This window comes from Ursus arctos, unplaced genomic scaffold (genome assembly GCF_023065955.2).
Source record: "Ursus arctos isolate Adak ecotype North America unplaced genomic scaffold, UrsArc2.0 scaffold_12, whole genome shotgun sequence".
Lineage (NCBI taxonomy): Eukaryota > Metazoa > Chordata > Mammalia > Carnivora > Ursidae > Ursus > Ursus arctos.
The window spans coordinates 10,632,788-10,736,700 of NW_026622786.1; the positions used below are offsets into that span (position 1 = coordinate 10,632,788).

Sequence of the window (103,913 nt, forward strand, 5' to 3'; positions counted from 1 at the left end):
AAAGCTTCTCCCCACTGCCAACTGCTCCCCTCTGGCCAAACAGTTGCTCTTTTACGCCTTTTATTTTTACTCTTTAGGGCTCTCCATTTATTCATTTAGATAAGAATGTGTGAACAGATGGGTAAAGGGTGGGACTGGGGAACATGAGACAGAGTACATGGTGCTGTCTTCAGTCTTAGGTCATTTCTCCCCTTTCTCTCCCAAGCCAATTTCCAAGTTTTAGATCTACCATGAGAAATATGATTATTAAGTAGGCTGGATTCTCAGGTCTGCTGACCACCACGTCTCCTGTGGTGAGCCTATAAGGTAAAGAATTATAATCGGAGGCATTCTTGGTGACTATGGAATAAAAGCAAAGAAAGCTGGAGAGTGCAGCAGAACAGACCTCTTTCATGCACAGAGAAAAACTGTGCAATGATAAACACCCCTTAGGCCCCATGGAGCACCTTAGGTGTTAGCTCTCTAGGAAAGTTGCCCATCAAAGGCTAATTAAATAAAACAGTGATAATCTCCTATGGAGGCTGGCCAAGGACAAAGTAATAAAGTGGTATATTTTGCATTTCCACCCCAACCACGAGAGCAGAGTGTAGACACAGTCAGTATATGGACAGTCAGGTCTCAAATCCTCCATTCCCAAATCCTATGTGATGGAAAACACCCCCAGATGTGGCTTTCCTGATACTTGCCATTGGGGATTACCATATACTTACTCCAGGAAAATAAGCTATGTTTGTGAACATTAGACTGGAATAGGGAAGCTGTTGGTCTGCGCACTGGGACAATTACTAAAGACAAGGTGACGTAAGGCGACTCAGGTATGTGAGGAAGAAGGAGAAAGAAGTAACAAGAGAGGGCCAGCAATAAGAAAAGAGAAGTTCTGTGTCTGAGAGGGTACTGTGACAGAGTGAGCTGGACACACGTGTTCCTTTGCCCCAAGGCTTACCCTGTCTTGCTTCCATTTTCTTGAGTCTCTGAGGCAGTGCAGCCCATGGAATTGTGGAGTCAGTTAATCTTTAAACCGTCTCTACTCAGATGAAGTCCACATCTTCTCTGAAGAGCAGACTACCTTCCTGGGACGACTGACTGCCGAGTTATCTGTGGTGCCTGGAAGCCCAGCAGGGTCGCCCTGACAAGCTTCCCTGGCATACTGCCCTCACGCACCTTCTCTCATTCAACTCCAGCAACCTTTCCTGCAGCTCTGTTTCACACGCCTGCTCTACCCTGCCCACGTATTTTCTATTGCTGGGTGCCAACATCTCCCATAGTCAACAATTCAGCCAACATTTGTTTGTACTGTGGGTTTATTCTCTAGCTGAATGGAGGTAAAAAAAATCTGGTAACAGAATTAACTAATACAAACATCGGGCCAGAAGGAGTAGAGTGGAAATATAAATTAAACCCTATGGGAGACCAAGAGAAAAGATGATTAATTACAACAAAGTGAATCAGGAAATGCTTCATGGAAATTGTATCTGCACTGGGCCTCAGTGGGCAGGTTTCAACAGACAAAATCGGAAGAAAAGGTATTCCAGAGGGCAGAAGCGAGTAAAAAAAGGACAAAGGTGGAAAAGGTTAGGGTAGGTGGAGCTCTGATCACTGAGGGCCTTGAATGCTGTGCTCAGGAATTTGGACCGCATTCTGTAAACAGTGGGGAACCAGTGAGGTTTTACGCAGTTATCAGATCTAACAGTGACTACAGAGTACTCACCGTGACCCAGGCATCCTACTAAACACTTCACAGGCGTTCACTTACTTTGCCTTCGTAATGACCCCTTGAGCACGGTGAACTGGGACAGCAGTTTGGGGATTGGTCAGAGAAAGAATGGTCAGGAGAGAGGCAGAAGACATGATTTCAGTGGGCTAGGGTTCAGGGATAAGGGCCTAAGCTCGAGCCTACTGGCAGCAGCAATGAGAATTGGCATTAGAATTCTGAGAGAGTCAAATCAGAATGGCTAATGGTGGCCAATTAGCTCCTGGAGTCAAGGGTGCCAGTGACTAGGAGATCTAGAAGGAAAACAAAGGTAAACAATGTCAGGAGTCTTGGGACTTTGCTCCCCTACCCCCCCCCCCCCACACCAAATTCCCAGTCTCAAGAGAATGAGGCACTTTCCCATCAGCCAATTATGAGACTTGGAGATTCAAGAAAGTTATAGCAATGAGGGTTCTTCCAGTTGGTCCAGGTGGAAGACCAGCTAGGATGCAGAGGCAAATGAACTGGGAGCAATAAAAGCCCGCCCTATATGAACTAAGAGCTATGCGTTGACAGACCTCACGTGATTTAATATTCAAAATATTACTATACTGCTTTACTATAATGAAACCAAGATTCAGAGAGATTAGGTAACCGACGTGAGCTCACACAGCTACTAAGGGGCAGCACTGAGACACACACATGGCGCCAAGTCAATGCTTCTGGCCAGTGCATGAAACTGTCTACAGGGAAGAGGACTTCTCACAAAGCCATGTGTGGCTCAAGCTGGGCTCATTCTCACATCTGTTCATTCAGATATTAGTCTATTCATTTATTCATATATTGTGCAATTACTGATCACTTACTATGTGGCAGGCACTGTGCTGGGTATTTAGGATAACGAACTACTAAGATGCCGTCTCTGCCCTCAATGAGAACAGTTCAGAAGGGGAGGCAGGCAAGCGAACAGAGCAGGGCAGCTAATCTGGCTTGTGGAGGTGAAGAGGAAACTGAAGAAGACTTTCAGAGGTGTTGCCTGGGCTCAGTCAGGAAGGAGTAGAGGATGGCTAGGCTAAGGTGAGGAAGTGAGAAGAGAGCAATGTTCCAGCCAGTAGGGCTGCTGCAAGTGCACAGGCCAGCCTGAGAAATGACGAACTCTGTACTAAAGATGAGAAGCAACTTGGGTTGCCAAAGGCAGAGATGAGAGGCAGAGGAGGCAGGAGGCTGGAGTGGGGGCAAGAGAATGCACCATTCAGAGTCATGGGGATTGAATTTCACCCTGCAAGCCAGGGGCAGCCACTGAAGGGCAGACTTCCATTGAATAAAGCTCCCTCAGGCTGCAGTGGGGAAGAGACAGGAGGCCAGGAGGTGAGGCAGGAGGCTGCTGCAATGGTACAGGTGTGGGACAACAGAGATGCCGAGCAGAGGGAAGAAGATCTGAAGAATGTTCATGGGTAACATAGGGGCTCCTAATAAGTGATCCTGGAAGGGAACAAAGGGCTGAGGCCCCCTGAGGATGACTCATGTGCTCAACTGCCTCCACTGGCTGGTCCACTCTCAATGGCCATCTGTAGGTAGTGTGGATACCAGTCAATCCTTATGCTCAGTGAAGACAGCCTACTTGGATGCCTGTGGGTCCCAAGCCACTACTTTTGTGGGGTGTTAAGTCACCATGGAGTGAGGCTTCAGTCTAGGGGTCACCAGCCAAGGGAGGGTGTACCCCTCTCCCCACCTGGGAAAAACTTAGTTCAGTAAGTCTGAGTCTCTTGAACTCTGCATGTTCTCAAGAAAGACCTGACTTCAGGAATGACCCTTGGATAGCTCCTGGGAGATGAGCTCTGAGTCTCTGGAATATTCTGCCTGATGAGAGTGTTTTTGTATGCCTGAAGCCTTGGGCCATATGTTACCGGTTTGATCAGACAGTTTATGCTAACAACGTGATTTGTGGTGAACACCTGTTTTGCTCTGGGGGCTGAGGTCTTAGTCGCTGAGGTCAGCCACACAGCATAGCATACCTGCATGACAGATCCCACCAATAAAAAGCCTGGACACTAAGGCTTGGGTGAACTTCCTTGGCTGGCAACACTTTGCATGTGTTCTCACATACTGCCACCAGAAGAATTAAGCATATCCTCATCAGCTCTACTGGGAGGGGACACCTGGAAGCTTGCACCTGGTTTCTCCTAGACTTCACCACATATGCTTTTTTCCTTTGCTGATTTTTAATCTATATCCTTTTAATGTAATAAACCCTAACCATAAGTAAAACAGCTTTCCTGAATCCTGTGAGTTCCTCTAACAAATCACAGAGACTGAGGGTAGTCTTGGGTACCCCAACACATTCTACCTTGGCGTGACAGAAGAGACAGCTGGGAAAAGCACACAGCCCAAACCCACTATTTCACCCCAGAGTAGGCAACTTTAGAGTCAGGTCCTGCAAAAACAAGCTAAGTGGGACACTTCGTGTACTTCAGAGAGTGGGCAAGAATGCCTGAAACACGGCATGGATATTTTTCAGCCTCTCCGCAATCCAAGGTCACCCTGCTGTTCTCCCTGTGGCCTCTAGGAACTTGCTTTGATTCTGACCTCTATTACCCAACAAAGCACTTCACCTTTTCGTTTTCAGCCTTTGCAAAAAACCTAATTTCCTCCATCCACCCTTCCAGTTTGTTTCTTTTGCCAGATAGTTGTGTCAAAATTGGACCCATAACTGCAGGCAATTTCCAGATTCTGTAAAACAGAATTTGCCCTGAATAACAGATGTGAGAATCTACAGTATGCCCTAGAAATGTAATACATCACTGTGGTGTAAATTTATAGGTTATTTAAATAACGTGCTGTGATACAACAGGGAAATTAAGCTTCTCAGCAATGGGTATGATCTACAGCCAGGAAATCTGAGGTTCAATTTTATGTGAATAGAAGCTATTTGTGTGCAATCTTCCGCTCCACTTTACCACTCGGTCAGTTTGTTTACAGAACACGAGATGTCACTAATGAGTGGTATCCACCTCCTCGGCACATTTATGTAGAGAAGGATATAGATTAACAGGTGTTTCTGCTCAACTTGCAGTCCAAACCCATTCTTGGTATCAACTCGAAGCCTAGCCACCAGGAACTTTTTACAAATTTCAGTTAAACTAATGACTTTTCAGAACACATCCTTGTACATATTTGTAAAGCCAGGTCTGAGTCTCCCCAGGCCCTGGCACGTCCTGGCTTTGCTTTCCCTTCATTATCTCCCTCTCTCCAGTACACTGGGGCCCTCAGTTCTGCACCTGGATCAAGACAGGAGGCTCTTCACCAGTTTATGACCTCGTATGAGGCAGGGCTCCGTGTGGAAAACAGAAGTCTGGGTACTGTAAGCAGAAAGGAATTTAATACAGGAAATGAGGTGGTAGCAAGTTACTGGAAGGGCTGGAGATGCAGATGCTAGGCTGGGTTCCAGAAAGCCAGCACCAGAAGTGTACAGTTCGTGTCTGCACTGCCATGCCTGCTAACCAAGGACCCACATCCTCTGCTACCTCCTCCACAGCCACCTCCATATGCCAGGAAGCTAGAGAGTGACACTGCTGGACTCCCCTCCGTCCTTGACCTTGCTCAACGACGACAACCAATGGAGGAAGAAGATGGCCCCTCCCTCACAATTCAAATCCCGCTTGTGCATTGTAAGTATATGCATGACCCTAGCCGTGAGGGAAGCTTGGGAACTTTCCAGCATTCTCAGCAGAAAACATACTAGGAGATGAGGGTGGAGGTGAGTCAGGAGATAGGCTGCACCCACTGCAGGCCATTAAGGCCCCTTCGGGATCTAACCTTACATGTATGACCAGGATCCTGAATGGGAAAAGACAACCATCTGCAGAGAAGGACATAAAAGAGGCAAGTATGCCTTCTGCTACCGTCTCCCTCTCCACTGCCTTCTGCTTAGCAAGCAGTTATTTCCAGCTTGTCCTGCCCTCTTAGCTGGTATCTCTTCTATTTTCAGTGTAGCCCCCTGTTCCTAAGAGTGGACACTGACTCCAGGTCTGAAGCTGGAAGGGATCCTGAAAACAACCCTTTATTTAAAGGAAAAGAGCTAGAACTTGAGAGGTTCCATAACTCTCTGACTTTATCACTTGGGTTTTCTGCTACGTAGCTTCATCAAAATATTTAAGGTAACTCAGTGATGGTAGAGATGGCGTAGCTTTTTGCTTTCCAATTCGGTAAAGGTTAAAATGTCCTAGCTGTTCCTGTCAGACATGAATCTCTTAATTTTGGATGCCGGTGGCCCCCAAAAGGGCCCTGATTAACTGGACCTTAAAGGGACCTCCCTTAACTCTGACATAGGGAATGTAGGGACTATTCAGAAAGAGTAGGTATTTTAGCCAGAGATTTTCATTTGTTTCATTTGTTGCTCTATATAATTGTTCTCTATTTCCTAAAACAATATGAGGTATGAAAAGCAGAGTTTAAAAAACAACATAAAAGAGAATACGGTACTCCAAGGTGGGACTGGAGGGGGGGGTGCAGAGATTTTAGCTAGTAAAAGAGACACACATTTGGGACCTCTAATTTTGAAGATGCCAGAACTATTCATTGAATAACTTTGAAGAAAGAGTCCAAGGAATTTGAGAGTGGGATTTAAGGAATTTAGTTGGAAGACATTATACTTAAGAGTCTGAGAGTTTGTACTGAACATGACATGTACTGAACATGACAACTGGTGAATAGATAAAAGATTGTTTTAAGGCAGCATTTCTTAACCTCAGAACTATTGACATTTTGGACCAGATAATACTTTGCTGTGGGGCTGTCCTGTGCCTGGTAGAACAGTTAGTGGTGTCCCCAGACTATAGTCTTCAGATGCAAAGTAGCAACTCCACAGTCCTGATCACCAAAAATGTTACAATAGGTTACAGTAGACCATTCAAGTTAACATCATCTGAACCCAGTGGTCAATCCTAACATCTTGAAAAGTGATACAATCCATCATATGTTCCTCCCAATGTGATGGAGTAGAAAGCACACAGCACCACCCATGGAGTACTACTGGAGAAAAAAAAAAAGAGTACTAAATCTAATTAAGTCTCTAGATTTTAACTACCCAATAACAGGAAATACATGGGGTTAAAGGAACAGGTTAAATGACACCAAGACAACGCATTCAGACAAATTCAGAACGAGGGAAATTCTACAGGGCAAATAATCTAGTTTCTTCAACAAATAAATGGGATGAAACAGCAAAATAATAACTATTAATAAGAGCTGTTAGAGATTAAAAGAAATTTAAGATACAAACCAACCAAATGTAATTTGTAGATCTGAATTAGATCTTGATTCAAACCAACCAACCATAAAAAAGGATTTGTGTGTGTGGGGGGGGGATTATCTGAAATTAAACATGAACTAGATATTGTAAAGAATTATTAACAACTTCTTGAGAAAAATAATGGTATTGTGCCTGTTAAAAAGAGTTTTAAAAGAGTCCTTATGTTAGAAACATACAAGGAAGCAGTCACAGATTAAATGATGATATTTGAGTTGGCTAAAATATTCCAGATATATTCATGTATTACTTGTATAATTAAAATATAAATGAAAAGTATAAGAAAAAATAAAGTGCAGAGATCAGGTCTTTCTTCTTTACCATTAACATACAAGAGAGACCTCATTTAATCTAAGGAGTTGGGTAGAAGGCAAGTCTATAGAAACCATATTCCAATGACATAGATTATTGCAGAAGAGGTGTTCTGAAGAGGAGAGAAGCTGGTAAGATGTGTTCTAAGACCTAGCTACTCAAACAGTGGTCCATGACCCAGCAGCACCAGCATCTCTTGGGTTTTATAAATGTAGAATCTCAAGCCCACCTCAGACCCACTGAATCAGAAACTGCATTTTAACAAGATACCCAGGTGATTCATTTGCACATTAAAGTTTGAGACTCACTCTCTAAGTGCATGCTCATCTTTTAATGAAATTGTTTCATTATCTACCTCTGAAAGCTCCTAGTGACCAAATCTAAGATTTCATGCAAGATCCCCTGGGAGCAAGGATTTGTGTATTAATCTGTTGCAACACCTACACTGGTTCCCTTACTAATGGCTGATCCACCATCTATTCCTGGCCCCAAGCCACACAACATCCTCCCTGCCATGCTTCCTAATTGGTAATCTGCCACCCATGACCTTGACCAGATGGTGTACTGCCTTGGGACCCCTGGCCTCATCAGCTGATTCCACACTTAGGCAGAACCACATTACAAAGGGAGGTTAGTGCCTGGAGCATCCATAGAGATGGATGGGCCCCCAAAGATTGTGGCATGCAATTAAAGGGAAAGAACTCTATTAAGTATTTTTATGAGAGGCCAAGGCCCTTTACAGATAGGGGTCACCAGCCCTGCTATTAATCTAGTCTTGCTCTGTCCTCCAAATAGAAAATACTTTACATATGAAGAGATATGAGAAGGGCACTGGGGCAGATGTGGAGTGCTTCACATCCATTCGGATAAGTGGAACTCTCTTCTACCTTCTCTTTCCCCAAGATAGGAAGGAAGGTTTGTCTCCATTAGTGTTATCTTTCCGTTTGGGCAGAGCCAACTTGGGCGCAGCGTCTATGCCTTCTTTGTGATTAACTTTTGTTCATGCACATGGCTGTTTAATGAATACTGATTCTGGTGATTGCTTTGATTAATAGGGTCTGAGGAATTTCACACTTAATATCTGAATTGAGATGAGGCATGTGGCATCATTTCAATTCTCAGGGAACTGGCAACTACATCACAGCCTCTTTTATGAGGTGTCTTAAAAGAAATCCTTTCCATGTTTCTGAATATTTGCCATCAGATAAGCCCAACATCTTCAAGTCTGACTCTTCTAGTTCTGTGTCAGCTGCCTGAGGGTGAAGAAAACAGAGTTGAGAGGTGGGACTGTGTGAGGTGAGTGGTTTGGGATGTGGGCTCTGAAGCCAAATTGCTTGGGTTTATTTCCCAATTTTGCCTACTTACCACCTCCATGCCTCAGTTTCCTACATGTAAAATGGGGATGACAATGTCTTCTGTCTCACAATTTCGTTGTGAGGGTTAGATGAGGTAATATATGTAAAGCACTCAGAACAGTGCCTGGAACAGAGTAAGTGCTCATTAATGTCATTATTATCACCTGTGCAAATACTGTGTTCAATACCAATTCTCTGACACTAACTGGGTGTCCTACAATTCCATTCGGTTCTGATACTAACTACTCAGACTTAGCACAGAGCCCAGAAGTTAAGGGCAAAGTCCTTTTATTCTGACCCTATCAATCTGAAACTAGTACCAGATCCCACAAGATAAAGGGCAAGGTTCCCAAGACTGCCTTTACTTCAGGTATGAGTTACAAGTGGTAGCCCCAGGATACCTGCACTTCTGTGTGAGTTGGCTACAAATTCAGGGGTTTCTATGACCCCCCCCACCTTCAGGTTTGATAATTCACTAGAATGACTAAAGGCTACAGTTCTGAAAATGGCCAAACGTTAAAGGCACATAGGGTAAGTTCTCGGGGGAAAGGCACAGAGCTTCTTTGCCGTCTCTGGGGGTGTGAGCCTCTTGGCACATCCATTTCTTCACCAACCAGGAAACTCTTCTGAACACTGGTTTTCAGTTTTTATCCCGGCTTTTATTACATTGACACGACTGATTAAATCACTGGTCACATGCTGAAACTCAATCTCCGGCCCCTCTGCTCTCCCCAGAGGTCAGGGGTAGAGTTGAAAGTTCTAGTATTCGAAACATAAAAGTCTTGGTTTTTCTGATATGGCCAGTCCCTCCCTTGAAACTATTTAATAAGGCCCATCAAGAGTCACCTCATTAGCATAAACTCAGGTATGGTCAAGGGGAGCTTGTGATAATAAAAGACTCTACTATCACACAGGAAATTCCAAGGATTTTTGAAACTCTGTGCCAGGAACCAAGGACAAAAACCTGCTGTGTTTTTTATTATATCACACTCAACAAATATTCTAGCACTTATGTTGGGCCAGGTACTACGTGAGGCACTGGGGAATAATCTATACTTTCAATGGTTTTCATTAAGCCATAAGGCTCCAGGACAGTGCCGTATCGCGACCAGGAATCGGGATCACCACCCTTACTTCACATCATGACCACCCACACAGAATCCTATCTCAGGGGTTTTGAGAACCACATTTTTGAGCTGCAGGGTACCTGAGAACCAAAACAATTCTACCCTTTTACAGATGAGGAAACCAAGAATTAATTGGCCCAAAGTCTTCTTCAGTGACACGTGTTATAACTGATAATCTGTAGGTATTTCCATTCCCCATGAGCTATGGGAGCAAAGACATCATCAGTACCTGTACCAGAGGTACAACGCAGATATTACAATCCTTTGGATTAAGGGCCTCGCCATCTTCCTCGGCCTACTTAGTATTATGGCTCTCGAATCAGCTTGGAAGACATATATGACATGAAAGTGAGAGCTGCTGGTCAGAGGAACAGGCATCAGAGCATGCTCCCTTCCCCCTCTCCTCCTCCTAAGCTAATCGGCTCTCCTGCCACCACCTTCCTCCCCTGGAGGAAAGGCCCTAAAACTATGGCAAGTCCATTCTACTCAATAGTTAGGGAGGGGGGACCCACTATGTACAAAGCATCCTACTAGCTGCAGAGTATACAGAGCTGAGTAAGACATGGTTTAATATGGTATCCACATACATAACTCGAATGAGAAAAAAATGTAAGAAATGTAATACCAAAGGCATAATATGCTATCAGAATGTAGGGGAAAGAGAGATTAATTCAGGTGAGGAGTACTGGTAATACTGCTTTTACAAGGTATTGATCTCCCTGCTAATCTAAAGGCCAATGAGGAAGAACCAAAAAGCTAAAATTATGTTGCATGCCTGCCATGGTATGCAAATACATTGTTTTATTTGCCCTCAGTTATCTAAACTAGAGATTTTCAAATAATTTTTCTCACATGCCCTAATTCATAAAACATTCTGACAATTTTATAAATATATACATATCTAGCTATGGGTAAAATGTGAACATATACCGATGCATTGTGTAAAACCTATAAAACATAGCAAGATAACAAAAATGATACGTTGTGAAAATTGTATTTCCCATAGATGTCTATGTCAACATAATTTGTTCCCACCTATTCTTTTTGCAACATGACACTGACACTCCTTGATTGAGGAGGGGTGATGTCTGTGTTCCCTCCTTTTGAACCTCGACAGAAGTTTGTGACTACCCAACTACAATAGGTCATAAAAGGAGATACTGCTTTGCTTGCCTCTTTCTCTCTTGGCATGTGTGCCTTAGGGGCCCTGAGCTGACACAGAAGAGTAGATGGCCGAGGTGGGGGAGAGTCGACAGTCGGCATCAACTCCCTGACAGGGTGATTAGGGTCCAAGCCTTTGAGCTGACTCAGGTGACACCATGTGGAACAGAGACAAGCTATCTCTGCTGAGCACCGCCCAAATTGGAAAATAGTGAGCAAAGTCAGTATTGTTGTTGTTCGAAACTACTAAGTTTGGGGATGATCTGTTTTACAGCCATAGTAACTGGAAAAAGAAAAAGATGAAATAAAAAATATTTCTAAAATTATTTTACTTTTTAGGGATACACAAACTCTTTTTTTTTTTTTTAAAGATTTTATTTATTTATTTGACAGAGATAGAGACAGCCAGAGAGAGAGGGAACACAAGCAGGGGGAGTGGGAGAGGAAGAAGCAGGCTCATAGCGGAGGAGCCCGATGTGGGACTCGATCCCAGAACGCTGGGATCACGCCCTGAGCTGAAGGCAGACACTTAACCGCTGTGCCACCTAGGCGCCCCAGGATACACAAACTCTAATACTCGTCTAATATTATAATTCATAATGACATTTTTAGTGAGAGCAACGTGGCTGGATAGACTTCATTAAAAATCAAACAAACTTCATTTAAAAATTTACAATGCAATAATTCAAAGTTGTGGTTCTATGCCCAGTTTATTTTCCCACTAAATTTTTTTTAAATGAGGTATAACTGACATATAACATTATATTAGTTTCAGGTGTACAACATGATTCAATATTCATATATATTTTGAAGTGATCAATACAATAAGTCTAGTTTAAATATCCATCACCACACATACATTTTTTTTTTTTTTGGCAATAGGAACTTTTAAGGTCTCTCTTAGCAACTTTTAAATATACAATGCACTATTATTAACTATAGTCACCATGCTGCTGTATATCACATTCCCAGGACTTATTTATTTTATAACTGGAAGTTTGTACCTTTTGACCCCCCTCCCCATTAGATTTTCATGACAGACTTGGCCAAAAAGATACCTCATTATCTTTTATATATATTTTACAATATATACCTATGGCTCATACCCTGTAGTTAATGTTACTAATCCATATTTCAAAGAGTCCTGATAAATTGTAATTTTTTGTCTGACTTTTCGTCGGAGCTAAGTATGTTCACTTTGCTTCTACCCCATACTGCCGCTGACAGCTCATGCCAAGAGTAGAGGGCTGGCCCTACCATTCTCCTGTTTGCTCATCTGCTGCTTCTTTCCAGGAATCTCCTAATGCCACACATTCCTTTAGGGAGGAAGAGTTCAGTTAAACCAGATATAGAATATAAGCACTACTGCTGCGGTGATCTGCTCCTACCCTGTTTACCACCTCCAGGGCCTCCTCACCACCCTCAGGATAAATAAATATCCAAGCCTCAAACCTGGCAGACTATGTCATCTGCTCCCTCACATGCACCTGGGTGCCAGCCTTTCCAAATCACTTGCAGCCTCCGTTCGGTTTCTCACAATGAATGATTATGGGATAAATCGATGTATCCAAATTTAAGTCAAATGCACAGAAGACAGCCACTCTTTCAAATGCATATATGCTTTGTCAAGAATGGCACAGAGAAGGGGTCCCACTTACTTTATCATGACATTCTTACACAAAACGATGGCAAACACTAACCAAACATTCCTTAAAGGTGCCTGAAACTGTAGGGTTGGGGGCAGGGACAGAGGAGTCCTCGTCCTAAGGAGTCTGTACCAACCATAGCGTAATTTGTCTCTTCTGACTCAGCGTGGATAGTATGACAGTCACCTAACAATTAGCCTTGACCACCTTTCCTTCAAATATATGATCTTTAAAGCCTTATTATTTTTTTTTTAAAGATTTTATTTATTTATTTGACAGAGATAGAGACAGCCAGCAAGAGAGGGAACACAAGCAGGGGGAGTGGGAGAGGAAGAAGCAGGCTCATAGCGGAGGAGCCTGATGTGGGGCTCGATCCCATAACGCCGGGATCACGCCCTGAGCCGAAGGCAGACGCTTAACCGCTGTGCCACCCAGGCGCCCCTAAAGCCTTATTATCTTTTAAGTATGGTTCCTATTATCCCCTAGAACGAGACTGTTTATCTAGTACACAACTTTACTTTCCAGATGAACATCTCTGGCAAAATACAGTTCTGTTACCTAAACATTTCTTTTGTAGCCAAACCTTTAAAAACTCATCTATTCTATAAAGTAGGTATATTTATATTCCTCTTTTCCTAAAGGGATGGAGGAGGTAAATGGAGTAGGCAAATGCATTCGGCTCACCAGTTATTAATGTTGTGGATTACATTCTCTGTGGATTATAAGGGGTGTGTTTTTCATTCTGGGCCAACACTGACCGAAGTACCTGGGGAATAAAAACTCATTTTAAAATTAGCCCAAGCAAAAATAAATAATGAGGGAAGAAAATGCAGTGTAAAAAAGAATAATATGAAGCAGGTGAAGGCCAGATAATACGGTTTTGATCAATCACTGCTTTGGACTGTCTTTTCCCTGCATTCTCTGCCATTTGCATGCATAATTGAATGTTGCCTACTCGATGAAAAGGAACACTTATGAGAAAATATTGCTGTCAAGATGACCAAGAGGGGCTAAATATGTGCTTTACTAAAACTTCGAGGCCCCCTCATAGAAATTTCTGTTTTCACAGTCTGTGCCCCTTTAGAATTTAGGTCTGGTTTGCCTTTCATTGAGAGCTGATGGACCTTCTAGGGAACTCCATACCTCGGTGTGTCCCTATTAGGGATTCCTAATAGTATTTCCTTATGAAATTTCCTCAGCCACTCACAATTCCCAGGGGATCTGAAAATGGCACTTCTTAACATTCATATTTGCTTTTTATTTTCTCTTCCTTTCTCTTATTCATTCTTTGGAAAGTTTTTTGAAGATGTGGTCTCTTTCCTTTCCCAAATACATAGTGAGCTAAACCTCTTAACTCCTTGGCAATCTCTGTTTGTGACTCTCTTCAGCTTTTATCTTCTTTGTCACTGGAGTGATAGCATCTGAATTAACTCAAGCAAAGAAGATAGCATTAATTTTATACACTTCCAAAAGAATGAGAAGACTGTCTGTATGTGATAGCAACGCAGCTACTGTGATGACTGATTTATTAAAATGTAAGGTTTATAGTTTAGATAAAAGAAAATTAATCATTTGATGGCAACTTCACTTTCCCCTCTGTGGTAGGAGCGTCCAATAGCTCAGCCCTGTATTCAGTGGAGTAATACCCCAAAAGCCTTTTCTTCTGCCTTGCTAAGTAGCACAATGTCTCAGAACATCAACAGACCTTGTAAAATAATACCTCGAGGTACCCCACTGGTATTCTAGAAGCCATATTTAGGAGCCAGTCAAGCTCAATGAACTGCTCCAGGGAAAGTTCCAACCTTCCAGTAAGTTCCTTGATGGGCTTCTGTTGACAAACCATTGACCTGAGGGGCAGAGGGCATCCTGTTTTCTTGTTAACCACTGGAAATTACAGTGTTTTCATAGACTTTCCTTAGGAAGAGCAGAAAGTGCCCTCTTTTACTCCTTTTGTAATAATGTTAATTACTAGGACCTTGAACTTCACGCAAAGTAAGGGAAAATTGGTCTTCTACACCTCCCTATACAGGTAGGTTACTCAGCAGATTTCACTACAACCAGATTGCTTTCTCCTCCCTTACATGTTTTCCATTTTTTAATCTAGACTTATAAATGCAGTCATTGGGAAAAAAACCAACAACTAGCCTTTGGGCCTAATGTATTTTTTTTAATAATGATTTTTTTTTTCAATGGAACCTACATTGGCCTGACTTCCTTTTGTCTGAGTAAAAGCTTTAGCACAATATAAAAGGGCTGCATGTGCTGAAATGTTGCCCAAGGATATGTGTTATTATTCCTCCCCCCTTGACCAGCAGGGTCTCCGTTCTCTTTCCCTTTCAGCCTTTTGTTTGAACAGATGGGATTGGGGAAGCAGGGAAAGAAAGCCATTCTGTTCTCATTAACTCTCCCCATACACAAACACAAACCTGGGCTTCAGGGACTCTGAAACGGGACAGCTCCCACTCTATTGCCATTGAGACCTGATGTACTGAGATACAAAGAGAGCCAGCCCGAGGACCCACATCACCATTTCAATGAGGCAGCTAACCAGTGAAATTACATTTATATATGTTTTTATAAATACATTCACAAAAATATGTGCCTATATAACATACAACACAAGCAAACATATGTATAGAAAAATCAATCTATTATATATACTATATATAGTACATTACTTTCAGAAATTTCTTTATCATGTATGGTGATATCTTGGGTACAAATATATTTCTGATGAAAGATAATGGTATTCTGTGAATTATAAAATCCTTTTCCCCTTTTATCACATCTTCTCTCTATACAATAGAGTTTAAATATATTGAGAATTGTGGGGTTCCTATTATTTCCCTCTCTCGTGTTCAGTTTTAATGTAAAAATTATTACTAGGGTTTCTAGTTTGTACGGCCTTGTTTGTTAAAGCTCCTGACCATGAACAATGTACAAAAAATTAAAAAATATGGTCCAAATATTGAAGGCTCTCTCTTTAGGGGCTCCTATAAAAGACTTAAAAATATATATGTATCTTAAGAGAAAGGGAAAGGCTTTACAGAACTAGATGAGGGTGTTTCCCCCTGGTGAGCTAATTCTGGAAAGTGCTATCTTTTGTTCTGGATGCTGGATTAGAGAGTGGTCTGGCCTATTTGTTAGATCATATTTGCTTTTAAATCTCCGTCCATCCTCATTACTATGATGAGGGTACTGAGGCAAAGATAAACAGAGCCTGAAAAGATGTCTTCTCATGGCCAGATGCTACCACCTGAGCTTTTGCCTCCATGAGCCCCAAGTCTCAGGAGAGCGAGGAAAAAAGGAACACTGCCCAGGAACAGATGCATTTATATTTCATAGCACATTCATACATTCAGAGCGCAGTCCCAGAGGAGTGGGATGTTACTTTTATTCTTCTAGGACTTCCAACGGTGTCGAATATGCAGAATAAAAACGAAATGGATAAAACTAAGGAGATAGTTAAAAGGTCAGTGGGTTGCTGGGGGTTGGGAGAAACGGGAGATGAGTAGGTGGAGCACAGAGGAGTTTTAGGGGAGTGAAAATATTCTGCAAGATAACATAATGATGGATACATGTCATTATAAATTTGTCAAACCCCACAGAATGTACACCACTAAGAGTAAACCCTGATGTAAACTACAGGCTTTGGGTGATAATGACGTGTCAATGTGGATTCTCAACTATAACAAATGTACCACTCTGGTGGGGGATGCTGAGAGGGGGGAAGACTGTGCATGTGTGAGGGCAGAAGGTATGTGGGAAACCTCTGCACCTTCCTCTCAATTTTGCTGTGAACCTAAAACTGCTCTAAAAAATAAAGTCGATTTTTTAAAAAAGAAAAAAGTCTACTTTTTGAAAAGATGAAATGGATTTTGTGGCATCTCTCTTGGAGGGATTCCCCCAAACACAGGGGAATATTTGCATCCAAAAACAAGCATTTCTAGGTGATAAACGATCCTTTATAGTTCTATGAAATATTTCCTTGGAGTCTGTTATGAACACAAATTAGCCAGTTTACTTTTTTTATACCCAAAGAAACTGAAGCACAAAATGCTCCAAGCCTGAGTTTGTGATCAAAAAGAGAAACCAGGTAGAATTTATATTCTTTACTAGTAATTGGTAACTCATGAATACAGGATTCAAAAGAACCTGTTGAAAATAAAACATTTTGTCAACTATCCAGATCACATCAAAATATGCTCATATTTAATATCCTGTTAGAAAAAAATGAACTCTGTTGTATACCATAATTGTCTCCCGCTGTATACAGAAAACACAGATTTGGACTCTAACTAGAAAATCTTGGAATATCTTTCAGCATTTTTATTTTCAAAATCGGTTCAGATTGACTAGGCTGAGGGCAGATCCGGGAGAGGACTATAAATTGGCCAAACAACTGCAGGGAAAAAAGGCCAGTGATAAAAGGCAGCCAATCCCAAGGGGGGTTGTCTAGCAGGGCGCTGCGGGGGTCAGCACTGGCTTTAGTCCTATTTAATATTTTTATTACCAATCTGAAGGGGGAGGGGAGACTGAATAAAAATGAAATCTGCAGATGGCTACTCATTACGGAGGATTTGCAGACCCCAGGAAGAGCAGGAATGAAATTCAGAGGTTCATTTGGAAAGGTGGTCAGGAAAGGACAAAGAAGGCTGGAAAGCAGCAAGATGGGGAATCACGGGGCAATAGCTCCATTGTGGCAGGTGAAAGGCATCTCAGGCTGCAGGAATTCTGAGAGCATCCTGGCAGCTGTCAAGTCTCACCCCACACATTTTAGGTGTTTGGACTGGCAAGGTAAAGGTCTGTGAGACTGTCTTTAGATTGCTGAATTTAGTTACAAGACGACAACGGGAATTTAAGTTAGGATCTCATCTCTGCCTTCATAATTGCAGGTGCTCCTGCCGAGGGGTGATTTACGGAGTATGGATGATTGAAAGACCAGTATGCAACCAGGTCCCTGCCATTCTTTGATGTGTACCGGCAGCCCTCTGTCCTCAGAGCCTGTCATTCTGTGCAGCTTGGCTCCTCAGATGCACAGTTAGCACAAAGCCTTTCCTCAGGACGAGCTACCACCAACCTGGCCTCCCTTTGCCAGTACCCCTTTCACTGTCTGAAGTGCTGCCCTGAAAGTTCTGCAAGCCTTCTGTATTTGCTCACCAGAGAAGTCATCAACTGATGAGATCTCCCCTTTGCTCTGAACCCTCCGTGGCTCCCCAGTGCCTGCAGAAAATTGGTACTCCTTTGCCTGGGATTCTGGCTGTCTCCCAAAGAGCATACAGGTTTCTGCCCCAGCCCTGGAGTCAGCCTGATTGGCTTCAAACTGCATGACTCACCAAATGCCCATTGTTCCAAATACTAACTACCAGGCACTTTCAACTACCAAACAGGGATGATAACAATAGCTGCCTCATAGTGTCCTAAGGGTCAAATGACGTAAACATACATAAAATGCCTATATCATGTCTGGTACACCATAACTGCTCAAGAGATGCCAACCACAGCTTTCCGTTTGACAATTATTCACCATCTATCCCTAATAACCACTTTATAAAATGATCTTTTAAAAACAATCTTCGTTGGTTTATTTATGGCATGTTGTTTCATCTTCCAGAAATTGGTATTTCTGGGAAAAATATTTAATCTGCCATGTAAAAGTGGTATTTTCCTGTAGAAGCTTGATGTCCTGGTCCATGCTTGAACAGGGGCTGACGTCTGTAGCTCTGACTGCCTCACTGTGGACTAGTCTGTCACATAGTGTCCTTCGTTCTCTGATCTCAGGCCTTCTAGCCGCCCTTCTTTCCCCCTCTTCCCCAGGCCCCTCACAGTGCATCTGCCAAGCACATCCCGCCTTGGTCCAACCCCCCACAGACTGGTGACCCATGCTGTTTATCCCCCCCACCTCACACAGCGGGGGTTTTCATGCCTCTGTGTGTTACCTGCAATGCTCTTCCCGTCCTGCCGTGCCGTTACTTCCTCACTTGGAAACAAAATCTCAAGTGTTCTCTTTAAGGCTCAATCAAGATGGTACCTCTCCTGTGAAGCCTTCCCAGAACTACTCTGCTCCATTCCTTCTCTGAGGAAAGGGGTTTCTTCTTCTGGGTTCCCACTATTTTAACTCCCAACATGCTGCGTATCTGTCTCCATCTCTATTGTGAGGGCTCCCTGGGTCAGAACTGTCTTACTCAATCTATACCTCAAGTTCCTGGCACAGAAATCCTCAATAAATACTTGCCAAGTGTTTTCATTAAACTTGTTAAATTAATGAATGGAAGTTGTTCTTGCTAGAGAAAGGAAATAAGCCCCAGAAAATCCAAGGAACACCTAGGAAAGGGGCAGACAGGTCTAGCGAGAGGAGAGCCTGCTCTATCCACCGGGACGCCCTCCTGGACAGAGAAAGTGAGCACAAGTAGCTTTGAAATTAACCTTGGGACCGGGAGCCCTTTCCCATGGGACCTGGGTCTGGGTTAGCCACAGAGAAGTGCTGGAAGTGAGACTCCAAAATGCAATTTCACAGTTGGAGCCCCCTCCCTCCTCCAGCGTGGCAGCAGCAGGTCTGTCCTGGGACAGGCACACAGCCTGTGTAATCAGGCTCAGCTGGTAATCAGGGAGCTGCCAAACAGACGCGAGACTAAATTACCTCCCTGTCCCAGACAAAGTGGCCTTCTCGATGAGGGTTAAAACCAGTGATGGTGGAAAAAACAAAGGAAGGAAAGTGGCAGCTGCTACCAAACACCTGGCCAGTGGACGGCTCCCAATCCGTCCTTATTCACCCGCAGACCCTCTAAAGCCAGGGTTGCTTAACAAGAACGGGCATTTCAGACCAAAGGTATTTGGCGCCAAAGTCATCTTTAGAGGAGGAAAAAAATGTATGCCCACAGTGACAACGAAAGGGGCAGAACAAATTTCCCGTCAACAGCTTGTCAATGGCGGGCCAAGTAAACGTGAATGAAACAATGTGCCTCGGTTTCCCTCTTTTGTAATTGAGAGGAATGTGCCCTCACATCTGAGATTCAGATGATAAGCTCTTTCTGGGAAAGAAGATTCTATTTCTGTTCCTGCATGTGTGTGTCCTTGGGGAGCTGGAAGGGACCTTGCCATTACAGTCAGAATGTGTAAGCTGTTCATGAGCTGTAAGATAAAAAGTGCTAGAGAAAGGAAGGAAAGCCCAGAAATCAAATAATGACCAAGGAAAGGGGTGCTTCTGAGGCTTGGAGAGAGAATGAGGCTGCTCTACTCGATCTGGAGTGACTAAAGGCTTGGTGTGCCAGGTACCTGCTGTGCCCTGCGTATGCAATGGCAGGCAAAAACAACCAGAAGTTTGCCCCTGCCTTCATGAAGCTTACAGTCTGCGGGGCAAATTGCCGTTAAACAAATCTTCCCATGACTGAATGTAAAACTGCATCTCTAAGTGCTATGAAGAAGCAAAGAGCTATGGGAGTGGCCACGGGGCACGTGATCCAGGTGGGGAAGGCCCCTGAGAAAGTGACACCAGAGCTGAGAGATCAAGTGGGGTTCACACCATGTGGAAGGGAAGGATGGCATTCCAAGCAGCTTGGATGGATGAGAAAAAAAGGCTTCTGCAATCGCAGGGAGGTCTTATTATTCCCTGCATCAATTACTGTCTGATTCAAACATTTTATACCTATACTAGCATGGGACCAGGCTAGCTGCAAGGCAAGGCTGCTTTCTACTACGGAGGTGGGTGACGAGGCAGAGGTTCCTCCTGAGTAGGACGGTAAACCTCACCCTCTACAGGGGCTGGAGGCAGCTCTCATGCTTCCCTCAGCTGTCTAGCTAACAGGAACAAGGTCAAGATGCTCTACTACAGCTCGTGGGTAGCAGACAGTGAGATGGGCAGGAGTTGCTCTCAGGGAAGGGATTTTAGACAGGGCCTGTGACATTGCATCATCTGTATCAGTCAGCTATTGTCATAATGATGCTGAAAAACAAGTCAGCCCAGCGCTCAGTGCATTACCACACCAGATTTATACCCATGTTCATGGTGTACAGTTTTTCTGCAATTCAGTTGATGTAGAAGGGGCTACCTGGGAGGCTCTGTTTCAGGCTGTGGGTCAGCTAGGCAGGGTTCCTGGCCTCCTGTTGGGTTCTGGCCCATTCCATGTGTCATTCTAGGATCCAGGCTGAACAGTCAGTGCTACCCAAGGCACGTTCTTGTCATGGCAGATCGCTGGATACAAAAGCAAACCACGCAAGCACATTTAAGGCCTCTGTTCATGTTGTGTCCATGAACATTCCAGTAGCCAAAGAAAGTCATATGGCCAAAGCCAACATTAATGTGACAAGGATGTATATTCCACCCACAGTGGGAAAGGGTAGGAAGGAATATTTGCTGAACAATAATGCAAATTATTACACCATCCTTAAGACCAGCATGTGGTTATCTTAGGATCAGGAACTGGTGCTCTGGAAACCCGCTATTTGTATTGTCTGCTATTATTTCCTTTTTGTTCTCCCTTACTATTTAGTTAAATTCTTTTTGAAAATGTCAGCTTGTCTCAGCTGTCTTATGAAGAACCAGGGGAAACACTTTTGTCTACCCTCGAGCCTGAGTTTTAAATGGAAACCGATGTACCCGAGGGTGAGAATCCCAAGTGGGAGATGAAACTCAGGGGAAGTTTCCAAGAATTCTTGTTCAGTAATCACCCTCCTCCCCCAAATGGGTTCTCCTTCCAGCTTTCTTCTCTGCTCACTCCTCGGAGGATTCTGGGGTTTGATTTCCTAAGAAAACAGTTTCAGTGTGCGTCCGTGTCAGTATAGAGCATAGTAGATACAACTGCTAGCCATCCTAAACCAAGATGCTTCCAGCCGTCTTGCCATCAGCAAGACAAGCCTCCAGAGCCACTGCCAGTTGCTCTCACCATCAAGGCAGGACTCTACACACCAGACCTCAGACATGTCTTCATTTCCAGCCAGGGCAAGCGCAGTTTACCAACACTCTTATTTTAGAAAGTGACGCTTTGGAAAGTTATAAACACTTCCATGCTGTTCCTAAGAGACAGTGCTGGAGGTGGTCAGGATCTGTCACTAAAACTCAAAATGCAGGTCAACCTCTGTGTCACAGAGGGTAGCCAGACCCTCTTCCCATTCTTTCTTATCGCCAGTGGCTCCAACCTGCAAGAGTGCCCCTCAAACTTTAATGGGCTAAGGAATCACGTGGGGGTTTTGTTAAAATGCAGATTCTGATTCAGTGGGCCTGGGGTGGGCTAAGAGTCTGCATTTCAAACAAGTTCCCAGGTTCTGACACTGCTGCTCCATCAATCACACTTCGAGTAGCAAGGGATATGGAAACCAAGGCTGTTCCTTCTAGGAAATGAAGGGAATGAAACTGCCACCTTAGCTAGATCAGAATGTCGAAGTATGGGGTAACCTTTGTCAGACCTTGGTGGGGATCAGGACCGGCTACATACGGTTTCCAGGGAAAAAGGGAAAAGGTCTATAGAAACTGATTTTTAGGCTTAATCCCAATTGATTGAGTCAGTCAACTGATTTAGCCTGGATCTGGTTATAAAGAACCTATAACCAAAGTTGTCTGCCAATGAAATGGCTACTTCTGAAGTACAACACTCCTGCTCCTGAAAGTGCTGGAAAAGGGGTGAAGGGACTACTGATAAGAGAGGGTGGGGAGGACTCCAGCTGGGTGCAAAATGTGATCAGAAGACCACGAACCTTCAAGCTCTTGGTCTATACTTAGACTGCATATGTGGTTTCTATACAATTTGTGACTTATCATTTTTTGCTGTGAAATGCTCAGAAATGAAAGATGCTATGAAGCAGTGCAGTCAAAGGGGATGAATTCTAACCCCCTCTTCCCTCACAGACTTTGTATTCCTAGGCAATCACACGTTTTTTAGAAATAGGGGGCAGATGTGAAAGTTCGCACACTGACCTCAAGGTACTGGCTTTGCAAGAATTTACGGGGAGTAATGTGGAGACAAGTAGGAGAGACTCAGCAAGTCAGAAGGAGAGAGTGCCCACCTGGAAACTGAGCCTGTGGGCCTGCTGCTGCGCCTGCTGCCTGGATAGCCGTATGCCTTGGATAGGCCACCACCCTCGCTATGCCTATAAGGGAAGGAGAGAACTAGACTCGATCTCTTTGTTTTCCTGTCTTCTAAGTCATGGAACACATTTGTCCAATAAAGTCTAAAGAGGAACCTAACATAAAAAGCAAAGCTGCTCTTATTGGCAGGGAGCCTAGAACTTCTCTACAGGCCCCTTAATACTCCATGAAGCACTTCTGTGGAAGCGAAAAGCTGTACAGACACAGTCTGTAAGCCAAAGCCAATCTCTGCCCTAGATGCCCTCAAAGGTCCCTCCCGTTCCAAGGCTGCGGGGATCACCTCATCGGCAAGAGTGCCCTCGGAGACTGTGTAAAAGGTTGGAACTAAACCTCTCCCAGCAGGACACCTGTCTGCGAAAGGCTTGGGCCTTCCCTTTTTGCTCTTATACGCACAAATTTAGGTTTTCAGGGATAAAGAATACATGATAAAATCCTGAGCATGGGGTACTGCTCATTAATCTTTGGTTGCAAGGAACAAAAAACAAGTTTGATCCAGGTCAGGCAAGAAAAGGAAAATGTATTGGCTCACACACTCAACTTCAAGAAGGACAGGAGGAGCTCATCTCAAGTCAACTAGAACTGAAGACTCAAAATTTCTCTTTCTCTTCCTTCTATCTCTGTTTCTGTTATATATTGATTCCATTATCACCTCCCAAAGTGAGCAGCATCAGCTCCGGACAGTTATTCTTCAAGCTTAGTAACTAGAAAAGGGTGAAATATCCATTGATATATCATGTCCAGTTAAAAAAATATCAAAGGGAGGCTCTGCCTGGACCATCCTGGGCTGGGCATCCCTCCTGGGACCCACTGCTATGGACCAGAGCAGCGTATGCTCCGTGGTGGGCAGAATCCACTGGAGCCATGTGGCTGGTTCCAGTGCGACTGTTATGAAAAGGAGGGGAAAGAGGAAGGGAAAAGAAAAACAGATGTCCACTGTACCTGCCATTCCTAGGCTTCCTCGGTGTGGGTCCAATGTGTGTTCAAGCAGTACTGCTCATTAAGGCTGCACACAGCCTCACTGCAGCCTGACCAGACTGTCTCTTGCCTTTTGCTTTGTCTCCCTTGCCTCACATGCCCTTTTCTCCCTTCTCAGCTGGTCTCCAGTCTCTCCATTCTTCAAGGGTTAGTTCAAATCCAAACTCCCCCAGAAATGCCTCTTCTTCCATCCTGTATATTCCTTCCTTTCCAGGAGAAGGGATCTCCTGCCTGTACCTTCAGTGGTGTGTTGGCAAATGTTTAAAAACCACTCTCCTGAAAAACAAAGAATCAAAAAAACCCTGATTTTTCACTTGTCAATTTCCATGGTGTAAATACTCCTACCATGGTCGATTTCCTGCTCTCAGCATGACAGTCGCTGAATGCAGAATTGGAAAGAAGTGTGCAATACAGCACCATTACACAGAATTCCCACCATACAGATACAACAGATCTAAAGACTCTCGAGAGCATATCCATCAGTAAACTGTCATAAATTAATTATAAAGTTTATGAGTTTTGAGTATTTATTTGCTTTGTCTTTAATGTAATTAATTTAATTATAGACTCATATATAATTTTTTAATATTGGCAGTGTTTAATAATCATTTCACAAAATTCTTAGAAAATTAACAGCTACAGTTTTGACTTTTCTAGAATTTCATTTCAATAGAATCATATGGGGGGGGGCCTGGGTGGCTCAGTCGGTAAGTGTCTGCCTTTGGCTCAGGTCATCATCTCAGGGTCCTGGGATCAAGCCCTGCGTCAGGCTCCCTGCTTAGCAGGGAGTCTGCTTCTCCCTTTCCCTCTGCTCCTCCCCAATGCTCATTCTCTCTCTCTCTCCCCCTCTCAAATATATTTAAAAAATAGAATCATATAGGGGCGCCTGGGTAGCGCAGTCGTTAAGCGTCTGCCTTCGGCTCAGGGCGTGATCCTGGCGTTTCGGGATCGAGTCCCACATCGGGCTCCTCGGCTGGGAGCCTGCTTCTTCCTCTCCCTCTCCCCTGCTGTGTTCCCTCTCTCACTGGCTGTCTCTCTGTCACATAAATAAATAAAATCTTAAAAAAAAAAAAAAAAGAATCATACAGTAGGTAGTCTTTTGTTATCTGGCTTCCTTTGCTAAGTATGCTTTTTAGAAGTATTCATGTTATAGCATGCCTCAGGAGTTTGTAATTCTTTCCTGATGAAGGATAGTCCATCATATGAATAATACCACAAAGTTGTAGTCATTCATGATTTTGGTTTGTTTCTGGGTTTTGACTATTAAGCATAAAGCTGCTGTAAAGATCTGTATACAGGTCTTTTTACAGACATGAGTTTTGACCTGTCTTGGATAAATATCTAGGACATTGTTGTGTTGTATGCTAAGTGTACATTTAACTTTAAAAGGAACCACATAAATGTTTTTCTAAGTGAGCTTATTATTTTGCATGCATACCAGAAATGTAGAGTTCCACTTGCTCCCCACGCTCTCGAACACTTAGTATGATCAGTCTTTTAAATTTTAGACATTCTAGCAGGTAGTGTAGTGATATCTTACTCTGATCTTGATATGCACTTCTCTAATGACTAGTGATGTTCAGATCTTTTCATGTGTTTACTTGCCACTCATCTATCTTCTTTGGTGGAGTGTCAATTCAAATCTTTTGCTCAATTATCAATTGGGTTGTTATTGTCAAGCTGTTTCATTATTGAGTTGTAAGAGTTATTTATACATTGTGGATGCAAGTTATTTATCAGATGTATGTTTTGTAAAAATGTTCTAAAGAGTCTGTGGCTCTTCTTTTTTTTTCCTTTGCCGATTATCTAACCATTGTTTTATTTTATTTTATTTAAATTCAATTAATTAACATATAGCGTATTATTAGTTTCTGAGGTAGAGTTCGGTGATTCATTAGTTGCATGTAACACCCAGTGCTCATCACCTCACGTGCCCATCACTCAGTTACCCCATTCCCCCCGCTTCTAGCAACCCTCCGTTTGTTTCCTAGAGTTAAGAGTCTCTTATGGTTTGTCTCCCTCTCTGATTTTGGGCTCTTATTTTCTTAATAGTATCTTTGCCCAACCCACAGTCACAAATATTTTCTCCCACATAACTAAAACTATTATTTTTTTTAGCTCTTATATTTAAGTCTATTTAATCTTTGCGCATGGTATGAAGTGAGGTTTGAACTCCATTTCTTGCGTACGAATATCCAAACACTGTATTTTTAAAAAGCCTTCACTTTTTAAAATAGTTTTAGGTTCACAGCAAAATTGAGAGGAAGGTACAGAGATTTTCCACATACCCCCTGCCCCAGCACATGCGTAACCTCTCCAGTTATCAACATTCCCCACTAGAGTGGTGCATTTGTTATAATTGACAAACTTACACTGACACGTCATAATCACCTCAAGTCCATAGTTTACACTGGAGTTCACCCTTGGTGTGGTACATTCTATGGGTTTGGACCGGTGTACAATAACATGTATCCATCATTACGACAGCATACAGAGTATTTTCACTGCCCTAAAAATCCTCTGCTCTGCCTATTCATCCCTCCCCTCATTCTAACTCTTGATCTTTCTACTATCTTTTCCAATGTCTGATCTGCTTTTAATCTCTCTAGTGTATTTTTTATTTCAGATATTTTATTTTTCATGTCTAAAAGTTCCATTTAAGTTTTTCAGTGGGACCTACTCTTGTCACTTAGACACTTAAATAATTTGACTGGTCCTACCCAGTATTTAGTAAGGCCATGGAATTTCTTAGAATAACCTACCAAAGAGTAGGGAGTTTGAAATATATAAATGGGGATCATCTAGCTTATTAGTTGTATCACCTCAGGAAAGTCACTTAATTTCTCTGAGTTTAAGAATGATCATCTAGGGGAAAAAAAAAGAATGATCATCTATAAAATTGAACTGAGTGATAATGTTAACTGAACGGGCAGGAATTTGTTGAAGCAGCAAACAGGTGGAAGAGGTATTTGTGGCCATGTGGCCCCTCCCTGAAGATCTACAACCTCACTGCTTTGGAAGCTGTTTTTAGTTATGAGTCAGAAGGTGGATTAGCAGTCCCTTTGCCCTCAGAAGGAGTGGCAGAGGAATGCTTCTGGATGCTACAAGCCCAGACCGTACGCTGCAAGGTACAGTAGCTGTTCCCAGAACATTGCTGAGATGATGATCTCGAGGATGTCATTCCTGCTCTTAAGAGCACACAAGTCTCAGGGTGCCGCTGCACCAACACTGCAACGATCTGCCCCATGTTCCACTTTGGTCATGTGTCCACACCCTCCTTAGCACTTGAGAACTCTCCACAGGACAACGCTTCACACATGCTCCAGCATCTCCTTCTAGCAGGCTGGTTGTTTGCTGATGAAGGATAATCAGGGAGATTCAGAGAATGGGTGGTTACTACCACAGGACCCAGCAAACAGGACGGGCAGAAAGACTAATCCAATGCGCTCAAAGGACCATATTACAGCATGACCCCAGGAAAGGTAAAAGAACAAGGCAGGCTGTGACGACTTGTCTTGGAACAGTTAAGGACAGAGTGTCTCTCCCAATCTAAACTTATCCTGCAGGCAAGGAGACAGAGCTATAAAGAGCAACGAGCTATACAGCTGAGGCTGGAGACACAGGCAGAGCCAGTGCTCACGTACCAAACGAGGAACGAATTCTTCGGGTTCCGTGAGCAGGCTTAAGATCACTGCTACTTAAGTCACAAAGACCAAAACGCTGGGTAACGTCCAGAAGAGAGGGAGTCTCAGTCAGCACATCGGCAGCTACCTTTTGGTCTAGCCCAGGTTTTTTCAGTTTCAGCACTAGTGACATTTTGGGATGAGACAATTCCTTGTTGTGGGGAGCTATCTTGTGCATTGTAGAAAGTTTCGTGCATCACTGGCTTCTATCCACTAGGTGCCAGTAACACCCCAATCCCCTCCCCTTGACTTGTGACAACTGAGAATGTTTTCAGGCATTGCCAAACCTCTCCTGGGTTGTCAGATCGCCCTCAAATGAGAACTACTGATCTGGCCTTCTGGACTTACACCTTAGAAGAACTGATGGCACTAGCAGTATCTCCTGATACCAAAGCTTAGTGTGAAATACAGGGACCTCTGCTCAAAACCCAGTATTTATGTTGTTTACTTATAGCTGTGAAGCAAAAAGCCATTATTTATATAAAAATTTGCCCCAAGACTTAACAGAGGGAGTGGTTAATTACACACACTCAAGGACATGAATCCCAGCTACCTGGATTCCAGCTTCACCACTTATTACTGTGTGGCACTGGGCAAGGGAATTTCATCTCTTTGTGCCTCAGTTTCTTTATCTGTGGATAATCACAGGCTCTACTTCACTAGGTATCTGAGGATATATATTTGTTGTTATATGTAAGGCACTCAGAATAGTGTTTGGCAAATGGTGAGCCCTAAAGATGATCTATTCTAGCACTTCTCAGCTGGGGGTTGTGACAGTGTGCCAAGTGTTCAAGCGTTCATGACATTAATGGCACTAAGACTTCTTTTTCTTTTTATAAGTCCCCAAAATACTAACTTAAATATCTTGCCACTTAAAATAAAACTGTTTGAGAGCCTGCAATTAAATATCAGTGCACATGGCCCTTAGTTGGGTCAGATAGGCCAGCTCCTGACTCAGACACTCAGATTATCACTCAGCTGCCACAGTGCTTTTGGCTATTGCAGAGCTTTCAATTATCTTTATTCTCAGTCATCACTTTTTCTAACCTGTGCCTATAACACACTATTGTACAAAAACAAAAAATATAAGAACACTGGTGCTGAAACACAAGAGGATGCATATGAAATTAACTAATTCTACAACTGCATCTGGAAATGATCTTCCTAAATCCATGAGTTTACTTTATCCAACCCAAATCCTAATTCACATATCCAGATCCAGCCAACATTTCTAAAGTCAGAGTCCAAAATATGCTATTATAGTGAATTTAGCCTTTCATTTATTAGGAACAAAGAGATTTTGCACACCTGCTGTGTTATTTATCCCAAAGAGCTTACAAACAGCCTGATCCCCATTCAGCTGTACACTGTGACTGCTTCCTCCCATTCCCCTGACTTTTGACAATGACTCCTTCCTGGCAGTCCAGGGTTTTGGCGGAAGCTGACCCCATCAGAGTCTCAGTGATTCGGTGTAAGTGCATCCCCTGGACTCTGATTTTCAGAAGTGGGGACATGACCTAATTTTAGCTGAGGAGATTGGAGAAGAAGGTGGTTTCTGGGGGGGGAAGTCACCCACATTGTCTTCCTCGAAGTGGAAGAGAAAGCCTGGAGCCAGGAGTTGTTTGTAGTCATCTATCAACAACGAGGCATAAGCCAATAATATGATGAGGGTTTAAGACAAGAGAAGGTAGAACAGAGAGATGAAATCAGAAGAAATCCTGATAACACTGTCGGGCAGATGAATTATACCGACACTATAGCCCTCCCCGCTTCCAGTAAAACTAGCTAAGCCAGCTTGCATCGGGTTTTTGTTACTTGCATCCTAACATAATTTCATTGCTATACCTTTAGCTTTCCCATTTAGAAATAAACTTTAAAAATTATAAAAACTAAATTAGCGGAGATAAATGCAATCTATGAGAATGATCAACATTAGATCATAAAAGCAGCTTTTGTCTCTTCTGCTTATATAGTCCATAGCTAAATTTCACTTTTCCAAGACTTTTGCTTCCAGCCAAAATGGAGTAACAACAGCCAATTTACACTTGTATCTGAAACAACAACAACAAAAACAAATCCAGAAAAACACTTGAAATAACAGTTTTTGAGACACTACACATTAGGTAATGAAAGTGTGATTCCTGAGAGACAGGAAACCCAATGATGTAAGCCCTACAATTGCCCCAACATACAGCCTGCAGAGAGCTTCTAGGTGGTAGACAGGGAGGGATAACCACAGCAGAGTCCCTGTGTTGAGGAGAAGGAGCTGAGGGCCCAGGGAGTGCAAAGAGGCTAAAGCTCCCAGGCAATAGGAGCAGAGAAGAGAGCTGCACAAAGAGACAACCATGAAGATCAAGACCACAGAGGGCCCTCCTCCAGTACTGAGCAGAACAACGATGAGTGCATGTGAGTCAGGAAACTCCATGAGATGAGGCAAAAGAATAACCCGAAAGGATCAGACGAGGGGGAATGGTACTCAGGGCTCACATGGCCTAAGAAGGCCTGTTTCCACTAGCCGAACTGAAAAAACATCATAATTTGTGAGACAATGGGTGGACTGCTCAGAAGAGCCCTGCCTTGAAAATAGAGAATAATTAGTCTTAGGTCAATTACTGCTCTGGTCCTGCAAAAAATCTCTTAACATTGAGACCAGAATGGAGACTAAACTCTTCCCCCCAAAATTAACTTCATCACAGAACAAAGTTCAGAAGATTTATAAAAATTTTAAGAAACACAGCACCCAATTAGATAAAATTCACAAGGTCTGGCATCCAGTTAAATATTATCAGACATTCAAAAAAGCAGAAAAACAAGACCCATAATGATGACAATAACAATAATTGAAACAGACCCAAAACTGACACAGATGTCAGAATTAGCAGACAGGGACATTAAGATAATTATTATTCCATCTGTTCAAAAAATTAATTCGAGGAAGGTATAAAAAGACCTAAATCAGACTTTTAGAAATAAAAGCTATAATATCTAAGATGAAAAATACACTGGCTGGGAATAACAAATCCTATATGTTGAAAAAGAAAAGACTAGTGAACTTGAAGACATAGCAAGAGAAACGATCCAAAATGAAAGAGAGAAAAAAAGAATCTTGGAAAATGGAAGCAGCATCAGGGAGCTATGAGCCCAAGTGGCTCTGTCTGTATAAGTGGAGTCCTTATGCAAACAATGAATCGTGGAACACTACATCAAAAACTAATGATATACTGTATGGTGACCAACATAATAATAAAAAAAAAAAACTATGGATTTTGAGTGATTAGGATGTGTCAGTGTAGGTTTATACTTGGTGATGAACGTACCATTCTGGTGAGTCGTGTCGATAATGAGGGAGGCGGTGCATCAATGAGTGTCAGGGGGTAGTCAGGAAATCTCTGTACCTGCCTCTCAATTTTCCTGTGAACTTAAAACTGCTATAAAAAATAAAGCCTTTTAAAAAAACTAAGTGGCGTTCCTCAGAGGGGAGGAGACAGGGAAAATATCTGAAGAAATTGTGGTATAACATGTAACAAATGAGATGGAAACTACAAACCCGAAGTTCCAAGGAGCTCAACAAACCCCAAGCACAGGGAACATGAAGAAAACTCTATCACCAAATCACTAAACCAAGGCATCTCAGAATCAAATTGCATAAAACTAAAGATTAAAAGATCATCTTAAGGACAGCCCAAGGAAAAAGGAAAACTGTGTACAATGGAACAAAGATAAGGATGACAGCAACTTCTTGTAGGGCACAAGGCAAGCAAGAGGACGGCAGAAAAACTTTGAGGTGCTAAAAACAATAAAAGCCCTGTTAGCCTAGAACTTTTATCCACAGAAAATATCTTTCAAAAACAAAAGCAAAATGAAAACGTTTTAAGACCAACAAAAGCTAAAACAATTGTTATCAACCGAACTGTACCACAAAAAATGATAGAGAAGTCCTTTGGGCAGAAGGAAAATACCAAATGGGCAATCTGGGTGTTCACAGAGCAGTACAGAGCAATATCTCTCATGAACAAAGGTGCAAAAATTTTAAACAAAATTTTAGTATATTTAATCCAATATTTATTAAAAAGGACCGTATATCATGACTAAATGGGGTTTATCTTAGAAATCCAAAGTTGATTTAACTTTGAAAAATCAATCAATAAACTTGGTAATTCACCAAATCAACAAAGTAAAAAAGAAAAACTGTATGGTCATTTCAATAGATGCAGAAAAAGTATATCCAACATCCATTCCAAAAAGTAAATTCAACATCCATTTCTGATGAAAATTCTCAGCCAACCAAGAAAAAAAACGAACTTCCTCAACCTAAGAAAGGGCATCTATAAAAAATTACAGCTAATGTCATACCTAGTAGTGAAAAAGACTGAATTCTTTTCTCAGAGGATGAGAGACAAGGCAAGGATATCCATCTCACCACGTCTATCAACACTGTACTGAAGGTTACAGTCAGTGCAATAAAGCAAGCAAAAGAAACAGACAGCACCTAAATTCAAATAAAGAAATGGTCTCTTTTTGCAGATGACGTGACTATATAGGAAATGCAGAGGAATCCACAAAAAAGCTTCTAGAAACTCATAATTGAGTTTAGCAAGTTTAGAGGATATAAGACCAATATATAAAAATCAAGTGTATATATTCTATCAACAAAAAATGGAAATCAAAATTTTATCATTTTAATTATCAAAAATATAAAATAGTTCCAGATAAATCTGACAAAAGATGAGAGGTATGTATATTGAAAACTACAAAAGACTGCTGAAAGAAATTAAAGACCTGAATCTGTGGAGAGATAAACCTTGCTCATGTTCCAGAAAACTCAGTATTGTAAAGATGTCAATTCTCCCCAAATAGACTTATACATTCAACACAGTGAATATGTAATACAATTTGATGAGCTCATTCTAAAGTTTACCTGGAAATGAAAAGGCCTTAGGAAAGACAAAACAACTTGAAAGAGAAGAAAGTTGGAAGGTAAACATTACCTGATTTCAAGACTTTCAAAGTTACAACAATCAAGCCTATGTGGTACTGACATTTAAGAAGATAAACAGATCAAAGGAACAAAGTACAGAGCCCAGAAATAGACTTACAGGTATATAAAGAACTAATTTTTGACAAAGGTACAATGGCAATTGAGTGGAGGACAGTTTTTTCAAGAAGTGGTGCAAAACCAATTGGATATCCTTACACACGCATACACACATCACCAAATTTGATCCATACTTCCCACCATATTAAAAAATTAACTCAAATCACAGACCTAAATTTAATATTACAGGAGCTTTATGTGTAAAAACCACCCAAATGTCTACCAGTAGGGACTGGATAAACACATTGTTTATATTGATACGATGTAATTCTAGTTGGCAATAAAAATGAACAAACTATTAATATATGCAATAACATGACTGAGTCTCAAAAAAATAATTATGCTGAGTGGTAGAAGCCAAACTAAAAAAAAAAAGAAGAGAAGATAATATATGATTCCATACATTCTTGTAAGAGACTGGTGCAGTCTTGAAGCTGGACAGATGAGAGTTTCAATCCCCACTCTGCCTTTTAAATGGCTGAATAAACTTTGGGGGATATCTCACTCTCTCTGATTCTCAGTTCCCCCCTTGTCAAATGGGCATAATTATGCCTATAGTTAGTTAACCTCCCAGTGCCTCAATCTACCCATCTGTTCAACAGGGATACTAAAATTACCAACTTCATAGGGTTGTTAAAAAGAATAAATGAGTTAAATTTGTAAAGTACTTTAGAATAAGGCATAGCACAAATTAAGTGCTTCAGATTTATTTAATAAATATTTAATGAGAATTAGGATAGGCCAGGCTGATTTTGAGGATTACTGTGAACAGATGCTGTCCTTGCTCCTATAAGGCTCAGTCTAGCTGGCCGGGGGTGGGGGGCGGAAATCCCCAGGGTAGAAATGTTTTCAGGAAGAAATATTATGTAAGGGGAATGAGTCAGTCTATAGGCTACACTGAGAGCTTCCCTGAGGCAGTGACATTAGTTAAAACCTGGACTTGTTATTGGTAGAGCTTTGGGGCCTTCTTCTACTAACACTGGTCTTTTTCTGCTTGGTTCTGTTTGGGGATTCCCGGTGCTGGGGAGCAAGCTCCTGGGGCTGCTTGATATTCAGAGGCAAAAGAAAAGGAGGGTCTTGGGGTTGCTAACAGGCCTGTTCTGATCTACTACAGGAAGGCCTGAAGCCCGGGAGAGCAGGGCTCTAGACACAAGCACTTCTGGGACTCTCCACCAAGCCAGCAGGCTGACTTCTCGGCCAGTGGCCCAGTGGGAGGGAGGAACAGGATCCAGGAAAGAAAGATGCCATACTCGGCTTTGTCCACGGGGTGGAGTATTTTAGCCAAATAAGGGACCTTTGGAGGCAGGGAAGTCCTAGTTGCTGGACATGTCCAGAGTCACGCCCATCGAACCCTCCTGCCGCAGGTACGTCACCATACTTCTTTAACCTGTGGGCTGTGCCAAGGTCTATCCTGGTAAAAGAAAATCCTCTATAGGCGTTAATAAAGTTAAACATTTTAGAGCCAGTCAGGGCCCAAGGGAGACCAAGGAGCCTGGTTCTTTTCCCCACAAATAAGAACTTTGAGGGCCAAGAGGTGAGTGAGCAGTGTTGACCAAGGTTGCACAGCCAGGGCTGCGTCAGACCCGCTCAGAACCCAGGTCCCTCGACTGCCTGTCACAGCCCTCTCGCTGAGTTGCCTCCGGGTCCTTCAGGCAGGGCCCCTGCCCTGTAGACCTTCCAGTGCAGGTGTGACCCAATCCAGGAGATACGGTCTCTGCAAGAAAACTAATGCAGCGAGGAGGCGGCGGATACACCTCGCTGGTGGTGGAGTTCCCTGGGTCTCCAGCGCGGAGGCTCACGCCTCTTCTCCCTGGGACTCGCTTTCCTCAGCAGCCTGCTCCCTGCCTCGCCCCTCTCCTCCCTTCTGCACCCACGTTCCCTCCTGAAGACGCTTTCCTCGACCACCTTTCCAAAGTGTTCGCCACTTACCCATGCTCACAGGCGGTCCCTTATTCCCAGTTGTTCTTCAGAGCACACGCCTCTACTTGGCGTTGTTACGCACACGTGAATGCGCGCATGCGCACGCATACCCACATGCGCGTACGTACATACTCATGTGCGTGCGCATGCGCACCTGCACCCCACGTTTACATTTTGCTTTTTGGATTATTGTCTAGCTCCCCCCGAAGATATAAACTCAAGTGAGTTCAGATTAGCAAAGAATCCCCGGTACCCAGAAGAGTGTCTGGTACAGAGAAGATGCCCAGTAAAAATACAATTAACAAAAAAAGGAAAGACCATGGCTTCAAATCCTGATTGATCTGTAAAATGAATTATTGTGAAGATTAAGAGTAAATTAATAAAAATTAAATAATATATGCAAAATCACTCTGCCGACTATGAAGAACAAAAAAAAATGAAAGAGGTTAGGTTAAAGGACTGTTTTCAGTGCCCACTCACAGAGTGGAGGACTAGATATTGATAGCAAAAACAAGGGGCCTGCATCGTAACGATAATTAGCATCTATTTGTATCGATTTGTTTATTTTGTTTTATCCCTTCCTGTTCAAACAAAACAAAACAAAAATACCTGCTACAGGCACATAAGAATACACTTATTTCAACAGGATCCCATAAACTAGGAGTGTGTGTGTGATACACAGACTAGGGCAGCAGCTGAAACCAGAATGAGACAGCTGATCTGTAGATACAAAGTTGGCTCAGAAATGTCCGAAGCATTCCCCGTTTACCAAATGAATAAATTAGAGCTGGTGAGCAAGAGAGCAAAGGAAAAAGAAAAAGAAAAAGAAAAACAGCTGGAGAAATGGCTGTTACCTAAAAAGTAGACCATGGACGAAGAAAAGCCTGATTTCTACAGCATGTGTCCTCAGGGCTGGACCGTGAAGCCCCCAGTAGAGTCCAGGATCTGGGGACAGGAACTTTCCACACTGGAGCTTTTTTCTGTTAATATATAGTTGGTCAGAAGCCAGACTTGAAGGCTAAACTAAATTTTAAAAATTTCTTTCTTTCTCTTGGTACTTTGCATCTGTTTCAAGTCAGGAAATTCAAAGACTCTGACTTTAAATATCTCCCAGTTTTTCAGTAAAATTTTAAAAAACATATTAAGAAAAGTGGGGCACATTCTAAATAAAGGTAACCCCATGAGATTGAGACAATGGGAACAGTTTTGGGAAACTGACCTCGAAAAGACAACACATATATTGTTTCACTCAGAAATCTTGTTCCCCTTAAATTTTCTAAAGAAAGCAGAGATCTCTCATGCTTGCCAATAACCTAGAAAGTTAACCACGCCTTAGAATGGCTATTTTTGGCTCTATCTTTAAAAGCATACGGAATTCACCATTAGAAAGAGCTAAAGGCTTTCACGGTTTCAGTAATGGGTTCTCCAAGGTCCTGGCTTTCTGGACATGAAAGTGTCCTAACAGACAGCTCCTTGTCACCCTGCCTCTCAGCATAAGGCCCTCTGGATGCATCCCTCGAGTAGGATGACAAACTTCTCTTTTCCTTCAGTCCTCTATAAATGTCATGCACGAAGAAGTCCTCGCTCTTTCCAAAGCTGATTTCCAACCAAAGGAAGACAAAATTTGGTCCAAATTATAAGAGCCATAAACCACTCTACAGAGTGAAAAGACATGACTGAACTGTTGTTTGACCACAAGAGATGGTTGAGGAACCACTTAAGAAAAGGGGTATTTGCAGAGAATAGCCCTGAGTCAGAGTTAAAGCACCCAGGAGCACCAGACTCCTGAATCCTCATGTTGGCAGTTAGGAAGGCAATCTCAGATAAGTTGCTGATCTCTCTGAATCTCAGTTAGCTCACCTGTGAAATAAGCACTAATCACTTCTTCCCCAATTGCCTGCTGGATTCAAGGAGAAAATGGACAAGAAAGGATTCACAAACCGTATTATCAGAAATTGACAAGTATTATAATAACCCATATTCCACCATCTCCAGCAAGAATGAAGGAAGTACGATAACTACCATGTTTGGGCACCTGCTTCCTATAATGCTTTTCCATCTCTATGTCCCAAACCTTACAATATAGTCATAATTTCTCCCGTTTGACAAGGGGAGAACTGAAAACCAGAGAGAGTGAGTGACCCCCTCCAAAGTGCATTCAGCCATTAAAAGGCAGATGGGGACTGGAACTCTCTGTCCAAATTCTAGTTCTGTGTACCAGTCTGTATTTGATGAAGAGGAAAGGGGCAAAAATGATATATTCGGGGTTAAGGTAAAAAAAAAAATATGACAGAGGTGGTAGCAAAAAATCTAAGAGGGTTTCTGAGGAAGACTGTTGAACTTTTATTTAAAATATTTTAAAATTTATTTTAAGATTGTATTTATTTATTTTAGACAGAGTGCATGAGCAAGGGGAGGGGCAGAGGGAGAGAGAGAGAGAATCTCAAGCAGATTCACCACTGAGCATGGAGGACGTGGGGCTCAATCCCACGACCCCCGAGATCACAACCTAAGCCAAAATCAAGAGGAACTGTGGCCCTGGGTGGGCTGGCAGGAAGGGTGCCCCTATATCCCTCGCCTAGTGCCTGGCAGAGCCATGTGAGCATTCATGACACGGCGGCCAGCCAGGGCCCAGTTCCCAAGAAGAGAAGATGGGAGGTAGGGAAAGGCAGGTGCAGAACGTGAAGCTCACCTTGGGGCTGCACTTGGCTTCTGTGTGAGCAGTGAATAGGTAGGGGACAAGCAGCTTGCCAGGAGGGGACAGGTTGAATTCTCTCCCTGTAGTACTTGAATGAATCTGAGGTCTGGGTGGCCCTGTGTGTGTGCAAACATCTTCTTTGGCTTGTCCCACTACTGTCCCATCTCTTTCCCGTCTCATCTTCTCTCCCTCCTTTTTGAGTTTCTTTCTCTTCCTTGACCTTGCTGGCCTCCTTATTTCTTGTGCACTCGTTCTCCTCTTCTCCTCCTGCCTCCTCCCTTTCCACCACTCTGACAGACTGTATCAGCGAATCCCTCAACAGAGTCATATCTAACTTTTTTATTCATTGCATGATTTATTTTTAGCCTGAAACAACTGCATCCTAAAAATGGAGTTCCTGATGAGACAGAGGCTGGGCCGAGCTATGCGAGGTATCTGGGGCTTGGCCGCCCAGCCTGGCCCTCAGTCTCTGCACGCGTATGTCCTGAGCCCACGAGTATTGCTAGGTGGAGCCCAGGCAGTGGGGAGTCGGTCCTCGGGCCCAGGAGGGACAGAGGGGAGGGACCAAATCCGCCTCTCTGCTCCCCACTTCTCTCAACCAGTCCTCTGAGAGTCTTCCGGCCGCTTTCCCGCACTCAGTCTTTCTGGGAAAGTAAAACGAAACTTTTCCCAGATGAAGAGAACGCACCTGTTCATCGTGGGGGTCTACCTGCTGTCCTCCTGCTGGGCAGAAGAGGGGCTCAACTTCCCCACCTATGACGGCAAGGACCGCGTGGTCAGTCTCACGGAGAAGAACTTCAAGCAGGTGTTGAAGAAATACAACGTGCTCTGCCTCTACTACCACGAGTCCGTGTCTTCAGACAAAGTCGCGCAGAAACAGTTCCAGCTGAAAGAAATTGTGCTCGAGGTAAGCAGGGGGGCCTGCTGACCACATTGTCCCAGTGAGCACCGGCTGGCCAGCGGCGGGGATGTGGGAACACGGGTGCGTTCAGGACTCTGTCCTGACGTCCGGCTGCATTTTAGTCTGGTTTGAATCTGAAGATATTCTTGTTGCAAAGCTGGGGTGTGGGAATAGCAAAGGGTGGGTCCCGGCTCCTAAAATGGGGACCATTAGACATGTTGCACAATGCATAGTTCTGATTTAAACTCTGTCACATGATGGTCCTCTTGACTTTTCAAGGGCAATAGTCCCAAGCAACTATTTTTCTGAGATAATGTTAAAGCTATCATTGAAAAGCCTGGCTGAAATGCAATTCAGAGATTATTTGTGGGTTTCATCCGGTGTACAAACTCCCCCCTCTCTGCTCCCTGAAGTTTCCCCACAATCCTGGAGAGACAGGAGGCATTTGACCTTGCTTCTCTCCATGGGTCAATGAGGAATATCACAAAGTGATCTTTGCCTCTCGTGATCTGGGTTCAGTCAACGTTGCACGGTGTACATGTATGAAGATGTGCAGCTGCACATTCATTAACGGGAATTTTTTTCCCCCAGAAAGTTCTTGGTGTGTGTTCAGGGCAGATGCTGAAGTCAGTTCTTATTTTATCCTGTTTGTAAGCCTGGCACAGGGGCCCCATTCTCTAATCCTTGGTGAGTGCCCCAGGGCCAATTCCTGCAGCGCCTCCTGGACAGTGTAAGGTTGCTTACACTTTAGGAGCACCTGTGAATGCCAGGCATTCTGGTAGTCACCAAGATCCCTTCTCAGCCCCATGCGCAGCCCAGGCACAAAACTGGGGACAGGGCTATTTGAGAATTACAGCAGCCTATTAACTAGCACGCCAGAAAGCTCAGCGTAATCAAATACTTTAACAGAGTTACCATGTATCAAACACATGTAGATTTGAATCCCCCCAAAATAGAGTCTAATAAATTCCATGAAAACCATCTCAGATACAGTAAAATATCTTCGATAATTAAAAAAGTGCTTCAGATTCTTAAGTCTCCTGATCATTATACAAACACCTATTTTCAGAGCTCTTATGTATGGTGGCGTGGTTATTACAGAGAGATTGGGTTGACAAAAACCTAAGCATTTAAAAAATATCACCACTACCATCATGTTTTTCCTCAGGCTTATCCTGGGGACTGAAAGTGGAAATTTAGTTCCCTCTGTGGGTTGCAAGCAAAGAGAAGGCAGAGACAGTTTTTAGATCTTTGTACTATATATGGCAACATCAGAGGCTGGAAAAAATCAGGACATATAACATAGCTGCTGCTTAGCCCCTGAAATCCTCACTCACATCATCAACTCTGTTTCAATCTGCCCGACTCAGGTATTGCGAGACATTTTTCTGAAAAAGTTCATTGAAGGCATAAGGATTCTACCCTATATCCTCATCACTGTCCAGTAGCCTAGAACTCGAAGAGAATGCCAATACAAGTAATGACCTCTCAGTGTTGATTCCCCAGCATATTAAAATACATGTGCGTGCACACACACACACACACACACACACACACACACACACACACTTGCACATGCATACATACATACTTCCCCAAAAACGTGTCTCTCCCAAAGACCTAGGGCCAAGTAGACCTGGGACTTTCCCCTGGGCTCACCATCCCTCAGACACCTTTGATCTAAGAGTTCCCAGCAGAGACCATTGGGACATTAGTGATGTCCCACAGGCTGCTAAAGCTGAGGTGGGCCTCATTAGGGGGAGAAGGACATAAAACGTGGAGTCAGGAGATCTAGATTTATATTCTGGCTTTGCCTTTCCTGGGCAAGTGATATAGTGCCGGTTACTTAACTTCTCTGAATCTCCTTTTCTTATGTATAAATACGGAAAAAACAATCATCATACACATGTAAGAAATAAACAACAATACTATTTATTGGATGCTTACTGTGTACGGAGACTGTTCTAAGCGTTTTGAATGTGTTAGCTTGTTGAATCCTTGCAGTATTTCTATGGCATCGGCGCAGTTCCTATCCCCATTTTACAGAGGGGGACACTGAGGCACAGAAAGGGTAAGCGGCCCTGGGTCACTCAACTAGTGCAGGTGAAGGCAGCCTTAGCCCTGGCATCGCACTACTGCTGTAACCAAGAGAGATGATGTTTAGTTAGCGGCTAGATACCCTGTTCAAGATCCTTTCGAGTCTGCCTTAAATAGAGTGGCTTTGCCCCTGGGCCTGAGCCTGGGGAGGCCAGCTATATCAGCAACAGGGTGCGTTGCTGCCCAAACCAGGACACTAGTCACGTAGATATCCCACCAGGGAGGAGCCTGGGCTTCCTTAGTGAGGACAGGGGAGGGGAGGGAGGGCTTGTTGGGGTACCTGTCAGGGGCAAGCTCTTTCTCAGTCTAGGACAGAAATGGTTCCAGGAATCCCATGGGTAGAAAGAAAAGGATATAAGCCTTTCTTTCCTCATCAAAACAATTATTTTGTCCTCTTAATTCCTTGGTCCCCAAACCTGCGTTAGGGGAAGTACTCTGCCAGTTCCAGGGCTGTGGCTGTTGGGGGCTAAGAGAAGAGGCAACTCCTAGTGAATGTGTACCAGAAGTGAGGTCTCAGGCATGGGCGGGCAGCGCAGGCACCGTCGGCTTCTTTCCTCCAGCTAGTTCCGGAAGGTGGCTTCCGACATCTTAATCGTAACTCACTGTGCCCTAGTGCACACACACATACATACCCACACAGAGGAAACACAGATTTCACGGGACACTTCTTATTGTTGGGGGAATACTTGGATTTTTAACAAATTTTTTTGTCTTCTGTTTTGTTCTTCTTCACTTAAAAAAATATTGATTCCCGCCCATTAAACTGATTTCATTCTACAACGATGAGCTGTCACCCCCCAGTTGAAACACCTGAGAGATTTTTAAGGATTAGGAGCTCATATCTTGTCATGTAAGGGCCACCCCATTCTGTTAAAAACCCAGAAGAGCTGACCATAGCTCCTGCCACTCTAAGGGATTTTGCCTGCCACTCTCGGGATGACCATGAAAAGACTCAGCAACAGCCCTGTCTGCAGGGTGAGGAGCTCACTCCCCGACTCGGGGTCTTGAAATGCTGATCAGTCACACTTACATCTGTCACTTGCAGGTTAGGTCTTGGGGTAGATGCTGTGGATACAGGGAAATGAGACACTCGGGTGGCTTATGGCCCATTATGGAAGAAGACCATACAAAAAGCCACAGTGCGAGGGTGTCATTGGAATAGTAGAGCAACTTATAAGGTTCTCTGAGAGCACAAGGTGCAAGAGCCCCGTTCTCCAGGAGAGATGTGGAAGGCATCAAGGAAGAACTGGTTCGTGACAGTGAGTAGAATTTACCAGGCAATAAGCAAGAGCTGGGGAAGGAACTGCAAGAGCAAGAATTTTGACAGCACTCAAGTATTTCCCCACCAACTTCTCCTAAAATTTGGCCTGAGGGCCTCATTCCTTTAGGGTAGGATTTTTTTTCCATACTTGGTTAAGGCCCTCTGGGCAAGTCCTTTAAAATGTTACCAATCACTTATACCTGCATCTGACCAAGTTTGAGTTCTGAGTGAGAACAAGGTTTGATAAGGGGAAGGGGAGTAGGGAAAGAATGTAAGGTCACGAAAAGCTTAGGCAGAAAAAGGGCAAATAAAATGATACCAGGAGGCACCAAGCTCAAACTGCTGTCCAGTTTGGCTGAGTCTAGCTCTGGAAGGCACCAGGGGTGGTGCGGGGTACGTAGTTCATTAGAGGTGTTGTGTAGAGGCTTGCTGAATGAATGACATGTCAGATGAAATGTTGTCTTTGAGAACCATCTAGAATGTTCTGAACACTTTACTTCAGAGCTGTGACTTTCTAGTGATGGGACTCATACAGCTGGTAATCCCGATACCCAGTTGGCCATTTCATCCACAAAATAGCACATACTCACTTACAAATGTCAGAATACATGGAAAAGAAAAAGGAAGGCAATAGAAATAACCACCCAGAAAGAAACACAGTTCAGTTCACGTTCTGAGAGATTTCTCTCCCATATTTTCTGTCTGTATATAAACATTACATTTTTTCAAAGGGTTTGTACCATATATATAGTTTTGTTTCCTGCTTTTTTCATTTCAGTGTATTGTGAGTATTCTTGTGTCATTACAGAGTTTTATATTCTTGGCAAACATAATGTTAATGCTGGCCTAATATTCCATTGTACGACCAAGCATATTTTTAAGATAATTGGTCTATTTTAGGATGTTGACACAATTTTCAGAGTTTTAGAAATCTTTGTCTGTTTAGATTTTCATTGTCTAGTTTTAACAGAAATTCTTTGATTTTTTTTTCTAGCTAGATGGAATTTTTCCATAAAATTATCTGCCATTTACATTTTTTCCTCCCATGAATTATTTTTCTGTGCCTTTCCCCCAGTTTTCTATTGAGGTGTCAATGCCATTACAAAGGGAGTTGCAATTTTATATGCTGTTTCCTTCAGCCTCAGCCAAGACAGTATGCGGAGTTACACCACAGTGGCCAAATTCTATTAGCATCACAGAACTGAGACCCACGAGGAGGATCTGCCCAATGATTTCAATTTCTTCTTGCTCTTTTGTTTCTTGCTTCTACTTCCCCCTTGAAACTGCAATGCAAGCCACTGCTGCTATCATGTACCCCACAAACGTTGCCAGAGAAAGTCCTCCAATGTCACCAATCTCTCTTGGGTTGGAATGTTTGAGAGGTGGTGTGCTCTAAAACATGGGCTTCCGAATCAAACAGACTTGGGTCCAGTTCCCAAGAAGTCTGTCTGTGTTCGTTCAGGCTCCTTGTTGGTAAAGTGGAGACAGTGGTGGTGTGACGATGAGTTAGCATGGCAAGAGCGTGGCTTCAGGCACACGGAAAGTACTCGACAAATATTGACAACTTGCAGCCCATGCCCCCCTTTCCAGTCATGATTTTAGACACCACCCAGCCTAACCCCGTCACTTTACAGACTGAGGACACCAGGCCACTCTCAGAGAGCTCAGGACTGGTAACACAGTGCCGTGTTGCTTATTCACAGCCAGCTGAGCCCCAGAGAGCAGAAGGCACTTGCCCGTGCTCACAGATTCTTGATGCCCGCCCCCCATGTACAGCTCTCCCTCTGATCACCAAGGCTTTGCCAGGTCTGTCCCTGATACACTCAGCCACTCCGCCCATGCCATTTATGAACTAGGCCCCTTCCACATTCTCAGTCACGGTGAAGTCTGTCTTTGAGGGGTGCTTCTGGTTTCCTTTTAGCTCCTAAACTTTTTTCTCCACGGAGACATATGTTGAAGTTCTCCCTCTGGATTGGAAGCCTCCTGAGGGCAACCTGATTCAAAGCAAACTTGGGAATAGAGGAGGTAGAAAAAGCAATTGGAATCAAATTCATAAGGACAAGGACCAAAATCTGCTTGTGAGTCAAAAACACAACTGGATGAATGATCTAAGGGTGTGACAATGTGGCGGAAGGGTACCTGGATGGCAGAAGGAGTCTGAGTGGTCTGTGTATAAGCAATATGGCATCCATATTAGGAGTTCCTAAGCTCCCTGGAAATGGCATTCTAAACATCCAAGCCAGGTGTGGTAACTGTTTACTTCTTCCTGTCCCCACCTGCCTTCACACGGATATTATCCCCAAGTCCAAGGCCCACTTCCTTTCCTCTACACCACTCCACTTCCAGGAAAACAGCATTCCAGCCTGAACAAGAAGAAAGGAAAAGGACCAAAACTTTTTCCTAGGGAGCTTCATGCTCATATAGAAACAATGTCATGGCTACCTCAACATCTCTAGAAGGAAAGGAGAAAGGAAACATGCATGCACCTCAGTGTTAGGATCTCTGGGCATTCTATATCACATCTCATGTTCAAAGTTGATACTATTAACTGTGTACATGTGTTTTGTGGGAGTGACTAAATAGACCAACCTGTAACCAATACACATTGTATTGGATTAGGAGAAACCACGGGGGATCTTCTCAGGCAAGTTACGGAATGGTTTAGAACATGAAGATAAGTAATGTGAATCCCTGAACAGAAAGATCAGTTCATCAAATATGCATTGCTCTTAGCAGACTCTGAGTCACGTTAGCATGAATGCATGAATGACCGAGTCCAAGGACAGATGATGAACATGCCGTGCTTTCTTCATCGTGCATGGTGACAACCGCGTCGGTTGTTTAGGGTAAGCTAGGTCGCTTACACGGGCAGGCAGCCTGGGGTCTTGCAGGAATAGCCACGCCACCCGGGGAGTGGCATGCCAGGTTAACCCGGTGTTCCTGGTATTTTTCAACAGACCTCAACTAGGGTGTGAGGTCCGAGGCTGCTCCTCAGCGTCCCCCTTCCTGCTGAAGGAGATCCCACTTCCACTCACCACATACAAGCTGCTGCCATCCACATACAACCTGCCTGGCGGCTTTCTCCTAGGCCCTCTTAGTTGCTGAATGCAGCATCATCACATAAAATGATTGGAAATGGCCCGTCTACCAAGAGGGAGACAGCTTGTTGTTATGACCAGTTTTCCAATGCTGGTAAGCAGATTATTTTCCAGTACTTTTTGATGGTGATTCTGGCACAGACTACTCATTAGGCCCTGTGGGGGGTGGGGGAGGCTGGTTCCACCATGTTTGGCAGAATCAAGAATTAAAATCCTAGTCAATGTAGGGCTCCGGGTTCTGTTGCTATTTAAGGAAGTCTCTTGATACTGCTGCTCCCAGTCTACCAAGCTCCCTAACAGACTGAGCTCCCTTCTCTATTCAGAACTGAGTCTCCTAATCAATTTGCATATCAGTGAAATCTCTTTGGCTGGGAGTGAGTGACACAACCTCTTCAGACCCTACAGTATGCCCAGTGTCACTGACATGACTCATGTGCACTTTCTGAGTATGGAACTTCAGAGCCCTCGTATCCAACTTCAGAGGAGGGAGCCATGCTCAGGAAAAGCAGACAATGGGAGCTCGGAGTGCCCGAAATTCTCTTACACTTGCTTTTTGATCCAGAGCAAGTCACAAATCGGGACCTCATTTCGCTCAGGTATTAAATACTAATTGTGTACTTTCTCTCGGTGAGTTAAAAGACTTAAATGAAAGCAGATGAATAAAAATTTCTGATAAAATTATAAGAAGCTGTACAAGAATCAGATGTTATTTTGTTATGCGATTGCTATTTAGGAGATTAATCTATGTAGAATGCCTAAATGAGTGCCTGAAGTATACCCAGTGTTATCAAATGCTAATTCTCTTCACCTGTTGCTTGAAATCCAGCCCATGTTCTTGGCCCCTTGCATTAGTGCTCAACCTTGTCTGCATACTGGAATTACCGAAGAGTGTTTTAAAAATACTGGCACCGGGGGGCGCCTATGTGGCTCCGTTGGTTGAGCGTCCAGTTCTTGGTTTCCGCTCAGGTCATGATCTCAGGGTCACGCTCTCAGGGTCACGCTCTCAGGGTCATGAGATAGAGCTCTGCATCAGACTCTGTGCTCAGTGGGGGGGTCTGCTTGAGATTCTCTTTCTCCCACTTCCTCTGCTCCCCTACCCCCTGCCACTCGCATGTGCGCTCTTCCTCTCTCTCTCTCTCTTTCTCTCAAATAAATCTTTAAAAAAACAATACTGATGCCTAGGTCTCCTCCCCCCAGTTACTGATTTAATTGGTGATGGGGTAAGGGATGAATCCAGGTGCTACAGTTTTTAAAAGCTCCGTGGGTGAGTCTCATGGGCAGTCAAGCTTGTAGACACTTGAGACTTGATGCCCAAAATGCAGACCCCAGGACAGCGGCAAAGGTGTCACCTGGGGGCTTGTTGCATTTAAATGGGATTCTCCAAGTGAATCATAGGCTGCAAAGCACAGAAGTGGTCTCTTGGGCTAGAAAAATTTTCCAGACGACCAGAATCGTGTTGTAACTACTTGATCTTTGGTCTGTTGACTCTCTCAAATGGTGTTGGATCTGTAGCGTACCTTTGATTTGAACCGCTGGCATGAATTGGTTCTGGGGCTGTCGGGGTTCAGGTCTGCTCTAGGACTCAAACAAGCCTCTCAGTATTCTCCCACTGTCCCCTCTCACAGTCAGTGACTAACATTTTGGACCTCCTTAAAAGGGCATGCTTGGGCCCATGGGAAGCCTTACCCTGCTTGAGAAGTTTCCAGTTGAATTATGGGGTTTTCTAAGGCCAAATCAGAGGGTAATCTTTGGTCAGGATACAGGATTTACCTTCAGAAAGGAAAAAAAAAAAACATTTATCTGGTTGCTGTGTCACATTGCCCTTTTCCACAAAGAAATGACAAATCTGAGAACCCTGGAGCATATGGGATACTAAGGTGTTAACGTGTTTGAAAGGAAACTATGGGGGAGCAGCTTAGAGAAAACTAGGGAGTATTCTACAATGTGAAACAGCCCTGTGACCACCCAAAGAGAACTATTCCTTCTTTATTTATCCATCACACATTCACACCTGCTTCCTTACAAGATGCAGATGAGCAGCGCCTGGGTGGCTCAGTCAGTTTAGCAGCTGATTCTTGATTTCGGCTCAGGTCATGATCTCAGGGTTCTGGGATCAAGCCCTGGGTCAGGCTCCGAGCTCAGTGGGGAGTCTGCTTGAAGATTCTCTCTCTTCCTCTCCTCCAGCTCCCTCTGCCCCTCCCCCCAGCTCATGTGCTCTCTCTCTCTCTCTCAAATAAATAAATAAATCTTTTAAAAAATCCTTAAAAAAACCCAAAATGCAGATGACATGGCTCCCTATAGCTAAAGAGATGTTCTTTTATTAATGCTAAGAACTCACTTCCTTCAGTTCTTTGCTTAAATGGCACCTTATGAAAGAAATTATTCCCCTGACCACCTACATAGCTCACTCTCCAAGCACTCCTTTTTTTTCATAATAATATTTTTATTATATTATGTTAGTCACCATACAGTACATCCCTGGTTTTTGATGTAAAGTTTGATGATTCATTAGTTGTGTATAAACACCCAGTGCACCATGCAATACGTGCCCTCCTTACTGCCCATCACCAGCCTATCCCATTCCCCCACCCCCCTCCCCTCCGAAGCCCTCAGTTTGTTTTTCAGAGTCCATAGTCTCTCATGCTTCATTCCCCCTTCTGATTACCCCCCTTTCTTTATCCCTTTCTTCTCCTACCGATCTTCCTAGTTCTTATGTTCCATAAATGAGAGAAACAATATGATAATTGTCTTTCTCTGTCCAAGCACTCCTTTTAACCTCTCTTCCCTACTCAGTCTTTCTCCATAGCACTCAGCTGACGTGTTGCCTGTTGCCTGACACCCTTACAGAATGTAAAATCCACAAAGGCAAAGGCAAAATGTTCTCTTCATTGCTGTATGCCAGCACCTACATCAGTGTCTGACTTATGTTGGGCACTCAGCGGTGTTTGTTGAGTGAATATTAAACGAACAGAAGAGAAGGAGGAGAAGGGAGATAGCACTTATTATCAATTTACCATAAACCATACCCAATATGGGTGCTTTATATATGTTATTTTACTTAATTCTTACAGCATTTTTTTCACAATGCGTGCAAAGAAATGATCCCAAAAGTTCAGTAGAAATTGCCCAAAGTCACAAACCTATAAAACGGCAGAGCAGGAATCAGGATTTGAACTCATATCTATTTGGTTCCAAGTGACATGTTCCTTCCATGACACCAAGGAACAGCTGAAAGTGATTGCTTCGTGTTTGTAAGCAGTGCTAAATTACAAAGGGACAAGCGTCTTTAGTTTGTGTTCTGGATTTTCACCCACACTTGAGCAACATTTAATTGTACAGTTGGACTATGTTGAACTGAGATGACCAGTGTGAGCAAATGGGCTAATGCTTCACACCTACTTGGGACTTAATAAAAATCCAGCAAACACTGGATGGATGGATGGATGGATGGATGGATGGATGGATGGATGAAAAGAGAGAGAAGGAAAGGCAAGTAATTATAAATCTATTACCTATATTAAAAATATATTTCTCATTGATCTCTTTTTCAAGTTAAATTAATTCAATAAAAGCATTGAGTGGAAAAGTATAAAATTAGGTTGACTCTGTCAGATTCAGGGACGTTTTTGTTATCCTTGCTTAATCCCACTGAAAAATGGGTAAAACTGATGTGTTTTTTTAAATCACAGGACACTCAGTCCCAAGTATATATCCAGCATGGGCAGAAACCTCTGGGCTCTGTAAGGCTGACCCTGCCTTCAGACCTATTTAGCACTGGCAAATGTCCCCACGATTGCATTTCTAAACCCCAAGAGAGGAAGGCAAAATGAAGTTGCTGGAGTCAAGTGAATCTGCAGATGGGATGATGTGGGAACCGTGGGCAGAGAATAGCAACACACACAGGATTCAGGTATTTCTTCCAACTGTTCACTGCCCAAAAATGGCATCCTCCAAGCTTGCACCTGCTGCCCTCTGTAAAATCTGATGAGGTCAGGCTTATTCTGGTTTGGCATTGGGAACAAATGCTCCCCTAGAGCCAGTCCTCTCTCAGACGATGTATACCCATGCCCACTCTGAAATTGCAGATCTCCTTAGAGCCCCAGTGCCGCCCAAATATTTGATGAGAGTTTACTGTGCATTTCCCAGGGGCAGATGGTGGAAAGACAGAAGTGCTATTAGGAGATTATGGCTTGAGTTGATGGAAGGAGATTAATTCTCCTTCCACCTAGAAAATTAATAGAGATTTTACAAGATGGCAAACACACTGTTGATTCAGAAGTTTGTAGGCCATTGGAACTTTCTTCTCTCACTCTAGTATTCAATTCCAGATAAAGTGTCTGGCCATTATATCCCTTAGGTAGACCTTCTCCCAATGTTATACATTTTTAAGCGAAGACCTGAGATACCATGAAAGTCACCACTATAAAACTATTATAAGGTAAAAAGTCAGAAATAAAATGTTTCGGAATCACATGGTTTTTCTTTAAAAACAGCAACCCCAGTCTCTTGTAGTTTGAGCTTCCCAGGTTGGTCTGGAGGATTTTCATCTCATTAACAGCTCAGCGTTAGCATCTAAAATGACTTCTTCCAGCAAGAAAGCCAGCCCTCCAAAGTACTGAGTCTGTGCCACAGAGCCTGGGAGGCTCCCTCTTCTAGCAACTGGATGTGATTCGATCCAGATAAGCTGTTTCTGTTTGGACAGCCATGCAGGAAGGTGGCCAGCGCGCCATCTTGCAGTGTGCTGGGCCGGGCAGGCCAAAGCTGCTTCTGAGTGCCCGCAGAGCCTGTTCCAGGAGTGCCCGCCTGCTGCCTGCCGCCGGCGCCAGGCAGGCCTCTCCTCGCCATCTGCTGTGTGCTGGGCAGGGAGGCAGACCAGGCAAGCCAACAGGTACTCCCTCACACGCTCACCTGCCTCTACTTCACACCAACACACACGGCCAACTTGGCACAGGACACCAAACGAATCTGACTGCACACCCCCAATTTGTTTATGAAGGAAACAAGAGCGTCCCCCAGACTCAAAAGAAAAAGCGAACGCAATGCATGAACGCAGCCCTCAATACCGCCTGGCAAAGAAGCACAGGCTTTGGAGTTAGACCCACCTGGTTGGGGTCCTTGCGGTAGCGTGTGACCACAGGCGGGTCACTCGGCTCCTCCGGGCTTCCTTTGTAACACAGTACCTTCAGCACAGAGTCTTACGAAGAGAAAAGAGGTGATGTGTAAAGTGAGTGGCCCATGTGTCGTGTGTGGCAAAGGGCTGTTGTTGAGATCCCTGTGTGTGTGAAAGCATGTCTCGAGCCCCAGCTTGCCCCACGCACTGGCTATCCGTGGTTCGTTGTCATTAGCGGATGCTACCAAAGTAAGTACAGGTCACACATTTCATAAAGTTCAGCCAAGCAGTGACAGGCTTCTCCTCCGCTTTTCACAGCACACCGTGGAGCGACAAGTCAAAGAGCTCCTGGTCTCGTCATTGTTTTACAGCCTCTCCATCAGCTGAAGCTCCCCTCTGCCTTTTTTCTTTTCTTTTTTTTAAAGATTTTATTTATTTATTTGACAGAGAGAGAGAGAAAGAGAGCATGAGCAGGGCGGGGGAGGGGGAGAGGGTGAGGGGCAGAAGGAGAGGAAAAAGAAGGTTTCCCACCAATCAGGGAGCACGACGTGGTGTTTGATCCCAGGACCCTGGGATCATGACCTGAGCTGCAGGCAAACACAACCAACTGAGCCACCCAGGTGCCCCTTCTTCTCTTTTTCCTTTCCTTTCCTTTCCTTTCTTTTTTTTTTTTTTTTTTTTTCCGATGAGATGCACCAAACTATAGAAGGTTTAGTTAGAAAAGGGCTGATCTCTCCCTGGCTCCAGGAGTGTGGTGACTACTTTGTGGGGCTCTTGAGACGGGCTGAAGAGGGAGCTGCCAGAAGAGGTCAGGTTTGGGGCTGCCAGATGACATTGTCACCGCCTCTGGGGCACAGAATTCTGCTGAGAAAAATGGTAAAGGGCACGGCCTGGTCCTGTGTCAGCCAAAACCATTTAAAAAAAAATTCCATTGCAATAATGCTTTTAATATGAGAAGGAAAAAACCTGGCCTCTCTCATTCAGCGGGTTTGGACATCATCAGATACATGATAAAAGACTGTGATTGGAGACGGTTGTAAAGCAGCAGTTCTCAGTGTGTGGGCCTGGGTCAGCAGCAGCATCACCAGGGATGTACTTCTTGTCATAGAGATGGGGCTTGGGTCCCATCCCAGACCTGCTGAATCAAAAACTCTGAGCTGGGCCCAGGAATCTGTGTTTATACAGAGGCTTCCCTCCAGACAATGCTGAAACTGCCAGCTTAGTGTCACAGGGCTGCCCCAAGTGAATTGAGAGGGAACAAAAGTTCCCTAAGCACTTGCTTCCATGCTACTTCTATAAGAATTAGATCTCACTTTTAAAGATTATGTATCTATCTATCTATCTATCTATCTAAATTGAGAGGGAATAAACATTCCCTAAGCACTTGCTTCCATGCTACTTCTATAAGAATTAGATCTCACTTTTAAAGATTATGTATCTAGCTAGCTAGCTAGCTAGCTAGCTAGCTATCTGACAGAGAGAGACAGCACAAGCAGAGGGAGAGGTAGAAGCAGACTCCCCGCTGAGCAGGGAGCCCCATGTGGGGCTCGATCCCAGGACTCTGGGATCATCACCTGAGCAGGAGGCAGATGCTTAACTGGCTGAGCCACCCAGGTGCCCTAGATCTCATTTTTAGGTTCGAAAATTGAGATCAGAGAAGTTGGGACCTGCTCGGAGTCTCACAATAGCAGAGCCAGGATTTGGGCCTGGGTCTCTCTGAGGCCCAGGTGTAGAGTGGACTGTAATGGATGAGAGCCTGGGCTCTGGAGCCTCAGTGTCAGGTTGGAACCCAGCTATGCTACTTAAGTGCTGTGTGGCCTTAGGCAAGTTGGTTGACCTCTCTATGCCTCCATTTCCTCATCTACAAATGTCTGCTTTCTGTGGGTTTTGGGAAGATCCAATAAGATAATCCATGTAAGGCACTGGAGCGGTATCTAGCATATAGTAAACACCCAATGGGTGCTATTTTTTATTATTGTTATACTCTTCTCAGCATGGTGGCAAGAACACAGAGCTTTGGTCCTTGGGTCTCTTCCTTGGCATTGACCAAAGACAGAGCCTAAGAGCACCGGTAGAAACAATCAATAGCCTCCCTCTTCCCCAAAGCTCTCGCAGAGGCCAACCATTCCAGCCTCAAGAAGCCCCAGTATTTACTTCCATCTCATAAAATAGCTGTTCCACTCCCTCGCCTGCCTCCTGCATGGAGCCGTCACGTGCCAATGCCCAGCTAAACATAGCCCGGGCCTCATCTGAGGGTGGCAGAAAGTGACAGGAGATTACCGGGGATAAACGTCAGCTCTCCAGTTTCAAGGGAGGACACGCAGTTGTTGAATTGCTTGACATGTCGCCAGATGGTATCAGGGACAGTGGGTGAAAACAGTGCACTTCTTGGCTTACATGGAAAGAGCAGGATTGCAGCCAGGGTATTTTTAATGACCGGCCCGAGGGACATTCACTTGGAGCAAAGATCTGTGACATTTTTTTTCCAGGCTCCTCAGTCCTCGATTTTGTGCAGATTCTTGACCCTGCAGAGGGTACCGCCCCCCCCAACACTCAGTTTCCTTTAGCAGAACTGCTCCATGCCTTCCCCACCTTCCCTCTGCCACGAGACGTGGTACTAATGTAGCTTTTCTTCAGTCTGTCCCCGGAGTTGAGGAGTGCCACGAAGGGACTGCACTTGGAGGGGCAAACACGGGGCCCCTGATGGTCTGCATCTGCTGTCCCAAGGCCCAGGGAGTGGTCACGAGGCCCTCAGAACGTGCCCCCGGTGCTGCTACATGACTCTCTCCCACCTTTCATGGGCAAACTTCTTGAACCAGACCCACACCTGCTCTAACATGTCCTTGCCACCCACTCAACTGCTTAACTCCCAGTGCTTTGGCTTCTGGCCCGGCTCTTCTCTAAAAGGTCACCAGTGAGTTACCAGTCCTGAAAGGAGAGACCTCATGGTGGTCCCACTGTCTGAGACTCCCTGCAATATTTGATCCGACCACCTGCTCCTTCTCTCCTGCCGTGACTTTGGAGTCACCACACTATGTTCCCTGTCCCCTCCGATTTCTCCCCCCAACTCCTCCCTGCCTCCAGGCACGCTCCTCTTCCTGCTCTTTCCTCCTATGAGATGGCCAGTCTTCCACCCTGTGGTTTTCTCACACACTGGCCTCCCTGAAGATGGCACCTGCCCTTACGCCTCTACCTTTCACCTCCACCACTCCATTTGGGACCTCCCCCCCTGAGTGCCAGGTTGGCACTTCCAGCTCTTGGCTGGACTTCAATTCCCATGAACACATTGCATCTAAATCCAAGCTGAGAACTTCACCTCCGGTTTTGGCATGCCCTCCTGATGTCACTGTTTCGTCCTCCAGCCTGTTCCCTGGCTGGGGACTCTGGAATCATCTTGCCCCTCTTGTTGTGAGGTCTATCTCCTTTCTCTTTCCAAAGCCACGAAGGAGTTGCCAGTCTGACTGACTCTTCGCTTGTAACGTCACCTCCCACATTACACCCATCCCTTGCCACTGTCTCGGTCTGAGACCGGTCATTTACCATTCAGACAATGGCATCAGCCTCTCATCTGGTCACCTTTCCTTTTCGTCTTTCTGGTCTATGCCCTCAGATGGACCCTCCTCAAACTCCGATTTGCCATATTGTTCTCCTACCCAAATACTCTCAGCTGAGAACCGCTCATCCTCCTATTCAAACCCTTTACCTTCTTTTTCTCATGTGCCTTCACTACACCACTCCATTCAGCACCCTCAGATAAGCTCTCTGCTCAAGTAAACCAGCCTGTTCTGTACCCACCCTGCACATCTGCGTCTCCAAACCTCCACCTCTGCCATCTCCTCTTCCCGAGACGTCCTCGCTGCTGGCCTCTGCCTATCCGTGCGCGGCTCCTTGGTCAAGGTCTAGGGGGCCTCTCCTCTCCCAAGGAGTCTCCTCTTGCATTCATTCATTTCCTTGAGAAACTAATTGTGTTTTTAGTTACCACAAGGTAGCGATGTGGTTCCAGCTCTTTTGATTTTTCAAGGAAAAGCAGAAATCTCAATTTCCATGTGAAATTGCTTAATTTAAAAATTTTCACACCAGGCTGTAAAGATGGTACCTACCAGAGGCACATAGTCCCTTAACATTACAATTTATAGACACTTCATGTGCAACATAGATGAGAAATAGTAATATATTCAATGTACAGAGACAAAAAAGAGTAACAATTCTACTTTTCAGGAAGGGTTTGGGATCTATAAAAGTAGATTTTCTTGCAAATTGGAAGTTGGTTGTTCATCCTATGAATTTGGGATTTAAATGACAGGACAAAAATATGGCAGTGTTCATCACTTCTTCATTTTACAGGGGGATTTAGTAATATAATATTTCTATCAGTTAATGTAACCAGATGACTTTAAAATCTTCTTGTTATTTTTATTTTATGAAAATATTCAATAAGACAAATTTATTATTTTTTTTGGAGAGGGAGGGAGAAAGGCAGGGGAGGAGCAGAGGAAGAGAGAGAATTTTAAGCAGGCTCCGTGCCCAGCATGGAGCCCAACTCGGGGCTCCATCTCACAACCCTGAGATCATGACTTGAGCCAAAATCAAGAGTCAGAGGCTTAACTGACTGAATCATCCAGGCGCCCTTCAATGAAACTATATTTATTGTGATATAACTGACACACAACATTGTATTAGTTTTAGGTGTACAGCATAATGATTTGATACATAAGTATATCATGAAATGTCCACCAAGGTAAGTTTATCTAACACATCCATCACCATACATAGTTAACTAATTTTTTTTGGTGATGAGAACCTTTAAGGTCTATCCTCTTAGCAACTTTCAGACATACAATACAGTATTATTAACTATACCTATTATGCTGTATATTACATGCCCAGGACTTATTTTTCTTATAGCTGGAAGTTTGTAACTTTTGACCCCCTTCATTCGTTTCACCCACCCCCCACCACCTCTGACAACCACTCATCTGTTCTCTGTATGTATGAGTTCAGTTTTGGTTTTTTGTTTTATTTTGTTTTTGGATTCCACAATTCAAATGAGATCATACTAAGGGCAAGGAACTAGTATCTTTTGAGATCCATTCTGGTCAAGTACTGTACTAGGGAGAGCATGGGAAGAAAAACAGACACGGACACGGAACTTACAGCTATCAAATGAGTAGGTTTAGCTAAATGATTGTATAAGTCAAGCTGTGCTTGTGAACTGAGAAAGATGTGTAAAGGAAAAGCACCGGGTGCCTTGGACAAGAGTACAGAAGGCACCTGATTTAGACTGGGAGTCAGGGAATACCTTTTGAGGAACTGATGTTTATGTGTACACTTCAAGGATAGTGGAGTTGGTGACAAATGGAGAAAAGAGTCTTCTAGAAAGAGAGAAGGATGTAAATGGAAGCAGAGCATGTTCAGTGCCTTTCTGTGAATAGAACCAGGCATTCCCTGCAGGCAACTGCAGTTGGTGCCCAGCCTAGGGCTTGGGGACACAGCCAAACAGGGACATCCCATGCAGAGACCTCCTGAGGCAGGAAAGAGCTTGATAGTTTGAGGAATTGAAGAAGAGTGTATTAAGTTAAGAGGCAGAGTGACCCCAAATGAGGTTGGAGAGGCAGGCAGGCTGGCCAAATGGTACAGGGTCCTATTGGCCGTGTTAGGAATTTTAGATTTCATTTTGAGTGCATGGAAGTTAAATCCATGCTGCTAATCACAGCCCACTAAGTTCTGCATGATTTGACCTCTCAACCCACGAGCTCTCTCTCCATCTAATTCTCCATAACCCTTGTTTTCTACCTTTTGTCCTTTCATACCTACCAGTTACTTTTTCATTAGCTTCCTCCTTAGTGAAATCACGGTGTCCTTGACATTCTAACATGTCTTACACGCTTTTGTTGAGCATGAACCTCGATCATAGCACGTACTTGAATTGTTTTTGCTTTCTTTCCATTCCAACACATTAGGCTTTGGTCCTTTTGAATTGGCACAAGGTCCAGAACCTTATCCAGCTGTCATAAAATTAAGAAAAAATTATAACATTTGTTAAGCACTTACTGCATGCCAAACGCTGTGTCAGCAACTTTACATGCATTATCTCATTTATTCTTCAAAACAGCCTCATGAAATAGATATTATTATTGTCCATATTATATAACAGAGTTTCAGCACTTGTGATCCAGTCAAGCATCCAGGTCTCTGATACTAAGTGTTGTATTCTTAACCATTGGGCTAAACTATTTAAAGATGGGATTCATTCATTCATTTAAAGACGAGATCTGCTTTGATCCATCATTGCAGAGATAACGATGGTGCAATAAATACATATAAGATGCAACATAAAAAGAGAGAGAAAGGGTATACTATGAATATCTACTTATTTAAACTGACTTGTGCATATTACTTAGTATAAGCTTTTTTTTTTTTTTTGTAAGGTTAGTTTGTACTCAAAAGAATCATCTGGGGGTCAAAGCAAATCCTAATGTTTCTGGAAAGAATGAGCATTGCACCAGTGACCAGGGCTGTGTGTACAACCAATAAGTGACAACCCCATTCTCTAAGATGGACAATAGACAAGACCATCTGAGAAGTAACCAAACAACCAAACAAACAAAACCAGTGGGGAAAAGATTACAAGTCAACAGGAGAAAACTGCAGTCAGATCGGAAAAGAGTATTACAGTTTTCTGAGAACTCAGGAGATATTGACTATTTTTTTTCTCTTCCTCATATTTGTAACTATTAGTGTAATTAGTGACAATTGCCTCTCCCCACTTTGTCTCAAAAGTCCCTTGAACTTAGGAAGTGCTTGGGCCAGTCCATCCATTCATCCAAAGTATGCTGAGTGTCTCTAAGGAGCTATACAAGAGACCAGGGGCACAAAATGGGGTCCTTCTCCTTAGGGAGGAAAGATCGACAACACAGAGAGACTTATACATGACTCTAATAACTGCAAAATCAGTGTCAGAGTGCCATGTCCCTGCCATGGGCTATTGGAATTCACAGAAAGGAGGCTAGGGTGAAAGATGAGCCTGGAGCCGGCTTTACAGCCAGAGGTGCCAAGGCTGGCAGCAACTAGGAGTGCACAGTGAGACTGGGCTGCAGGAGAGTGGAGAAAGGAACATATGAGCTGGAGATTTAAGATCAGAGTGAAGGCGGAGACAAGATGGAGCCAAGTTTGAGAGGCAGACAATGTCCGGCTGGCCCCATCAGCTTGGCCCAGATTCTTGGTCCGGGGGACCTGGGTCATGTCAGGACTCAGCCCAGAAGGGCCCGGGCTTTCACCACAGATGTTCTCCCCCAACCCAGTCTCACTGCTCTCTCTTGGGTTGCTGCCAGCACTGGCCACCCTTGGCTCAGCTCATGAAGGGTGCTTGCTAGGGCTGATGGGAGTGATGACAGAGCTCAAGTGCGCAGGCTTTGGGCCTAATCAGGGTGGGAGGCGAGAGTGACGGGGCACTGCAGGGATTGTGCCTCTGGGTACCAAGGAGGAGGTGGGCAGGTCTCAGCTAGCATGGGTTTCTGGCCCATCTGTGACTGCCAGCTCTGTGCATCCGTCTGTTTTTAGGACAGTGACTGGCTATGCTTAGTTAAACAGGAAAACCAAGAAATAGGACTGAGCTTGTCAGAGACAGCACCTCTCATTCATATGGGTACAAAAGTCACGTATAAATATGGATAAGGTAACTAGAGGCCATGCTTTCCATGCCGAGGGGAGGCACGCCTTTGCATCCACTTAAAGCCCAACAAAACATGGTGATGTGTGCCTAGGAGAGGTCAGGGTAAAATTCTGTTTAATTCTCAGAGTTCATCACTTATATTCTTACTATTATTAATATTTCTCTCCTATGCCTAAGGTAGAGGGGTCAACAGAGCCAAGCATGGGCCTGAGGGTCACAGTTGAAAAACATGATACCGTATCACTTTTGGATGAACTGGCAATCATTTAGAGCAGTGCTTTCCAGAGTGTGGTATGCGGCCTGAGATCTGCTGTGTCAGAATCATGGCGTGTGGTAGTGCGGCTTATAAAAACGTACATCTCTAAGCCCCACCCCAGCTCTGTTCTCTACTTTCTGGTGCTGAGGCCCAGGAAGCCCCATTTTAGCCAGTGATTTAAATGCATGTTTCGGACCCACTGCTGGAGGCTCATGCTCCAGGAGTGGGGAAACTTACTAATATCACAAAGCCATTAGATCTCTCCATCATTCATTTTCAATGATAGACAAGGGGACATTTAAATAAACATTTTGAGAGCACTAAGTAGGGCACAGTGGCTTATATTTCTACATTTCAAAAATGACCTTGTCTAATGAATTGAATGCAATAGACAAAAGCCAAGTGACTTTGCAGAAAGATTGGCCTGTTTAAGCACTGCAGAAAAGCTCAGATGAGTCATCACATAAACACTGATGATGATGTCTTTCATCCTAAACCTTCCCTAGTCTCGCCAAAATCCAAGAAAGGAGCGAAAACTGCCCAAGGGTCAGGTGGTGCCATTTGTTGCCTGCCCCTCCACCCGCAGTCACCCGGGGCACTCCACAGAGTAGCTTTTATGCTGTGACCAATATCCTTAGCCTTAAAGGAACAGACATGGTTAGGAGCAGAGGGAAAGAAAGAAAATGGGGAGCATGTGAGAAAGTTAAGGAGGGAAGAATGAAGAGGCAGAGAGAGTCCTCAAAGAAGTTATAACAAGAGAGGAAATCCAAGGGAGAAGCCACAGATGCCGAAACAGTGAAGGGAGACATAGGAATGAAGAGAAAATGGGAGAAGCAACCACAGAAGAGGAAGCAGAGGGGTTTATAGCACAGACTGTAGAGCCAGATAGATCCAGGGTCACTCCACCAAGAAAACAAGACATCTTAAAGGTATGTGCACCAAAGAACAGAAGCACAAATACGTGCAACAAAGCTGATAGAACTGAAAGGAAAAGTAGACAAATTCCTAAGATTGAGAACAAGACATAGATGTCCACTTTTGCCACTTTTATTCAATATAATGCTGGAAGTTCTTGTCAGTGCAATAAGGAAACACACACACGCACACACACACAAAACACATACGGATCAGGGGGAAAATTATCCATATTTGTAAATGACAGAATTGTCTATATAGAAAATCCAAGGGAATCTGAAAAAACAAAACAAAAAACTCTTCGGATTAATAATAGCTTAGCAGGATTGCAAGATGCAAGATAAACATGCACAAACCAATTATTTTACTGGCAATAAACACATGGACACCAATATTTAAAATACAATACTATTAAAAATCACTCAAAACATTTAAATAGGTATAAACCCAACAAAACATGCACAAGACTTGTATGCTAAAAACTACATAATGCTGATGAGAGAAGTCAAAGAAGATCTAACTAAATGGAGAGGCATACTATCTTCATGAGTTGAAAGACAACATAGTAAATATGTCAATTCTCCCCAAGTTAATATACAGATTTAAAGATTCAATGCAATGCCTGTGAAAATCCTAGAAATACTTTTTGTAATTATAGGCAAGATTATTCTAAAGTTTATATGGAAATGCAAAGGAACTAAACTAGCTAAAGCGATTTTGAAAAAGAAGAATCGTGTGGGGGGTGCCTGGCTGGCTCAGTGAGGGAAGCATGCAACTCTTGATCTCAGGATTGTAAGTTCGAGAACCACGTTGGGTGTAGCTATTACATTAAAAAAAAAAAAAAAGAACTGTGTGGGAAGAGGCAGTCTACTCACCTTCAAGTTCTGTTATATAGCGACTGTAATCAAGACCATGTGATATTGGCAGAAGAAGAGAGAAAGCAGAAATAGATCCATGTAATTATGTCAACTGATCTTTGACAAAGGGGCAAAAGCAATTCAATGGAGGAGAGATGGACTTTTTAACAATGGTGCTGGACAGGGAAAAAAAAAAAAAGAACTTCAACATAAATCTCATACCTTACCAAAATATAGCTCAAAATGAGTCATGAACTTAAAAGTGAAATCAAAACTACAAAAATTTTAGAAAAAGAGGGGCATCTGGGTGGCTCAGTTGGTTAAGCATCCGATTCTTGATTTCAGCTCAGAGCATGATCTCAGGGTCCTGGGATTCAGCCCTGCATCGGGCTCCCCCTCAGTGGGGAGTCTGCTTCTGGATTCTCTCTCTCCCTCTGCCCTTCCCCCTGCTTGCTCACTCTCTCTCTTTCTCTAAAATAAATAAATCTTTCACAAAAAATTTTTAGAAAAAGAATTAAGAGATAATTTCAGGCTCCAGGGCTAGACAGAGTTCTTAGACTTAACACCAATGGCACAATCCATAAAAGGAGAAGCTGATAAATTGGATTTCATCAAAATTAAAAACTTTTCTTCTGTGAAAGACCCTATTAAGAGGATAAAAAGATAAGTTGCAGAGTGGGAGAAATATTCATAAACCACATCTCTGGCAAAGGACTAATATTAAAAAGCTCTCAAAACTCAACAATCAAAAAGCAACACTTTTAGTAAATAGGCAAAGACCTGAGCAAGAATTTCATGGAAAAGAAGATGCAGATGTCAAATAAGTACATGAAAAAATGTTCGGACTCATTAATTTGCATTAGGGAAATGCAAATTAACACCATAATGAAATATCACTACACATCTATTAAAATGGCTAAAATTAAAAATAGTGACAACTCCAAATGCTGGCAAGGATGTGGAAGAACTGAACCACTCATAACTACATTGCTGATGGGAATGTAACATGGTACAGCTACTCAGGAAGACAGTTTAGCAGTTTCCTTGAACATTAAACATGCAATTACTATACTCAACCTTCACACTCCTGAGCATGTTTTCTCGAGTAATTAAAACCAACCTTCGCAAAAAACCTGTAGACTAATGTCTGTAGTAGATTTGTTCATGATAGCCAAACACTTTAAACAACTCAGATGTCCTTCAATGGATGAATAATTGACCAAACCGTAGTACCTCCATACCATGGAAATACTATTAGGCAATTAAAAAAATAAATGACCTTTTGATATGCACAAAAATCTCAATGAATCTCCAGAGAAATATGATGGCTAAAGAAGCTAATCCTAAAAGGTTACATACTACATGACTCAACTTATGTACATTCTTGAAGTGAAAATGTTATAGAAATCTTTTTAGGAAGGGGATGAAGGCGGGAGCAAGCCGATATGACTATAAAGGGATAACATGAGGGGTACTTGTGGTTATGGAAATATTCTGTATCTTGACCATATCAGTGCCAGTGTCTAGTTTGTGATATTGTGTTACAGTGTTGCAAGATGTTACTTTGGGGGAAACTGGGTAAAATGTACAAGGGATCTCTGTTTTAGATCTTAGAATTGCACGGTAATCTACAATTACCTTTTTTAAAAAGCTTAAAGAAAAGTGATATAGATCATTTCATGACCTCTCTCATTCACCAGATGACAGGACCTAGACCTCAGTCAGTTAGGGCCTCCCTGCTTCCTTAGATCTGAGTTTCAGGGAGGTTAACACAATGCCAGTCCCACACTTGGAGTCATCATCTGTGCTGGTGTCCAGAGTAGCTTCCAGCCATCTGTCCACCTAGGACACTGCTGCACCCTCTTACCTGTTGTGGCTGATGGTTCCATTCCAGTGTTCTACTGGTTCTTCCTCTCAGTGGGCTGTGGGAACACTTCAGAGGCCATCTTGGGTCTATCTGCCAGACACACCCAGTGCACATTCCTACTCCACAAGCCCAGGGGCCTGGGGAGCTCAAGAACTGTGCTTGGGTAGTAGGGACACAGGTTTCCTTCGTTTTCGGTTTTCTCAGCTTTTCTGGCGTTCTTTGGCTTTTTCAAGGATGAGAGAGAAGATTTAGATGGGGCACGGTCAGGTGACCACACAGGGAGCATTGTGATTTCGTGTCCCCACCTGACTCCAGGGCCAGTTGGTGGCTAGGGAAGGGCTGTGGTCCGCTTGTCATGTATCCACAGTCATCCAAGTACTCTTTGCTTTCTTTTTGATTCTTCTCTTCCCAAATTCAAAGTTCACCCACCCTGAGGGCAGAGGAGGGTATGTGACAGAGGATATATTCTTCCAAATCCTTTGTCTTAGTTCTGGTCCTCACATTTTCTCTCTTTGGTTCCCAGCATTCTGCTAAACCATCCTTCCCTCGGGAGGATGGCACGGAATCCCTTTGTTGCCACTTGAATTGGTCAGAGTAACAGGACATATGGAGGAAAATCCTCTTGTCAGTACATCATAATACTATCCTGTGACATTTTCTACCATCTTTCTGCCCTAGGCCTGCTCACCCTCCAGCTTGTCTTTCCTTTCAGCTTGTGGCCCAGGTCCTGGAACATAAAGATATAGGCTTTGTGATGGTGGATGCCAAGAAAGAAGCCAAGCTTGCCAAGAAACTGGGTAAGTGGGACTTTTTGAGGTATACCAGGAAGAAACAAATGTGTCATGCAAAAAAAAAAAAAGTACAGTTTCATTTCTTCGTGCGTGATAACTGGACTATTTTTAAATAAATACAAAGTGATTCTGCAGACCTTAGTCTTGGGATGGGGAAGAGTTTCATGAAAGCAGTATCGGCCTGAATTGAATGCTTTCACACAAATGATCTAATATATCTTTGTATCGTTGTAGAAACCGATGCCAAAGAATCAAGCCTTTCTTTTCGGCTCCTAGAGAGGGTTAAAAGCCCAGCCTCTTTATCTCACTGCCGTGGTAGTCTCTCTGGGGGAGAGAAAAATCTCTTCTTCCATCACCTCTTATTTCCTTACCTCTTGGCTGAAGCGGCCAACACAAGATAGCATGAACAGTAGGGACTCTTGGGTTCCAGTGTTTTCATAATGTAAAGCTAAACCCCAGCTGGACATTATCATTGAGGGCGAGAGGGAGGATTTAGATGAGGCATGGTGAAGTGACCGACAGTGCATGTTGTGATCCCCTGTGTCCATACATCATGCTTAAGCGCAGGGGCACTTTAAGACTCTCACACCCCTCATCCCAAGGAGAGAGAATATGGGGAGCTCCTCTGCTTTCCGAACACCACCACATGCGTACTGTCCATTTTGCCTTTTCTGCGTGACCAGTGAAGAATGGCTATTTAAAAATAGCAGGAGGTTATAAAACAGGACCTTTGAAGAAAGGTTAATTGGATTTGGAGTAGTAAACACAGGGGTGGGGGAAAGATTAGTAGTGGTGTCAGGTACATGAGAGTTCATTATCTTAGGGCATTACAAACAATTGTCCTCTATTTTATTTTCAAGAAGACCCCCTTTTTTTTAAGATTTAAATTTTTTGAGACTGTATTTAGGTTAGACACAAACAAGAACTCATGACTATAAAGTGATAATGAATTATTAAGAATGTCTGGGCTATCTTTTTCCCTGAAGATAAATTAAGGAATGTGTTTTCCCTTTGAGCAGGAGAACAAAGTATGTTAAACTCTTTCCCTAGTCAAAAGCAATTCAGTGCCTCATTTCTCTTCTCCCAGAACCTATTGATTCCCTAGTTTTCTTTCCTATTGTTTTCATGGGAAGCCGAATTTGGGGGGAATTTCCAGTGAATTTAGTTAGAGAAAAACACTACTATTCCAATGGTCTAAAAATCTAGCAGGGAGACAAGCTGGGTGAGCTTTCATAAGAATGGACCAGTGGATAGTCTCACAGTGGATGGAGCTTGAAAAATCTACATGAGCCTTTCTCCAAAAGCTCAGCCGGGAGGAATTGGGGCAGGTTCTTTTGGACTATTTGGTCCCCAAAGTTTACAGGACAGTCGTGTTTTGTGAACCTGCTCCTTCACCTTCATCCTCTTTTCCATTTGCCCGAGTTTCGTCTCCATCAGGCTATGCCTGAACTACTACAAAAGCCTCCTAACTGATTTCACTTAGAGCTAAATCCGACATCGGGACACCAGCTGATTTTCCCAGGGTACCCTTCATGATCTGTCATTGCCGGCCTCAAGGATACCTGGTACATCAGCCCTTTGGATTTACAAATGGTGCTCCAGGGTGTGCCCAGGGCTCTTCAGACGCGCTCTGGGACACAGCAGGCAGTGGGCCAGCCTCCTTTTCCCTAAAGGTTCTGCAGGAGAGTTCATTTGGAGAAAGCATTCTCCAGCTAATAGAGAGCTTGCAAACAATTAGTCTGAGGAATTAAGGATGCCATGCAGTTGGACGAAATGCCAGCCTCAGTTATTTAGCATTCCTGGGGGGAAACACAGTTTTCCAGCAAACATTTGTTAAAGCACACAGGATTATGCCAGGAGCAATGGAGGATAGAAAAGATGCAGAAACTTCCCTTGTGGCATTATCTGCTAACTGGGAAAAGAAGATGTGCAGAATTCAGCTACGATAGAAAGGGAAGCTGTTCATTCTGGCCATGGACATTTATGGGGTGCTTGATGTGTTAAGGCTTTGTGCAAGGTCCTGGGGTACCCAGCTCTGCCTTTGAAGAGCTTACTGTTCCAGTGAGTATTGTAAATGGAGCCAAGAGAAGGGCAATAGTGGCAAGAGGGCGGCCTTCTTGGGAAAAATGAGTCCTAAGCTGAGACCCGAAAGAACTGAGCAGGATTGGGGGAGGGGGGGCAGGAGTAGAGGTCACTGCAAATTTGGGGAACCAGGAGAACAGCTGTGACTTTTCCTTTACACACTCTTTCACATCAGCACAAGGGCAAGAAGCAAGGAAGCTGCCCAGAGGATTAAGAGAGCAGGTCTGCCGAGGGGAGAACGTAGAGTGTAGGACTGGCACTAGGTTGTGGAGGCACTGGAATGCCTGGCTAAGAAGTCAAGTGGGCAGGGGACATTGAAACTTTAGATAGGGAGAATAGGGTTGGCAGTATTTTTGGAAAATTAAAGCAGTGGTAGGGTAGAGAATAGATTTTTCTTTCAAATTGAAGTCCAGGTGGAGCTGTTGGTTCCTGACGGTTTCAATTTAAATGTGTACTTTGGGAGCCTTTTACAGGGGTGGTTTCAAGGGAACCGATCCTAAGTTGAATGCTAGCCCCACTGATCCTGACCTCACTGTCACCCAGGGATCCCGAGCCAGACCTCAGCCCACAGGATGGCTCTTCTTGCCTCAGGATGACCTTGTCTTGGGGACTCTTTGTTTCTTCCAGGTTTTGACGAAGAAGGAAGCCTGTATGTTCTTAAGGGTGATCGCACAATCGAGTTTGATGGCGAGTTTGCAGCTGACGTCCTGGTGGAATTTCTCCTAGATGTAAGCATTTATGCACAGTGGCCCTGCATGGAGCTGTTTGGGTTCAAATATCAGGGAAAGTAAAATCCCAAAGTAAGAACAGAGAAGCTGGATAATCTGTTCTTGTCTAGGACAGATTCCCCACACTTCACAAAAAACTACGGAGTGCCTACTCCACAGGGCCATTTTCTCCCACTGGGAAGCTGGTCCTTAAGTTACCTTAGAAACTGTTTTATTAGTGACTAGAGGGTCACTAATCGGGACTGTGTAGTAACACATGAGTCTCTTAGCCATTATACACCACTGTCCCCTGAAATCCCCTTGGCTTTGTTCCAGGGCTTCTGAAGAGGAGCGGGGGAGAGTGGGAAAGAGAGGTGCATAATCACCCAAAGATGGAGTAACAATCCACCGACTTACCCTCAGAGCAGAATAACGAGCCCCCCAATATCACATTCCCTCTCAGCCATGGGGGTACCCCACTCTCAGATCCATCTGCTCAGGCAGATAGAGGAACAAACACCATAACAATATGTTATCCATAGATAAACTCACACTTTCCATAGTAGCTGTGAAGCTCAATGCTTTTGAACAGATTCCTGTGCAGGTAAAGGACGTCCATACTGCTGACTCCCTGTCTACCAGCTGGCCCTCAGCGGCCCGGTGCCATTTCCTCACAGCCTTAAAAACTCAGAGACAGTGAGTCAGAAGTGAGTTGAAGGCCACCATAGATTCTGCTCGGCTCTCTCATGGACCCATCCCCGTAAGCCCTAAAAAAAATTGAGGGAGGCAACAGAAAATTCTGGGCCAATCTCTGTCAGCCAAGTGGAGACTTTTAGATGCACATAGCAGAAACCGTGCTCAACTCCCTGACACAAAAACACAAATGCAACAGCAGAGGGGGATAGATTTTAAACTGACTGATGAATCACAGATAGTGCTCTGAGCGTGTTGGCTTTTTTGTCATGCTGACTCTTTTCACATTGGTTGTGAAATAACCAGTGGTTGGAGCTGATATGTCACCTCTCTTCATTCATATCCAATGAGGGGTGGGGGGTGGGGGACAGGATCTAGTTTCCGTTGTTCCCTTAAAAGGAAAGGAGAATTTCCCCAAAGCTTTCAGCAAATCTACCCCAAAGAGTCATTGGCCAGAATTGGGTCACACGCCATTCTTAAATCAATGATGGTCAAGAGAAATAGAATTGCCTAGTCTCAGCCTACTCCTTGAGTTAAGCCAATTCCTCAGAAGGCACTGCTGCTGTGCACACTGGGGGAGGATGGGGTCCACAGCTTCCTGCCAAAGTGTCCTATATGTGTGTCTGAAGTCCCCACTGAGGAGGGGACAGTTCTTTTATTGGAACATATCTCGTGTACGTGTGTGTGGCATTCCAGCTGATTGAAGATCCCGTGGAGATCATCAACAGCAAACTGGAAGTCCAAGCCTTCGAACGCATTGAGGACCAGATCAAACTCATTGGCTTTTTCAAGAGTGAGGATTCGGAGTGTAAGTTGTCTATCAGCCCCACTTGTGAGTCTAAAGGCTAGATTCCCAACCAGATCTGTTAGAATGTTGCCGATAAAGAGGATGGGCCATCAGCATATCCAGTGCTGGGTGGAATAGAGGGACAATCTTCCTTGCACCCTGTGCAATGGGACACATCTGCAAAAATTATGCAAAGCAGGCAGGGATTCCTGAAGAGCCATTAAGGTTGAGCCATGTTCTCTGGTGTTGGGGGGGGGGTGTTTTACGGAAGAGAGAATAGTCTTCCTTGTCCACCTACCAGTGGGACTCTCCCCTAAAATAGGTAAAGAGTGGCCTCTCTCCCTGATGTTGGCAGCTCCTGTGGTCACCAACTGGAGAGCTTCTCAGTCACTTGGATGTGATTAGAGGAAAATTTAGGTAGGCAGGGCTCAGCAGCTGCCACACAATATGGAAAAATGCTGGCCAACCCCACAGCCGACCACCAAGGCTGCCTGCAATAGCACAGCCTCACCCCTGGGTGTAATCCCTTTGAACACTTTGTGGCCAGGTTTTGGGTGGGCACGGGAATGCATCATAGCATCACCACAATCCATATGGGGATAAGAGGGTGGAGAGTGGGAGTCAGGGAGAGGCGGGACTGGGCAGGCTAACTCCTTGAGTATGTCTTTTTAAACAACTTTAGCAGCATGGCCCAATGAGGTAAGCCTTTTTCTGGAGCCTCAGCTGTGGCATAACCACGAAACAGGATCTGGTAGCATTAGTACATGGGCGACATGCGAAGGAGGGCTGCTTATGATGTTTCTGGATACTCCAAAATACTTTGAAAATATTTTGAATATTATTTGCAAAGCTGTTTCTTGACCCATCTGCCAACTGGCACCCTTGGGCATCTCATCAGCAAGCCACCTATTTTCTCTCTCCTGTGACCAAACTTAGCTGTCTTCTGTGCTATATAAAAGCCTCTCCTCACTCTCCTTAGCAGTGTGCTGGGGGAAGGTGGCTAGCCAGGGAAGTTTGCCCAGCCCTCTTCTGGGTGACTTCACTTCAATTTTTATGTTTCCTATAGATGCTGACTACTCTGGGGTGCCCCACCTGCCCCCTTCTTCTTTCTCCTTAACTTCTTCCTATTTCTCTTTATCCTCTTCTGTCTCCATCCCTCAATTTGTTTCGTCCTCTGTTTCTCTCCCCTCCATTAAGCTCAGCATAGCAGATAAGAAGGCAAGGCAAAGATTGGGATAAAGAGCACATCTTCTAGTTCCTCTCCTCCCTACTAAACCAATGACAAAACCAACTCCATTTAATCAACACACGTCATGTACTAGGGTCTAAGCTAGGAGCTCCATATTGATGCCTCACCTTCTTTCTCACTTCTGGCCTGTAAGGTAGTTACCATATTATCAGCATTTTGATGAGGAAGAAATGAAAAGAACAAAAAAAGTTAAATTAACACACTATCACACGGCTAGTAAGTCCTAGAGCCAAGATTTAAATCCTAGCAATCTGACTTGATAAGCTTACACACTTAAACACTGTATTGTACTTTCAAGACTTTACACACTTTTTCAGGTCATAGCACACGCAAAATGTGGTGATGCTCGTCCAGCCCAGGGGTAAACTGGAAGAGATTTGGACTTAGTGGAAAAACAAAACAAAACGTTCTTTTGTTTTATTTATATACTACTACTACTATTACTAAAGCAAGATAATAGAAAAGTTATCAATATTGCATTGTATAAATCTTTCAAATAAATAAAATATTTTTAGATTTTTTGAATGAGAATGTTGTACTTGCTTCTAAAACTATAGCTTTTGAAACAACGACATGCAATGCCTGGTGAAGGGTTTAACTGATCTCTTCTTGATGGTCACAGTCGATCAGAGACTTTGCTTGGACACGTGGATGGTGGCAAATGACAAGGCAACAGTCATTGCTTTTCCTTTGATTGATAAGCAGTCTTTTCTTACCACTGAACAGAATTTAGGAAATCTAATTTCTAAATTGTCCTTCAAGGGTGTGAGCCTTCTTTCAGTCCTAATGACTATTACTTTCGTTTTCATCGACAAATGTAATATACTTAAGATAATTTGAATAGATTTCAAATTCAATCAAAGTTTTCCATATTATGTATTTCAAAATAATAATGAAGCATTTCCTTAGGGATACACAGGTAGAACTCTACTGGTCTTACCATTTTTTTCTGAAGATTTAAATCATAAAATCTCTAGCAGGCCACTTCAACCTCCTTTTTAAGGTTGAATTTTTATCTTTAAATTGACAAACTTTGTCTTTAGGAAAGCCTAATACCAGATCATGTTAATAATACTGATTATGATGATGATGAACATGATAAAAAATAGCAATCATGCATTCATTCCATTGGTGTTAGTAGACAATATGAACATGAGAGTATATTAAGTCAAAACAAACAAACAAAAACAACCCAAAACCCTGAATATTTTACAGAGTGTCACAAACTAAAAACATCACTGATGACAAACTAGCCTGGACTGTAGTCGTAGTCACACCAACTGAGAAGACCCGGTGAGGAAGTCAGGGGAGCAGCCTCTCTCTCTCTAGCTGTCATGCTTGCTGACATCTTACGCAGAAAATAATTGTTATAAAATACAAGAAGTTTATAGAGAGAGCAATTACTTTCAGATATAATATTAACCACTGCACAACTTTAAATGGTTGTAGAAAACATGTAGAAAGCTTTATCGCCACAAAAAATGTATGTCTGTTATGACACATCGGTGGCTGTCACATACTGACTGAAAGCATCATGATGTTTTATCAGACACCCACATCTCTCTGTCTGTTTTTTCTTTCCCTCCAAAAGAACACAGGGCCCGTGGGTGGGGAGTTGGTAAGGCACCCAGGGAAGCAGTCATGAAGAATCTTGTATTTCTGCTGTAGCTTGAGGCTGATTGGTCAAGGAAGTTTAACAGCACAGAGGCATTGGCTTTGCAAAATGATCCCAAGCTATCCTATAGAGCAAGCACAATGGAGGGACAGTGGAGAATGGGAGGGCTTGAACACATAGGTAGACTGGTCTTGGGAGAAAGGCTCCCAAGAAATTTGGGATCAAATTAGAAAGGACTTGGAAGAACTGGGGGGCTACATCTTCCAAGGAAGTTGGATACGAAGGTTCACATCAACTTGAGCATGTAGCTATGGACGCAAGTGTTGAGAGAGGGTGACAGGAACTTCCTGGGGGAACTCAGCTGATAGTTAAGATGTCAAACTGGGGGAAATCTGGAGGTAGGGGACCGATATCCAGTATGGAAAACCCTGAGAGATGGGAGTGTGAGGAAATGCTAAGGTAAGTCTGCAGTAAGCTGGAGGTTGAAGGCTGAATGTTCAGGAGCCTGTTCCGGAAGGCGAAACTGAGGGTTAGACTGGAAGAGCCAGGAAGGAGCTGGTCAGCATCAGAACAGGACATGAAGGCAGGAAACACCTGGGATCACATGAGATCAGACAGAGCAGGAGATTAGACCAGGTACCCTAGAAGACAACCGCTGTTTGGGCAAGGCTAAAAACTCAACCACAGTTTGAAGCGCCACCCTGGAGAATTACCTTGCTCTACCCCTTTTCAGCTTAAAAGGGATATAGACTGGTTCCCTAGGTGAAGAAGGGAATTCTCTGGACACAGGTGTAGGCCATCCTTCCCAGCAGGGGAGGAGTTCAAGGAGGTAGGGACAGATTAATCAGGGACAAGGGGGTTAGGGAGAGAAGATAGAGAAGATTCTGTTGGAGACCACTACAGCTGTAGATGGACATAAATGACTTAGGTATGGCTTTAACCCTTCCATTCTTTCTCACCTTCTCTCTATTCATTCTCCAAATCTCTCATCCATCTTCTTCCCCATCCACCCAGTTCTCTACCCCAGCTATCAGGCTATATGATGTATTTTCTGACTACCTAATTACTTTTATGGGGATGAGTTTGTGTGACTGTGTATCAGTATGTATAGGCATTCTTGTAAATTTTTCAATCCCCTCTCATTTGTGTTTATTGCACATACCTCTATTCTAGCAACTATCACATTACATTGTGGTTCTTTAAGGGTCCATACCCTCTCTGGGTTGTGTGCCTTTGAGATCAGTGTCTTTGTCTTACTCATCCTGGTGTTCCCTGAGCCAGTATTAGTCTTGAAATGTTTTTGATTGAATATTAAAAAATTCTTCATGCTCCTGGAACTCTAGCAAAAGCTTGTGCCTCTAAAGATTAAGAGATAGGGAACTCCACAAAATGGAAAATGGTTAATCTTCTGAAGAATGAATCAAAGGATCACCAGCTTTCAGGATTATAGAAGTTATGCAGAACCACCACCACCATTCCCAGTCCCATCACCCTCACCTCTAAGGTGTCTTTACCAGGTGACTGACAAGATGTGGTAAAGCACAGCATGGCCATGCTCATGTGTCTCATGCTTAACTTGACCAGTTCGGATTCAAGTTTGGGACCAGAGTCAAACATCGGCTTGATTGATTTTAAATCATCTTCTCAAGGGATCAGAATAAAAATGAAAACTTAAAAAAAGGCAAAGAAAAATGAGGATTTACCAAAAGGGGGACTCCTGCTAAGAAGTTTGAAGTACGTTTGTGATGTCATTTTTGATTGAGGTTGCTTTATATACCAAGGTGGATTTCCTTCTCACTTAGTGGTCATTTATAGGAAGCTGTGCTTACGCACTTACAACTAATGGTTTAACTTTGGGTTTAGAGTCTAATATTCTATTTTTCTCCCTCTCTCATTTTCCTTCACTTTCTCCTTCCCTTCTACCAATTTCTGAAAACACATAAAAATATGGTTAAAGGGCTCTTCTTTAGCTCAGTTGAATACCAGTCAATTCAAACTCCTTGGGAGAAATTGTGGGTTTAAATAGTACTAAATAATTTTCTATCTAAATAATATCTACTAAATAATTATCCAGTCAGGATTAATTTTGGCTCCCCACTCTCTCTACATTATTTAAAAAGAGAACTGTCTTTAGCATGCATCTTAAAAAGGTCTCTTTCTTTGATCTTTTTTTTTTCCCTCTCAGATTACAAGGCTTTTGAAGAGGCAGCTGAACACTTCCAACCTTACATCAAATTTTTTGCTACCTTTGACAAAGGGGTAAGTACCTATGAAACCCCAATTTGAATACTTCTGTAGGCACAAAGGATTAAATTTGAACTTTGCAGTAACTTTTTAAAATTTTAGAAACATTTGCCATCCTCCATCCATTAACACTTTCTCCAGAAGTGTTAGAACTACAGCAATAAGTCACTGTTGAATGTGTGATGAATACAAAGATGATTAATTTAGAGGAAGTAAGCCCATTTCTGAAAACAGCCAATGAAAAATGATGACCCCATTTAACCACGTTGAACACTAGGAATAGGCAGGGCATGAGCAGAGTGTGCCTGGACACTGGTCAGTGCTTCCTTGTCTTTAGAGCTATTCTCTACCTTCCCAGGGTTGCATACTCCCGCCTCTGTTGGGTTAGAATGGGGGAAGGATTGGGGAGGACCATTGGTCATCTAAAGCCTGGAGTGTTTCCATAAGTTACCAATTATCTTTAAGAGATGTCATTAACATACTCATCTGCAATTCAATTATTCTTTCTTTCTGGTTGTGGCACGTGCTTTTGTAAGCCAAAGAACATCATATACAAAGGACCTTGAATCAGTGGGTAATTTATTTGGGATCCACTGTGGGTGGAGTACACCACTCTAACTCCAGTTATGACTAAAATGGCTACTATTTATCAAGTGCTTTCCTGTGTGTTGGGTACAACTTGATATTGTATGTATATGACCTCTAATTCTTTAAACAATTTTGGGAGGCAAGAAGCCCCATGTCCCATATCATAAAACAGATTTAGAAAGATTAAGTGATATCCAAAGTTTCCCATGAATTAATGGTAGTGCTGAGATCCCAGTCTATGCCCTGGTCTAAAAACTCTGGATTGAAAATAATCCAGAAGAGAGTCTATAATCTGAGTAATATAATCTAAACCTGAAGAAAATTTACCTTAATTGGATGGATTAGAGTCAAGAGAGATCTTGAGCAAGAATACCGAGAGCAATAATAACTATCACCTGTTAAGTACTTTTTACATGCTAGGCTTTGTGCTGAGATCTTTACATAGCTCTTTTAGTCATCTCAACGTGCCTATAAAGGACGCATTAGTATTCTCAATCTACAGAGAATGAACCAAGGCACCGAGAGATTAAGTGACTCGCCCATGGTCATATAGTGAGTGAGTAGTAAAGCTTGATATAATCTCAGGTCAGCCTGACTTCAAAGTCAAGTGCTCTATACTGCTGTACCCCAGAGCCAGGAAAATACATGTGAAGTGCTTAGCTGCATCTGGCACCTGGTAAGCATTCAGTAAATGTAGTTAGTCCTCTTATGCATAAAAGGCAGCCATCGAAGCCCAGGAGAATGGAGGTTGGGCAAGAACTTTAGCACAGAAGGGGAGGTACAGGGAAGCTTAAACTGAGTACATCACTGATGTTCCGTTATGACAGGCCAGCAGTGGCTGAGGTGGCTCCTGGGTGTAAGAACTCATCTGAGAGAACATAGCCAGGCAGACAGGCTTGGCCAAGCAGCAAAGCCTCAGTTCTTCGAAGTCTGGCCCAATGCTGAGTTCAGGGTAGTATCTGTTTTCAGACCTGCTTCCCAGCCCAACCATATGGCTTCGTGTCCGTGGCCCATGAAGAAGGTGAGGTCAGGCTATAATTAAAAACTCAGAAGCCTCTTCCCTCAAAACTCTGTAAGTCACTGAGTCATAAGTGTCCCCATTCATGTAACCTTGTGGGATTTTATAACATTTAAAAGGAGGAAGACACACTCTCTAGCTCTACGTGGAAAGAAGAGCCGTCACAGTCTGAGGACGCAGTGCCATTTAGGACTTGAAAATTGCATCCATTAGCTGTGGGGGAGCGAGGGAGCCAGAGCCCAAGGAAGCCTCAGTGGTGTCCAGCAGGGGGCGCTGGCGCAGAAGAGGGAGCCGGAAAAAGCTTTTGTTGAGACTTAGGGAATCCCGGAGGGACCAGGGGTAGGGGAGGTGCTTTGTGGAGGTGTGAAGTCAGAAGAGGCCAGGGCCAAAGAGGCACTAATACAGTCCCAAAGATGAAAAGCCAACTGGCAGACGTGGAGATGACAAGAGGACTTGGTCACTGTTGAGGTGGAGGAGAGAAAGCCAAGAGAAGGCTCAAAAATAACAAGATTGCAAGTCTCCTCTTTGAGACAGCAAAGATTTTGAAGCTCCTGAAAACATTAGGGAATCTAGGAAAAGCATCTACTGAGGAACAGATGATGGGGTTGATGAGTTCTCTTTCTCCAAGTGGGGAAGACGTACAACTAGAAGTATCTTTCATTTATTTATTCATTTGCTCATTCAGAGAATATTTATTGAGTGCCTTTTATGTGCCAGAAGCGCTTCTAGATGCCAGAGACACTACACGGAGCAAAACAGATTCCTGCCCCTGTGGGATTTAGAGTTTAGTGCAGTGGGGGAGGGGCAAGGAGAAGATGGGAAGACAGAAAGTAAGTAAACAAACCAATAAATATGTTGTATTCAATGTATTATATGAGTCAGAGAATCTGCTGATGTGGATTTGGGAGTTAGTAGTTTCCAACCACTGTAGTGGTCTCCCCCAAAAAGCTTTTAAAATCATGAATTCCTGGGCCCCACAGGTAGGATTTTTTTTTTTTTAATGTTGTGACCAGGCCCAGGAACATGCACTTCCAGAGAGCTCCCTGGGGAGTTCTACCTGGCCTGTGGGTTTGGGACCAGCACTGATCGATGCCTACCGATCCTAAACCAAGCCACAACATCTCTGAATCAAATGGAACCAGAGAGCCAGAGGACTAAAGATGGCATGCTTACTGGCCAAGTTACAACTGAAAAAAAATGAAGGAAAGGCCTTTTCTGGGATATAGGCTGAGGGCACTCCATGGTGGTGGCAGGGAATAATGAATAGGCCTCCAGAAATTTTTTTTCGGGTTTCCCAGGACTTAAACTTAAGAATATCACAATCCAACTTTACATTCGTGGTCTTAACATTGCACACCCAGACACTGGCATTCAAGGACCACACACTCACACACACTCACACACACACACACACACACACACACACACACACACATCAGAAGTTGAGAATGAAAAGAGACCCCTATTCAAGGTGATAGTTTAGAACACTCCACTGCCTGGGTTTCGATTCAGGCTCTATCCCCTCCACATATGAGAGCCTGACAAACTGCATACACAGATTGGGCCTCTGGTTCATTATCTGTAAATTAAGTAATGGTGATGGTTCTTACTTCAGCAAGCCAAGTGAGGGTGCGTGACAGCACCGGTTGCCCTAGCTCCTGACCCAGAGTGAGCACTCCGCGAACTTACTACTATTACTGTTTTCCTTCATCTGGTCACTCCCTACTTCCTTTAAGCAGTTTCCTGATTCCTAAAATATGTAGTCAGTGAAGTCAGAAATCCAGAATCCAGTGTCATTTTAAGCCCATTCTATGATGGGCCAGCTTTGTGAAGAACAGTGTGAAAACCCAGACACTGGTGGTGTGGTTGTTGGTTCCTTCCCACGTTCCCACCCCGTCATCCACACCACCCCCACCCTGCCGAAGAGGAGGGAAAGGAAGAAAAAAACCCACACTTTCCTGTCCCTTAAAACCAAATCAACATGGTGATAAAATCTCTTTTGACTGACTGTAGCTCTTAACATGGCCTGTTTTCTTGAGCTCTGGATAGGATGCTGGAGGTTCTTTCCCCGAAGTCCTGTAAGAAATGTCTTTTGGAATATAGTGACCTGGAATTCATAGCAGTTGATGACAAAAGCCATAGGGACACCAGTGTTTGCTCAGAATGGCCTTCCTTGTGTAACGGCTTATGTAATACCCAGTTCCTCCCCCTCCCCAATTAGTCACGGCTGCCCTGGGCCTCTGCTCCGTGGGTTACCACCACAGGCCGTCAGCTCTTAGGCAATTCTCCTTTAGTTTCAAGGGAACCACTGTTCATCCCTGTGCTTTCTTGGACCACAGCTCAAACGAGAAAAGAATGGCATTTGGTTTTCTACAAAGCGTTGCACATTCCAAGCCTCTCAAATCATTTCACAAAAAGAGGTTTGAGCTCAGCAGCTCTACAGGCAAACACAGCAACCATTCTGCTCCAGCAGCAGACTCTGTGGCCACTTTAATCAAGAGAGCAGATGTCTTCCAGGCTGCAGGCTGGCCCCCCAAGCTTTTTATCTGGTAGAGGGTGAGCAGCTCCTTCTAGTTTACTGGGTACTATCCTAGTTCTTGCACTAAGAATCTGAACCCTGGGAAAACCCTCCACTCTGGACAAAGCAGAATGGTTGGTCACCTTCTGACTGGTAACAAAGCAGGCAGCTCCCAGAGTCCAAGAAACCATCAGACAAGCCAGTACTCAGAAATAACCCTGGGGCCAGCGCTTCAACCTAAATCACAAGTCGGGGTTGGGAGCTGATCGAGGACAGATTAATGGGTTGATCTCTGATTTGGAGTACTTGTATGCTTTAAATGGTTTCTGTCAATTGCCTGTGCTATCAAAATTGGTTCAATTAAATCCACGCATCTCAGAACACTGAGCTTTCTCTCTTGACATTTGTTTCTTCCTCCAGCCCTGGCACATACAGTGGAGTGATGATGGTTGTACAATTAGATTCCACACTTTTCATTCCTACTGCTCCTGCTTGGACCTCATTTGCCAGAGAGGGTTTTTCCTTCTTATCTGTCCTTCTTTGATTGGTCAAGCTAGGGCTCAGGCACTGAGTTTCTACCACTTCAACATTTAAGTTAAAATTGTAGGTAGATTCTCCTATCTTTGCCAGAAAACACACGCACTCCTTATAGATGGGCAACTCTAGACTAGCATTCAAGGAAACTATTGTCGTATTTCTAATTGTTACAGGTTGCAAAGAAATTGTCCTTGAAGATGAATGAGGTTGACTTCTACGAGCCATTTATGGATGAGCCCACTGCCATCCCTGACAAACCTTACACAGAAGAGGAGATTGTGGAGTTTGTGAAGGAACACCAAAGGTGCCCCAGATGGCATGCAAGGGATGGTGGGTGGGTGAGGGGGGTTGGTCCAGGGTCTGGGGGATGGAGAAGAACCTCTTAGTCCTAACATTTTTAGGCCTCCCAAGACCAACAACCTGGAGTTACTACTCCAGCAGAACGGAAATCAGTAGAATGGCTTTGTTGGTCATTGATCAGTTGGGCAGTGATATTGCTACCTTTTCTGAATATGGGCCTACACTTGCAAACAAAGTAGACCCACTCCCCACAATCAGCAAATTCCCTCCAAGTCAGAGTAAGTTACAAGTCAAATTCTACAATAGTAACAATAGAGATTTAGTGCCGGCCTATTATATGCCAAATACCATGCTAGGTGCTTATGGAAGCTATTTTATCTAATATTCAACATTATGGAGTATTATTATCCCAGTGTTACAGATCAAAGAATTGGGCTCAGAGTAGTTAAATAACTTAGCCATGGATGAACGTTTTATACATAGAACTTCTGGGAGAGGAATATTTGATACCACTTAGAATAGCTCTAGCATGGATCTGCGAACTTCTTCCGTAAGGGGCCAGAGAATAAATATTTCAGGTTCTGTGGGCCAGATGGTTTCTGTTGCAATACTCAACTCTGCTGTTGTAGTGTGAAAGCAGCTGTGGACAGTATGTAAGCAAATGGGTATGGCTGTATCCCAATAAAAGTTTATTTCTAAACACAGGAGGCACTGGCTGGATTTGGCCCACCGGCTATGGTTCGCTGACCCCTGTTCTTGAGGGAGGGACAATATTGAAACATGGAACGTGGTAGTGGGTCCACTACCTCACCACGCCACCCACCCTCTCCAACACATGCTCACATATGTCCTCTGAACCTGGAGCACTATGATTCCATCACCTGGTTGTCCTGGTCCCCATAGGGAGGCAGCATTTGAAGAAGCAAATCTCAATGTGTCTAACACAATTTGCCAATTCAGAAAGAAATAAAACCATGAGCAAAATATCATTTTACCTGTTCCTCCAAACATCCCTAAAGAGCTTTTGAATGGTAGTCCTGATGATAAGACAATGCAGTCCTGGGCTGGGAAAACCAAGACTTCTGTTTTCTCTCCCAGATTTCCTCATTCTGGGCCTGCTCTGGGCTCTCAGGAGTGGCCCCTGTCTATGAGGAAGGAAATGGCTTCTTGCCCTAGGAATAAGCTGACCCTGCACCCTCTGACTCATTTTTTGTAATAGACTTTATTTATTTGTTAATTTACTTACTTATTTATTTATTTAGCTCCACACTTACTGTGGAGCCCAACACAGGGCTTGAACGCATGACTATGAGATTAAGACCTGAGCTGAGATCAAGAGTTGAATGCTAATTGACTGAGTCACCCAGGAACCCCTCTAATAAGCTTTATATAATCCTTGGATCAAATGGGTCTGTGAAAAGGCTAGGAGCTTCAGGCCCAGCTCCCTGTGTGATGCAGCAGGGTAGAACATCTCCATCTCCTTAGGGGGGATTTCTAGAGCTCTTCGTACCCTTGCAAATGAACCACCCTCTCATTTTACGTTTCCCTATGCTGAGGCTGCGGTGTCTGCCTTGGTAATCCCTACTCAAGGAAGCTTATCTTTGTTTTTTTCAGACCCACCCTACGTCGCCTCCGTCCAGAAGATATGTTTGAAACATGGGTAAGAAATGGCAAACTCTTCCTGCCTTGTAGACACCAGTATATTGCCCAAGAGAAGTACCCCTTTGAGTCCCCAAATTTAAACCACACTTTATTTTGCTGAAGTGGATGTCTAGATGGTGGAGTATTTGAAACATGGACAGCATCACGCTCAACTGAAGCCCAGTTCTCTGTGGATCTAATTTAAGCCTCTTTGGTGCTACCCACAAGGCAAAATTACTCCATCTTTGAGTTCATTTCCCACAGTGACTACTGACTTCTGCTCACTGACTACCAGAGGCCCAGGGTAGCATAATGGAAGGAGCTAAGGCTGTGGAGTCATAGAGACTTGGGTTCACATCCAGAATCGGCTGGCTCTGCATCCTCTATCAAGTCATGTCATCTTTCTGAGCTTTAGTTAGGTTCTGCTTCTCCAATCAGGGCTTTTTGGTGAGGATGAGTGGTTGCGAAGAGCCCAGAACCTGGTAGGTGTTTGGTCAATCAATGGTAGCTATTTTCATAAATATCAACTCAAGGCACTGGAAGGCACTGAGTCACATTATCCCTTAGGTCTACGCCATAGACGATGTGTCAGGCAGGTCAAACAGTATAGAAAGAGGGCCATGGACATACAGCCTCCCATCCCACACCAGCTTTATACAAATTCCATAACCAATAACAACCAAAGTCTGTGGAGCATTTTTCAAAGCATTTCATGTATCCTTCTAACCTGGATGTCTCAAGAGTTCTAAAAAGTGATGTAGAACAAGTATTATTTAACCTCATTTTACATGAGGAAACTGGTGATCATACAGATTAAGTTAATTACTTAAGGATACATAACTAATAAGCATTAGATCTTGGGATTTAAATTTCCATCATTTGGAGCCAATTCTCATGTTTTCTTCACTATAGTTCCCCAGAGTAAGCCATATCCCCATGAGGCGCCATTTTGTCAAGGGCCAGAGAGGGAGAAGAAAGGAATTAACACGGAAGCGTTTATTTATTTATTCTTTGATTCAGAGTCTAAAATGACAGATGAACAGAACCATGAAGTAACTTAACAGTTGATGTCTTACTGGCTGGTAACTTCTTTGTACGTCCGAAGGCAGAACAAACATTTCATAAGACACTGAAGAGCAAGTAATCCAGTCTGGAGCAGTGGACTATTGAAGAACAACCCAACACAATGGCAACGTATTTTCCTAACACTTAAACCTTCCAAAAATTTAATCTTTAAAAGGTCTTGTTACTATATTTAAAAAGAATGTAGCAGTGCTTTAAAAATAATATTCCTTTAAAAAATATCATTACCTTTTACTTAGAATTATTTCAGACTTACAAAAAATAATGTAAAGAATTCCATGATCTCTTTACCAGATTCTCCAAATGTTAACATTTTATCTTCTTTGCTTGATCACATACTTCTTGACAGATAGTGGATATAAACATTTTTCCCCTGAATTATTTGAGAGTAAGTAGCAGATGCAACTCCCCTTACCCCTACGTACTTCAGGTGTTTTCTAAAAACAAGAATGTGTCTCATAACCACAGTATACTTATCAAAATCAGGAAATTAGTATAACTCAAATTCATCTACGGACCTTATTCAAATTGACTAGTATCCCACTAATGTCCTTTACCGCACAAGAAAAAAAAATTTTTTCCTGGCCCAGGATCTGATCTTGGATCTCACAACTGTAGTGTGTTGTTATGTTTCTTTAGTCTTTAATCTGGGATAAGTTCTTGGTCTTTCTTTGTCTTTCATGACACAGGGTACCATTTTAAATTGAGAGTGATTATCACTGTTCTGTTCTGCTATGTCTCTGTTCTTCGTTCTTTTTATTTTCTTCATCCCTAAGAGAGGCCTTTCCTTCAGGCCTTTTCTTATTGACACAGCAATATCACATTCGAGATACCATATGCCATGGCGTGAGAACATGTGTCCTGCCCCCTCCCCCTGACCACAAACACCCCTTGTCCCCCACAATGCCCAGCAGAAATGCTCCCTCTCATATATCACAGGCAGATGTTCAGAAAGAAGTTCACTCTCTGGATTCACTGGAACTCATTCTCTGCTTCCTTTTCACCTAAGGAAAAAGAAAAGTTACAGTCTTTTGCTATAATATAACAATGATGGCTTATATCTTCCACATTAGTATATATTCAATTGTTTCCTAATCAGGAAAGGGCTGTGAATTAAATTTAACCTGGTAGAGAAAAGGGCAGCTAGACTGGTTTACTTCCTTCCTGCCCATCATCACGGAATACTCACGTGACTTCCCCAGAAGCTGTAACCAGACCTAACCAGTCCCAAGTCTCCAACTAGGGAGGGAAGGCAGGATCGTCTTCCCATCCTTAAAAAAGAGAAGCAGAAATCAATCTGTCAGAGGGATCTCTGGGGAGCCACTTCCCATGTGCCTTCCCTGTCTACCTTCGTCACCTAGGAAAGCACTGCTCCAAAGAGCAGCATCTCCATGGACCACTTGGCCTCAGCAAATTAAACCACAGAAGCTGGGGAAAGTGACCGGTTATGAACTTGGAAGACTTTATCTTCAACTCCCACTTCCCCAGACGTTGCAAAATATTTAAATAAGATAGGAAAACTAAGTTGAGCTAAAGCCATATTGCCCTTTTTCTTTCCCCCATTGTGTGGGTTTCTATAGAGCAAACCATAAAAAACACATACTTGATCATTACTAAAGAAATTGGTGGCTAGCCACACTTGCTGTGTGTAAATTGAATAGCTATTTGCTTATTTAGAATATTCAAAGAGCATCAAGGTGGAGCAAGGTGGTCTGGACTGAGCGCTGACCTGTCCTTCCCCTTCAATACTCTACCTTCCAACCAGCTCTCCATCCTGGCAAGTGGTCAGAGTCCTGGGCAAAAGCCTACCGGGATGGGAGTCAGCAGTTCCTTCGGAAAGAACTCCTCTCTGGGGCAATAACAAAGGAGTACTTCCAAAAGGGGACCAAAAACCTCCAGATAAGCCCCTGGAATGTTCCATTGCACCAGGGAGTCAGCAGTTTTAAGTGCATGTTTTTTTCTCTGCATCACTTCATTCAAGAGAACAAACATTCAACAGAACCTGGAAGGAAACAGAGCAAAACAGGAATAGTGGTAATATATCTGGTTAGTGGGTAACTGATGTGTGGTTTCTTTGTGGTTTCTCTATTTTTTATTTTCTTCAACTAATGTGTAAGATTTTTATCACCATATTCTTTTTTTAAGTGAGTTAAGGCATTAATAAGAACCTATTACATTGCGCTAAGCACGGGAGTTATGAAAATGAACACTGCTGTTGTGTCCATAGGAGTTCAGGGCTGAGCAAACGAAACAGTCTCAAAACATACAACGCCACTCCAGTATGCTCCTACTGTGACAGATGGACATCCAAAGTGAAAGAGAATTCAGAGTAGGGTATTCACCCAAGTAATTCCTAAGTCTTCAGTTCTTTGGGGTTCTGGAGCTCAGTCATTTTACATAAAGGCCCCTTATTGGCCTCCTTTAACTTAAGAGTCACTAATCTGAGTTTGAAACATCTACAAACCCTGCAGGGGACAACAGATTCATTCTGTTGCTATTGGTGATGTCAAGGAAGAAAATTGTTTCTTCTACCCTCTTAGGTTCAGTAGTGAAGGGCTGCAAATTAAACTGACAAAATACAGGTTAGCATGGGCAAAAAACACATTTAATGACCTGTTTACGCAAGGGCGTTTAGAAGGAAATGTGACTCAAGAAAGGGCTTATATGCCATCTTCATTGGAAATGGGAGAGGCAGGAGACACTTCTGGGAGAACTAATGACTTGTTAGAAGGTTGGGGAGAAAGGGAACTTATGGAAAAACAAATGACTTCTTTGGAAAGAGAAATGGGCCTTGGGGAATAGATGGGAGATTTGCAAGGTCTGTGATGTCTGTCTGAGAAGAGAAATTAGAGCTGCTCTTGGGGACGGGTTTATGGCAATTGAGTTCTTTTGGGATTCTCTGTTTTTAGGTAGATAAGGCATTCAGGAATTCATATGGTTTCAGCTCAAAATAATTTTTATGCCACAGTGGCTTATTCTGGACCCCTTCGGTGAGAAAGAAAAAGCACGTGGGGCCAGACAAAACGGGCTTGAATCCCAGTTATGTCACTAGTTCTGTGGCGTTAGGTAAGTCACTTCAATTCTTTAAGCACTAAATAGGAATAAGACTTCCATTTGAGATTTAGAAGTAATGTACTTACAAAGTACTGATACAAAGAACGGCCGTCAGGGGGCAGATCCCATTGTGGCCATTGTAATCGTTGTTATTTTAAGGCATGATCCTTTCCCTCAGAGAGCTTGCCCTCTGGTTGAGAAGGGAAGATTCGTGTTATTAAAAAGATAGTTTCCAAGACAATGTGATCCAAAGACCAAATGGGTGATCTGAAGCAAAGGCTGTGGGTTTCAGAGAAAGCCCCGGGGGTTTCCGTCCTATGCATGGTCAGCTTGGCTCTTCCTCACCCCTGCACATCGGATTCTCACTGAGTAACCCTGCTTTATACGCTTGCCCGTGGATTCTTGCTCTGTGAGTTTATTACTGAAAATACCTGGCACCCTGCCCGCACCTGCTTCTCTGCAAGTATTCAGTACAGGTTTGTACGCTGACTCTTTGATCCCGACAAAGAGAAGGACTCTTTGCCTTGATTACAGCCCTCCATCCAGGCACCATCTCAGGCGTGGGGAGTGACAGCCGCGTTATGAGTGGCCTCTTAGCAAACGAATATGGATTCTTAATTCCAAAACCAATTTCCAAATGCATTCTAGAAGGGCACACAGAAATGAAGGCTGCTTCACAGAGTTAACACTGCTCACTTCCAGCTGATGGCAGGAGACAGAGACACAGGGCAGCCTAATGAGAACTGATCAGGATATTCTGCTTGGCGATAATAGCAAATGTAAAACAGTGAAACCTCGGACTCCCCTTCTGGTTGCTGTCGGATTTGTGTAATAAACCTGCACACACACACACACGTGCACACGTATAGATCTGTAAAATTCAATTCCCCAGAGCATCTGACCAAGCCCGTGCCCACTCTCTTGTTTTTAATAATAATATTTTCCATTTAATCTCTCAGAATTTTTGGAGGTTTTGTCCATTCAAACTCAAAGGGGAAAAATTAGCATTTAGATAGGATTGCACCAGCATTAAAATCAATTGAAATGGAAACGGGGATCGTGGGAGGGTGGAGACGCCTGGAATTTTTTTCCATAGGATGATTCTGACATGACATCCAGGGTACCCAGTGACTCCCTTTCCCTGTGTCAGCGATAATCTGTATTCACTCAGATTTGTCCCCGGTGCCTCATCCTTACACATCTTCCTCTCCACGTTTTTTTTGGGAATCACCTCGCTCATAACAGAGCCTCTGCCAAAGCTCCTGCTCTTCCTTCTGGGGGATGAATTGATGCAAAGGAGACACAGGTGTATGGTTCTTTCTGTCCAGGACATAGAACCATGCAATGCCGCTTGCTTGCCCAGAGATGTGAAATACTCTGGATTCTTGGCTTTGCCCCCCCACCCCACCCTGGCCTCCACAGCCACACCCACTTGTCACCGTCACACCCTGAACTTTCCGGAGCTCCCAAATGAATTCTTCCCATAGCCTCCCGCACTCAGAGAAATGCGTTAGAGGCCCTCAGCAAGCCTTGGACTTGAGCAGAAAGGACCCCAAGGAAGGAACCTGGAAGTCACAGCCAGCAAGGCGTCCCCTTACTGACTACAGGGGTTCTTTAGTAGGAGGAGGGTTCACAGAGAAGCCCTAAGCTTGTATAGGATTCTTGTGTGCACAGAACAGACCCACGTCCTAATTTACCTAGAAGATTGCTCTCTGCTGCCAGTCTGGGGACAGTTTCAGGATCCGTCCACAGCATTCAGAAGTTCCTGTAATTGCTGGTTGCTGGTGGTGAATTCTCAAAACACAGACTGACAATTGCATTTACGGAGCTATATTCAGAGTGCTTGTTGCCCTTGGAGCTTCTGATGAACCAGACTCATATTCTTTTTCCTTTCACCTTTTACTGCTGCTCTCCTGGACCCCACAGCCCACAGGAGTGAGGCCCATTCAGTGCTGATGTCTTGTGTGTAGTGGGAGTTTTCCTGTCTCGCAAACCCACGTGTCAAACAGCACGCATTCCTCCCAGTTGCTCATCAATATTTCCTTCCTTACTGTGCGCCCCCCTGTTCCCCTGCCCCCTGTGTTCACTGCCCCTCCGCCGCCTTCCCACTGCCTATTTCCATTCCAGCCTCTGTGTCTGTCCCTGACCTGTTTCTTTCTCTCTCTCTCCACCTGGGAGCGTTAACCTCTGATTCTTCTCTCCTCCAGGAAGATGATTTGAACGGGATCCATATTGTGGCCTTTGCAGAGAGGAGTGACCCAGGTAGGAAATCCCCAATCTGTCCCTTGCCACCTTAAGCAAGATCTGACTTCTCCCTTTTGCCAGCCCTCATTCCTTGCTCTTGCCTCACTTCCTGTCTGCAAGGCCTCTGCAAGATATTGGGCACCCCCTGGTGGTTGCTGGTTAGGTATGACTCCGCTGTCAGTTGTGCACAGGCTAAGACCAGATGTGGATGGATCAGAACCTCATTCTAGCCTGCTTAGCTGTCCAAGCTAGGAAGAAGCACTGAGTACTGGGGGGATATAAAAACACCATAACTTTACAGGGTATGTGTGTGTGTGTGTGTGAGAGAGAGAGAGAGAGAGAGAACTTCTGTCCACATTAAAAGTTTATTTAACAGTATTGTGGTCTAGCCTACATAAATAGCAATCCTACATTACAATTACAACCAACGTATGCTTTGGTTTGTAAAATACGGTGTGTGCTTGGGACACTTAATAGAAAATATTCCCTCAAATAGTGACACCTGGACAAAACTAGCCGTTAATTTCTAAAGTGCAAAATGACCCTATAAATGGATGAGTAGCTCTGTTTTATTTTGGAACCTGGATGACTTTTTCCTGGCCTCAATCTTTTTAGCATCGGTGGAGAGGAAAGTGCAGGAAAAATCAATATTGGTGGCCAGTAAAATGCCAGGTCCCTTTGGCAATGCTCTGTGACAAAAAGGGTCCCCAAAGGGAAAGCATAAGTGGGCATTCTGAGGTGCGTACGGGGAGACCGGGCACGATCGAGACCGCACACGTAGAAGGCAAGGAACTTCACTTACGATGGCTCAGGGGCCAGGCCTTGGGCCATGAGGTGCCTGGCCGGGGTCCCCACACCTGACAGCGCCGAGAACCACAAGCACCAAAGCCGCCTGGGGCTGAGTGTAACATGACCTTCGGAAACCCATAATTTCACGGAGCTCGGAGGCGAGCGTGAAGACAGCAGCAGGGTTAGGACCCGCTGGCCCGGGGAACGCAGCACTGTGGTGTTTGCCTGAGATCTCCTGTACACTCATAGGGACAGACAAGGAATCTTCAAGAAGTTGAGCACACTTCCTGAGAGGGCACGAGGAGTTAATGGTAGGTCATGAAGGAGCCCTAGGCGGTCTTGGTCATCAGTACGTACCTGGGCCTTGCACAGCACCGTGACGCATAGTAGGTACTCCATAAACAGCTGTCGGGAGGTGGTCAGATAAGGGGATGACTGACCAAGACTGAACCCCAACACTTCACCGCCGCACCCATTTTTGTTGTTGTTAATACATTATCAGCCTCCATTGTTCTTACAGACAGAAACCTAAATGCTGTTATCATACAGTTTTTAAACTTGAGAGAGAATCCACACGTGACAGTATTCACCTTTTTAAAGTGTGCGAATCGGTGGTAATTTTAGTATATTCACACAGTTGTGCACTACCTAACCCCAGAACATTTTCATCACCTCAAAAGGAAACCCCATGCCCATTGGCAGTCACTCCCATTTCCCCCCCTCCCCCAGCCCCTGGCAGCCACTAGTCTACTTTCTATCTCTATGGATTTGATTATTGTGGACATTTCATGTCAATGGAATTATGTAATCGGTGGCCTTTTGTGCCTGGCCCCTTTCACTTAGCATAATGTGTTCAAGGTTCCCCCATTATGTTGTGTGTATCAGTAATTCACTCCGTTTTAGGGCCAAACAGTGTTCCATTGTATCAAAACCAAATTGATGCTCCAAATTATCTGAAGGGTTCCTCCTCTTTTGTTTTTATTAACATTTTTGAATGCTCATTGATGTCTCAGTTTTCCCATCATTGACTTGCAGAGTTGGCAAAACTCTTCAAGGATATCTACCCTTTGTCTGAAAAAAAAAAAAATGCCAGTATGGTTCTAGCAGTTTCTGGCCACCCCTGTGTCCCCTCAGGGGAAAATAGCGAAGGAAGCCAATTGCCCAGGGTTTACAAGCTACAATCAAACAGAGTCGGATCCCTGGTGTTGTGTGAACAGAGATGAAATTGCCATCAGCAGCAGACTGCTGGCCAGACCCCAGCGGGCTTCCTCCCTCGGCCCCACCTGCCCCCTTCCAGGATTGTGGGGAAGCCTGTCTGGCTCTCTGGAACAATGGAACAAAGAGGCCTCCAAGAAGTTGCAGGAACCTGTTTGACCGAGATTGCTGCCGCAATGAATCGAGCCCCTGAAACTACTTCCACCTCCTCCCTGCACAAATATCCTTGGGCCTGAAGCTGTGTCTTTCCCCAGAGGAGCCCAAGCTGGGGCTTGTTCCTGGGAAGCTGCAAGAAACGCACTGAAGGGGGGGGGGGGCAGGGCGTGGGGGATTGAAGCATATTTTTTCATCCAGGGAGGGCCTGGCCCACTTGGGGCTAGGAAAGGGAAAGGCTTTTCTAGCTGCAGCTAGTCACTCATTACCCGAAGGTCACTGATGTGTGACCCGGGGCGGAGGGGCCTGGCTGCAAGACGAGGAATTTCATTCCCGCCCAGACAGCGGTTCCTCATATACCTTTGCTCTTCCTACTAAGCTGGACGTGGTCGAGTGCCCCAACCAGACCCCTGCTCACTGGCCAAACAAAGAAGGTTATCTATCCGGGAAGTCCTTACAGCTCTCCTTAAAGAGCTAACAGTCTTGAGGAACTGTGCTGTACGGAGAGGATCTCACTTGGTCCCTAAAGCCACACTGTGATAAGTGCATGATTATTACCATCCCAGCTCAGAGGAGAAAAGTGGGTCTTCGAGGTTAAAGGGCCCAAATCGCTTGCTAGGATTCACATTCCAGCAGGCGTTCTTGACCTCTGAGCTCGCCCTGATGATGATGAAGATGGTGATGGTCACTTTATGCTGATCCAACAGAACCCCATGAGGGTGCTGCTGGTTGATTCCCATTTCCAAGTGAGGAGACTGAGGCCAAGACAGGGGGACCTGCTGGGGGAAAGCAGAGCAGGAACGAAGCTGAGGGTGGTCGGGCTTCCTTCACGGTGGCACCGGGCCTTGCTGCAGACGTGTGGGCCCCTCCCAGTTACTACCCCTGGCACCCTCCTCCGCTGATCCTTCAGCCCGCCCTCCTTCCTCTCTGCTGCCCTTCACCACCCCCTCCACCGTGTGAAAGACCCAGAGAAGTTCAATGGCGTACTCGAGATCACGTGGCTAGGGCGCACAGCGGACCCACGAGCTTAGATCTCTTGCGGGCTCTTCTGGGCACAGTGCCGCTGAGCACAGCACCTGTCCGGCTGCCGGGCCCCAGGCCGGCTCTGAACATGCGCAGCGATGCTGCTGCACTACGGGGGGGGGGGGGGGGGGGGGCGGTGTAGGGAGAGCGGGAGATCGCGGGAAGTGAGAACAGGGGGCAGCCACCTGGAGGCTTGAGAGCCAATTAAGGGAGAGAAGTCAGCCGTCCTCCCTGCTGTCCACTGACGTTCCCAGATTTGGAATACAGTGACTATCCGAGTGACCTGAGTCGCCTGAGGGCGCTTCTCCGAGCTGTTCCGACACTGCCAGCTGCGAGCTTGCTCCCCAGGCTGCACTGTCTGCTCTCGGGGCCCGGAAAGGACGGGTCCGGCGCTCTGCTCTTGCCCCAGGCCCTGCGAGCTGCTCGGTCTTCCTTCTCCAGAGCCTCTCCGGCTCCTGCGCTCAGGATGCCCCCCGGAGCCACTGTTTGACAGGTTTGAAAATGAACACCTCTCCTCTGCCGTCTCCAGATGTGCCTGCATCAGGCTGACATCTTCTTCATAACACCTGCTGAAAGGTTCGCAGAGCGGCGTTTCTACATGAGCGCATGCTGGATGGATATCCTCCAAGGGCCCAGGGAGTATTAGCACTAACAAGCTGGAAAAGCAAGGACAGGCGGCTGTGTGCGCGCGCGGACTGGCCCTGGAATGAACGTCTCCAAGCCCGGTTCCAACCGGATTGCAACCACCCGGGGTTCTTGGAAAATGTTTTTGAGATCAATTGTCTCAAGTAGGAGTGCTGACTGCTTATTCGACCTTCCCGATGTAAATCTGGTTTATCAAATTTAACGTTTTTGGTTCTTGCTGAGTGCTACCAGAGCATGTGATCTTCACAAGCACCTTACTAGGTACCATCCTTATGGTCTCCCCCCATGTACAGATGAGGAAACAGAGGTATGGAGAAGTTAAATAATGTCACCAGGTCACATAGCTACTAAGTGGTGGAACTGGGATTCAAACCCAGGCTCCCAGCCCCTAGGCTGCACCCCGAGATACACACTTCTCTCCCAGACCCGGCCCTGGCTCCTGACAGGGCTGTGGCCTGCCTGGAACTGGTCCCCCAGGACTTGGTGTGGCCTCATTCCCACCAGATCCTCCCTGCTTGGGAAGGAGGAGAGCATAATCACCGGTTTCCCCTCCCACAGAGATGTGATTCCCAGAGGCCTCTTGCTTGCCGTGGGAAACCTGGCTCCACACGAGCCCTCAGCCCTGCGTCATGGGACTTCAGGTTCCAAGCCCATGTGGCAGGGAGGGAGTCGTGGTTCTCACAGCACCAGGTCCCTCTTCTTTATTTAGGTCGATCTCTGAGACTCTAGTCACTTAGGGACCTCACTGAGTTAACCGACCCAGCACAGTGTGGCCAGGAGGAGGAAGGGGTGGGGGGGAGCTCCGTCCTCTGGAGGATGTTGCCCCTGCACTGCCTTCTTGAACCCCTTGCCTTCCTCCTATGGAAGCTTTCACACTCGGCTCACAGATCTCAAGCACAACCTTGAGGAAGGAAGATGGCAACAGCTTTGGTAGGAATACCAAGACCTCAGAGGGACAGTGATTGTGGATATGGTTCTGGATGTGCAGACCAAAGAACTGAGTTAGATTCCTGGCTCTGCCACTTGCTCCCACACGGGGCTGGGCAAGCCCCATACTCTCCCTGGGTCTCAACTGCACCCTCTTTAAAATGGAAATAAGAAAATCTTCCTGACTCCATCGGGACTAGAGGTGAAGATTAAAAGCACTGACTAGTCCTGTAATTTTGGTGGCTAAATAATTGCTAACCCCCAAATCACGGAATAATATTTCCTCCTTTTTTTTAAATCTAGCTTTTTGAAAAAAATTATGGACTCTTCCTTCTGAAAGATACTTGGCCACAATTTTAGAAGGCCTCTAAGCTTAGTGCATCACTGATACAAGGAAACATTTATCCATTTCAAATGCATCCGTTCATTCATGCAGTTGCAATTGTGGCCTCATCTTGGTCTTTACACTGAATTACAAAAGTGAAATATGACTTCCTGCCCTGCCTTCCTGGTCAAAAAGGGAGAACCCACAGTGACTGTTTCCCTTTTCCAAGACACCTGCCTGGACACCTGTTTTACAAAGAAACAGAAGCTCTCACTAAGAGGAATTGAACTCATAACTTGCAATTTCAGGAGCTAAATACCTGGGACACCTGTTTAGCTGCCTTAACACAGCTTTCCCAGATGCGGGAGATTCCGTTCCAGCAGGTCCGCGTCCAAGGCTGGGACTACAAGGGGATAGAGTGTATCGGGCTTGTGAACCTTGAATCAGGAACATCCAAGTTAGCTTAAAGACTTTAAAACAAAGGAATTAAACCTTGCTCTAACCCACATATTGGGGCAAGGTTCTCATAGTCACACCTGCTGGCAAGGCCACCCCTGAGGCCTTCAGTCACAGAATCATGAGCAGGGGCCAGAAGGAACCGCCCCATGACATACTATCTCCTGGCGTAACTTCCTATGAACCTGTCTTCTTTACCGCGTGGGGCCAAGACTGTATCAAATACACCGCTTGTGCCCAGATCATTGTACTTATTACCTGCGCCCTGAATGGAGAGATGAATGGCCAGGTTCCTTGTATTCAGGCAGAAGAATCCAGATCATTTAGGGATGATGGCTAAAGCTTATTCTGTGCCAGGCACCGTCTCAGGGACTTAGAGGTCCTAACTCATGTAACCTATAACCCCCTTATGAAATAGGTATTTTTATTATCATCATCCCAATTATATTATGGATGAGGAACCAAGACTTAAATAACTCGCCCGAAGTCACACTCGGAGTGGCAGACCCAGGGTTTGGACCAAGGATGTTTGCCCCGCGTGTCTGTGTGTTTACGCATCATGCTGGGCTGCCTCCCTCTGTTTTGCTCTTGAAAATATCCAGGGATGCGGAAGGATTATGTCCATTATGGAATTTGTGATTCTGAAAGTCGAAAAGCTGTCCTTGGATCTGGATGAGGTTTCTCTTGCTTTCATGTCAACCTCATTTATCGATTTAGTCTGTGAATGTTTTCTTGAGTTTTCCTTACTCCTCTGTAGATGCAAAAACCTTTTGTATTCCTAAAATTAAGCACTAAGCCAAAATCTCAATTTCTCTTGTTTATGTAAAAACTGCCACCCATTTGATTTTTCCAGCAGAACCCAATTTTTATTCCCTTAGTCTTTTCATTTTTTATAAAGACTTTATTTATTTATTTATTTGACAGAGAGAGAGAGAGCCAGCAAGAGAGGGAACACAAGCAGGGGGAGTGGGAGAGGAAGAAGCAGGCTCCCAGCGAGAAGCCTGATGTGGGGCTTGACCCCAGACCACCAGGATCACGCCCTGAGCTGAAGGCAGATGCTTAACGACTGCGCCACCCAGGCGCCCCATCAGTCTTTTCATTTTTATCTCCAAACCTGCTCTCACGTGTAGAGTAGAAAAGGTTTTTGTATGTAGCATTCCTGCTCGTTAATTCCAACCCTCTGTGGGGCTTTCCATCAGAAACCTAAGCGCTGTCATGCATGTTCAGCTGTAGTACTGATGACGCCTTTGTCCCTTTACAATGTGGTGCCTAGATGGCTTCTCCCCTCCCTTTACACAAGTCTGTTTTTTGCACCTCAGATTTATTTTCTATGTGAATCAGGGTCTGTCTTTGAATTTTATCCTCTTTGTGAATTTCTGATTTGTCAAGTTCACTTTTAAATTCGGTTCTCACCTACCAGAGTACTTCCTCTGGCTACTGAAAGCAGTCATGCAAAGTGTTTTGGAGAATTCCCCATTGTGGGCTGTGTATTATGATACGCAACCCCCAGATTCCCTGTTCTTACACAGTTCTCTGCCCAGAGAAGGGGGATCCACAGTGTTCAGACAGCAGGGGCCAGTGGCACTCTGGAGGGGCTCGATCTTCTCAGCCACTCCTACAAGCAGCAGAATTAATATCCCCCAAACCCAACCCCACCCAATCCCCACAATGATGATGAACCCTGAAGCGTATGGTCCTATTCACTTCAGGGGTCTGTTGTACATGGTGATTCATGATATACAGGTTTCCCTCCCTCTCACAACTTTCTCATTAAGTCATTTTGCTCTTACAAAGTGCCTATATTTATAAGTACCTGTTTTTGCTGATGAAAAGAAGTCCAAAGAGGATTTTTGATTTTATGACATGTTATTGCTTCTTTACTATACAACATTTTGGTTCCTAGGAACGTTCTACTTTTGGATATCAGGGGAAACCTGTAATTCAGAAATAGATGGAAAAATCACGCAGCCAGAGGTCATCTCTGCAGGAAGGGGCTGTGGCCTCTGCTTTCCAGGTAGCAAGGCCCGTGGGGCCCCAGCCTGGATCGTACAGTTAGAAGTCCGAGTTAACGACACTGGAAGTGACTACACCCACTCAGAGCAAAACCGCCAAGGATGGCATGCATTTTGCCCAGAATGTATAGGAGATGAGGAAGTGCAGAGAAAAACCTTTACCCAGGGGCCCCAAGTAGCCAAACAAAGGCTAGAGCTCTCAGGGAGAGGAGAGACTTGTTAAACAGGAGGGCTCAAAGTGGCTGGGACCTCAGGCAAAAGAAGAAACCTTTACAACGACGGAAGGGCAATTGCCGGACGGAATTCCGAGGCAGGTGGGGAGCTGCTGGTAGAGAAGGTATGCATTTCAGGCCACGTGTTCCACCAGTCCAGAAACCAAACCTGTATTGTATCCAGTGGGAACTGGGTCTGCTCATGGATGGCTCCCCACCCTCACCCCACTGTCCCTAAAAGTTTGGTGTCTCGCGGCTTCCCAGGCATAGATGGGTGGGAGATACATCTGGTCGGAGTGGGCTGTGGTTCCTTGTGGCCTCTAGCCCTTGTTCCTTGTTCCCAGGAGGTCACCACTGGTCCTGTCCATCCCAGCTGTGGCTTCATCCATGTTCCTCAGAGCCACAGAGAACCGGTGGGGCCTCCTGACAGACTTTTCCGTCCCCATGCTCCTGCACCAAGGGGTTCTCCAAGAAATTCTGGGGCCTTTCCATTTCCCAGAGTTTCATTCCGAAACAAAGCATGGGTGCCCTATGCACTGAGGTCCCCTGGAACTATGGAGTTTCTGTGTGTGGACGCACGTGCACACACTGGCTTGCATCTGTGCGCCCGCGTGCACACACACGCACACACGCACACACACGTACACACAGGCCCAGAGCTTCTTCTCAGGGACTTCCCAGAATCTAACGCTTTGTTTCTAGTTGGCAGTGGGGTGGGGGTGTTGAGGGTTTAGGGTGTGCTTTCTCTTACTAAATGTTCTCCCAAAACTTTTTGTTTATGGTATAAATTTCATGCTCCCAGTCCATAAAGCTTTAGACTTTCATTTTTTTTTTAATTAAAAAAAAATTGCGTTCTTGAGGCTCACAAGGCTTGTCTCTGCTTTTCTTATGAATCATCCCTCCCCTGGGGGCCGTAAATGCTGCTGCCTGAAGAGGGGGAGGGCAGAGCATACAAGGAAATGGTGAGACAGGGAGGGAAACCCCATTTACTATCTCAAAGCTATGAAGCCAGCTATAAATCAGAAGCTTCGTGTGAAGGTTTTAGAAATTCCAGATTGCAGAAGACTAAGGGTCCAGGCTGCATGTTCTCGGTCCGTAGAGTTCTGAGGGATTATTGGTTTCAAGAGAGGGCACAGAGCACTGAGGACCAGGCGGGGGTTCTGGTGATCTGGGATTACACTTGGCTGACTCAAGGCTGGTCGGTTTTCACATGCAGATCTGCAAACGCAGCCCGGCTTTGAGTTAAGAACCAGCCACTTCCCTGTGAACTTTTAATATTTTTTTATTTAAAATTTTTATTGTTTCCTTTGAGTAAGCTGCTTCGTGGCTGGAGTTCTCATCTGACTTATTTTATAGAATAATCCTATAATTGCGGGTATACACCAAAGGGCCTAAGAAACCCTCGTGGAAAAACCACACTCCCTGCTCCTCGTGCCGGAAGCCATGTATGTGCAGGGGTTACTCAGACTTCTCGAATCTTGCTTCAGATGGCTACGAGTTCCTGGAGATCCTGAAACAGGTTGCCAGGGACAACACCGACAACCCCGACCTGAGCATCGTGTGGATTGACCCAGATGACTTTCCTCTGGTGAGTGTGTGTTCCGTGTGAGACCCGGATGCATGAAGGGGGTGTGAAATAGAAGCACGTGCAGATACACAGTAACCCCCCATCCGGTGCGGAAGACCTTGGCCACATTGTGGGGCGACATTGAACTTCGTACCTGGTGCTGGCGCTGACGTGGTTAGACCCACCGTTCTCACTCCCTGGAGACCCGGGATCCCAGCCGCCCACATGAGTGAGCTGGGGGAAATTTCTGCTGGCACTTCCATTCCTGTCTCCCCGTCCCACCACCTCCCCTGCTACAACCTCCTTCATGTGCTGGGTGGGGACCATCATTCTCAGGAAGCCTGAGTTGCTATGTAATAAAAATCGGACTTAACCATTTTGCATAGAGCGAAAAACTCTGGAGAGAAGGAGCAACCTCTCGGACGGCAGAGACCCTGTCTTGTTCATTGTGTTCTCCCAGGTCCTAGCATGTTGGATATGTAAGAAACTTAAAGTCCAAACTCTTGCTAGTGTCAGTGATCAATGGCCTGAAAGCCTTGAATATACTGAATTTTAAAGAGAATAAGAATGTGTATGGTACACGAGCCCAGTGGTGATGACAATGGATGTAGCTAATATTCTGTATGCCTGGAACTGTAGTAAATTCTTTACAGGCCCCATTTCATCGAACCTTCCCATCAACCCTATAAAGTAGGGACTGCCATAATCCCATCTGACAGATAAAACAGTAACTGCTGGCAAGGTTAAAGCTACTAAGTGGGAGATGGGATATCCCGACCCAGGTCTGTCGGATGCCAAAGACTCGTCTACTCATCAGTCAATAGACTTTAGTTTGAGCTAACTGCTGGTAATCGGTACAAGTTTGGTTATCATTAGGTTACAAATGATAACTTCTCTTCTTCCAAGAATTACCATTTGTTGCATAAGACAGGACTGATCATGTCATAATTAAATAGTCAAAATTGAGGGAGTTTAATGATTTCAAGGATCCTGAAACCCAATCCTACATACAGAATAACTCAGGGGCAGAGACTTCCGTGATACCTGAAGCCGATGTTGTAATTCTGGGTAATCATAACAAAGCCATGGCCTCATAAGACTCTAAATACTATAACTTAAAAAAAAATTTATTTATTTGAGAGAGAACGGACAGTGGGGGGGGGAGGGAGAGGGAGAAGTAGACTCCCTGCTGAGCAGGGAGCCCAATGTGGGGCTCGATCCCAGGACCCCGAGATCATGACCTGAGCTGAAGGCCGATGCTTAACTGACTGAGCCACCCAGGAGCTCCTACTGTAACTTTTGAGTTAGCCTTTGCCTGGCTGTATTTTGAGTTTATCTGGACTATTTTGTTATGCAAGCTGGCGGATGGTCTGCAGTTTTCCCAACCTGCTCTATAGTTTCTTCGCCTTGGTTTTTACGAAGGAGAAATCTTCAGACCGTTCGGATTTCCAGGTTCCTGACTGCCCCGGTCCCCATCAGGCCGTATATCTGCCTGGGAGACTTTCTGCCACGGAACATTAGCATTGCCTTAGCCACATGGCCCCTAACTCCTTTAGTCCCGCCCCAGTCAGAGATCAGTCCTTAGTATCCCAAGCCTGGTGAGAGAAAAAGTCCTCTCTTCACTTGCGTGACGCTTCACTGCCACTCCATCCCGTGGATCCGAGTAGCGCTAGGTAAGGGATTTTTAAATGGGACATTGAAAGAGAAGTGGAGGAAAATAGCTCCCACCACACATGAACTATAAAAAAGCCACAGTCATTTGGGAACCGACATTGGCCCATCTCTGTAATATTCTTCCTTACAGCTGTAGAAGCTTTTATATGACCTGTTTTCCTAGTTGGTGTTGGACCTCTTTTTTTCATACTTATTTAAAGTGCTTGAGGGCTGAGGCCAAGCCTTCAATTTCGTAAGTGCCCACAGCTGTTTTGGAGACCTTTAAGCAAAGGTGACCGATGATGGGATGGCAGGTGGGTCCAGCCACAACACGTGGCTTCGACAAGGAATGCCCTCTGCCTGCTGTCTAATCTTATCTTTTGTTGCTTCAGCTCGTCGCCTATTGGGAAAAGACCTTCAAGATCGATCTATTCAAGCCCCAGATTGGGGTGGTGAATGTGACAGACGTGAGTATACCCCATGAGCATGAGCTCGTCAGTCACCCTCAGCCTGTCCTGTTTTCTGCCATGCAGCCCAGACTGCGACACCATGTACAGGAGTCTAGCCTCCCCTGAAAGGAGCAGGACTCTCGGCCCTGCCCAAGCTCAGGAGACTTGCCAGTGTGGCCCGGAGCCTAGTCTCTGAGCCAGTCCCAGTCTATGGCTTCAGGACTGTCTTCCGTGGGCACTTCCTGGGAAATGCATGGGCACCTTTCCTTGCTTGTGGGGCCAGCCTGTCCTGTTTTACTGACTATTTGGAACTTTCCAGCCAAGTAAACTGTGTTTTCTCCTAAAGCCCAACAACAAACTCTTTTTACACAGAGGAACCCACACGTGAAGATACAGTTGCACAGTGGGTGATTGGGGGGGGGAGGCTACAGGGGGGCAGGAGGAAGATCACGGAGGAGGAGGAGGGGCCGCTCCTCACCGTGCAGACACCCTTGAACTAAGCGAGGGTGGAAACAGCTGGTGTGGACCGGCAGAGCCTGAGGAATTTCAGACCTTAGTCTCGACGGCTGATACAGCCCCACCATAGCAAAACAGAAGGGGAGACAGATACCGCAGATAATGAGCAAGTAATGGACAGAAAGAGATGGGCACAGAGAAGTCTTTAGAGCCATAATTAAAAAAAAAAAAAGAGTTGTTGAGCCATTATATGGTACTCCTACAACTAATATAACACTGTATGTTAATTGTACTTCAATAAGAAAGAAAAGCTAATAGAGGGGATAAACAGGAAAACATGTACATAAAAGCTCAAAGATGACTTAAAAAAAAATAGAGCCATAATTAATTGTGGTGGAAATACTTGCGGATGGGGGCCAGTGAGCAATGTCCTGTTATCCTGTTGGTAGGTGTCCAGTCACCTGGGGGATTCTACATTTATTTATTCTGTACACTGCTTTTTAAATTAATAATAATAATTAATAATTTTAAAAATTTACTCCAGTTAAAACATTTGTAAATAAAACAGTAGGCTGTAAGGTGAAAAGCAAAAGTGTCTCCCACTGCCCTGATCCCTTTCCTACTCCCATGCCCCGACGGAAGCTTTGGCGATAGTTTCATGGCTATCCCACCAGAAACGTCATATACATGCTTGTTGTTATTATATAGGTATCTTGTAGATATGCTCATGACATCAGAAGGGAAAAAACAGTGCAAATATGGTTATGGTTCATAATAATACTTGATTTCAATACCCCTGTGAATTGCCCCAATCCTGGGCTAGCTCCCACCCCCAGCACTTTCCACAGTATCACCCTACTGGCGGGGCTGAGGAGGGCAGGCGGGGCTCCGCCAGGCAGGGCCGTTGATCTGGTGGAACTACTCCAGGGTGGGGAGGCAAGGCAGACATTCGAGATGGGTAGTAGGGGAGGTGGCATCTCAAGGACGGGTAGGGTGGGAGCAGCTGCCAGTCCTAGTGTGCTGGGCCTGGCTCATTCCCCTGCCAGCCTTCCACAGCCTTGCCTCCACACCCACTCTCCTTCCCCAGAGACATTTGTGGGCAAATTACACGCACAGACACACACACAGACACACAGACACACACACACACACACACACACACTGGAATAGAGGTTTCCTTTGACATTGCACGAGCAGGCTGCTACACATAGCATTCTGCATGGAGGTGTTCCCATGAAACAGTGTGTCCATGTCCCTGATGACTGGGCCCGGCTGCTCGGAACCCTCTGATCTGGCTGGTCCTTCCGGCACTCACTCACTCACTCACTCACTCACTCACTCACTCGGTCCTTCGCTGTAGGCGGATAGTGTCTGGATGGAGATCCCTGATGATGATGACCTGCCCACGGCTGAGGAGCTGGAGGACTGGATCGAGGATGTGCTTTCTGGAAAGATAAACACTGAAGATGATGACAATGAAGATGGGGATGACGGAGATGACGATGACGATGAGGATGACGATGATGATGGCGAGAATTCCGACGAGGAGTCTAATGACGACAGCGATGATGATGACGAGTAGCCCGGACTCTGGGTGGTGGATGAAAGCACAATCACAGCTGCCCACTCCCATGCAGACAGCACTGGGGGGCGGCCAGCAGCCCCAGCCCCCTCCCACCAGCTCCTTCCCCCTTTCCCATCCCTTTTCCCATCCCCTTCTCATCAGGAGCTGTACCATTCAGCAAATGCCTCTAAACCTAGTAATCCCGCTCAGCAGGGGACAATCAGGGAATTATTCCCATGTGGACTGTCTTGATTGTCTTGGAAAAGCCAGACCATCAGTGGTCATGGCAGTGCCAGAATCTGGAGGTCTGGGGCCAACAATCCCCTGACACTTCCACTCAAGTTTACTTGTTGTCTTTGATGTGACGGTAACAGAATTGACAGCTGGCAAACTCAAAGCATAGAGTGACCTTACAGTCAGAGCCCAGGGAGACCCACGATTAATCCGTTTAGCCCCCGTGCCTAGAACATCAGTGACGATCCCACCTTAAGGCAAGAGGTTCCCTCTTAGGAAAGGCTCAGCCTTAGAAACAGGTTTCTAAATCAGGTTCTCTTGACTCTATTAAACTTATTATTTCAAGTGTATGTCACACCGTTATGAACTCAGATCCAAGTGTTTGGATACCTATCAGGAGGCCTTGAAACCCATGTGTACAGATGTCACAATTATTTCTAGTACTTTAGGATATGGAGTGGGAGGTTGATTTGCTTTCTGAACTTCCCTTGAGTGACGAGTCTCACGTTATAAGCAAGAGAGTGGGAGAACTGGAAGGATTAAAGGTTTTTAATTTTTTCTGCTGGGTTCGTGCCCCTGATTGAGTCAGCTGACTTCCTAGCCTGAGCTGGGATCTGGATACCCTTTTCCGTTGCTGCTAGAGAGTCCTCCCATTGGGAGTGAAAGTTGGTTTATCCAGAGGTCAATCAATGTTCCATTTGTCAGCCCTCCCACACTTGAGCAGGACAACAGCTAGAGTTCATAATGGTGCCCTGAGGCACAGAGAAAATCCCAAGTGCCTTCCAAACTATCTAGAAGTTACATTGTGCTCAGTAGTTTTAGCATTAAGTGTGCATTATCATGTTCTAATTTATTTTCTCAATCTTTCAACACATGTGTAAGACACTGTGCAAATTCTTTGGAAATAGAGTAATCCTTTTATGGAATAGTAGCCAACTAACTCTGTCATTAAACTTATACTTTGAAAATATTGAGACTATCTTAAAAGTCCTCTCTTGGTTTTTCCCATCCTGCTCATTCTCTCTCGGTTCCCGACCTACGTCTCTGTTCCCTCTCTGTTTTCCTTTCCGGCCCCTCTTCCTCTGCCTGTCTTTTAAATGATAGTGTTCCACAGTATCTCTCGCCTCTAACATTCTTCCAGGGTACTACTACTACCATGCCCATTAGCTACCACCTGTGTGCTAATGACCTCCAAGTCTGGGTCTCTAACCTTGACCACTCTCTTGGTTTTAGATCCACTCATTCATCTTGGTTTGGAGGTTTCACAAGCAATTCAAACAACAGAGCGAAACCCCAACTCATTACCTTCTCCCCTAAATTCTCCTCCTCTTCATGGTGTCCCAGATCGGAAGAGTGATATCAGCACGTATCCACTTGTCTAGGTGATCGGAAGGGGCATTTTGCACATACCCCCAATCATGGAAATCGTGCTTTAAACGGTAGTACATATTTACCTGTCTGTCCTTTCGCTAAATTGTAGCCTTCTCAGAGACAAGGACTTTATTTATCTTCGTATCCTCAGCAGCCAGCACTTTGTCCAGCACAAAGTAAATCCTCATTTATTGAATTGGTAGGTGAATAATTGATAACCAGAATATTTATAATTCCCCAGCACTGTTGGATAGCAATGCTTACGAGCCTACTTATTTTTATTTCTCTCCCTCAAAAAGCAAGGCAAACACTTCCCCAGCTGGACTGTGCTGCCATCTAGCCAGATCCAACCACACCTCTAATAAGCTCCTGGGGACGTACATTTTCAAAATAATCTTTGAAGCTACTCTTTCAAATGGCCAAGCAATGTGGTCTGTCATGAAAGTCGTCTATTCTCCAGCCCAGGAAATTCCCTTGTTCAGAGACCTGAGTAATATGCATTAAGTTAAATCGTGTTGTGGTACTCCCCTGTTAGAAGTACTGAGTCGTAAGCTAGTACTCTCTGTAAGTAGTCGTGTTGCTTAGTTATTGGTCCAAACCTTTTTAAGCTGATATTTATTGAATGTTTGGTATGTGCCTGGAGCACTAGGTTATGTGCTTTACAAGTATTGGGTCATTTAATTCTTACAAAGTTCTTATGAAGTAAGTCTTGTTATTATCCCCATTTTACAGCTGAGGAAACTAAGACGCAGAGGGCCGAAGTAATTTTCCCTGGGTCACACAAACACTTTAGAGGAGTATAAGTATAACCCCATTTTTATACTTAAATCAAGGATTTAGACTATACATTAAATTCCTTAAATTAATCAATCAAAGGATTCCATTTCTTTTCCTCAGATAGTGTCCTGAGATGGACTCAAGTGAATTTCCCATAATCCTTCTCACTGCTTACTCCAGGATACTCTTTCTCCTTTCCTTCTAGGAGGCCATAATCATCTCATCCCGTATTGGAAACAGAGGCTAATTAGAACTGCAAGGTCTGGCCATCCTATTGGGGAAAAAAATTCATTGTGTCACCAAGAATGCACCATCATTTTCAGTGTATTTTTTTAAAAGGTTTTATTTATTTGAGAGCGAGAGCGAGCGAGTGAGCGAGAGAGAGCATGTGTATGGGGGGAGGAAGAGAAGGAGAAGCATATGCCTTGCTGAGCATAGAGCCTGATGAAGGGCCTGATCCCAGGACCCTGAGATCACAACCCGAGCCGAAACCAGAGTCAGATGCCCAACTGACTGGGCTCCCCAGGCTCCCCCCCCCACCCCCAAGTGGATTTTTAAAAAATAACATCTCATAACTAGAAACAAGCTTGTTGTTTCCATAAGGCTCTGTACTGTCTAGGCCCTAATTCCTATAATGCGAGAAGCCCACACTGGTAATAATGTCACTTGTCATCGATCATTACTAAGTAGCTTTTGATCACCAGTCCCTGAGACGTGCAGACACCCGCCCCCAAAGTGCGGCTGGGTCCTGGGGCTCTGCCCTCCACCTTCCCACTCTCACCAGGACGTCTCAGCCCTGCTCAGTGAGCATCAGAGTACTGTCTGCCGGGCTTATTTAGCAAACGCAGACGTCTGTCCTCAGCCCAGACACCGTGACATGCCACTTCCACGCTGGGGCCTGACTGTCTGCATTTTAGAATGGGTCACCGGGGACTGACACAAGCCAGGGCGGGGACCAAAGCTCGTCCACTCCCCCAGGTCATCTCACCCAGCCCGTGGTTACCAACATCATCCGTCTCTAGCCAGGCCGTCCTGTTTCCAAAGTCCTCACCCCAACTGTCTCTCCTGAACAACTTCATCTGGAGTTCCTATAGGGACCTTGGATCAACACAGCTTTGGGCTTTTAAGATCTCCCCAAAATTAGGTCAAGAAGTCAGCAGTGTAACATTAATAATTAATAATAATTAGTAATAATCACCGTTATTATAGAAGAACAGAAATTTGGAGACCAGAGATGAGGAAAATGGGCTTCCCAGCTTCCTACCTCCAATTGCAGGCCACCCAAGGGTGTCAGACTTGTAGAGCGGACCCAGGCCATTACCGCTCAGCAGGCAAGGATGGAAGGGAGGAGGAAAAAACCAGACCATCACTTCACCCCAAAAACTTCACCCCAAGAAACATGGACAAAGGGCTGTTGCCCACTAACCAGGTAACTCACTCTATCTCTGGACGGGAGTAAGGTTTAGGCAAAAGGCCCACAGCGTTCAGGAAAAGATCTGTCTTTGTAGAAGCAGAGGAGCTGGGAAGAGACACCGGCCTCTGACGGTGCTCAAGCCAGAAACCTTAGCGCCATTCCACTGGGTCCCACTTCTGCCTTGAATAGGGAGCAGGTGTCGTGCTCCCCTCTGCGCCCACCCCACTGCGTAACAGAGGCTTTACAGTCTCTCACCTGGCTTGCCACAAGTTTCCAATTGCTCTCACATCCCCCTTCCAGCCTGCATGCTGCCATCAAGTGATCTTTCTAAAATGAGAAGCTGATCATGTCACACACATGCTTCAAATTCTTCAATGGTTCTCTATTCCCAGGAGGTGTGAACAAAATTTTTTTTTTTAAGACTAAGAGGCCGAAGAGTGAGCTATGAATGGAGAGGTTGTTGACTGCTGAATGTAGAGCTGGACCATGTGGTGGGAGTTTGGGGAGGAGAGAAGGGACAGGTCTTGTAAAACCAAAAGTCCTCCAAGTGCCTCTCCTCCCTGTGACGAAAGCAAAGTCTGAGTGGGGCTGCTGCTGCTGCTGGCGATGTCTGGGCTCCTGGAGTAGGAAAGCATCGGACTGAATGGGGCACTTTCCGCTGCATGCATGGAGTATTTGTCTTGGATTAGGGCGTCCACATGCCTCATTTGGGAATATAGCACCCAGTTGTTATTTTAGCAGAAGTTGGGTCAGCACCCCTGGCACCAGGCCAGGGGTCGGGCGTAGAATGTAACTGGTAAAAACCAACTTCCTTCGCAGGGCACTCAAGGTCTGTGTGAGCTGCCTTTTGTCCACCTCTCCAGCCTCATCTCTCACAATGCTTCCCAGCCACCTGCCTCCTCTACTCTTACAATCAGAAGCTGGTAGAAGCTGCCTGGCTCCTTAACAACGCCAAGCCTTGGTTCATGCTATTCCATCCACTAGAATGCTTGTCCTTCCCCATCTGTGCCTGTCTGGCAAACTTCACCTATATTACCTGAAGTGTAAACTCAGGTACATTCTGTGACTGTTCTAGTCGTACCCCAGGTGAATTGGCCACTCACCCACTGAGCCCTCACTGTACTTACTGTGTGTGTAGAAAGCTCTCTTACAGAAGTTACAATGTATCATGCATGTGTGTCTGCTTAGGGAAAAGACTTGAGCGGATTCTGTTCTATCCTCAGTGCCTAAGTTCTGATAGGTACTTAGTAAACTTGTTTGACTAAGTACTCTCTAAACCCTATGTAAAGCTAATTTAACAGTGATTAGTAGCATTAAAAACATGCTAGTGATTATCAAAAGCTCTTAGTACCATTAAAAATAAGCTAGTGATTATCAAAAGTCAACCAGAACCTTTTTGGCAATGGTATCATCTGTTCAGATCTGCTTAGAATAGCAAATTGGGATTATTAAAAAAAATCAGAACACAGAATCTCTTTGGCTCAGTGAGGAGTTTCTGATGTGCAATGCTCTTTATCCAGGTCAGCAAAGTCTCCTAGAAATATAGGCATCACGAGGGCAAGCAAAGCAGCATGGGGTTGACAGCAGAAGTCCCAGGCCCCATTCCCTGGAAACAGAATGCCCTCAGCCACCTAAGTGCCCATGCATTTATTTTACTCTATCTGCAGGCCCAAATGCTTGCAAGGACCTCTTTTGAACGAACCTGGTCTTTTACCAATCTGAACTCTTCAGAGTAGTGACAGCTAGAATTCTTACTGTTAACTTTAGGATCCTGCAAAATCTTAGGGATTCCCCTAAAATAATCATAGATGATTAGGTTACAGATGGTAGGTTCCGTGCTGAGTAGATCTTCATGTTCTCATTCACTCATTCATTCCCATAGTCAATAAATGGGCCCTTAAAGTGTGTTTAGTACATGCAGATCCCAGAAGGCAAAGGTGAGATCAGAGGCCTGAGCAAACATCTAGAAAAGGAAAATGTTTAAAGTACCTTGTGTCATCATTATTTTGTCTGAACTATTACAAATATTCAGAACCTCAGTTACACATTGAGATGTAAATACAGAGAACACACCCAAAGGTCAAGCGTAGCTTTGTTTTTCCATGTCCACGTTAGCCTGTATAACTAGAAGATGCTTGCATGACCCGTTGACAGCAACAGGGCATTGCCCAGTCTCTGGAAGCTGGGGTACTGGCCGTTGCTATGCCATAGCCAGTGGGCCCCACCTCTGGCCCTGGGTGCACCGACAGTGACTTAATTGGTGCCATCCTGATACCCCTCACTCCACGTCCATAATCTGATAGTTTATCGTCTGGTCGTCTCAAAACTCTTCCAAAACCCTATAGCTGTATGAAGGGTAATGAATGAAAAAGAGAAGAGTCCTTGGCTTATGTCTGCAGTCAATTCGAATCTTTTCCCTAGCAGGGTTTGCTTGG

General features: G+C 44.5%; 1 protein-coding gene across 1 annotated transcript; it reads left to right on the plus strand.

The window, feature by feature from the left end:
* Positions 1-37,428: 37,428 nt before the first annotated feature.
* CASQ2 (calsequestrin 2) lies at positions 37,429-98,884 on the plus strand. Its single transcript, XM_026483673.4, has 11 exons — positions 37,429-37,958; positions 61,798-61,882; positions 64,586-64,686; positions 66,055-66,166; positions 71,195-71,268; positions 76,088-76,218; positions 77,829-77,874; positions 84,200-84,254; positions 93,481-93,581; positions 95,606-95,680; positions 97,479-98,884. The coding sequence occupies exons 1-11, from the start codon at positions 37,725-37,727 to the stop codon at positions 97,698-97,700; spliced, it is 1,236 nt and encodes a 411-aa protein (XP_026339458.1). The 5' UTR covers positions 37,429-37,724; the 3' UTR covers positions 97,701-98,884.
* Positions 98,885-103,913: the final 5,029 nt, after the last annotated feature.

Coding starts and splice junctions, on each gene's coding strand:
- CASQ2 (XM_026483673.4), top strand. CDS start 37,725: ATGAAGAGAACGCACCTGTTCATCGTGGGGGTCTACCTGCTGTCCTCC. Junction 61,883..64,585: donor CAAGCTTGCCAAGAAACTGG/GTAAGTGGGACT, acceptor TGTTTCTTCCAG/GTTTTGACGAAGAAGGAAGC. Junction 66,167..71,194: donor CAAGAGTGAGGATTCGGAGT/GTAAGTTGTCTA, acceptor TTTCCCTCTCAG/ATTACAAGGCTTTTGAAGAG.